Below are 143,556 nucleotides of genomic sequence, written 5' to 3' on the forward strand. Positions count from 1 at the left end.
ATGTACTGCAATAATATCTTTAATGGGAGAATAGTAGATTTCAGGAAACTAGGGAAATAGTAAAAGAACTGCACTGTAAAATTACCAAAGGATAGGGTTGGATTTGTTGTAATTTGGCTGAGATTCTCTTCGGAATACTTGCTGTGCATTGTTTTCTTGTTCTTATTTAGCATCCTAGTGTGCCAGTTTTCCTCTAAACAACGAGAAACAGACAGGAAGGAAACCAAGAGGAAAGACTGAGATATTGGTAAAGCAAAGCTGTATTCTAGATCGCTTTCATTTTAGAAGAGCATTTTCTTTTCTTTAGGGACTCTATGTTTTCTTTCTGGCAAATAGAATCACAGAATGCTAAGGGCTAGGAGGGACCTTGAAAGATCATCTAGTCCAACCCCCTGCCAGAGCAGGCTCACCTATACCAGATGACACAGGAACATGCATTTTGAATATCTCCAGATTGGAGAAAGAAGCCAAGAATAAAGGTCCCATTCATAAATCACCTTGTATGAGCATCTTCAGCTTCAACAGGTAAATCTGGGGCCCTGCATCAACCTGGTTATATTTAGGTCTTCAAATCTCAGTATTTTTTTTAAACAAACAGGAAGTGCACAGACACTCTTGCACTCAAGCAAAGTGCAAACTTGGACACTAGTGTAGCTTCTCTGGTCCTTTCCTTATGCAGTGTGTAACTCCAGAGGTTGCAGAGGCTTAGTTTGGAGAAGGAAATGCTCCTGACTCCTACAACACTTTCTGAAAAGTTTTGTTCTCTCCATAAGCTTTTCCACTTTTCAGTCAGAGAACTGTTCCCCCCTCATAAGAAATTGTGTTTGGAGTTTTTCAGCCAATCTCTGCATTTAGTTTTGATGTTACTGCTAAGGCAAAAAATGGGATTTTTGTACCAGGAACACACTGTAGCAGTACCTACCAACATTCCAGTTTCCTCATACTTGCTTTCAAAGACAGGATGGAACACTACTGGCTAATGCACTGTGTAAACAAGAAAATACTTCCACACTGCAGGACACTAAAAAAAAATTCACCATCTTCACACTATTGTCAGCTATCAAGTTGGGCACAATGGGACCATGAATTAGTAATGGAGCTGGGGGGGCGGGGGGAGGGGATGGAATGAAGACCGAGACTAACACTGACACAAAGAATGCACCATTCCTTAACAGAGTATAAGCCCTTTTTTCAAACAAATAAACATTAGCCTTGTTCTAATAATTCCTTTCAGTCTATGACATAATAGGTCAGATTGGTGCATTCCTACTCTAACTTCAATAAAGAAAAGATGGAAGTCTGATCCATCAAAAATTCATTTGCATTTCCAACAGTGAAAAACAAACTGTTTTCTTACCGTAACTAGTCCCATTCCAACCAATTCTTTTCAGTCTCCTCAAAGCAATCCTGTTATAGGAAATAACCCACTTTCAAAACAGAAAATATTTAAAAAGTCTTTCCAGATGTACAGAAATTTTATTCTCTTACAATTTATGTAGCCGAGAAATTAAGAAGTTTGCTTGCTGCTTAGGAAAAAGCTCACATTAAGTCCCTGCTCAGCCACTGTCTTCCTGTGCAATCTTGGACAAGTCATTCAGGACAAGTTTACACCTCACAGCAGAGAATGAGGCAGAGCTTTCTGAGATACAGATTCCCAAGCCAGGAATCACTATGGCAGGCATTGCTGTACCAATATGAAACAAAGTCAGCACTGGTACATTCAGATATCATTGCATGAAGGTGGCTCTAAAACATTTACATGCCTCACTCCACTGAACATACTGCTTGAGATCAGTGATCACACAGCCTGCTCAGGTGTCTTTTCATCCACAGGGAAAGCACATGCTGAAGCTGATCTCATTTCTCCACTTGCAGAACAGAAAGAGTAGCACTTTCAATTTTTGTAAGGATGCTGCAAGCAAACAAAAAGAGAAAACTGGGGACAGAACAGAGTACCAGAGAGAAGGGAATGCAGCACAGGTCTCTAAAATCCACGCAGCACTTGGAAGTTTCTTTGCATCCCAGGCTTCAGGAAAAAAAGCAACACTTATCATCACTAAATGACAAACCTAAAACTGAAACAGTAAGGACCAACCTGTGAACAAAAAACCTATTCAGGACCACTTTGACTGAAGAAAAAAAAATCCTGAGGAAATGCCTTTGCTTGAGAAATGTGATGGGAAATGCCGGTTTATTGAAATTTCTTGAAGAAGAATAAATTTCTGCTAAGAAAGGTTACTCAGGATTTTCTGATCATACCAAAAGAAAGAGGCATCAGTTCCAGAATGCACTGATAAGACTGACTTCAGTTCAAACCACATGCATGACAACACTTGGCACAGGAAGTTGAACATAAAGTGCCACTTATGCTTGTGAGGTGGCTAGTTTGGAAGTAGTGTCATTTGTATGTGTAACTGAATGCTCACTATGACCCATACTAGAATGGCTTGCATTGTAGCCCAAGGACAACACACCTGTTTGGAGCAGAGAAATTCATGTTTAAATTTCTTCACATAAAGCATCCTAAAACCTAAGTAAATCCCCTGTATGTTGGTGTATTCATTATTTCAGTTCCTGCTAAATCTTTTGGAAGTGTTTGTTCCACAGCAGCATAGAACACAAAAAAAAGGAGCCTGTTTCCCCACCATCTCGGGGGTAGGAATCAGATAGAAAGAAAATTAGTTTTATGACAGAAGAACCTTCTAGCTTCATCCAAAAGATCACTGGAGAAAATAATAAACTTTTAAATCATGCACACAATTTCAATTTATCTTCCACAATTTATCTTTTTGGTTGCTTTTGTTGTTATTGTTTTGTTGTGGGTTTGGTTGGGGGCGTTTTTTGGTTGGTTGGTTTGGTTTGGCTTTTTGTGAGTACAATCACAGGTTTCAACTGAGCTATCTGTGTTTAGCACTCACATAGAAAAATGTTCTGTTTACTCTTTAGCAACTCCTAAAACTGGAGTTTTTCACTCTCTTCAGAAAACAAAGCCTTATTCCTGTTAGCTGTTCAACTTCCTTCTTTCACTGAAGTTTGATATGAAACCAGTCTCTCTGAGGGAGACAGCTGAACTTCAGAAAGCATTTCTGCTCCCAGTAATTTCACTTCTCATCCAGGTATCATTTTTATGTTCCCTCTTTGGAGGCATAAATCTTCAGATTCCAGTTCTGCACACAACCCAAAACTGTAGCTTTTGGTCTCACACAATGCACTTTTCCTTTCTTTCCCAACCCTGGAAGTCCACACCTAAGCCCTTTCCAAGTCCCTTTAATCAAGTAGAGTTACTAATTTAGAAACTCCAAATGAAATGGTTCAGTTGTAGAGTTCTGATCACCATCTGTAGTCCTCTCCTCATTCCATAAAGTCCTAGCCTTTCAGCCTTCTTGAGTCCCAGTGCATGGACCTCCACATGTTGGATGATGCATGTCAGGTCTATCAACCACATGACTGACAGGAGAGAGAATGACACGCCACAATGTGGCAACCCAGTAGGCCAATGATGAAGATAAATGCAGAAGCTGGACCTAAGTTTCCTTTGTCTTAGATCTGACATACACCGGAAAAATAACTGTTATAACTGCACCTGAATAGGAAAACGTGTGGAGTCACTGTATCATAAATGTTGTAATGTCACTCTTAGCTATTTGGCACTGCTGTGCCAGTTAATCTCTTAGACTGACTAAAGGTTACATCAGTTTTGCAATCAAATAACAGAAACTTTCTTGTTGCCTTCAGAGATAGCCCTGATTAGAACCAAAGCAGGAGCAGAATTAGGGGTGAAGGTAAAACTCCTGCTCCACGCAAAGATCTACAGCAGCATGTGCACACTGCTCGGTAGCATACTGATCTCATCAGGGTTTTTTGCACAGCAGAGAATTTCATTCCACAAAAAGACATTTGTATGAACAGGTTAAAGGCAGTAGAGTTGTAAGCTGGAGAAAAACACAGATAAAGTAAACATCGAACAAATTAAACTCGAAAGATGAACTTCAACCATATATCTCCAATTGAAAGCAAATGAACCAACAAACAAAATCAAACACTTGCAAAGGGTATTTAATTTAGTGTGTAGGAAAGAAAATTTCCATTAAGCCACTGTGCTCTGATGTTCTACCCTGACATGCACTATTTATCTCATTTAAGTGCAGTAACTTGAATCCAAGAGGCTGTTTGTATGAGCAAGGGTCATTCCTGGGAGCAACTTGACCTTGCCATCTAGAGAGCCCTTCAAATTCAGAAAAACTTCCCACTTCCTGTGCCAAATACATTCAGCCACCGATTTTCAGGCAAAAAAGAAAGAGACATCAGGGATTTCAACAGGTCATGCATGTTCTTCATGACAGGACTAAGATGGGTAGTGTCTTTACAAAATGAAGAATTGGCTAAGGGAGTTGAAATAACAAAGAATGAACCAGACAGTTCACCTTATCTGTGTTTATGTAAATCACAAAGAGCCTCTGCTAAGGGTCTTATCTGGGGTCCTGCTGTAAATCAGAGGGGGGGGCTGTCTGAAGACAACAGACACTGAACACAACCTGAACTTCTGAACTTTTAGGACAGAGTGCAGCCTTACTTAATAAACTACTGAATATTAACTTCTCCACCCAAAGAAGTGAAGAACCAAATTTAAATGAACATACAATGTATGTTGCAGGGGGGTTACATGTGAAGGGGTACATGTAGTAAGCATATCGGGAAGACTAAGTCCTGAGTACATCAGCCAATGGAGAGAGGGAAATTTGAGTCCAGGAATTTAAGATAAAAGGGAAGCTGCACCTTCCAGCAATTTAAGAGACCCTACAGAGAATTGTCCTGTGGATTCTCTTTATCTAAAAAAAGTTTTACAAGACTCCTCTTTGTTGTGAGCAAGAGCTTCCAGATTGGATTAGTTTTTCCTTACATTCCCCTTCCTCCCAAAAGCAGGATCAGCTCTCACTAAATCATAGACTCATTCAGGTTGGAAAAAACCCTTAAGATTATCAAGTCCCATTGCAATAATTCCTGATTAATGGATGATGAACAATGCTTGAAACCTTTCAACAAGATAGACTCCCCATTTTACTGAGGCTATTTTTCCTAGTCCATCAGCATATGTACAGAAAGTCTTTTCTAACATATTGTCATGACCTGGTGCCCTGAGCCAACCTGGGTCAGTGGAAGAGGTCGTACTAAGAGTTAAAAACTCCCTTGGAGTAAATTAAAGCAAACCAAGACCAAAGGGCTGACAAGTTTGGTTTATTAGAGCCAGTGAAAACTCTCAGTAATGGACCAGAGCAGAAGGAAAACAGGAAGAAAAATGAGGGGGAGAAAGAGAGAGTGATAAGAAGACAGAGAAAAATATTACCACCTCTTGGATCCAGACTCCAAGTCCTTCAGTGGTGGGTATACATCCCATCAAGGTCTTCTGTGGTAGATGCAATATGTGGACCCCAGAAGTTGTTTTCCTTTTACATCCCCTTTGATGCCCTCTCCAAATCACAAAGAGAGGTGTGCACCAGGCCTCTGCAGTGCAACGCCTGACAGTTACACATGGTTTTAAAGAGGGAATTCCTGTCTCTGCAGAAACTATCTCTTTTCATCCTGAAACCAGCAACTGTCCTCCGGAGCTGTTAAGGCTATCACCCTGTCTTAGTCAAAACCAGGTATGTCACACTTTGTTTGAGACAATAGATTCCTAAAGCACTATAAGCCCTGCACTGCCATACACATTTTTTTGAGACAATAGAGGATTGGGCTATCTCAGTGTCCCCGCCACAATAATCTCCTTCCAGAAAGTAGAAGCAGTGATTAGCGTGCATTACACAGCTTGTGCCACAGGTAATAACTTTTGCAGACAAGGAAACACTGGCTGTGCAGAAGAGGCAGCCAAATCTCTGTCCTCTGCTGTCACCTCCATTATGTTCAGTCCCCCGTGCAGAGACTGGCTCACTCAGCATGGCTGTGTCCTATTCTTCCCCAGCTAAACAAAGTATTATTACCTTAAAATACTGATCCCCTTCTGATGCCAAATTATTTAAAGTGATAGCCAGAAGGAAGGGACACTGCCTGACAATTAACTAACAAACTGAAGCAAAAATCCCCTGACAAGCCTTATTTTGAAGCCTGATGATCATCATCTGATACATTTCCTCCAACTAAGATCTGAGAATATATTTCAAGGCATTAAAGATACAAGGATTGTATGTTACTTCTACTGTAACACTTGTTTTTTAGAAAAGAATAATTCTTAAGGCACCAAACCTGCCAACTAATCTTTACAAAACTTCTGGCTGCAAGTCAGGGTTATTAGAATTTCCCTCTTACAGATAGAAAAGCTGAGGTATAGATGGCAATGTGAACTGCCAGCCACGAATTAGTGCAGGACCACAAAAATAAAAGCCAACATCCTTGCTTCTATGGCTAGCTGCACTTTGTTTCAGCCAGGGGATGCAAAAGAGCTCTACAAGAAGCATTTAAAGCCCTTAGTGCTGTTACTGGAAATGTATCTGCCACTCAACCACAATGCAAATGATGGCCCCCAATATGCCTGTGCACTGCCTGGCCTACTTCAAATCCTGTGTTTGTAGAGGAACTGGGGACCACTGGGGAAGAAGGGACCAAGGGCAGGAGAGGGTATGAACTGTTCTCAGAAAATGTGTCCAGTCAGAGGATGCAGAGAGATTCCTGTCACAGGCTGTGCTGCCTTTTTAGATACCAGTCAGTTTCTTCCAATCTGCACTTGCTCACAGATAAAAGGCAAAGACAACTATAAAAACACTGAAAACCTTGCTGAAGTGATAAATCAGCACTGCTCCAGGTCCCCATTCAAGAGAAAATCCTTATTCAGTAAAGAAGTACATGTTTAAGTATTACAGAAGTTAATGTATGTTGCATGAAGCAGCCCTGGTTATTTGTTTGGAAGGCAGAAGCAGGGATATGCATTGTTTAATTTTCCTGAAAGGAAATCAACCTTTCAGCAATTTGGGCAATGCTGAGTTCAACAGAGATGTTATGTTCAAGTATTTTGTTCTGGTAGGGCCAAACAGGCCCAGCAGGAACCTAGACAGACCCTGATGTGTCTAGACATGGCCCCCCTCTCCCCTCTCCTTCCCGCAAAAAGTTGGGGTAATGCAGAAAAAGAACAAAAGGGACAGGACCATCCGTGTCTGATAAACGACCCTGCTTCTGGGGTAAAGGCATGTGTACTGGTCTCTGCTCCTACCTGACCAGGCCTATGTTTCTGCCTTTTATGGCCACAGTCCAGCAGAACCCTGCTTCATCAGGTAGATGTGCTGGCTTCAGTTGCCCTATTGGCCCAATCTAATCTCGGGCAAGATACATATACAGGCCGATTTCTAGTTGACTTGCCTTGCTTGAACCTGTCTGCCTCAAAGTTGCCTCAAGCTTCCCTGCCTTGAGTTGCCCAGTCCAGAGCCTGGGATAAAGCCACAAGCATACACTCTGCAAGCTAGAGAAGCCACAAACCTTGGAGCCTGAGCCAAGCCTTGCTTCCCCTTGCAATTAGAATTTTCATAGTATCATAGTATCATTCAGGGTTGGAAGGGACCACAAGGATCATCTAGTTCCAACCCCCCTGCCATGGGCAGGGACACCCCACACTAGATCAGGCTGGCCAGAGCCTCATCCAGCCTGCTCTTAAACACCTCCAGAGACGGGGCTTCGACCACCTCCCTGGACAACCCATTCCAGGGTTTCAACACTCTCATAGTGAAGAACCTCCTCCTCACATCTAGCCTGAATCTCCCCACCTCCAGCTTCATTCCATTCCCCCTAGTCCTATCACTACCTGAGATCCTGAGAAGTCCTTCCCCAGCCTTCCTGTAGGCCCCCTTCAGACACTGGAAGGCCACAATTAGGTCACCTCGGAGCCTTCTCTTCTGCAGACTGAACAGCCCCAACTCCTTCAGTCTGTCCTCATAGGAGACGTGCTCCAGCCCTCTGATTATCCTTGTGGCCCTTCTCTGGACACGTTCCAGCACCTCCACATCCCTCTTGTAATAGGGGCTCCAGACCCCAGGTGGGGTCTCACCAGGGCTGAGTAGAGGGGGAGGATCACCTCCCTCGACCTGCTAGCCACACTTCTCCTGATGCAGCCCAGGATCTGATTGGCTTTGCGAGCTGCAAGTGCACACTGAGAGCTCATGTTGAGCTTCTTGTCCACCAGCACCCCGAAGTCTCTCTCCTCAGGGCTGCTTTCCAGCCAGTCACTGCCCAGCCTGGATTTGTGCCTGGGATTGCCTCGACCCAGATGCAGGACCCTGCACTTGCTCTTATTGAACTTCATGAGGTTGGCTTGTGCCCACCTCTCCAGCCTGTCAAGGTCCCTCTGGATGGTCTCCCTTTTTTGCCATACCTCAGTTCACCCAGGACAAAGCAAGCACCTATCATGAAGAATGCATCAAAAACTGCCCACCATACACTGAAGCCAAACCAGCCCCAGGACCACGTGGCTTTTCTTGCCAGCAACCAGCCATGCCTGGCACGAGAGTGTCCCAAAGCTTCAACAGCTAATACACAGCAGCAGCACTCCCCACTAGAGTGGAACCAGCTGTGAGTAATTAATTCATTGCCCCTCTGGCTTAACGGTTCTTGTCTCGTCTCCCCCCCTTGTGGTCAAGCACCATTTCACTCCCAGGGATTCTCTTTCTGATATTCCTACCAGTTCACATAAAATTGTTATATTTGCCTAAATACTGTACATTCCCATTGAAAATATATATATTCTAACTGTACATCAAACCTATTTAATATAGGTTTGACAATTTTTCATAAGTTATTACGATTTTTATTAACATACATACTTGCCATATCATTTATAAATTAAAACAATATTCCTTAACAATTTTGCCCTCAGAAATTATCTTATGTGAGCATTTGTTCACAGAGGAGAAGGGGTGTTTATTTCTGAAATCCTCTGCCAGACTCCCTAAAGGGAGTTCCCAGTTCTCAGGACACATCAAATCCCATAGCAACCAGACGAAGGATTTATTCCCTCCTTCCCCACACTGACGCTGAACAACAGCCATTTGTTTGGAGTGCTAAATGCAAGCATTTCAAGATGTCCTTCAGTAGGCTCTTCAACAGCTGACCTGTTACTTTGTACCCATTTGTTTTGTGTTTAAATTACAGAGGGCTCTACCCTTGTGATAGAGCTTCCAAAATAGATTCCTATTACAGGGATTCAAGAAAAGCCGGCAGTCCTCTCCATGGCGTGACAAAGTCTGACTTTTATGGATGAAGATACAACCATTGCACCACGAACACGTGAGAGAACAGGCTTCACACTTCTTGCATTGTGTAGGGAACCTCCCATCAAAGCTGTATGCCTCAAAATACTCTAAGAGGGCTGAAACAGAGAACTAGGCCATGAACCAGAGCAAAGCACTCAGTCTGTCCCCTGCGGTGGACCCCCAGACCTCATATCAAGGTGCATTTTATTTCTTTCCCGGCATAAAAGCCTTGTTGGGCCCCTCTCGTGGGAGACATACTACCTGTGGCAGTGCAGTTCCCATCTGGGGAGAGTCTATCAAGCATCACAGGATGTTAGAGGTTGGAAGGGATCTCCAAGGACCAAGTCCAACCCCCCTGCCAGAGCAGGGCCGTAGAATCTAGCACACAGGAACACATCCAGATGGGTCCTGAAAGTCTCCAGAGACTACTCCAGAACCTCTCTGGGGAGCCTGTTCCAGTGTTCTGTGAGCCTCACAGTGAAGGAGTTCCTTCATTGCCCTTTGTCCTACCACCGGGTGCAACTGAGCCTGTCCCCTCCCTCTTGACACGCAGCCCTCAGATACTTATAAACATTTATTAGATCCCCCCTCAGTCTTCTCCAGACTAAAAAGCCCCGGGGCTCTCAGCCTCTCCTCATGGGGCACATTCTCCAGTCCCTTCATAATTCCTGTAGCCCTCTGCTGGACTCTCCCCAGCGGATGCCTGTCCCCCTTGACCTGAGGAGCCCAGAACCGGACACAATATTCCAGGGGAGGCCTCACCAGGGCAGAGTAGAGGAGGAGGAGGAGAACCTCCCTCGATCTTAATGTCACAAAGCGATTGTGAAGGATAAAGTCAAAACAGGCTCCACTACTTACTGCTTTCTGCCTGATAATTTTATCCCACCTGCTCTGTTCCTCAAAGCTTCCTCTACGTGGAAACTCACTCTACTTAAAGCAGGGCTTTCCCGCCCAGCAGGGCTACCGCCTGGCCCCGGTCCGCTCGCCCTGGCCCAGCAGACACCCGCTGCCACGAGCTGCCCCTCACGGCGACCGTTAAACGGCCGCCTCGTGGCCCCACCCCACGCGGCCCCGCCTCCCCTCAGCCGCTCGCTCGCGCCCTGCCCCCCTTATCGCCCGGCCGCAGCTGCCTTATCGCCCATGGGCAGAGGCACCCCTGCCTGCCCCGGCCCCTCGCTAGCGGCAGGCCGGCTCCGGGGGCGGCGGTAGAGGCGCGGCGGTGGGCGCCCGCCGCGACCCGCGGGATCCCGCACCGCCCGGCACGGGGCGGAGCAGAGCGGAGGAGAGCGGCGCCCAGCCCAGCCCGGCACCGCCCTGCGCGGGGGCTTTGTTACCCCGCATGCAGCATCCGCTGGGCAGGCGGCGATCCCCGCGCGCCCCCCCCGCCCCGTGCAGCGCTTAGGAGGCGGCGCGGCGGGGGCGCCCCGGCGGCAGGCCCGCCCCGCGCGGTGCCCGCCGTCACTGCCGCGGGCGCTTGGCCCGCCGGCGCCTCCCCCGCCGCGGCGGCCTGATGCGGCACCCGGCACCGCCCCGCCTGGCTTTTCCCCTCTTTTTCCCCGAAATCCCTCCGTCCTGATATCTCTGCGGGCGAGGCGGGGGCGGTGACGCCCCTTGCCCGGTACGCCGGCCATGCGGGGCGCGGTCCCCGGCGGCCCGGCGGCGGGCGGCGGACGCTGAGCGCGGGCGGTGGCGATGCCGATGCCGGGGGGCGGTGGGGCCGCGGCCGCCGCCAGGCAAACTTCCTCCGGCGAGGCGGCGGCGGCGCCGCGGGACGAGGAGCAGCAGGAGGAGGAGGGCGAGGAGGATCTCCGCGACGGTGGCGTCCCCTTCTTCGTCAACCGCGGCGGGCTGCCCGTGGACGAGCCCACCTGGGAGCGGATGTGGCGGCATGTGGGCAGGATCCACCCCGAGGGGGAGCGAGTGGCGCAGAGGATCCGGGGCGCCGCCGACCTGCCCAAGGTGAGACGCACACCATCCCCCGGTGATGCTGTGGCACGGGGACCCGGTAGAGCGGCTGGGCCGTCCTATGCCGGACGTACGAAGGGAAGAGGGGAAATGGCATCCTATAGGGAGGGGTCGCTCACCTGCCCCGCTTGAAAGCCGAACTCCCCGGCTCGGGACTGATCTCTCGGGAAAAGGGCTACCGGGGATGTTCTTGCGGGAAGCAATCACAGTCCAAATGCAGAGTGCGGGAGGGCGTCTGCGGGGCTCTGCCCTGGCGGTCCAGCAGTACTCCCTTTCCAGGCCTTGCTGGAAAACAGAATTACGATGGCTAATGTGTGAGCCTAAAGAGGAAAACAGGATAAATGATGAAAAGATGAGGCGAGTTAAATTTAGAAGAGGCCAGCAAAATACTTGGGTTGAGAGGGTGGGACAGGCACAGTGGGCCTTTGAACCAGAAGATACCAGATTTGGGTATAGTCTCCCACACCAAAAGGCACTCTTGTGCAGAACCCTGTCTGTCAGAAGAGTCTGTTGACACCGAAGAGGTTTAGGAGGAACTGGCGAATACTTAACGAAGCTTGTTGCTGATGTCGGGTCTGATGTGATTTATGAGCATGTTCCTGGCCTTACTGCAGAGAACTCTAACAAAAAGAGGAAGTGGTGGTCATTTCACTTAATCTTTCGCCCTTGTGCCGTAGTGAAACATTTACATGTGAGTTCTTGTGATTGTTGCTATCTGTGTTGCACCTCAGCCAGAGAAAAATCTCCCCCTTTCATTGGCTTCCTGTGAACAAAAGACACTGCAAACATTTGGTGTGTCACTCCATGGGCAGGTTATGAGAGTATTCCCACTGCACTAACAGAAGACTCAAATATGAAAGGATGATTTTCTTTCTTTTTTTTTTCCCTGGTTGGGCCTTTTTTGTGAGAACTTAACCTCCTTGGGAAGGTAGTTTTAAGCGTACAAGGACATGCTATTATATGGTAAGTGCACAGGCAGTGTGTACTGCTTTCCATGAGGAACTCTGGAGAAGTGTGTGATGTAACATCCTTTATGCAGTGAGGAGTTATAGACATCTGTGGCAGCAACCAGAACAAATCTTGAATCCCAATTACAGCCCCTATTCTAACCCCATTAGACTTTTCCTTCCTTTTCAGATCTCCTTCTTTTCCTCAGACTTTGTCCTGAGCCTGAGTGAAGGCTGGAAACATGTTTCAGGTCAGTCAGAACACACACTAATTAGTTTCCTGACCAAAAGCGCTGACTTGTCCAGGAGAGGTGAGGGAAACAGAAGAAAAGCTCACAAACAAGAGTCTTGTGTGTGAAAGGAATACAGTGTTCAGTCTGTGGTTTTGGTCTAAATGTGAAGTACTTCCACTGTTCTCACTTTATAGGCTTGGTGCCAAAGGGTTACAGTCAGGGGATACAAGTTGTATGTGCTGTTGCAGTAAAAGGTGAAATTCAGCTATCAGGGTTGTTTTTTGGTGTCTACTAGCACCTCTGGGAATCAAATCTATAAACTCTACTCAGCACTCTGCAATTTGAGATCCTATTCCTAAACTCACCACACATACAGCTGAGAGGATGCCGAGATGCAGAAAGCAGCAAGGATGGATGGCTTTGTTTCCCTAGCTCCTTTTCCCCTCTAGAGATGTGTTTTTATCGTTGAGTGCTGCTTATACCACCACCTGTCTCTGTGCCATCAAGTCTCTTTGAATGATTGATGCAACAGATGCCAATTGGGATAATGAGTATACTCTGCAGGGCTGGCTCCTTTGAAAAGCCTGGAACTGTCCATGTGCTGGAGGGTAAATAGGCCTTTTCAGGTGTTGGGAATTGGACAGTGGTTAGCCTTCCCTGAAACATTTGGCCTTGAACAGTAGCCAGTATTGGGTGTTGGGGGAAATGACTCCCAGAGACTTGTCCATAAAGTAAACAATACCATAAAATGATGACTGCCCAAAACGGTGATCAGGCTTTATAAATTCTCACAGATCAGCTGCCAGGGTCTGTGTCTTTCCATGCAGTGTGAGAGCTCAGAGGTCTCCTCTGATCTCCCTTTCCTTCTGGTAGATTTTGGGGTACATGGGCACGGAGTGACTTGAGCCATGGTGGCAGGACACAGTTGATTGGCCATGCATGCTAGGCTTGAGAGTACCATTTCCTTTTGAACAACAGGGTGGGGTATTGCTTTGCTTGGAACTGCAGGGACCATCAAATAGGTAAGGCATCCACACTGGAAATGCAAAGTGATGCATGCGCTTGCCTCACTGAGAAATTATGGATTTTTAATGAGGTTGTGATGAGGGCAGACAGGAAGAGTTGCATCTAATGGGCTCATAAAGAAAGAACTGGAAAAAAATCCAGTTTGTTTATTTAGCCTAATAACTGGAATGGTATTAAATAGCTCCCATGTCACTTCCAAAAAGTAGATTAGAGAGGTGCTTGCATACCTATAAACACCAGAAAAGAAACTGTTGCTAATATAGGCTGTCCAAAAAAGCACCTCTGTGATATGGATAAGGGTGGAGCTTTGTGCCTCACTGCTGCCTTATCTCCTTTGCAGCGTGGCCCACTTAGTACATGAAAACCTCTGCTGTTCTTGTTCTAAAAAGCAGAGTCCCAATCCCATGCATACAGCCAGCCTGCTGGGTGCGTCAATCTAAGAGGAAGGTGATGCAACCCCTCCACAAAGGTGAGAAGTGACCAAGAGAGTTCAGTCAGTCTGCTAAGCCTGGCAGAGTTATGTGCTCTGGGAAATCTGGGCTCTTTTCCTAGCTCTCTCTCCAGCTTTCACAATAACTGAAGGGAAGCAAAATAGACCTGATTTTCTATCTTTTGTGTTACCAATAAATTCCTCTTTGCTTTCTGGAGGATTGTGAAGACAGCCTAATATTTATAGCCCTTCTGAGATCTGCAGCAGATGATGCTGGATAAGGAATAAGTGTTAGGGTCTCCCATCCTGTCAGTGTGGAACTGAAGGAGGGAGACCTTATTCCTCTCCTCCTGCTTCTATTGCCCCATTAAAATGCTATGGACTTGATGCAAAAGAAACTGTAGTCCAGGCTGGGCTGCAGGCCCAGATCTGAGAGAGAGCACACTGTACTTTCATCAGTTTAATTACTTGAGGTGCAGGAGGCTCTTCTACATTAACTAGTCCCCTGCTGAACTGGTTGCTATTACTCTGTCTCAGTGTTGTACAGGCCTTTAAGGAAAAAAGAAGTAACTCCCCAGAATCATTAGTCTGTGCAGACAAAATGCACTTAATCCAAGTGCCTCCACTCAAAAATCATGCAAGTCTCCATGCTGAAGAAATGAAATAAAGTTAAATAGTCAGGCTGCCCTGGTTGTTACTGCTTGCATTGTTTCTGCCTGGAAATGATTTCCTATGACTCAGTGTGTCAGCTCCCAGGCAGCTCACAAACTGACTCAGCTCATGCAGTTCTAGAGATGGCTCCATCCCTGTGCTGCTCTCTGGAGCCTTCCATGCTCCTGCTGTGGCTGAACAAACCCAGTTTCACATCTGCTCCTGTGCTGTCTCCTAAAAGTGTGCCAGTCACACAGAGTACATAAATGAGACACCAGAGATGGCAACAGGCACCTCCAAGAGGTGCTAGGGAAATGGGTACCAGTGGCCAAATAGTGTTACTTTATTTATTTATTTTTCTTTTAATGTCAAAACATGGGAGAGAAAATAGATAAAGACTGAGTTTAGCTCAGTGTTTACTTACTGATGGTGTTTGGAGCTAGTCTGAAAAACACTTAGACATTATGATTTCCAGAGGCAGTGACAGCTCCTCTCTCACGGTTAAGCAGTCTGTGGCCCCTATGCTGTGTTAGGCACAAGCAGAGTGTAGCTGTGTGGCAAACCAGGACAGGGAACTGATCTGACTGAAAACTACCCATGCTTGCTGGCTTGGCTTTCAGCTGGTTCAAGTGCCTGACTTGGTTTACTTGTGCCAACCCAGGGAAGAAGAAGAAGGCATGGAAATGAATAGCCAGAGAAAGGCACATGGAGGATGGTGAGTGGCTAAGTAGCACTACTGGCTATAAAATCATGGCCAGCAGAGGCAATTATGCACAGCAGCATGGAAGATCTGTTTCTGACTCATGCTTCGTTAGCTGTGGATAGCCCATCTCTTGGGGAAGTCTGGGAGGAACTGAAATGCTAAAAACCAAACTGCTGTGAAAAGCTGCAGTCTGGTGCCAGAGGGGTATATCTGTGAGCTGTCCTCCAGAGGCAAAATGCTGGGCTGTTTCTCCAAGTTCGTCAGTCACACCAAATTTGTGTCTTCTCCATCATATTCATCCTGTGGACAGAACCCTTCCTTTTCCTTAGACACATTTCCTCAGCTGATGACAAGTGTGCAGTTATCCTCTGTGGAGCAAATGGTGAGGAACATCTGACTGAACCCATGAGGCTGAGGCCTTAGAATGGGAGACCACTCTGAATGGTGAACTGCCAGAGTCACCCTCTGACTACATAATTCAAAACAATGGGCACTGCAGGGCAGAGGGGAGTTAGTGCTGTCAAGTCTTTGTGTTCTAGTCAGTGCCAACTCATCTGGGATGCCAAGAGGTAGTGAGGGACCTTTATATCCTTGCTTACAGGGCTGTTGTATGCTCCAATGGCTTTGGGGAAACATTCTCCATTTTCCCTCTCTCTCTGTGCTTATGTTTTTGTTTTGTGCCCTCCAGTTTGTATACTCAAATGAGGCCAAGCTCCCTCAGGTGATAGCTTTCCTGTCTTGCCTTGTCAGGTAATTTTGTCTAACTCTTCCTGTGCAGGACCCTTTCACACAGTTTCTCTTGCAGCTCTGCTGTGATGTATCACTCTGAATCCCTTCTCAGTGATCAATGTGGAAACAAGAGGAATGTTCTTGGTCTTGCCAATTTGGGCAGTAAAAAGGGCTTGGTTTCAAAGGAACACACTCCCTGTAGCTATGTGCCACCAAGTTCAGCAAGAAGCTGGAAAAGTTTGGAAGTAGTGACTTATGTTCTCGTTCCCATTTCAGATTCCTATACCAAGTGTGCCTGCGTTCCAGCCGTCCACCCCCATCCCTGAGCGCCTGGAAGCTATACAGCGCTACATCAGGGAGCTTCAGTATCCTTTACTGTTACCTTAGCCACTGGTATGGTAACTGAGGAAGAGGGAGCAAGGGGACATTCTTTGCCTGTGAAGAAAAGGTCATTCTGTTCTACATGATGTGGAACTGAAACTTGCCCCCCTGAAAACAGAAGGCTGGATTTGGGATGGTTTGTCTTGTTGCTCTGTTTCTTTTCTAACTAGTCTACCGTCTGGTCCTGTTCACTCCTGTAACAAACAGGTATGTTGTCAGGGGCCTTTTTTCACTACTCACCCTTCTAGTCAGTGACTTTACAGTACCATGTCTTGGATGGACTACAAACTCTGTCACCTCACTGTTAAGACAGTGATGAGCTGTGGTGGTGAGAAAACTCAGGCCATCCTACTTGAACACTCTTCTCTGTAGCTGTCTAAAGGACAGGCAGTCATCTTGGTTTTGTGCATCTGGGGTATCCTGTACCTTTATAGGCAGAGCTGCCAGTGGGACTGTGTACTGGGAAAGAGATTTCTTCATCTTTGTTGTGCTGGACAGCAGGTGCCATACAAGCACAGTCTAATCTGACTGAGCTAGCTTTGGCTTCAGCCCTAAAACAATGTAAGAAGGCAGAAATTTTGGCACCTCTTGCCCATCTAAGGTGGTCATTCCCTAGACTGGGTCCCAGCCAGCCTTAGAATAAGGTAGTGTGAAGGTTTCACTGCTCTGCATTCTGTGCAGACCAAAGCAGCTGAACTTTATTCTCCCCTGGTAACTGGAAAGCTGAGCAGCCCATGTGCTGTCAGCATGGACCTTAGAGAATTGGATTGGAAATCTGTGTGTGAGCAGGAGAAAGAGAAGAATTGACAACATGGAAATACAGTGGAAATAAGAGGGGACTATAAATGGGAGAAATGCAGGACAGGGAGGTGGGGACTGTCTTGCATTACTGTTGTATTTGTGAAATCATGACTTTGCTGTGACAAAGTAACATGGAAGATCTTCAGACAGGTTTTCTTCAAAGTCTGCTCTCCAAGCTGCCAGGCCCTTGACTCCTTGCCTCCAGGTACAATCACACTGGGACACAATTCTTTGAGATTAAGAAGAGCAGACCTCTGACTGGGTAAGTGCTGGCAGCCCCTACAGCATTTAATCCTTGCTTTAAGATATTGGAGCATTGTTACTAGGCCCACTGTTAGCTGGTTTGTTTTTTCCCCTTTCATCCCTTGGCCAACACCTAGGTGGCACTCAGGGCTTCCAGTACTGCAGCTCCTTTCTAGTTTAGATGACTTTATTATCTGTGGCCTAAGGCACAGCTCATCAGAGCTGTGTCTGGCCTTTCTAAAGGATGAGTAGGTTTTGTTGCCTCAAATCAGTAAATGCAGTAAAATAATGTAAACATATTTTAAAGATGCCCAGATTCTGCTTGCTTCTAATTGGAATATAACTATATAGACTTCTGGTGGATTCTGAAATTAGGTCCTGCCCTAAACAAGCTTCTTAAAAGCCAAATATATTTATAGGTTTAAATAAGTCAAAAGCTCCTTTGAATGCCTTTGCAGAATCTAGGCTCACACTTGGAAGGAGAAGAGGGATTTTCCTGACTGCAGATTCTGGGAAGAGGTGTGCCCTGTAAGTTCTTGGAGATAAGCACCTGGTGTTCACTGACTCTCTTGGCCAAAGTACTGAGAGTCTCCCAAGACTTGGTCCAGTTCATAGACTTATGTGACCCTAAATGTCTTGATCTGTAATCAGTGCAGAGACAAGGGCAGTGCTTGAACGTTGTGAGGCAAACATTGCTGACTCTTGGTCCTTTAAGGTTTCTGCTTGCTATCACATTGGTGTCCATCCAGAACTCACTGAGCCAAGTGCTGTGATCTCCCTGAGAACAGAGGTTGGTTTAGTAGGGAGCTTCACTGCAACTCACTTAAAGGAGTTCTTTGTAAGCAGCAACAGCATGTGGTAGAGACCTGGTTTGGACTTAGTATCTTGCTAAAGAAGACATTTTCTTCTGTTCCCTGTCCTCAGTGGGCCACCTTCTCTCCTGCAAACCTACATTAGATATATAGTTGAAAACAGCTGAACCACCTGTACTTGGATACACAAGCCCTCTAATTACCTTTGTCCCACTCTGCAGGCTGATGGACCTGGCCAAAGAAATGACCAAAGAGGCCCTGCCAATAAAATGCCTGGAAGCTGTGATCCTGGGAATGTATCCTTTCCTCTTGGAATTGTACATGTCTGCCCATCCTTGGGTCTCTTCTCCTCTCTTTTCCTCTTGGAATTTGCATGTCTGCCCATCCTTGGGTCTCCTCTGCTCTCTTATGATGCTTTGAGGCTGCTGCTAGTACTGTTACCAAGGCTCACATCCCTTTGTTTTCCCATCCCAGTTCTCCCCCAAAACACCACCAATAAAATCCAAATCCAAGCAGTTCTCTCAAAGTATCAGAACTAGTTCTTTAGAGTTGCTTCTCCTTCCCAGGAAGAGTGATGATGCTTTGGATAATACAAGGGAATAAAAAATAAATTTAGCATCTAATGAACATCTAAAGAGGGGCAAAAATACTAGCTAGAGTTAGGTTAAGAAGTCCTTTGTGGAGACCATTGTTTCCCTACTGCAATGTTGCCTGCACTTACATTGGAGTAAGTTAGGGAACCTCCCAACATCTAATTCTGGAGTATGTCACTTGACTATTGTGTGTAACACTGCCTGCCAGCTTAGGCAGTACCTTTATTAATTCTAGACATGTCTCGTCTTTACACATCTTTCCTAGTTATCTTTCAGGCTCACTATATGTCACTCAGGCTATAGATTCCTGATGCACATTGACAAAGCCACCTGGAGGGGCATAGATGGCAAGTGAAGGGTTCAGAAGGGTAGTCTGATGGGTGTTTTGTTCTGAAGGTTCCTTGGTTTGTGTGTTAAATAGCAGTTAGTCAACAATTGAAACAATGTCTTAATACTACAGCATTACTAGTTTGGGAGCTATGGAATACACTTCACTGAAGTGTTAGCATTGCAACTTCTGCATCACAGAACTGCCTTGAAATTCACTTCCCTTTGTTGACTGTCTTGTTGAAGAGGCCAACTCTGGTTTCCCCATGACCCTGCTGAAAGCAGGGCAGATGCAGGGAGCTGGACTCTTGATTTGGAGAACAAATGCTGCCTGTGTGATGCCTATATCAGTGGTGAATCTGCTGAGCAGGCTGGGAGGGTTTCAAGCAGGAAGGAGACATTTTGTTAAGAAAATGTTATCACTGGCTGTTTCCTGAACAGTGTCTGCCATCAGTTACCTCACCAACAACATGACCACGCTGGACCGTTTCCCCATCAGCTTCAAAACCCACTTCTCAGGGAACTACTTCCGACACATTGTGCTGGGGGTGAACTTCGGAGGCCGCTATGGGGCACTGGGCATCAGCCGCCGCGAGGAGCTCATGTACAAAGCACCTGTCTTCCGCACACTGAGCGAGCTCATCTTTGACTTTGAGGAGGCATATCGCCGCTGCTGGCACACGCTCAAGAAGGTGAAGCTGGGCCACTGCGTGTCCCATGACCCACACAGCGTGGAGCAGATTGAGTGGAAGCACTCCATCCTGGATCTAGACAAGCTGACACGGGAAGACTTCCGCAAAGAGCTTGAGAGACATGCCCGCGATATGAGGCTGAAGGTGAGCAGCAAGGATGGAGTAGTTTGCTGCTGCATCTGCTGTTTTGCCTGGCTGGTGGCATGCTGGGGGAAGGAAGCAGCAGGATGATCTCCTAGATGGTGGTGGACTAGAGGGTGAATTGGAGGCTGGGGGCACTTTTCCGTTGTATACAGTCCCCTATTGGACTTCCATGCAGTACTGCAGTTGCAATCAGCTTGGACTGTATACAGTCCTTGGAGCCACAGCCCTAGTTTTTTCTAGCTTCTGCACTTTTGCCTTGCTTTTGTATGTTTTATTCTCATATAATTAATTTGTCTTTTCTAGTTACTACTTGTATTGGTTACCTTATTTTTTCTGGCAGATTGGGAAAGGAACTGGGCCATCATCTCCCACCAAGGACAGAAAGAAAGATGTCTCCTCCCCACAAAGAAGTCAAGCCAGCCCCCACCGGCGCAACAGCCGTGGGGACCGACGGTGAGTGGGGCTGTAGAGCAGAAGACCCATCTGCAAAATCTCTGTTTTGCTCACAGACTCCACCTTGATGTCTGATTTGGGATCTTTCTGATATCTTACTTGGGTTCTTTGTAACAGGGAATACTTCTCTGACCAGCTGCTTTCCTCCTTAGTCTGTGCCTTTATCATTGCTTGGGGAATGTGGGGACAGCTCTTACATTGTTTTATTGGCAGGAAGAACAAAGGCAGCTCAAGTCTTGGCTTAAACAGGGGTCTGAGCTCTGGTGTCTCATAGACTTGTGCCCCAAAAGGATTCAAAAAGTGACATTGCTGTCAGTGAGATTGTTTTCCTGAAACTGACCTGGGGTACCAGAGTGGAATTCCTATTCTTCCTAACCTGCATTCCCTTCTGTGGAGGTTGCAGAATAATCCTGCCTTCAGTAGTGTAGCATAAGTATGAAGTTTTCTTGTACCTCTTCATCTGCTATTATCTATATGTGCAGCATCTCTGAAGTTTCTAAATAGTTCTTCCCTCTTTGTTCACAGACCATCTGGTGAGAAGAAACCTGCAGATTCCAAAGCCATGCCAGACCTCAATGGGTACCAGATCCGAGTGTGAAAAGAGCTGTGCCACGTGTGCCTGTTTCCACAGACTTCTTGCTGACCACAGATGGGACCTGGACCCACCTGCAGTGATTCTGACAAAAGGGACGGGGGAGCGGGAGCAGAACAATGCTGATCTTCCCAGGTACTTCCTAGTGGGACAGCCCCAGAGCTGGATCCCATGGGTCCCAGAGAATTCACCTGCCTGTTTGTGGGAGAGGTGTCCATCTCAATTCACTGAAACAAGTATTTTTAAAAAAAAAATAATAAAAAAGGTCTGTACATTGGTGGGAGTTTGCTGCAGGAAGAACATGAAGGTAGTGGGGTCAGCAGACTTGCTTTTTTTGTGTGTTGACAGCAAGTAGATGAAGCATCTTGTCAACAGTACTTCTGCTGTCTGCACAGAAGTCTTCAACCCATGCAAGGCCTGCAGGGCTGAGGGAGAAGTGATGCTGAAATGGAATGTCCCCCACATCTTGTACAGAAACTCCTGGTTTTTCATTATGAACACTTTGTTTAGCATTGCCCTTCTGAGAGACAGAGCTGAATTTACTCAGCTTGATCATACAAGAGCCTCTTATCTGGAGAAATGACATCTTATGTGTTTAGTCATGCCTATTTGAAAGCATTTCATTGTCACTGAGGGGGCAGACAGTGGGGTGATGATCCCCTAACCCACTGTGATGCTGGAGAGGTGTTGCTGTCCTTTTGTGGTTGAGTGGGTCAGGATATGCCTGTGCCACTGCCATATGAAAATAGGCAAAGAGACCTCAGTTGTCCCAGTAAAGGAGGCAGGGGCAGGTAGAGACTGGTGGGAAACCTGAATTTGGAGTCATCTCTTCATAGTCCTAACTTCTAGTGACTGCTACTGTGAAAGCTTGCAGAAGGCACTTCAGTCACTCAGGTATGAGTTAAAGAAGGATTTAATAATGTGAATAGGTTTTACAAGCTTTTTCCATTTCCACAAGGATCTTGCTCCTTCCTCACTGTAGTGTTAGTGCTAGGGTTACAGTCACCTGTTGGTGGAAAGCCCTGCTCAAGTGATTGCAGCTGCTTTCTTGACAGCTCAGCCTGGAGCTTCCTAAAAGCAGTTCCCCACCCCAGTCCCGGAGCTGTGCTTGTGTTCTGGCTCTTCAGACAGCTGCAGTATTCAGCAGCAGCACTTATGCTTGCCTGCCCCAAAGGGCTGGGCCAGGCCTTTCTGCCTGCTTACAGCCTTGACCCTTCCTACGCTTCTTTTCAGGGGAGTGTTGTACTACTAATTAAGCAGTGTAACACTTGTCAGAAACCTGGAGCATTGTCAGGCCTCTCTTTGAGGCCTGGGGCCTGGAAAGAGTGGGACTGCCAGAAATCAGAACAGCATGGGCTTGATGTGATTTGGATGTGTGGATCTGGGGGATGCAAAAAACTCGTGCTTGGGAGTGGGAGTATCCTTGAGAGAAAATGAGTTTTGTTTTATCACAGCACTGACAAGGAGCTTAAACTTCCTGAAATACTACATACTTAGTTTTGTTGGAATTGGGTTTATTCTTTCTGGTGGTGTTTTGCTGCAGTATTGCACCCTCATATAAGCAGTGCTATTTTGGTGGCAGAGAATGGGTTCTTATCCCCAAATAAATCAGCTCTTCTGCCGAGTTAAAACAGTGTTAATCCTTGAAGCACCGCCCACAAGCGATTTAACTCAGGCCTCACAGGTTCCTAATTGTACATTCTTAAGTGTGATGTAACTTGCAAGGATCTATATCTGTACCACTGCAGCCTGTCCTTCCAAGTTCTCTTTGTGGTGTGGACTTTTCTGCTACAATGTACAACTGGGAGGACAATCCCTAGGGAGGTGGCAGAACTTGCTGCTGATCCAAGATAATGGCAATCCAGAAGAGGATGCCAGTTTTCCACAGTGCAGTGCAACACCTCTCCTGTCCTTTGCACTCCAACTACATACAGCAGTTTGAAATCAGCAGAAGGGAGGCAAGCATCCATTTGAATGCGTCTTCTGGTAAATTTTGTGTGGCTGCAAATCAAGACATATACTGTCTGGATGCTGACAGTGATGTTAGCTGTAAAGGTACCACAGTTACCTGTAAATAAGATGGGTCACTTGGAAGCCACAAACTGCCTTTGCATAATGTTTGCTATGCAATGGACTCAAGAGTTCAGGTGCCACTATGAATCATACGATAAACAGAAGCAGCAGCCAGCAAGGGAGGCCAAGTGCCACATTTTATTACAGTGGATTAAATCCAGGAACAAAACCACAGCCATTTAAATGAAAGTAGGATGTATTCTCACCATGATTTTGGTTGGTTGGTTGGTTGGTTAATTCAGAGTAACTGGAAAGCTCTTGAAGATAGTACCTTCATAACCTTTGATGAGCCTTTTTAGATGGAAAGGAAGAGAAGTATGTTGGAGGGAGGAAGACTTCAAAGAAGATGGGGCAAGTGAGGGGTCAGCTGCAAGCTAATAATGCTTTCATGAGTGGAGGGCAAAAGGGATGCTCAGCAGTGTTAGATCATAAAGTTGGAATGGCTTAAAACAACATGCTTCTTTTTGACATGGTAGTTAAGCACTTTCCTGCAGGATGTAACTAAGGCCAATATAAAACCAAAGGAAGCGGATGTTTAAGGAATGAATGACAAGTAGAGTTTAAGGTCTCTTAATTCTCAGCTATAGCCAGACAAGGATATTCTCTTTCAAGGTTTAGTTGTACTATTATGTATGTTAGGAGGCAACTCTTGTGTATCTGATGATGACTTCTCAAGATGGACACAGTAGCAGACATGAGCCCTCCACTAGGGTTACTATGTCAAGCCTTTTACTATGTCTCTCTGGGTGGTAGAATTCCTGCCCCTTATGTTTCTCTATCTCCGTATCAGCAAATGGTGCAAGAAACTGGAAAATGACCAAACAGTTGTTCCCCTCTTGTTCTTGCCCCCCCCCCTCCACATCTTTGTTACATGATGAATCACTTCAGTACAAAGCTTAACTTCCTTGCTAACAAACAAGACAGCATCGTGGCCCTGTGATGCAGAGAACTATTGCAATCCAGTTTTATGCTGTAAGAAACCTGAGGGTACAATGAAAGATGAACTTCTGCACTTTCACTTCTTTCCTCTCTCATCTACCTGCTCTGGCTTCTGGTCTGTCTGCCTTTAACCATAAGGGAAAAAAAGGCTGGTGATGAGTTTTTCTCACTTCTGCAAACTTTAGAGCTACAGAGAAGGAATGAAAATAAGGAACTAGATTGTAACTCATACTCAGTGCCTGCAGAACAAACAAGGTGAATCTTGAGGAGTCCTATTAGATGTTTAATGTTAAATATTAATATGATCCCTCATGTAGCTCTGGGGTGTAAAGTTCACTCTTCAGTAGGCCTCATCTGTTCTGAGGTCCATGTCCTTCTGAACTCTGGAAGACAACTGCATCTATGTGCGAGGAATGGATGGACGCTGCCTATGTTGTACATGCAGTCTAGGTGGGCTTTAAAAGACTTGAATAAATGCTGACCTACAAGCAAACTATTTTAAATGTAATGCAAACCCTGAAATAAGAGTTCTTCTTTATACTTTTATGTATACAAGTCCCTTGATACCTGGCCAACTGCATTTTTTTAATGAATGAATGGATTAATGAGCAAAACTTTCTGCTACAGTGTCAATGATACAAACTTCAGTTACTAAAGGGCAGGTGGGGTGCCCATTAGTTTGTGACACTCCAGTCTTCTTTTTAACTCTGATATAAAATAAAAGTGTCTTTAGGAACTTAAGGTATGTTAGCAAGTGTTTTAGATGGGAGTGGAGTAGGTTTTTTTTCAGTTGACTATATTGCCTGTGTGCCACTGTATGGGTCAGTACACAGTATGCTTTCATCTACCAGAATAAATTACTCCAGAATTGGGGTTGAAACATGGGTTATGTTCATGCAGGAGTTGTATTGCTGTTGTCAGGTCTGCTTAACATGATTTATTTATTTTTTTCCCAAATATTTCAGGTGAAAGCCTTAATCAGGTGCCAGCCCCTTAAGACAGGCTCACATGTGCTCTTGTAGACTGGAACATGACTGTCTGTAAAAGTGCAGAGTTTAAGAAACCATAATGAAGAGAACAATACTCCTATTGCCAAAGGGCAAGAGTCTGAATTACATGGTCTTGATCATGCTCTAGTGGCTAATCACTTCAGGTGCTTGCTTAAGCCTTTGCTTAGAAGGAACAAGTGCTCCTTCTAAGTGAAGTATTTCAAATAGTCCTGATAATCAGGCACTATATGTAAGCAGGTGGTGCCCTGTGTCCCACGCACAGTGTGTGTGAATCTGGCTGAAATAATACCACATATTCCAGTGGTCTTGCACTGTTGACAGCATTAAAACTTGCATTATGGATTTTTAATTCAGCCTAAGAAAGCAAGTGCTATTCCAGCTTGACCTTTGCTCTGCCAGAGCAAGGTGGAGATGGTCACTCTACAGCCAAGCTGAACCCCTTCAGATCTTTAACATTTTTGTCTGTTTTCTGAGCAAGTGTTTATTTGTATCACAACCAGGCTCCTTCAGTGGTGGCCTGGCCCTGTCTGCTCAAGGGCAACTCAATTTAGGGTCAGAATGCTACTGAGTGCCCTGTAATCTCTGCAGAGCAGAAACTTCCCTTCAGGTCTGGCTTGAGATGGTGCTAGCGGGACCAGTGTGTTCCCCTTCCATGCACATTAGTATTTTACTCCAGCACTGACAAGGTGCTCCAAAATCATTTACATCTTTATCACTGGTACAGGTCAGAACTAGGAGATGGAAGGTTTATTTCATTAAGAACAATCTCATGTGTGTCTTTTTGTAATCAATCAGTGTGGTTCTGCGTTCTTATGTAGCCAACACAGAATTCCTATCTAGATTTTAGTTCTCACTGCACTTCCCATATCCCTCATGTTGATACTTCTTCCTGCTTTCTTTTTACACTTAAGACAATAAAATGCCCTCTGTACTGTTCTCAGCTTGTGCAGAGAAAAAAGATGCCTGTACTGTCTGTCCTTCCAATTTAAATTTCCCATTGTTGGTCAGCTGAGAAGTGAAAGGCACAGCCTTGAGTGATGCTATCAAACAGATTACATGTAGATGCCCTGTACTAGCAACATGATGCAGATGAAACAACCCTCATTCTCCTTCAGGCATCTAACAGGTGAGTATGTCTGTATACACGGGTTAAAGCTCATCTCCTCTTCTTGGAAGCGCCATCAGTTGGGCTGGATGAAAAAAAAGAGCCTGTGGCTACAGCACCAGAAATTTCAGTCTTGATGCAGTACTGTGAGGGTTAACTCAAGTGTCTGCTCACACTGCTCTATTCTTCAACATATGATACAGTCTCCCTTCCTGGCCTGAAAAGCAGTTCTACTTAAGGTCTGTAGTCAGTGGCCTTCCAAACTAATGACTTCACCAGGACTTCACAAGACAAATGCTGGGTTAATAAAGGACAGTCAGCTGCAAGATTCAGTGCATTTCCCCAGCAAGGGGGATCCAACTTTATTCAAACTATCATCTTTCAGGCATAACATACCCCTTCTCTCTAGGGAAATGAGTAATAGCTTGAGATCAGGGCCAGGCTGTAGGCAAGCCAACAATATGTAGAGGAAAGCAATAAATATCCCCTAGCCTGCTACTGCAAAGAGGACAGCCCATGCAATAGTCCCTTTTAGCTAAGTTAATTACATGAACAGCTTCTGCCCAGAGGGGAAGGAATTGCACAGCACCTAGCAGATGGTATGAAAACATAAGAGGAATGTAGCCACTTCATAAGCCTACATGGCCAGTTTTCAAGACCAGAAGCTGACAACAGACTTCAGCAGCAGTCCAAGGCTTCTTGCTCCCCCAATTAATACTTTAAGATTATTAGCCAAAATGACATTTAAACAACCTAAAATGCTGTGATTTCTGTAAACATCTACTTCAGATGCTTGCTGGAAAATATACTCTGCTCCATGTCTCACAGATTTTTTCTGAAAGTCTGATAACTCCTTAAACCCTGTATGGATGCATAATGATTGCTAGACAATAGAGTGAGAACAGCAGAACTTGGCCACAGCTGAGATTAAAAACAAGACCTTCTGTTCCCTCTTAGATCAGATTTTCCCTCTGCTACTGATAGTTCCTGTAATTCTAGGTTTTTAAACTCAATTAGTGATTATGCTACTTGTACCTTCATGAAAAGTCTTTACTGTGGCAAGGATGCACAACTCGGTGAAGCAGTAATAAAAACAAAAGAAGAAACACAGTGTGCTGAGAAGACCAAGACTACAAATCTTAAATCTCTCACTTGCCTGAAAGCATGTTGGGGACTGGACTAGATGACCTTTGGAGGTCACTTACAACCCAAACCATTCTATGAAAAAATCCACTGATGAGTACCATTGAGGCAAAGACTGCACGATTACAGAGCAAAGATGTGTGCCATGCTGTGGATAGCAGGGCATTAACAGACTGCAGTTAGCTCAGCTGAGTTGGCTCTCCTGGATTACATTTTTATTTTGGTAGAGTAGCTGCCATTCTACCTCCAGTTTTACTGTGGAAGAAGAAAGCAGAAGAGGAATAGCTGTAGAACAACTACCGAATTCAACTACACCCAGTTCAGGAGTAGCTCCTGGAAGTGGCCCAAACTGAATAAACTTAAGACTGCTGTAGAAGGCTTCCCATCCAGAAAGAAAAAACTAAAAAGCTAAATAATATTGTTAAGGCTTTAAGTAAATTCTCTTTTGTGCATAAAAGGAAAAATTGAATGGAACAAATGCATCTTCTATTGTAGTACATGCCAGCATCTAGTCTACTCCTCCCATTTGCCACCTCAGCACCTTGAAACCTGCTGTTTGTCTAATCAAAGTGAGGAAAAACTTTCCAGCTCTACTATGCAGCATTCCTTTTCCTTTAGAGCACAAGACTATGCAGTCTAGACCTAGAATAAAATAAATAAATACAAAAATAAATAAATGGAAAGAGTTTCAAGACTAGAATGACATTTTCAGTGGAAGCTGCAGGATAACCAGGCAACCAGCACCAGAACAAGGGGACACAGTCTCAAGCTGCGCCAGGGGAGGTTCAGACTCGAGGTGAGGAGGAAGTTCTTCACCGAGCGAGTCATTCGGCATTGGAACCGGTTGCCCAGGGAGGTGGTTGAGTCATCGACCCTGGAGGCGTTCAAGGGGAGATTGGACGTGGCACTTGGTGCCATGGTCTAGTCATGGGGTCTGTGTTGATAGGTTGGACTCGATGATCCTCGAGGTCCTTTCCAACCTAAGTGATACTGTGATACTGTGATAACTTGTCAGAAGAAGCCAAACTTGTACAGCTGACAAAAGGAAGGAGCTTGAGGCATGCCAGATGTTGGATCAGTCATCTTGGCTAACATTATAGCAGGTAAGTTCTCTACAAAAACTCAGTATCACACTTTGAAACATGATGCAGTACCTTCAGTGGCAGCAATGGCACAGATTGCACAGTTCAGCGTAAGAGTGCTAGGGGAAGCACTTCAGGCCAGGCAGCTACAGTCAGGTAAGGAGCAGGTCACAGCCAGCAATTCAATTAACTTGCACAGCTGGAAGCCTGCTGAAAGGAGATGGTATCCCACTAAGCTTCATGAGCTCCTCCTTTAGATGAGCCACAAAAGGCTTCATCTAGATTTGGATGAACCACAGATATATCTGCAAATTCCTGACAGTACATCCAGTTCATTGCTGGGGTGGTGGCACTGGGAGAAGAAATTGCTCTGTAACATCCTGCTTTGCAGACTGTTTGCCAACACCAGTCTCAAATACCATTAGAAGCAGGACATGCACCTCAACCCACAGTTAAAGGAGATTCTCTGAGATGCTGAACTGTTATTAGATACTCTAAGAGAAAATGAACTAAGGTCAAGTATATTACATAGTTCTGTGCTTCACAAAGCACGTGGCATACAGGACAGCAACAATAAATTGTAAACCTTTGTTGTTTGTTTTATGTAACAAGAGTTATTCCCATCTAAGCATTGAATTTGGAGCTCCTACCCTTCCCACTTAACTTTTCACGGGTGAAGGAATCCACTACAGCTTGACACTATTTAAACATTGAGTTTATAGTAAGACTTAACCCTGAAGAATTCCACCTATAGCTTTTAACTGAAGAAATACAGCATAAAAAACTAAAACATCAGTAACTCAGAAATTTAAATGGATAGGGCAGCTCTGGGAAAACAGCTGCTGGAGAGATACCTCATAAGGAAAGACATGGAGAAAGATGACCTCAAAGAACAGCCAATTTTCATTTATTAAGAAAAAGAACCTAGAGCAACAATATTGTTCACCACTCCTCCCATCCCATGTAATGGGGAAAACTGATTATAAAGGGCATTTTCCTGAAGCAATGAACTTAAACTCTTGAGAAAGTGAAGGAAGTCCAACTCCTATCTAAACAGAGTAAGTAACACAGCAGCTGTAGTGCAATCCAAGCTGCTGTCAAATAGGTATTTGCCTCTACAGCTGCACACTCCTGGAGCTTAGGAGACTGGTAATAGGGTATGTGAACACATTGCAAAGGGTCTTTGGTACTCTCTGCCACTATACCTTCCCTTTCTGAGTACAGTGAATATTCCTATTGTTCCCCTTTTATAACCATGTAAAGACCCCTCTGTAATTCATCAGAAAGCTATGCTAATGACAACTAGTCATGCATTTAGGCCAGGAAACTGTTAAGAGATACATCCAGCAGCTCAGTTCTGTGCCCCACAATTTGCTCATTACCACAGCCTCTTACTATATCACTGTGTGCTATTAAAGCACCACAGAACATGTTACTTTCTCCCTACAATTACACAGAGTTGCTATTTCATATGTAAGGACTCTTTCTACCCATCTCACCTCCAAAATTCTATACTCCCACACAGCTGGAGGCATTCACAGGTCTCCAGACCCATCTGATATTAACTCTAGAACACAGCAGTTTTTTGATTGCCTGCAACAGGCCAACTCCTTAGGGATCTACATCAGAGCTTCAGGGGCAGTGGTCAAAACAACCACAGCAATCAGCTCTTCAACTCTGCCTTTGTGTGTCTGAAGCTGTATGCAGCCACTAGCAATAGTCTTACATTTCTGCAACAGCTTCACCTATGAATGTCCAAGAAACAATATGTGAACCAGGGCTTGAGGAGCTGCAGGTCTCTCCAGGAGCCTTCTAAGCTTCAGAAAGAAAATTCAAACTTACAGGCAGTCTGAGGTTCCTCAGCATGATTCCATGGCCAGTGTTCAATCACATAACCATTCCAAATTCATACCATAATATTTCATGCACTGAGAAAGAAAGTACTAGCTTGACCTGTGGAACATTATAGCTATAGCTGGAACCTTAAAACCTCTGAGATTTCTTTTGGGTAACCTGCACGAAGGTAAGTCAAATAATTGGTTTAACATGGAAGAAGCACTTGTGATGTTGAAGCACAGCTCCTACACCTGTTACATCACAGGACTGGCAAGGTGCTTCAGCCAGTGCAGGGGCAACTGGTTCATCTGATAATGCACTGTGCACACCTCATGGGTCTCAACAAGTAGGGCAGGAGTGCTGCTTTCACGCAAGCACCACCCCTCCACCCCTCAACTGACCATCAGATGTAGCTAGCAATTACAACTGAAGCACACAGCCAAAGCTGTAAGTGCCAACACTGTGTCACAGTGGGGTTTTTGTTTTGCTTTTGGTTGGCTGTTTTTGAACCTTTAGTGTCTTCCAAGTTTCCTATTACAATGTTACCAGCAGGTAGGAGTTACCTGCAACCAGACTGCTGTTTTATGCCAACCTCTTTGCAAGCCTGGCAGGAAATACAGTTCTCAACCAGTTTCCCTTTCCTACCCTCCCTGTACAAACACAATCAATTACAGAATCAGAACAGAAGTTTTTGCAGAAATTAGTGCAACTGCAGATAATCAGAGGCACAGAAATGCACAGCTCTGCTTCTCTCCCTGTGTACAACCAGTACCACACCCCCTGAACGCTGTTCCCTTATACAGACTCATACATCCCAGTTGGGGTAGCAAAAGCCATCCATGTATCACAGCATCTGGCAGGGACAAGAAGGGAAGAATATGCAGCCCTTACACGATCACACAACACAATCCTCACATGCACACACCTTGCTTCTGTAGTTTACAGAAGTAAGCTGTAGAAAACCAGCAGTACTTGTGTTGCCTGGGAGGAAGGGGAGGGCTCCTGAATGCAAACCACTTTGCAAGACAAGCCCAATGCCAAATAAACTGCCTCTGGGATTTGAGGATGTGCTGGGAGACAAGAGCTAAGCCCACTTCTTTCCTCTCTTCAACCCTCATTATCTTATGTAGCTCATTTGTCCTCTCCTCTTTCATGTCCCAGCCAGCAAAGTCTGGCTAAGCAAGTCCTCAGATGGTTCAGCTGCCAGAGGCACAAGGTGCTGCCGTGACTTTGTGGGTTTTACTCTCAGATTAGAAAAACTTTATTTTTCAAATTAAGAAAGTAACATTTAAAACACAAAAGTCCCTCAATATAACTCAGGAAGAGAGAACAGTATTTCAAGTCTCCTTGCACCTTCCCACACAGAAAGCAGAGGTGGAACTGGATTTCCTTGACCTGTTTGTGAACAAAAGATTGACAATGTTTCTGCCCAATACTGCTTTCATCTCTCATGGAAAAACCAAGCATCAAAAGCCAGCATGAGCTGGGGAATATGCCCCAGAAACACGTACATTTCTGACAAAATACACTGATGGGACACCATACATACACTGAGGTCCAAGCAGTTGACAGTCTGGCTCAAAGTTACACAGCCTGCCTCCTCCCTGTCAAGGGACAGGAGTCTGTTCTATAGGTTCTACCTACCTAAACACGGCTGGCTCCAGAAGGCTGTAGTATGAACTTCAGTCTGGCACAGGAGGATGCTACAGGTTGGCTGACCCCTGGAAGGCTGAATGGAATAAGGAGGTCACTGAGAAAGAGTAGGGCAAGCAGCAAGTATCAGCTCTTCCACCTGATGGCTCTGCTGCCTCTCACGTGTATTCCACTTTCGTATTGCTTTTGGGACCTCCCTCGGCTATAGTCTCCTGCCTTACAGGACATTTTTTTCTACCTGATATTCACAGGGATGACAGTAAATTTTAGTCCTACAAGTGCTAAACTAGGTATGTCCTCAGACTGCTAGAATGGAAGGGAGCCTTCCCCAAGGCCTCTAGGCTTTTACTGCAGGTCTACAGTTCCTGTGGGTGGATTTGTAGAACCCCTGGCTCCATTCCTGACAATCCCATTCCCTGGTCCATTAGTCCAAGCAGGCAGCTTTTTGTAGAAACTGTTCAACTCCACAAACCCTTCTGCCAGCAAGGCAGCCCTTACACATTATTAAGTAAAAGCCATTCCTAAGCAGCAGAGCCAATTCTCAAAGGCAACACAACAAGTAGCCCTGGAAGGACCATACTTTACAAACTATCACTGGAAATTAAAAGAACCATTGTTTGGGTGTGAGAGAATACCGGTGTATACACCCCCTGCTCCTTGGCAGCAGTTAACTAACCAGAAGTAGGCAGCGTTGCCCCTCTCTTTCCCAGCTCCTTGACAATCTCACACAGGGACAAATTAACAAGGGATTTATGTTGGTTCCCGCAGCACTAACACATCTGCTAAACAAAGCAGTGGCACAAAAATCCCTTCCAGAGTTGTAATGTCTGACTGCAACTGGAGGCCCACAGCTCGGGTTTGCAGAGATGCACAAAATACCAACGGAAAAAGTGCTTCAACTCTCCCACCCCTGCTTTTTGTGAGGGTGTCAGGGGAGAAAGGATCTTCTGGGGCATGATGAAGAAGTGTTTTCTCACAAGCACATCGTGCAGTCCAGAGCCTCAACTGCTGTACTCAGATCAGCTTTTCTTTAGGGAGAGGGAACCAACACTAACCCTCTCTGACGCTGGAGATCTCCAAGCCAAAACTAGCCAGCAGGCAGAGATGATCAGATGAACAAAAAGGATTTGGTAAGCCATTTGCCAACAACAGAACATCTTCAGAGAGAAGGGAAAGGCGGCCAAGCAGCTTCAGGGCACCATCCTTGTACAGCCTACGACCTGACAAAGACAATTGAAAAAGCCATCAGCCAGAGACTGGTGCTGCAGATAACTTTCCACACTCACAGAGGGATGCTTGTAAATGCTTTCCTATTTTTTTCCTGGTGAATAAAGACAGTCTGGTGAACAACTGGTGAACAAACAGCGCATGCACCTTTGAGCCTAGATGTGAAAGCAGTGAATATTCTATAATACTGCTGATCAATGGTTTCATAAACTTGCAGGCAGGGAAATCAAGTATATGCTAACTTCACCAGGCAGTTGGTTACAGGGGATGTCCTTTTCCTGGTACTAAATCCTAGCAATAGCTTCAGATTCTCCTCTGAGGAGAAATTAATCTCTTCAGTCCAAAACTCCCACCAAAGTTGATTCTGACATGATCCAAACCAGCTCAAAGACAGTTCCTGGTTGCATTTACATGAAGTCTTTCATCAACAGAAGTCCTGTTTCAGGTAGTAGAGAGGTGGTGTCATTGTAAGGTAACCAAATTGACCACTTTGTGAGGCCAGCATGTGGTCTCAGTTAGACCAGAAGTCCAAGCCTTTAACTTAAGACCCAGCACTGCCCATTAATAGGAGCACAAGTGAGATAGTTGCACAAAAGAATGGAATCCATTCTGTTCCAGCTTCCTCAAGTCTTCATACACCTAAGATAAGTGGCAACAGTTTTTTCACAGCACTTTCCTGATTTTCTTCTCATGATACCTGAGCAAATGTTGCTTCCTTTCATGCATTATACACTCAAAGTCACACCCTGTAGATCCATCCTAGCTTAACAAAATGCAGTGCCCAACACAGGCTGCATTCTGGCATGCCTCACAGCCCTGTCCCAATGTCACAGGGATAAGCCCCACACTGCCACACTCACCCCCTCTGTTCCCATTCTCCACAGGCTCTGCTGAGTAGAAGATATAATCAACGGTGGATCCAAGCCCCATGGGCATGGTTGTGACCTCTGGGCGTCCCCTCTGTGGCAGAAAGTGGCTGTAGACGGATGTCAGGTTGAGGCCATGCCGCATAATGCCTGAAGACCTGCACATGAATAGCCACTGTTTACCAAGGAAGGAAAGAGAACAATGCAGTGTTCAGTACTGCAGTCACAGCTGAAGTTGGATGTTCCCTTGCTGTTCCAACTGTCCAAATCATTTCTACTTTGTGAACATGTAAAACACAGTCTTTCAGAATGACTGACTTCACTCAGACCACAGACAAAGTAGACTGAGAACTTACTTTGTCTCTAACACTCATGCCCTTCATTCTTGAGCTCACCAATGTAATGCTGACAGAACAGTGCCCAGCTTCTGGGACAATCCTGGGTGGATCTGGCTCTTCCAGACAGCACTCCTTACTCTCTTCCACCCTCATGTTCATTTCACTCTTTACTTCAGGCAGATTTTCAGTGCTCAGGAAAGCAAGACTGAGCTTCAAGAGGGGAGCCACTGAAAAAGCATTGAATTACCTTGGGACAAATGGCTGGGGATCTGTGTCTTTCATCATGGCAGCAGGCTTGGGCCAGTGTACAGGGCATTCTGCAAAGAAGCAAAGAGATTCCAGCCAGACCCACACAGATCCTGGAATAGGCTGCTCATCCCAAGTCTGAAAAGATTTCTACCGAGACCAAACAAATCTTTTTGTCCATGAAGAGCAGATAGCTTCCAGTCACACACACCTTAAAGAAAAATATTCAAAAGGAAACCACAGCTAACCCCAGCTAACAGGAACATCTTGAGAGAAGATCAGTGCAAACAATGGAGAAGTCATGTTCTGCCCTGCTAAGAACATGTCCTTAAAGTATACAGTACTATTAAAGCTCAGGCTACTTCAACCTTTGCTCTCAAAGGAAAGCCTTAGCCTACAGCTTACTCAAAGGATGTCTAGAATAAACCTTTATTTAGAATAAACCAAACCAGGTTGGAAGAGACCTTCAAGATCATCGCGTCCAACCCATCAACCAATCCAACCCACCTAAACAACTAACCCATGGCACCAAGCACCCCATCAAGTCTCCTCCTGAACACCTCCAATGACAGAGACTCCACCACCTCCTTGGGCAGCCCATTCCAATGGGCAATCACTCTTTCTGCATAGAACTTCTTCCTAACATCCAGCCTGAACCTCCCCTGGCGCAGCCTGAGACTGTGTCCTCTTGTTCTGGTACTGGCTGTCTGGGAGAAGAGACCAACCTCTGCCTGTCTACAACCTCCCTTCAGGTAGTTGTAGAGAGTGATAAGGTCACCCCTGAGTCTCCTCTTCTCCAGGCTGAGCAGCCCCAGCTCCCTCAGTCTTTCCTCACAGGGCTTGTGTTCCAAACCCCTCACCAACTTTGTTGCTCTTCTCTGGACTCGTTCCAGCAAGTCAACATCCTTCCTAAACAGTCTAGAAAGGCTGAACAGAAATTGAAAGAGCAGAACTAGCCATGCCACAAGGCCCAGAGGTCAGTGTCTACTGGGTATCAGAGACATCTATGTTGTGACTTTTGCAACATTAGAGTCTACCAGTTTATTCTCCCTTAAAAGAAAAAAAAACAACAAAAAACTCCACAATATTGAAGCAGAAAAGGTAATTATCTCTGTATATATTCCAGTTTAAAAGAAACAGTCTCCAAACAAGGCCTCAAAGAACACAGTGAGTGTGCATAAGCATGGTGAGATTGTACGCCTCTGAGCTTTCATGGCATCCTTCTGCCTTCACCCTTCCTCACCAATCATTACCTCCACCATGCATTTGTATCAAAACCAAGCTAGGAGAGTCACAAGCTGAAAAATCTCCCATTAATACCTGGTTTAGCATCTGTCACACCTTCCAAGAGGATCATCTGTGGTGGTCGTTCACAGGCAACACTGCAAAACCGAAACTGGAGCAGGAAGTCCCGGCTGTACTTCCGTCTGCCTGCAGGGAAAAAATACAAGTTAAAAGAAGAAAATAGCTACAGCAAAGTCCCATCTACAGGGAACATCTGCATGTCCTTTAGACCTTTAGATCTCCTTAGATTGAGGCAGGGTTCTGTGCCTGACTACTCTGATACCGTATGAATGTCAATAACCTAAACGTAGAGCAGATGTGCAAATGTAGAAGAACAGAGCACAGCAATTGCTGTCCCTTTAGTTAATCCAACAGTCATGGTAAGCATTTTTATGAAACAAATTAAGAATGCCCCTCTGAGACACTGCAAGCTCAAGGGACTTTTAAGCAGATCAGTTGGAGTGTAACTCAAGAAAATGTCTGCTGAAGAAGAACAACAGCTCTAGAGATTAGGCTGAACACAACTTCTACATTCAAGAAACTGTTTAGTGCAGGCTCCTTCTTTTTCCTAATCCTTTCCAAGGACAGCAGAGAACAGTCCTGAGTGTAGCTAGGCCCTTAGGAATGATTTCCCAATAGTGGTGTGCAAATACTGCCCAAAAGTGCTCCCACCAGCACCTGCAGCTAAAAGCCATGGCTGCAGAACATGGTTTTAACCTGCACAAAACTGTAAGAGTGGGAATGTAGAAACACAAAAAGAAAGAATGTTTTGAGTTGGAAGGTTTCTTCAAAGGTCATCTAGAGGGGTAAAAAAAGGTAGAAATTGGGCTACAATAGATTCAGAAAAATTTATTACTACACCAAAGAAATCAATAGAAGAGAATCTTTGCTGCCTCATGCAACAGATGCCCAAGCTACTCAAGAGACAGCAAGGCCCACAAACTCTCCATCCCCAGCAAACTCCTATTCTTCAGTGCACAACGGAACTCACCTAGTTTCTTTGGTTGACTCAGGGTGGCATACTGGCAGTTGTCAGTTATACCTAGTGAGCTTGGCCACAGTGGGGCCAGCAGTTTCCGTGAATACAGCTGATGAGAAAAATCTTCCTGACCAGACACCTGTGAGGAGGCCAGAAACAGGAGAGAAACATTAGCAACAGAGCAGAACTTCTGCAAGCTATAGACAATATAGGTACATACACTTGTCAAGAGAAGACACGAGAATGCCTTCATAGAAAGACATGAACTAAGTTAGAGCTAAGCTATTCAGAATACACTGCAAACATAAACCTTCAGCTGTGGGCAACATATACAATTAGCTAAAAGTCTTCTGGTGTTCCTCAGTGGTCAGTATTGGCTCCATCGCTGTGCAACATATTCATCAATGACCTGGATGAAGGAATAGAGCATACTCTCAGCAAGTTTGCTGATGATAGGAAACTGGGAGGAATGGCTGACACACCAGATGACAGAGCACTGGGAAAAGGCTGTCTTGAGAGGTTTTGGAGTCTCATTCACTGGAGACTTTCAAAGCCACCCTGGATGCATTCCTGTTTAACTCTTTAGAATTAGAATAAACCAAACCAGGTTGGAAGAGACCTTCAAGATCATCGCGTCCAACCCATCAACCAATCCAACCCACCCAAACAGCTAACCCATGGCACCAAGCACCCCATCAAGTCTCCTCCTGAAAACCTCCAATGATGGCGACTCCACCACCTCCTTGGGCAACCCATTCCATAGCGCAATCACTCTCTCTGTATAGAACTTCTTCCTAACATCCAGCCTGAACCTCCCCTGGCGCAGCCTGAGACTGTGTCCTCTTGTTCTGGTACTGGGTGCCTGGGAGAAGAGACCAACCTCTGCCTGTCTACAACCTCCCTTCAGGTAGTTGTAGAGAGTGATAAGGTCACCCCTGAGTCTCCTCTTCTCCAGGCTGAGCAACCCCAGCTCCCTCAGTCTTTCCTCATAGGGCTTGTGTTCCAAACCCCTCACCAACTTTGTTGCTCTTCTCTGGACTCGTTCCAGCAAGTCAACATCCTTCCTAAACTGAGGGGCCCAGAACTGGACACAGTACTCGAGGTGTGGCCTAACCAGTGCAGTGTACAGGGGCAGAATGACCTCCCTGCTCCTGCCGGCCACACTGTTCTTGATGCAGGCCAGGATGCCATTGGCCCTCTTGGCTGCCTGGGCACACTGCAGGCTCATGTTCAGCCTACCATCAACCAGCACCCCCAGGTCCCTCTCTGCCTGGCTGCTCTCCAGCCACTCTGACCCCAGCCTGTAGCTCTGCATGGGGTTGTTGTGGCCAATGTGCAGAACCCGGCACTTGGATGTGTTAAATCTCATGCCGTTGGACTCTGCCCATCTGTCCAGCCTGTCAAGGTCTCTCTGCAGAGCCTCTCTACCCTCCAGCAGATCAACTCTTGCCCCCAGCTTGGTGTCGTCAGCAAATTTACTGATGATGGACTCAATGCCCTCATCCAGATCATCAATAAAGATGTTAAAGAGCACAGGGCCCAGCACTGATCCTTGGGGCACACCACTAGTGACTGGCTGCCAGCTGGATGTGGCACCATTCACCACCACTCTCTGGGCTCGGCCATCCAGCCAGTTCCTAACCCATCGCAGTGTGCTCCCGTCCAAGCCATGGGCTGACAGCTTGGCCAGCAGTTTGCTATGGGGGACGGTGTCAAAGGCCTTGCTGAGGTCCAGGTAGACTACATCCACAGGTCTCCCCACATCCACCAGGTGGGTCACCTGATCATAGAAGGAGATCAGGTTGGTCAGGCAGGACCTGCCCTTCCTAAATCCATGCTGGCTAGGCCTGATCCCTTGGCCATCCTCTAAGTGCTGTGTTATTGCACTCAGGATGACCTGTTCCATGATCTTGCCTGGCACTGAGGTCAGGCTGACAGGCCTGTAATTCCCTGGCTCATCCAACTGGCCCTTCTTATGGATGGGCACCACGTTGGCCAGCTTCCAGTCCTCTGGGACCTCGCCAGTGAGCCAGGACTGCTGGAAAATTATGGAGAGTGGCTTGGCCAGCTCATCTGCCAGCTCTCTCAGCACCCTAGGATGAATCCCATCTGGTCCCATGGACTTGTGGGGATCCAAGCTGCTAAGGAGAGTTCCAACCACCTCCTCATGGAACATTGGGAAACTGTGCAGCTCCCTGGCTCCTTCTGCCAGCTCTGCAGGCCAGCTGTCAGGAAGAAGTTCTGCCCTTCTAGTAAAAATTGAGGCAAAGAAGGTGTTAAGTATCTCTGCCTTTTCCTCATCCTTTGTTACAATGTTCCCCTCCGTATCCACCAAGGAGTGGAGGTTGTCCTTTCCCTTCCTCTTACTATTAATGTATTTATAGAAGGACTTTTTGTTGTCCTTCACAGTAGAGGCCAGTTTAAGCTCCAAGTGTGCTTTTGCCTCCCTAATTCTCTTCCTACAAGACCTAGCAACATCCTTAAACATTCTGTGGGTTGCCTCCCCTCTCTTCCAAAGGTGATACACCCTCTTTTTTTCCCTCAGTTCCATTAAAAGTTCATGAACCATCCAGGCTGGCCGTCTGCCCCGGCGGCTCATCTTCCGGCACATTGGCACAGTCTTCCGGCACATTGGCACAGATCTAGGTGTACCTGTGTTAGCAGGGCAGTCAGACTAGATGACCTTCAGAGGTTCCTTATAACCCCTAGCATTCTATGATTGTATGATTTAGCTTGAAAGATACACAGCAAGACCTAACCACAAAAGACTCTAGCATAGGTGCCCATTTCAAACTGTTTTCATATCAAACATCCACATAAAATTTCAGTAAGTCTTAGTGGAACTGTACTCCCCTACACTTCCAGTCACCCAGGCAAAACACATCCATAGGAAGGAAGAACCAGAACCTTAAATTAAGCAGTCTGTTAACCCTGGTCTGCATCAACAGAAACCAAAAGTGCAGTGGTGGAAACCACACACACATTTTCCCACTTCCTTCCCCAGCAGCACTGGAGGCATTGGGGAAGACTGCTTGAATAACCAAACGCAGTATTTGCACTTTTTCCTCAGGAGAGAAACAATACAGCCATGCATTTCTCCAGCAGCACACAATGAAGAGTTATGCAATCCCACCTCTGGCTGGCACCTACCTTCCAGGCTGGCATCCCTTGGTAAGAAAGTTCACCGTTTCGGATGAATTTGTAGAGTGGAGAATCAGGCACGGAGTTCAGGTCTCCACACAAGATGACAGGATAGTAGTTGCCTTCAGCAGTTTTTGCAATCTTGTCAATCTCTGCTAGAAGCAAGGCCATCTGGGCCAGTTTGATATCTCCCCGACGGGGATTGAACAACACGTGAGTGTTGGCCACACACAAAGGACTGACTGCCTTCAGGTGTGGGCTGTCTGGGAGCAGAGGCTGGAGCAGCAGCACCAAACCCACATTATCCCGGTTGAGAACATCCAGGCCAGGCCGGAAGTATTCTACGGGGCTGAGGCTGATCAGCTGGAACCTGCTGTGCTTATAGCACACTGCACAGCCATCTGTCTTCGTCCCGGTTCTTCGTTTATAGAAGCATGCAAAGCCTGCAAAGAAAACCCCATCTACTAAATGGTTTGTCCAGTCACTGCCTCAGGCTCCCTCCATCCGCTGGGAGGTTCAGCATGCCTGTGTCACTGTGCATTTAGGTACAGCATTATGCCCAATGCTGTTCCAGTAATCACAGTTTAGCATTTTTCATTTTTCTCTCTCCTTGTCCTTCTAGCACCCTCTCGGTTTTGTTACACTGACCTCTCAACTCTGAGAAAGATCAGTTATAAAAGAAAGGGTAAGGGTCTATGTAGACAGTTCAGAAGTAGGGCCAGCACCACCTGACAAACACGAAGTAGCTGTCTCAAGAACAAGTGCCTTGAAGATACTAAGCAGGAAGCATGAGCTGGACGTACAGACCAGTCCCAATTGCTGGAGGTACAGACAGACAAAAGTAGGACATACCCATTGCCTTGAATGTCGGTTCCAGCTGCTCCCAGTAATGGTTTTCTTGCACCTCCTGGAGACACAGAACCTGGAAGGAACACAGAGACCTCACTCACTCCACCAGTATTTGCTAGTCACCTTGTTTTGGGGAAGGAAGAAAGTGGAAAAGTGCACTCACATACCAACCCTGCAACCAGAAAGGTCACCACTGCAACTCTGTCCTGTACTTTCCAGATAAGGAGCAATAACTTTCTGGGTCTCATTAGCTTATCATTCAGTTTTCCAGTGAGGAGGCAGAAGTTCCTTCATCACACAAAGAAGACTCAAGGAACAGAAAAAGTCATGAAGTCCTCCTCTATGCAGGCTTCCCCTCCTGTGCTGCCTTATAAACCTGGTGCTTTCCTCCCCAAATGCAATTATCTCTTCTTCCTCTACTTCTGCTGTTTAAAAACATTAAGCCCTACTATCAAAGTATAACTGATTTCCACAGTAAAACAAAGCAAGACAGTCACCCAAAAAAATGTATGCTTAAGTCCTCAAACACTCTGAGAGGAATCAGTGTTCAGTTAACAAGCAGGTAGGATCTTCCCAGGATTCCCCCCTCCCCATCTTTTTGTTTGTTAGGTTTTTTTTAACATGTTAGATCAGACAAGGAATTGAACTTTTGGGTACTGATGGGAGAAGAGCTCAGTCATACTCACATCAGGATCCCAGTGCTGGATCTCCTGCAAAAGGTTTGGAAGGCGATAGTTCCAGTTCAGGATGTCTTGATGACAGTGCAGATAGAGATCAAGGCCCTGCTCCACCAGGTCCTGAGCCAGGATGTTGTAAGACATGACTCGAAACTCAAAAAGTGGAGTGTTTTTTGTCACCTGCTCTAGCACACAGGGCTGCACAGAAAGATCTTCCCAATCTCTCCACAAAATCTCTGTATATAAGAGACAAAAAGCCTAGTTACAGCCATCCTGGGTACCCTTTTGTTGTCCAGGACCCAGAAAATAGTCATTCTCAGTCTCTAAGCTATTTTAGCTTCTCGGCAAACCCTCACCTACTCTGGCTTTTTAGGTGCTTTTTTTGGATGCCTTTGGATAGTTGTCAGTGGGAATGGCAGAACAGAAGGCCTGAGTCAAGCATACTGAAGCCAACCAGCTTTTGGGTGCCTTTTATGTTATAAAGCCAGATCTTAGGAATGGTTTCTGGGAAACAAACACATACTGATGTTCAGATCAGAGGGTCTAACAGCATAGAGACTACTAGCTGTGATTAGAATTCTCTCAGCAAAAATCCACTTTATAGTTTTTATGAGCAGATCCTGTCAATTCAGTTTGGGCAGGTACTATCAGTGTCTTAATGACAGCAAACCCAGACACAGTAACTTGATCACATTCACTACAGATGAAGGTCTCAAACCAAACATTAGATTCAGAACTCTTACTACTGACCATGGTAGGGTACCTCTGTGGGGAGAGGACAAAGTTGTACTGTATCCCGAATGGGCCAGCCTGGGGGCTCCGCAGGCACCGTCTCCATATCACATGCTAAACTCCAGGCCAGCACAGCTGGGTCTTCATTCTGCACATCTACACTGACAGTGGCAGAACCAGCTATCTGGTGATCTGTCTGTGGTACCACAGCTGCCCAAGGGGCGCTGCCTGCTACAGCCACTGCTTCCTCTGCTGGTTCAGTCACTGCATTTTCTCGTGGTTCTGAAGAAGCCAAGGTGTGTAGCTCTGTGAGCTGCTGACCAGCACACTGGGTGATTTCTGGAGGTGAATTCAGGTCACTGAGGCTAGTCATCAATAACTCTGAACCTTCTAACCAGTCACCAGTAAGCTTAACTGACACTTTCCCCACTGCTGGAGCACTCTCACTGGCTGGCAAATTCCCTGTTCCTTCCTTCAGCCACTGCTGGAGAAGGGCTTCTTGCTCTTCTGGGATCAACCTTCCTCTGGTCTCAGCGGAGTCACCTTCTATCTGGGTGGACGTGCTCTTCGCCAGAAGCACATTCTTTTGACAGGTAAAGAAAGCATCTGCCATTGAAAAACAAAGAAAACAAACATAAGACAGACAAGAAATCCTTTCCCACTCACTCTTCTCCTTTTCTTATGCATTTGCTGTAACTGTAACCCTTCAGGATAGCAACTCCAGCAAAGTTATAGCCTGAATAACTTCAGCTGCCTCCTCCTGAACACTAGACCACAGTCCAGTTCTAGGTATTAGTCACTGAAACTATACAGAATGGTAATGGCCTTAGCAACTCTAGGGAATGCTGTGCCACAGCCAGCCAGCAAGCTATAACAGCCAGCCAAGCTAAAAAGCCTGTGGAAACAACCAGTTCTCAGAAACACATGTAAAGGCAAAGAAGTCAATCTCTTGTAGATCATCACTTGGAGCAAGCTCATTTCCAGGGGTTGAGTCAGAAAGTAATGGCTAGCTAAGAGACTCAAATATATCACAAGAATATGCTGTAGAAGAAAGACTGTTCTGTTATTAAGAGATGAAAAATAAAGACACAGAGGGACCAACACGTGTAGTTAAAAGTCTCATTAAAGAGAATATATACACAGAAGTAGTACTGGTAAGAATTACAGATCACTTGACGACTGACATCTGTGGTAGAACTCTGCACAGGCATTAGTTTCCTACCCCAGCAATTTTTGTTGTCTACAAATCACTTTTTCTCTATTGTGTCCCTCTGACAGGCAGTCTGAGCAGGCACATACAGGAGCTAGCAACATCCATGTATGCTTTTACTCTACCTTTTATGTCAAGGCTTTCCGTATGTCAGACATGAAGCTTCAAGAACCATACTCTGTAGATTTTGAATTAAGTTCCCGAATGTCAGAAACACCAATGCACTAAGGCACTACTTTTGTACACCACTAGCCAAGCACAGCTGTTCCGGGAGTCTGTTGTTACAGGATGCAAGTTGAATTTGACAAGAGTCAGCTAGCTGGTCACTACAATCACAGGGCTGGGGAGCAGATCGAGCAAGAGGGTAGCTTTACATCAGCACAGCCACGAGGGACAGTGAAGTAGCAGCAGGATCTAACAAATCAAGTGAAATACCGATACATGCAAAGCAGAGTCCATCCGTGAGACACCCGTAGGTCCTAGGGAAGTCACAGACCTCAGAGCAGCCCATCTCCAAAGGCCTCCTCAGAGCAGCACTGCAGATCCGGGGCAGGCAGCCCGGGCCTCCGCAGAGACTGCAACCCGCCGCCGCCACACAACACTGTGCCAACACTGCCAACAATGTTGGTGCCTCCTAAAACCCAGGCCCCGCGCCGCCCGGGGTGGGGGGGCGCGGCCCCGGCCCGGCACACGCGTGCCTACGCCACCTCGGGGGACAGGCCCAGGCCCCCATCTGCCCACTCCTGCTGCCTAGGGGCGAAGGGAGCTACGGCGGGAACGACTCCGGCTCCCAGCGGCTGAGGCCCGGCCGGCCGCACCCCCAGCGAGGAGCACCCGCGCCCCGCCCATCATAACCTTGCCGCCGGCTGCCCCCATACCTCGCTGGCGCCCGCCCCGGGCCGGGTTACCTAGGAGGGCTCGGAGAAGCCGTGCCGCCGGTAGCAGCACGTAGCAGAGCACTGTAGCGATCATACCGCCCGGCGCGGCCCGGCTTCCACCGCCCTCAGCCCGGCCCCAGCGAGGCGACGTGCGGCGACGTGCCGCGACGCGCAGGCCTCGCCTCAGCAAAGACCTTGCGGCGCGGCCTCCGCCTGAGCCCCGGCCGCCGCGCAGGCACTTACCGCGCCGGGCCGCGACCGCACCGCCACACCGCAGGGCTAGAGGCCGGCTCGGGCCTGACCCTCAGTACGCTGCTCCGGGGGCACCCGCCCCCGGGTGGCTGCGGAAGGCACGTGGGGCAGCCGCAGCTGGGCGGCCCTGGGGCGGCTCTGTCACCCCTGCTGTGGGGCAGCAGCGCAGCCGGGGCGCAGACAGGGCGTAGCCGAGGCCTCGCCTTGCCAAGGCTCCTCAGCCTTCGGGTGTCTGCGGCGGGGCCGGGCCTGGCAGCACTGCTGTGCCCTGAGTGGTCGCGAGTTGTGACCCTAAGCAGAGTGATGCCAGCCTTACTCTCCAGCACCCTGAAACTTGTGTTTTTAAACTGAAGCTTTTGTGCCCTGTTCTCCAGCAATCCACACAGAAACGAAAATTCCCAGGTTACCTTTTTTTCCCCTGGAAGGCCACCAAGCAAATAAAGCTTCGTTTACTCCAGATAAGTTAATAATTGCACAGGCTTTTCAAACACAGTTGATGAAAGTCAAGGTTTTGCAAAGTGCAGCCCCTGTTTGGACGAAAACCATTTGGCCTGGGCGAAATACCTGTCGGGAGTGTGTGCTGCACACAGGTCATCACAGGTCGGCACAATGGTTCCCTCTCACCTAGGTATGCACATGCTGTGGCCTCTGCAACTTGAGACTTGTTACATGTTGAAACCAGACACTTTCATATGCAAAGAGAAGTCCTGGCTGAAGACCACATTTTTAACATTTCTACTTGGTTTCACGTTCAAATGTATACAACATCTGAAGGCAAATAGACCAAACTGAGCCCTGCTACAAGTTTTTACACAAAATACACACTTCTAATGCGTGGTCTCAGTAGCCTTTTCCCAAACTCCAATCTTTTAAGATGAGCACTTACAATGAAGTCAAGACTCATGTCATCACTGCATCTTGTGCTGATGAGTGCTGCCATGGTGATGACCAACTGCTGTCTCATGGGTTATACTTACACAAAACACTTTTTGAGGGACAACCTGCCTATTTGTTTATGGTGATTAGCACAATGGATGTCCATGGCTGGGATCTGAACTAATGTTATAATGTATATAGATAATAATCCCACCAGTCTCCTTTTCAGATCCCCAGTTATGAAACACCACAGACTACAGACACAGTGACTTGTCTCAGATCTCACATTTGTCTCTGGTAAAGCACAGAACTGGAATGTGGTCTCCCATCTGCTGCTGCAGTAAGCAAACCTCTGGAAACCATGGAGGATATTCTCCAGAGGAGGGGTCTGCAACATTAAGGGCTGGGGCATTTAAAATAAGGCTGATCTTTGAAAGAAAAAGATCTAAGAAAGTATCTTTTGAACCAACCCACACCAGGATAATTAGAAATCTGAGAGGAATATTAGCTGATACCACAAACAAGTATCTGGATAGCCACAGTTGTTTGGCCTACACTTGAAAAAATATTTACAAACATTGGCAATAAAATCAAAGCTGGCAATGCTCATCTGCTTAAGGGTCAGTCCTTCCACTGGCTTTTGTAGCATTTTGTTCTGTATCCAAACGTAACCCTACCATGGGGTCTAATGATTGGACTACTTCAGAAGTTTATGTAACAGAACTTGAGGAATGAAGCTGCTAAAAATATTCTGTCCTTGGGAGAATGGACTTTTTCTTCCTGTCTGTGTAGCCCACATTATACAGTGTGTGGGCTACATGAAGTTCAAACTGCACAAAAGCTTATGTTCACTGAGCATCATCCATCATGGAAAGATTTCTGAGTGTATGTATTAGTTCTGCTCAGCTTTTATCAGAAAGCTTCTTCCATTACAATTTTGTGTTTAGCCCCTTATGAAAGGTCTCACAAATCTCTCTATATGAATAATGTCAAATTATAAGCACTGGACCAATTTACACACCAATAGTAGTTGGACGGATAAATGATTATTTGATTTGAGACCCCGTTAAATGTTGGCAAGTTTATAAGCCACACTTTACTACAGACTGTGCTGGAAATTTGGCAGTAGGGATGTCTGAATCCGTTCAAGACTAAAGCAGTGAATATACTCCTTCCACCCTCATCTCCTTTCAGACTGCAACTGCTGCAGTCTGGCTTTCTCATGAAATTGTACAAACTGGAATATGAACTCAAAGGAGAGTAGAATTCTTAGCAGCAGCCGGGCCTGACTTTCTGATACATTGAGGGGGGCTCACAGCCAAAACTACAGCTGCTTTCTTCTCAGTTATCAAGAGCCAATGGGATCCCAGAGCCATGGGGTTTCCAACACTCTATGTCACCCCTTGGAGTCAGAAGGTGCAGGTGAGGTCACAGAAGGACAGGGTGGGGAGACAGGGCAGCTGCAGCCTCCACAGGGCTTTCTCATGACATCTGCCAGTTCCTGCAAGCAGGAAATTAGATTCTCCTGTTCATAAGCAGTATAAATCAAGAACACAGACCTTAGAAGTGGGACCATTCCTCCTGGTGATGTTTCAATTTTAGCCAAGTGCTTTTTGTATTTAGGTGTGAGGAACTTACGGGGTCTAGGAGGTGGCTGTGAACTCCTTGTTTACAGAAGAGAAAAAGCAAAGGAACCTGCTCCTGGTGGTGACACAGAGAACGAGTCTGAGAAGGACACAGGTGCAGTGTTTAGCTACTAGGAAACTTACTTCAGAAATAGTCAGAAATAGCCAAAGGAAAATCACCATCACCCAAGAGGAACCACTGTTGCATCAGGCTGATTACAAGGTGGGAAGGCTGTCACTCCTGAGGCCAGACAGCAATGAGAAGAAAGCTGGTGAACAGAGATCCAGGGTGCTGGTGCCCAGAGATACAAGCTGCTGCCAAGCAGCAGCTGGGAAGGAAAAACGCATCAGAACTGCGCTTGCCTGTACCAGCTTGCAGGCAACTCCACTCAGATGGCCCTAATGCCCACAGGAGATGTCAGAGCTCAGCACCTTGTGAGACCAGATTATGTCTGAGCCTTCCATCACCCAGGACAGGCAGGGCATAGGGGGAACAAAGGTTTTGTGAAACAGCTGCTCAGGCAGTGTTTGTACATCGCAGAGTCATGGTCCATGTCTGCTCACAGGACTTTGGCCTGACTTCCTAGCTTAGCGTAACAGTTTCCTCTCAAAGTTCAAAGCCTCCTTTGGTCTGTCAGTCACTACAAATCAATTTCTGATTTTCCTTCATAATGTAGTTGCTGTAAGGCAGTCAGATATGTAGGACAATTTCTGTCTTTGGTTCTTGTTTTTCTGTATTTACACCGAGTGCAAATGCAATTTATGAAGTGTTACGTAAGAATTTTCCATAGTGATTGTTCTGATAGATGTCTTTTAGCAGATATTTTCCCTTGTTTCAAAATGACCTTTGTCTAAATATCCTTTCTCATCTTCCTGTAAAGGTAGCTCTGATTGTTGCTTTTTTCCTGATCCTGAAATAATAATTGATTGCCTTTTGGGGATTAGTCCCTTTTAGATAGCTTTTCTGCAAACAAGCTTTCTTGGAACTCTTGAAACTTCCACTACTTAAGTGTGATCAGAGAAAATTAACTACCTGCTATCAAGCCCTAACAACAATATTTAAATTAGTCATTCTTATGGGGTTTTGACAGTATTAACTTATGAAATATTATCACTAGGAAGTACCTCATCAGTTGATAGTTGGTTGCCATTTTCCCATACCTACTGAATTAAATAGTTGTAGGTAAAAATGATGGCTCAGTTTGACTGAGAGTAGCAGGAGAACAGTATAATTGTTAATCCTTCCTTATTCCAGAGGGAAGAAGTTGTCAAAATGCCTGGTTGTTTTGCCTTTTTCTTTGTCTCAATTATTTCAATTAGGATGGGGGGGGGGGGGGTGGGAAATCCCACAAATACCTTAACATATTTGTTTATCATTTCTGTAGAAGTCTTTTGGTATCCTCAGTGGCATGACTTAGGAGACAAAGACTTGATACCTTTGATTACCTGATCAAGCCAAGGCACACCCAGGTTTTTTTCCAAATCACAATAAACAACATTCTCCACTTTTCAATAAATGACAACATTTAGGATATTATATTAATTGCTAAATACTTGTGCCCAGGTGGCCAAGAAGGCCAACGGCATCCTGGCCTGCATTAGGAATAGTGTGGCCAGCAGGAGCAGGGACGTCATTGTGCCCCTGTACTCTGCATTGGTTAGGCCGCACCTTGAGTACTGTGTCCAGTTCTGGGCCCCTCAGTTTAGGAAGGACATCGAAACACTTGAACGTGTCCAGAGAAGGGCAACAAGGCTGGGGAGAGGCCTTGAGCACAAGCCCTATGAGGAGAAGCTGAGGGAGCTGGGATTGTTTAGCCTGGAGAAGAGGAGGCTCAGGGGTGACCTCATTGCCCTCTACAACTACCTGAAAGGTGGTTGTAGCCGGGAAGGGGTTGGTCTCTTCTCCCAGGCAACCAGCACCAGAACAAGGGGACGCAGTCTCAAGCTGCACCAGGGGAAGTTTAGGCTTGAGGTGAGGAGAAAGTTCTACACCGAGAGAGTAATTCATCATTGGAATGGGCTACCCAGGGAGGTAGTGGAGTCAGCATCCCTGGAGGTGTTCAGGAGGAGATTGGACGTGGCACTTGGTGCCACGGTCTAGTTGTGGGTCTGTGGTGACAGGTTGGACTCGATGATCCTTGAGGTCTCTTCCAACCTTGGCGATACTGTGATACTTTGCTTGGATACAAAATCATGTCTCATAGCTCTTTCCTCAGAGATTCCTTCAACACTTAATACTGTCAAATTAATAGAATCATATAGTTTGACACATCACTGCACCTAACTGATTCCTTAGAGGATGTTAAATAATGCTTATATCTGAGCATTTACATTGGTATATTTTTGTCTGCATACTGCCAAATGCTATGTTTCACGTTATGAGTTGCCCCAATTGAGCTGTTGTTCTTGTACTTCTTATGCCAGATGTTTAGAAAGAAAGAAGTGAAGACAACCTTGGTACTTTCCTTTCACAGATGAAATTCCTTAGTACATATCAATTAGATTTTATCTTGGCAGAGAGGGAGAACAATTTATTAAAATCTTCATCTGGCCTTTACATCAATCACTTCTAAGAGAGACTAATTCATTAGTTCGGCAGCACAAACAAGGACCTTGTTGCAGTGCTCGGAAAAAGATAAGAAACATTTTCTCAACACCACACAGCTACTGAAGTATAAATTGCTGGTGTGATTTGATGAATATTTGTACAAAACAAATGAGAGGACATAAAGCAACTTCCCAGAGACCAGGCATTGCTAATCTAGCACAAGACAAGGGATTTGCAGTGTTCTGGATATATCCCTCACAAGTCATGCATCAAAACGCAGAGTGAACTCTCCTCTTAGCACCTGGTTCATGACTTGTACAAGCCATGCATGAGGCAGGATGACCACAAAGCTGTATCTGCAGCCCCAACACCTGGAGAAGGGAAAGGTGATAAAGGAGTCTCACAGAATCACAGAATATATCTGGCTGCAACAGACCTCAAAGATCATGCAGTCCAACCTTCAACCCAGCACTGAAGGCCCAGATGGTGCCTGAACACCCCCAGGGATGGTGACTCCACCACTGCCCTGGACAGCCCATTCCAATGTTTGAGAACCCCTTCAGTGAAGAAGTATTTCCTAATATCCAGCCTGAACTTCTCCTGGGTCAGCTTGAAACCACTTTCTCTAGTCCTGTCACTTCTCATCAGGAAGGGGCTGGCCCCCTCCTCACTCCAAACTCCCTTCCGGTAGTTGTAGCAAGTGATGAGGTCTTCCCTCAGCCTCCCCTTCTCCAGACTGAATAACCTCAGTTCCCTCAGATGCTCCTTGTAGGTCATGTGCTCCAGGACCTTCACAAGCCTCGCTGCCCTTCTCTGGGCATGCTCCAGCACCTCAATATCCTTCCTGTACTGAGGAGCCCAGAACTGAACACAGTACTTGAGGTATGGCCTTACCAGTGCTGAGTACAGGGGAATGATCATCTCCCTGTTCCTGCTGGCCACAGTGTTTCTAATACAAGCCATCTCTAGACCCATCACTTTCCACTGTGCTGGTTGTAACACCAATAATCAAGATTATTATCATGGGTTTTGTACAGCATTGACTGTCTGTTCCCCAGAGTAGGAAGTATATTTCTGTCAGGATGTCCAGCACTGTAGGACTATTAAACAAAGAAGATCAGTAGATACTGTCATAATGTCCCAAATCTGTGGTTCTGCTTGTCCCACCAGTTCTTTACATAGGATTTAGACCTATTTTTACTCTTTCTTTTGTCTTTCTCACACTAAACTAATGCAAGTAAACCCATCATTTGAACAAATAAAGTCTGGCAGAAGGAAAGGTCTTAAGGAAGGAGCTGCAGCTGTAGCTGTAGGACTGGTTGAAACGCAGTGACGTGTGTGCCAGCTGGCCAGTCTTTCCCTCACACAGGTCTGAATGAGCAGCCAAACTGCAAGCTCCATGTCACCTGTCAATGCTGTGACATCCAAGAAGGTTACGAATTTACAAGGTCAATAGCCTGCAGCTCTAAAAGGAAATAATGAGTATGGGAAGAAGGTGGTAAAAGCAATGACAGGGTATGAAAAGAAAGCTTCAGAGTCAGGGGGGTGGAGGGAAGTGTTATGCTATTAGCCAGAAATTATGTTGTCAAAATTACTCTTAATTATTTTTAAATGCAATTATTTATTTAAAACAAAAAAGGAATTTCCCAAATTCTTCTCCTAACTATAAAATACATTATGAATTGTAGGCAAGAGAAGCCATATCATCTAGTTACACTCAGTTCCAATATACTGTAGCATTCAAATGCTTTCTCTTCTGCCAAGCTTGAAGAGTAATACAAAGCATTCCCAGACTGCTTGCAATGTGTCTGATTGCAATGTGTCTAATTGCAATGTGACTGATTGCAATGTGACTGATTGCAATGGTGTCCTGCCTGTTCCTTGAGGAAGTGTGAGTCACTTCAGGAGAGCGAAAAGGAATTAGCATGGATTTGTGGGGAAACAGGATGAAGAGAGAAAATTTGCTTTTCCTGGTGGGCTCAGAAATTAAGAAAGGGGAGAAAGGCAGCTCATGAAGGAATGAAGAGCAGGACAACTGAAAGTCCCCCACACATGGGCTACAGCTCTTCCCAATAGCTGCCAGACCATGGCCAGTCTGCAGATCTGCAGCCCCAGAGTGAGCCCACTAGGGTCAGCACCACTTGTATGCAATCCACAGTGAGCGGTGCACGTGAAGTGGGGCTGGGGAAGGAATGCATCCACGGCATGTTGAAGAGGGACACAGGTTTTGGTGAGAACAGTGGGAGGTCTGTCACATCCAGGGAATCACATCTCTGCTGGCCTTACACTGACAAAATGAATCTGTTTGGTTTCATGACAGATCAGAATGAAGAGATGTCCAAAATCAATGAGTCTTTGGAGTCTGTGTCACTGACTGATGCCTTAGCAAAGAAGATCACAGAAGGGTCTGACACTGACCTAGAGGTTGAAGGTGAATGTTTTCTGACCATCTGCCCTCACTAGCCTTTCCCTTACAGTCAGAACTGTACCTTCCAATTGGTATATATCCAAAATGGAGACAGAGGACACAACCCTGACAGAGTCCTGACAACCACATGTTACCTGGCAGTTGATAAAGGTGAAGGCAGATGAATTTCCCTCTAAGAGCTCTCCCTCTGAAGTCAAGCATTTTCCTTTCACTGTTTTCTATACACCACGACTATTCCTTTGTTCCTTTTTCTCTCCTCGAGTCCTTAATAACCCAACACAACCAGCCCAGCCCAATGCCTGGGCAGTGGCAGCTTCTCCCTTTCAACTGAAACCAAGGATAGGACTGAGGCCCTCTTTCTGCACTCCTGATGAAACAATGCGTAGCAACTGCAGTTTGTGTACGAAACCTATGAGGTTTTCTTGGTTGCTTTCCTCTTATCTTCTGCTTAGGGAAGTCAGTCCTCTGGCTAAACAAGTCTTGCACTCAGTTTTTTTTTTAACAGTAGAATTTGCTGTAATTCAGGATGAGAACTTTTTAACTTGTTATAAGTGGAAGGAAAATCAAAACCCATAAGAATGCAAGAACAAAAGACTGTTTTGTTAAAGGCCTCAGATTGAACTGGAAAATGGCTTTGATGAGAGGGGCATTTGTCTTGAGGTCAGACCACTGAATGCATATAACAACATGGAGAAATATGAGCTCTAAGTACAGGGTTTGATGAAGGAATTCCAAATGACAGGTTTTTGTGGAAATACAGCCTCCAGCTGCACTGATACATCTCACTGCAGCTGTGTCAACAACACCCAGTGGCCAAGATGAGAATGCTAGGATTCTTTCTGCTGGTTGTAAGCCAAAATGTTCTGAGCTGCCCTAGCTCTGCTGGCAGTATCAGCTGTGTGCTTCAATTAAAATCTACAAAAAAGGTTTAAATGTTTTTGCCTGATGTCAAGAATTCTCAATTACACCAAGAAAGGTTTAGTCACATTGCAGACTGGTGAGAAGACGCAGCAAGTCGCTGGATGCCAAGTGGAGAAGCAAGGAGGATTTATTAACTCTTGGAGGTCTGGAATAAAGGGATGGGGAGAGCCAGGGGACGACAACCCTCTAAGAGTAAAACCCTACTGTTGTTGCATAGTATTATATAATTTTATTCTTTAATTTATTTAAAGAGGTAGGAGGACCTGAATGCACCACTCATCAATATACTTTTTCTCCATAGATTCTGAGAAGGCCTCTGTGGACATCACAGATACAGAGCTGTACTTGGAAGCATGCAGGCTGATGGAGGTTGTGCCTGTTTCACACTTTATTCAGAACATGACCAAGCCTTATATAAACCTGAACCATCATGGTCTGGGACCCAAAGGTGCCAAAGCCATTGCTATTGCTCTGGTGGTGAGTAGCAAGTAAGATTTTCAAGAACAATTGGCATTTTAGCCCTCTCTCAGTCCTGGAAGTCATTACTGAGTATACAGCGTGGGAGAAAAACTCTATGTATAGGAGCTTCTAAATCCCTACACAGGAAAACCTTGTGTGGCAGTTGCTGGTCTTTGCTGGAGTTACATCCAAGAACAAACTGATGCTTTTTCTTGAGTCACAAGTCCTTAGTATTCCTAATTCCTACAGGGACAGAGGTAGGGCTGGAGGGATTATCTTGCGCTCCAGGTTCTGCATAGAGATGTGCTACACTCACCAATGGACAGGCTGAAGATGCCCGAGTTGGGGCTTGAATCTGAATCTAGGTCTCCAGGCTAGCAGAAAGCAGCAGAAAGTCCTACCCACTCAAAACCTCTCCATAAAGAGCCTATCTTTTGTATGCCAATTCCCACTGCCATAGCTATGTCACATCCCCTGATCACCATCCCGCTCAGGACTTGTAATGCTTTCTGAGATTTGGAGGGAATACCAGCGTCTGTTGAACTGAGGAAGCCATCCCCTTCATAACTTCTCAGCAGTTTTTGGTGTGTTTTTGTTTGCCTTTGTCTCTTCCCAGTCCAACACAACTGTCACCCATCTAGAGTTGGAAGACAATTGCATTCAGGCAGAAGGAGCCATCTGCATAGCAGAGATGCTACGAATGAATTCCACCCTTCAAGAACTGGTACCCAATTCAACATAATTTATAAGGAAAATGATTGCTCACCAGGTTCAGTTGTCTGAAAGAAAAACAATTCATTGCCTTACAATTTTTAGCAAATAGCCCTTGTTCTCATGCAAAAACATTCACATCCCAAAAGTCACAATGTTTTATGCAGCTCTCCTTTTTTAAAAGACAAGCTCTGAAGAGCAGGTGTGCATGTGGTGGCAGTCTGGTGAGTCTGAAACCGTTCTCTTCATTAGCAGATGTGAAAATAATTACCATAACTAAGTCTTTCTAGTTCATTCTTAGCCAACAGAAAAAAAAACCAAAAACAAAACAAACATATTTTGGTCAGAAATTTTCCTTCTCCAACATGACATGGGGAAACTTCTCTAAACAGATCAGGAGAATAATGCAAAACTTTCAGATATGAACTAGTAGGAATGCTCTTTCAATCTGAAATTGGGGTATAAAAAATACATTTCAATAGGCCATGGGATTTGTCTTGTATTAAAGAAAAGATTCTTGGCCAAATGCCTCTTGGCTCACTGATGACAAAGACCCACGTGAAACTGATGGCTCTAGGACTTTGTTCATGTTAGGAAGGATACAGAGTTAAACATCTCACAGAATCAGAATCACAGAATGTTAGGGGTTGGAAGGGACCTCCAGATATTGTTGAGTCCAGGATCACCTAGGGTAGGCCATGCAGGAATGCATCCAGGTGGGTTTTGAAAGTCTCCAGAGAAGACTCCACAACCTCTCTGGGCAGCCTGTTCCAGTGCTCTGTCACCCTCACCATAAATAAGTGCCTCTTCATGTTGAGGTGGAACCTCCTGTGTTCTAGCCTGTTGCTCCTTGTCCTGTCACTGGGCACCACCTAAAAGAGCCTGTCACCTTCATCTTGATACCCACCCCTCAGATATATATAGACATTGATGAGATCCCTTTTCAGCCTTCTCATCTCAAAACTAAACAGCACCAGTTCTCCCAGTCTTCCTTCATAGGAGAGATGTTAATTCCTGTCTGGCTGACACTTCTCATATTGCTTATCTTGCATTATCCCTTTGGTATCTTGGGCATTAAGAAGACATAAAGCTGATTCATTCTCCAGACTCATACTTCTCATCCTCCCTTCTTTCCTTCCAGAACATCTCCAATAACCATCTAGACACAGCAGGAGCTGAAGCCATTACCAATTTGCTTTTGGATAACCTGTCCTGCCTCCATTCTCTTCGGCTCTCGGGTGAGCAGTATGCACAAAACAATGATGGCAGTGGAAGTGAAATACTGTGTTTCCTTCCAGTCTCTCATGCTGAGGATATTAGCCAGACTATGGCAAAATTAATCTCTCAGCCTTGTCTCTGATGGGAACTCAGAGTAACAGTGGAAATCTAGATTTATAATGACGTGATTAAATATGTGGAGTGCTTGGCCTTCAGCACCTCTGAAAACCAGTCCCTCAGGAGAAACTTAAACTGCTGGAGTGTATTCCACATCTTGGGATAATTCTGCTCCAGTGAGGTGGAATAGGGACCAATGTTTTACAGCCAGATATAGGCCATGATTAACTGGTGGTTCCCTACAAGCACAGCTTCCTGCAGACTCCAGCACAGCACCACGGGAGAGATCAGCACACTATTAACACCTTTTTCTTCCCCAGGAAACAATTTTGGAGAGGAGACTGCACCATACTTTGCTGAGGCATTAATGGTGAGTTACCTGAAATCCAAGGCCTTTTGCAGCCCTGGCTGTGTAATGACTTTCTCCATCCTGAAACTGCCACTGACTTCATATGGTTTCACTTGGCAATGGCCGTAATATTTCCTGGCATAATTCTGCTAAGTGCCTCTTGCCTCAGAAATTAGAGAGGTTGGGAGGACACAGAGCAGCATGGACTGTGTTAACATTTTCTCAGGACAGCTGTGTGAGTCTGGCTGAGAAGCCTTCAGGACTGTGTAAGAGAACAACAGAATGACATCTGAGTGACAAACAAATTTCAAAAAGCACAAGTAACCCAAATTCATACTACTTTGCAGTCCTCCAGTAAAAATGAGATGCTTGTCTTCTCTGGTTAGCTCCTGTCTCAAAGACCCTGCATTATTTGTCTCCAGCAGAAGCTGTCCTGAAGCAAGGTCTCAACCTTGTAACAGAAAGTGCTCTTGGTCAGAATACAACGGTGGGAGTGAAACAGGGGCAGGAACAGAATTGCAGGATGTGTTGCAGGCCAGACTTGAGCTGTGTGAGGAGAGTTTGCGTAACACAAAGTTCCATTGGGTGTGCTGTTTTGGGAAGATACTCACTGTGATGTTGTATCTCTGATAAAGCTTTGTTTTGGGACACTGAGTGCCACAGTCCCCGTGCAGATGATCCCCCCCTTGCACTGAAGATTTCCATGTGTCTGATATCCCTCTGTTTCATCCTCATGTGGGGGCCTTAGCATGGCAACTGGTTGCAGCTGCCTGGAAGATCTCATTGTTTCTGCATATTTGTCTCTCTGCAGAGTAATTACCAAATGAAGGATCTGGACCTCAGCCACAATGATTTCTCTGAGAAGGGAGGACGGCTATTGGGACAGATGCTTGGTAAGTTATGACTTCTGCAAAGCCAGGAGTACAGGTGCTGGGGGCCTTGATAGCATCAGCTCAGTGGACATATATTTTCTTCTCCAGCAAAAATGAGCCATGACTTGATGGGTAGTACAAAAGGCAGGGTGCCTAGATTTCAAGCTTCCTGTGGAGTCCACAGGCTCACCCTCATCACCACAGGTGGCCATAGCAACTATGACTGATGTATCAGAACACAAATGCAGAAGGAGAAACCACCATAACAGAGCAGTATGTGTCAGTGAGAAGGGAGCTGAAAGAGAAGTCCCTCAGGGACTATAAATCAGAAAATTGCATTTTACTAAAATCTAATAATATCAGAACTCTTGTTTGTTTTAAGCTCTTGATTACTAAGTTCAGGAGTGATTTCAATTTTTCTTAAGCAGCCCAAACCCCAATGTTTTGAGCCACTGCACAACAACTGCAAAAGAAGCAGATTAGAAAGAAATAAAATTAAGCTGCTTAATTTCTTTGTTCAAACAAAGCAATATGCAGAGTGTGCTAGCAGCCCTGGAGAGGGAAAGCAAACAACACAGCTACAGTAATCCCAGGTGCTAGTAGTGCGCTGGGAGATTTGCATGAGTGTCTGACAGCTCCTCTTCCCTCAGTATGTCCAACACACTTGCTACCATAATGGCCACAAGCCTGTGCTGTGAGCATTCAGTGTTCCTTGAGCTTTTCAGTAACTCAGTGCCTTCAGTTTAATTAACACTTTCCTTCTCATGGCTCAGTATCTCCACTGATATGTATCTCATTCCACGTCTCTAAAAGATGGATCAATGGAAACAAGATACTGTGTCCCTGCCATGGACAAGCCTGTAGGCAATGTAGGGATCAGTGCTAAACCCCCTGACCTTCCTAGCCTAGAAAAATACCTCTCCAATATTAAAGGTCTTACAGATCTTTTCTTTTCAGCTCACTTGACACAGGACCAGCAGAGATTACTGCAGAATCTGTTACTTCTGTGGTTTGTTTCTTAAAGGAATATTTTTAAGTCTGCTAGCTCACCATCTGCCTCCACCCAACCTCCCATCCATGGAAAATCTGGATGAGAAATTCTCTCTGAGAATGAGATGCAAGTGTTGGCAGCAAGTCCTACCCCTTCTCAGTGTCACAGTAGACACAAATGAGTTCACACTTACCCTGCTCTAAGTAGAACTTACACCACGAGTTGTGTTATGCATGTGAATTGGCATGGGCACATATACAGCTCGGCACAGCTACCATATGAAGCCAAACTCCTCTCTCCTGCTAATCAAACATATGCAAAGTGAGTTCGTGTGTATTTTAGATGTGGCAGGAGAACCCAGCCATTTTTCACAGTGAGAAAAACAGACAGTGTCTATTAATATAGGAAATACTCCCTCTCTCTACCTTCCTCCCTCACAACTTATTATTTGATTAAGCCATAAAAAAACCCCTGTGTTCCCTTCCTGCTTGTGATACACAGCCCATTCCCTGTTCTTTGGGTGCTGTGGACAGCAAAGACTCTGTAAATACAGATTCCTCCTACTGCAGTCAACAAAGGCTAATCCTGAATCCCCAGCAAACTTTCTCTTAGTCTGTAAGTAAACCAATAGTTGTATTCAGACCACTCTTCATGAGCTAACATCCCAGTTTCTCTCTCCTAGCCATCAACACAAGACTGGAGATTCTGGACCTGAGCTGGAACCATCTGAGGAGGAACGGGGCAGTAGGGCTGGGCACAGGTCTGAGGGTAGGAATGACCATAATCACTGTGATACCTTTTGCAGTTGTTATTTGCTTGAAATAATTACTGGGAACTCACATCCCTGAGTTCCATGCAGGATTCATAGCTCTAGCAAGTCTCATACCACTGACAGTGGCAGTCAGCACCAGGAGAAAGACTCAAGCAAAGAGTAGGTCTGGTGACTTACATAGATGGAGAGACCCTGGTGACATTGCAGAGATTGGGGCTGCCTGAGTGTGATTTAAGGGATGCTCCTGTCTCAGCCAGGCAACAAAGGTAGAGTAGTACAGGTGATGGGCATGTAGTAGCTAATATACTTCTTTTCTCCCTGAAGAGCAATAGTACACTGAAAATACTCAACCTTTCTTGGAATGGCATTGGCAACCAGGGAGCAGTGGCCCTAGGAGAATCTCTCAAAGTCAATAATGTGCTGGTTCACCTGGACATCAGCAACAACCAGATCTACAATGATGGAGCCAAGAAGCTCTGCAAGGGCCTTGAAGTCAATGGAAATCTCAAAATCCTGAAGGTAAAATGAAGCCCAGGCAGGGCTGAAGGAATAAACAGAGGAAGTAGAAAAATCAGAGTCAAGAGGGAGAGAAGACAGAAGAGACCTGTCTGAACTAGAACTAGAAGGAAAATTAGTACTGTGCTGAGCTGCAGGTGTACAGAGTGGATTAAAAATTGGGAATTTCTTCCATAGCACCTACTGTTCCCCCAGAAGATCCCCTAGGGTCTGGACTGGCATAACCCCACATCCATTATTACCCCAAAGTGGTTGTTTTGTCATGTGTCATCTCAGTCAGGTGAGAGCCTAGGCATTCAGATCTACACAAAAGGTATTTGTGAAGGTACCTACATGCACATGATGTGCATTTCAGCCTGCAGTTCACACTGCAATGTGCAGGTGGGCAAGAGTGTGCCTTTCTCAGTATGTTCATGATTTGCTATAAGTTTACTCAAACACAGGATAAACTGTCATTGCCATGTCAGGGCAACACCACAGCACAACCTAACAGAGAGAAGTATTATGAAGCACTGGAAAAAAAGAAAGCTGAAATGGTTTTCTAGTAAGATAAGATTCTATAATTGTGGAATGGATGAGCTAATGACCAGCCAAGCCAGCTTCAGAGGTTAGGGTTGAGAACTAACATGTCTTCTCAATCCAAGATCATTCTCTAGGAATTCAGCTCAGAAAAGTCAGCTTGCTTGCAAGCTGCATTCTTAGCTATATCTAATGTCACCATCCTGAGATCCTGCTGATGGCAGCATGGCAATTGAAGGGTATCTTTAACAGTGTCCATGTGCATCTTTCTTTGCACACCCCTATCCCTGTAAATCACTGCAGCCATGCCAGTCTTTGGGACTTCTGTTTCAGATTGTGTAAATAAACGTGGGTATTTGCCTCGCTCTTAAACTGGCTTGAGGTAAGGTTGCTAGCTCATACCAAGGCATTCCTCTCTATGTAGCTGCACAGATCATCCTGGGAGCAAAGACTTAAAGGAGAGCATGTCTTCTGCTGGCCTGTGTTAACCAATAAAGTTTTATTTCAAACAGTGGGAATGGGGAAGGCACGTGAAGTCCATGGTAGGGGTGAGGTGAGGTTCACACACTAAGAGATGCACATGGCAATGCCACCCCCATAGTGTCAGATTGCTAGACCAGAGGCTGATGAGCCTCATCTCTGATCTGCTGTGCTGCCAAGAGGAGCCAAGGGTGTGGGAAATGTCCCAGGGGGTATACCCCCTCCAGAGGCACCCTACTAGCAAGCACACATTCAAATGCAGCCCATTGCCAGAGCTTCTCCCCATCATGTGACTCCACATAACCCACATCACATACTCCTGAGTGGCAGATATATGGGATCTGATTTGTGGAATTTCACAGAAAGAGACAGAGAGAAACTGAGAAGGCAACTCCACTGGGAAGCTGCATTGGGAGTTCTGTGAGATAGAGACAAGAGATAACAGAGATATCAGGCAAAACCATTGAGATGTACCACAGTTACACTGCAGCCTTGTTGAAGAATGGAAAGAAAGGGTCATCCATGAGGGTACAGCATGCTTTCTGCCAGGCATGAAATCATCATTCTCACCATGTCTGGATCTATGTCTCTTCTACAGATGGCAAATAATCCGCTGACCTTGGAAGGTGCCACAGCACTAGTCACATCTGTTAAAAAGAACCCAAACTCCGTGATGGAGGAGATCAACATCTCAGTAAGAGCCTATGTGCTGCAAAACCTCCAGGACCATACACTAAACATTTTTAAGAACAGGGTGAAGCACAGAGCTGCCCTCTTCCAAAGCTGTTTTGAGAATTGCTGTTTGTTTCATTTATCCACAACCATTAATAAAAAGGGACTACTATTTGACAGCCCTTCTAGGACCCTTCTAGACCTTTGGCTAGCTCTAGAGGCAGGTGCCTACAGTATCATCACATTTCAATCCCTTCCATTTTGCAACAGCAGAACAAGAACAAGGAGTGAATTCCCACTGGAGGATGAAATCTCTTCATAACCTGAGCTGTCTCCCTTCAGGGGTAGCCTAAGATCCTAGATACTCTGAAGTGCTTTGATACCCTGTCAGTATGTATAAGTAGATGGATGCTTTAAGGCATTGAAAGCAAACCAATGTAATAATAATACTATTATTAATAATAATGATAAAAAAATTAAATGCAAGGGGGGAAATAACAAAAAAAAAAAAAAAAAAAAAAAAAAAACACACCAAAAAATGATTAAAGGCTGGTGTGGAAGTTAAGAAAGAATCCAAATGTTAGTGTGCTAGTGCATAGCAAGTCAGAAGCATGATACACACTGTTGTAACATCATGTGCTGCTTCTAAAATGGGAGAACCAGAAATGCTTCCTGAGCTCCTGAGTGAGGGCAGGCATGGCATTGCAGACAACCACTGAGGAGAGACCTGGGCACACATCAGTCTACTCCTGACTCTCCCTTCCATGCATTTGTGTTTCATGGGAACAGTCACAGAAGGTGTCAGGGGTCTCAGGGCACTCCGTCCATGTTTGGGAGCATTGTCACTAAAGGAGAGGGTATTTTCATAAATAGATTTGGGACTTGGAATGGAAATAGTATGTTCACACCTGAAACAAGCTGGAAACAAAAGTCTATGGGCAATTTAAGGTGTTTAAGTCACATCTGGATGTGTTTCTTTGTCCTGTGGTTACTGTATTGAAGAAAGAAACTAACCAACCCAAAGCAGAATAAATAACATTCATCTATGGTCTCTCCTGAGAGTATTGAAGGCTTTCTACAGAGATCATCTGAAGAACAGGCATTCCTTGAGGGCAGAAGATTTTTCTTGCATAAATTATGATCAAAGAGACTTCTCTGCCAAATCTGCAAGGAGTCAGGCGTCATTCTGCAAAGGAAAACTGAAATGGGCTGTGTGGGAGTACAGGACTTCATTACAGTATAGTGGTTCTGCTGGTTTTATTCCTGATAACCTAAGCAATGTATAAACCTGGAAAGAGTCATTAGTATTTTAGCTAAATTCTGAGAAATTAAAGAAATTATTGAAATGTGTTTATTGAAAGGGAGGCACATGAAAAATGTTGAGGCCAGGGGCTAATTCACAGTAAGAATCCTCAATCCAACCTTAATCTCACTATGAATTCCTGCTCGTTACCATTAACAGATGGTCTCTTCACCTTGCTCTTCAAAAAGCCTGAATTACCTGGCATTTCACAACAGAAATGGTCAATGGCATAAATTTACAGTGACATTTCAGTATCCCAGTCAAATGCTTGTAGGCAAACATCTAATCTGTCTGACAGACTTCATTCCACCTGTGATGTAAGGAGTCTTGCATTTCAATTCAGAGTATTTGCAAATATAGAGCGTCAAAGATCTTACACTGTTTTAAACCTTTAAGAAACTAGGAAACTTAAAGGAAGACATAAACAAAACCCACTTCTGCCTGGTTTCCCAAATCATAAATACTTACCTTGACCAGAGAAGGGCAATGAGGCTGGGGAGAGGCCTTGAGCACAACCCTACGAGGAGAGGCTGAGGGAGCTGGGATTGTTTAGCCTGGAGAAGAGGAGGCTCAGGGGAGACCTCATTGCTGTCCACAACTACGTAAAGGGGGATTGTAGCTAGGAGTGAGTTAGTCTCTTCTCTCAGGCAACCAGTGCCAGAACAAGGGGACACAGTCTCAAGCTGCACCAGGGGAAGTTTAGGCTCGAGGTGAGGAGAAAGTTCTTCACTGAGAGAGTTGTTAGCCATTGGAATGTGCTGCCCAGGGAGGTGGTGGAGTCCCCATCCCTGGAGGTGTTCAAGGGGGAATTGGATGTGGCACTTGGTGCCATCGTCTAGTCATGAGATCTGTGGTGAGAGGTTGAACTTGATGATCTTTGAGGTCTCTTCCAACCTTGGTGATACTGTGATACTGTGACTTCTGTAAAATGAAGAATTAGTGTGTCTGTGAGAGGAATTTGGAATAAAGTGAAAGCTCTGCATGGGTTTGACAGCAGTAGCAAAGGCAAAGCCATAGAAAGGCACATTTTAACAGTAGTTTAGTGCTTCCGACAACATTTCTGAGCATGACTGTTCCCCACATTCTCTTCATAAGCTCTCTTTATAGGGGTTCAGCTTGCAGGTGCTGGCTATCAAACATTTTATAGAAGCTGTGAATCAAAACAGCCAGCACATGCCCATCTTCACCTTCACTGCAGAGAAGGAAATGCTGTTGCTTTTCAGCTGTTGCTGTGTTGTTTTTCTGGACTGTGGACTGTGTCAAACATGTAGAAATGCACAAGCTGGCTCCCTCCAGGTGCCATCCGACCCCAGCACAGTTAGGGCAGACACAGAGCTTGGGCTATGCTATTTCTGAGGCTGCACTGGCCATCTGCTGACTTTCTCATGGGATTAAGCCCAGGCTGGCAAGCCTTGGAGAGAGCTGGCAGCCAGGAGAGCTAGATCAGGCTCTTCTGTGCTGTGTTCCCAGGACTAGGTCCCTCTGCTAGAGTGCACAGTGCAAGGATGTCTGAACAGCTTCAGAGAGTCACTGCACCCATAAAACCCTTGGAGCTGAATGAAAGTTAGCAAACTCAGCCAGACCCAGGCTTGCTCAAGACTGTCTGTGAGTTGTAGCAATCAAGACCTCCCTGCACAGTTGATCATAAGCTTCTAGATGTATCTGAAGAACAGTGGATCCTAAGCTTCTAACTAGAAGCTGTAAGAATGCCTTGGGAACCTCCCACAATGACAGAAAACAGAAACTTTGAAGAATTTCTTGAACTGCCTTGAAATTTCCAACAATTAAGTATATGCACAACAAAATCCTGGAACAATTCCCCTGTCAGCATGGGTATGAGCAAAACCATAATCATGCTTTTAAAAGACCAGTCGAGGCAAAGGCAGATTTGCCATCACTTAAATTTAGAAGAATAAATTATGGTAACTTCAGTGATATTTGCATTGATAACTTGCTTTCTAATGTCTCCAAAATCCTAAATCAGGACACTGGGCTGCTGCCCATTCTGTATGAGCTCTGAAATGCTGAGCTGTCACTACTCAGTTAGATGTTCTCAGGAAAAAATATACATCAGGTATGCTGACTGGAGCTTCCTGATAGGGTTACACGATGAAACAGAGCTTTACCAAAGTTCACAGTATCACAGTATAACTAAGGTTGGAAATGACCTCGAGGATCATCGAGTCCAACCTTTCAACACAGACCCCATGACTAGACCATGGCACCAAGTGCCACGTCCAATCCCCTCTTGAACACCTCCAGGGACGGTGACTCCACCACCTCCCTGGGCAGCACATTCCAATGATGAACGACTCACTTGGTGAAGAACTTTCTGCTCACCTCAAGCCTAAACCTCCCCTGGCGCAGCTTGAGACTGTGTCCCCTTGTTCTGGTGCTGGTTGCCTGGGAGAAGAGACCAACCCCTTCCCAGCTACAACCACCCTTCGGGTAGTTGTAGAGGGCAATGAGGTCACCCCTGAGCCTCCTCTTCTCCAGGCTAAACAATCCCAGCTCCCTCAGCCTCTCCTTGTAGGGCTTGTGTTCAAGGCCTCTCCCCAGCCTTGTTGCCCTTCTCTGGACACGTTCAAGTGTTTTGATGTCCTTCTTAAACTGAGGGGCCCAGAACTGGACACAGTATTCAAGGTGGGGCCTAACCAAAGCAGAGTACAGGGCACAATGACTTCCCTGCTCCTGCTGGCCACACTATTCCTAATGCAGGCCAGGATGCCATTGGCCCTCCTGGCCACCTGGGCACCTTCTTTCCATCTGGAGACACCTGGACCCTTCTCAGATAGGTTTAGCTTTCTTTTCTGAGCTACAAAGCTACCTTGTTGGAGACACAAATCCTTTTGGGCCTTGAATAATTTATTCTTTGCTTTTCTATTTTTGGAGAACTCTATGGCACATTTTGGCCATTAACTGTTCTACTTGCAGTCTGCATCTCAACTGAATGGAGAGGAGACCTATCCAGAACTGTCTCAGGGATGTACATGAATCATTTGAACCACCTAACACTAAATGTCTTTGGTATAGACATTTACCTGATGAACATCTAGAATCATAGATTCATTTAGACTGAAACAGACCTTCAAGAACATTGAGTCCATCCTTTAACTCAGCACTACTTAGTCCACTCCTAAACCATGTCCCTAGGCACCACATCTGCATGTCTTTTAAACACTTCCAGGAATGCTGACCAAACCACTTCCCTGGGCAGCCTTTCCCAAGATATTAGCTTCTAATTAGCCTGTTTAACAACTGCTTTTTATGAAATCTTTCCCCATATCCAACCCAAACCTCTCCTGGTGCAACTTGAGGCCATTTGCTATTGTCCTATTGCTTGTCATTTGAAAGAACAGACTGACCAACACCTCAGTACAACACCAGACCCTTTCAGATAGTTGTAGACAACAATAAGGTCTCCCCTCAGACTCCTTTTCTCCATGCTAAACATGCCCAGTTCCCTCAGCTGCTTATCATAACATTTGTTCTCTAGACCTGTCACCAGCTTTGTTGTCTTTGGAGACACTCCAGCACCTCAATGTCCTTTTTGTAGCAAGGAGCCCAAAACTGAATGCAATATGAGGTGCAGACTTGCCAATGCCAAGTACAGAGGTACAACCACTTCCCTACTCCTGCTGGCCACGCTTTTTCTGGTACAAACCAGAATGTTGTTGGCTTTCTTGACTACCTGGGCATGCTGCTGGCTCTTGTTCAGCCAGCTGTTGATCAGCATCCCTAGGTCCATTTCTGCTGGGCAGCTTTCCAGACACTCTTCCCCAATCTTCCTTATCTACCTTGCATTAAGCTACTTTCTACACAAGTTGGTAGACCCTTTTCTGTCTCAGTCATAGGAAAAGATTAAAAAGAACACATCTTTAGGGTCAGGCTTCCTTGGGATTCCTGAAAGTGAAGAGCAGAGATAGGAGGCAGCACCACCCTTAGGAGAGAATGGTTAATGTTGACTTTAGATGAATTTGTGAATGCAAACAAGCCCTTGTTGTTCTTTGGGCATCCACACTGACTGCACTTTACATTCCTCTTAGAATGTGTTGGTGAATGAAACTTTTGTCAAGTTGCTGGACTTGGTGTATCAAATGCATCCTGAACTAGATGTCATCTATGGTGAGGTCGAAGGTCATATCTCCAAGATCCCCAAGCAGCATCCAAGTCCCATGAAAGTGATTCAGGTGAGATACTGAATTGGAGTCCATAGCTCCACTGCACATAGTGTACATGTTCCAAGCGCTTGGAAGGATGGAGGTTGAAAGGAGTAAGCTGTCACAATGTTCACATATCTCAGACCATGCAGACTGACTAAGCAAATCCTTTCATTTTCCAGGGAAGCTAATGTCTTGGGATCTGAGGCCATGGGGGGTAAAAAAATAGAACCTGATGAGATGTTTGCCTGCTGCATAAAATTGATTTGATTTCAGGTTGGATCCAAATGATTATCCATCATCATCACAAGCCCACCTCAATAGCTGACTTTCACAAAACCCTCCACTGGCAGTGGTGCTTTAGCATCAAAATGAACGTGCTTCATGCAAGTAGGATATGGTATTATAAGCAAATATTGTCCTAAATTGAAATTCCTTGGGTCTGTAATTTCTATGGATAGCAGCAGGTGGTGCTGTCCTCCCTTGCTGGAAGGCAACGCAAGAACTTGAGCAATGCTGACTTAAGTAACACTTTTGCACTACCAGATTCATTGTTTCTTAGCTGCTGTGCAAGTTTTCAGCTAATCGGGTGAGACTTTTCTGTATATACAGATTCAGACTAATTTAAGCAAAAGCTTAAACTGGGGCTGTTAGCTTACACCAAACAGTGGTGCTGCGCTTCACAGCTAGAGACACACCGGCATGCTTTGCAGTTTTTAACAGCCATTATGGTGCTCAGATGTGGCCTTATTCAAACAGATAAGAAGTGAGAGAAGAACAACTAAAGTGATCAGAGATCCCAGGGAGACAGTCTCTGGATTAGACAGCCTAGCCAAGCAGTGGCTGCTGGGATGAAGACCAAATAACCATATGTAGTTGTCAGAAGATGCAGGTTTACTGCTGAGTCTCTTTTCAAGGTAGGGGGAGGAGAAGGAGGTATAACTGAGAGGAATGGGATTAACCTGAACAAAAGGATTTTGTTCTGACAATAGGCAGGCTGCACAAGGAGTTAAGGACTCTGTATCTCAGTGATGGGCTAAGCAAAGGTAGAGTGACAGATGGAAGAATGGGGGGAAGCTGGAGGCAGGTACCAGTGCCTGTTTCATGATTATGACTATGTTTTATCTCTGTTTCTCTTAGAAATATTTGAAAGAGCACAACCTACAACTCTGGGACTTTTTTAGGAATATTGACAAGGATGGAACCATGAAGATCCCTGTGGCAGCCTTCCGGAGAGCCATGATGCAGGTGTGCCTCTGAAAGCACAGCCAGGATGCTCTTCTGGCAGGGTACAGCTCTAGGGAAACATCTCTGTGGCAGCACAGCCACCGGCCAGCCTTGCTGCTGATGTTATTCAGGCTAAAAGGCTAAATTCACCCACTGCAAAAGTTGAGCACTGAATAAGATCAACAGAAATGCTGTGACAGCCAATAAATACTGGAGATGGCATCAGTGATAAAGGATCACCTTCAGAGTGCCACAGAGGTCTGCTGTTTGTATAGGATATACAGGATCATGATAGATGCCTATGTCTTACTGCTATGGGAAAGTGAAAAAGTGGCATTTAAACCCTTGCCTCCACACACTGAGTAGATAACTCTCTTCCTGCCAAAACCACCATGGTGCTTGGGATCAGTAGCAATGGGTCAGCCAGTCATGATGCCCTTTTAGGAGAAAAGGGGTAAAAAGTCTTATTGTAATCCTGGAAGAGCAAAATTGTCTCCCCGCAACCATTCTGGGTTTTTATCTATCCTTTCATCCATATATAATCCAGGCCATCTGCTCACCTACTAAAAGATGACCAGCCCATAGTCTGATATGGAGGATTTTTCTGCTTAAAAATACCCTGGTTTGTTAGCATTTCTCTTCTCCTCTCAGCAATCAAGCATCCCACTGGATCGAGTCCAAGTTGGGGAACTAGTACGCAAGCTAGACCACAATCAGACTGGGTTTGTGGACTATAGGTGAGTGAGTGACTCAATTTACTGTCCTGGCTTGTCTTGCTTTTTTTATCTTGACTCAACACAAAATAAACATAACTCATTCAACTTAGCAGGTGAAAGGACATATGGTTTTGGCCAGAGTGTCCCAGCACTGTCCCTTTCTTAAAGGCACAGCCTCAAATGGTCACAGCCAGTTAAGTAAAAAGTAAAACACCTTGTATGCTTGGAAGCTCTGTAGAGTCAAACTAGAAGTTAGTTTTGGTTTTCTGTTTGGTAAACTTGCTGTGAGTGTGCAGGGATCTCAGAGCTGAAAGGCATTTTCATTCATTCTCATAAGCCTGTGTGAAAAGCATCAGCTCAACGCTGTCCTCCCCATGAAGCCAGAGCAAGATTTGCAAAGACAGCATATCTGTGCCTTCAGACCTTTTCCTCCATCCTCAGGGAGTCTCTTCTTTTTGCTTCCCTCTGATCCTTCTTCTTTGGAGACCTAGTTTTCCCTGGAAACTTGCCTTCAAACCACAGAACTTTTCATTCTCTTGAAAGTGTCTCTTCCTTAGTGCCTGTAGCAATCATGTCCAAGTTCTGAGAGCCTGAGCAGTCAGCAGCAAACTCCTCAGAGGTTGTCAGTTGCTGCAGGCTAAACCACTTGTCATTGGACCCAAAATTCCCCCTAGATTTTCAGTCAGTTCTAACATGTGACTCATCAGCTGAAAGCCCTCTTAATAGTGCCCAAATATTCCCATCTCTCAGCACACGCTCATGGTGTTAAATATATGCTGCAGTCTGGTCTTGAGGCCAGAAGCAATGAGTCAGTTTTGCAAATCTCTTCCCCACTTAGCCTCCTAATGTTTTCAAAGAGAAGCAAATTGTTTTGTTAGGTCTGGTCTTTATTCCAGTGGTGCTGTACTAAAAGCATCTGTGCTCAGATCAGAGGTTCCCAAGTACTTCAGGCACAAATTATGGCACTGTGTTTAGTAGTAAGCAGATTAGGAACTGTTGAAACCTATTGGCCTACAGAGACTTTATTTGGTACCATGAATGCAGGGGAGTTGATATGGAGGAGGAAATAGATATCTACTCCTTATCTAGCTTCTTAACATGTTTTAGCACTGCAGCATGTATGGTAGTGGTAATATTCACCTTGTCACAAGAGCTGTGACCTTTGCTGTCTTTACTGTTCCCACCTTGGGCTGTTCCCTAAACATCCTCTCAGTAGCTTTAAGATACTTCACTAGATTAATATTATCTCACCTCCTTCTTTTCAATCAGTCACTTAAAAGAGCAGAAGCTGGCACAGAAGCCTGTGAAAGGAGAAAATGAGGAGGTAGAGAAGAGAGAGCCAAAAAAATGAAGCAAGGTCAGTCAGACAATGAAAAATTGTATGAGAAACACTGGAAGAAAGCTCAGAGTGGCCCTGGTCTTGGGGAGGCTCAACAGTGGGGTGCTCTGGTAGTCTAATTGAATGCAGAAATAAAGTTGATGTTCCTCTACACAGCAGATCCTGGTGCAGACTGGTGCTTCTGTCCAAGGAAAGATTGGTCCTTTGGACCTGGTTACTAAATCTGTCTTGCTCTGTATGCTGGCAATACTGAACTTCCTTGCAAAGATGGAGACAAAAAGAAGGAACTGGGAAACTAAGACACTCTCATATATTGTTATTGTCCCCTTTTGAGGAAGAGCACATGGATGAAAACTGAAGCCCTGCAGACAACCCCTACCAGACCTAGCAGTTGTGACAGGGACCTTTGCAAAAGGAGAAAAATGAAATGCATTAGAAACTACAGCTCATGTTGCTTAAAAGTTATGGATAATAGGAATGGTATTTAATATCTCCATGGGAAAGGATATGCTGGAAGGATGGAAGTCATAGAAGCTTTTAAATGGCTTAGATACTGAACTGCTTTTTTAAAACAAACATTGGAATAATATTGCAACAGCTCTCAGGAAGGAATGAAATCCTTGCACATGTTAATAGTTATAAACAAATACAATTTAGAAAATGTACAGATGTGCAGATCCACAGGAAGTCCATTTTGCCACGTGAGCAACTGCCGAGATGGCAGGAGCCTTGGAGAACTGGGAAATGTGGGCCACTTTGGGAAGATCAGCCTTCAGTGGAAAGGAAAAGGGGAAGATAGTTACCGGCTGGTAAGTCTCTCTTTCCTAGCAGAATTTCCACATGGCTTTGAATTAGAGTTCAGGTAGCTGCAGTGCTTCAACACTGGTCAACATGACTGTTGACATGATGATACTGGGATGACTGCTCAGTAACCTTCTTCAGTCTACTTTAACTAATTACCCCAGCAAGTCTGTGTTCTCTGATGCCTGTGAGTCTTCCAGAATTTACATATGACTGCAGTCAGTGTCCCTGTCACATATGGAATATGTGGGGTTTGAGATGAAGAATCACAGCAGCAGAGAGTTTGAGATGTTGGGCATGCCTGCACACACAGGCATATGACACTGTAGGGGTTTCTCTTTCTTATTCCTTTCCTGATCATTCTGAAATGTAATTAGCATTTCCAGACTGTTCCTAAGCACTGAGGCGTGCTTTCACAGAGCTGCACACCAAACCTGTGGATCTCACTCCCAAACACTAAGGCTCAGGGAGGGCAAGCCCACCATTTCACAAGCTGAGATCACTCACTCCTCAGCAAGCCCTGCTGACCCACTCCTCCCCTCTTGCTGTGCTTGGCCTCAAGTCCATTGACCATCTCTTCACCATTCACTGGCAATGCCAACGTGAAGTATCTATGTCTCTCTCCCTACCTCACCCCCCCCCCCCCCCAAGAAATCCTCTCTTCAGGTATTTGTTTGTTTGCTTCAGTTTAAGAGGCATACAATGTAAATAGCAATGTGCACGCTGAGAATGAAGCTTAGGGAGCTGGGAACACCTAACAATTTTATACAAAGGTAGTGGGGGTTTTTGGCATGGCCTGCAACTATTGCTACCTGACAGAGAACAAGATTTACAGCATCCCAGATTTCTCCTCAGAAATTAGGCTCTTGGTTTAACAGCAGGCAGATGTTCTTCAGTCAGTTCATCTGGACCAGGGGTGAGAAGTTTCTCACTTGTTTCCAGACTGGAAAACGTGAAAGAGAGAACAATGAGATCTCAGGGTATCTGATGGCAGACAGCGAAGGTCATACTTCACTGTCAATACAGCAGTGTTTGTTGTGCAGGAAAGGGTCCACTTTGGAGTAGCATGTCTATAACTGTTAAATACTTTTGTCTTCCCACAGTGTCTAGGGTTAGCATTGCCTGTGCTCCACATAAATCTTGCTCTGATGCAGGCTGCTGTTGTGTGTTAGTCACGCATTACAATTCCACTTAGCTTTGCACAGAATGGGCTGCCCAACTAAACTGATTTGTCCAATTATCACCCTGAAGATTCTAGATTAGCTACAGCCATCAAAACTCTTCTGCAAGAAAACAACATAATCAGATGGGTATTGGCCTGCAGCAGGTGTCTGAGTGTCCATTTAAACTCCAGACTCAACAGTGACGTGGCAGCTAGATTGTACCTTCACACTGAGATAAACCTCCAGAGAGATTGGGAGATTCAGCTCTTGCAGCTGGGGAGCTTGAGCCAATTTTCCATTCCAGAAGGTCTTGATAAATAAGAATTATCTACTTTTGACGAACACAATACCAAAAGAGACTGAACCTCTGGGAGCAAACTAGGTGTAACCTTCTGTCCTAGGAGAACTAGTGAATATTTTAGCTCTCTCACGCAAGCAGTGTGGTGGAGGGATGTAGTTGCAGTTGGTATTGTTGCAGAGTCTCTCTGAGCACTCTGAGATCAATAAAGCTTTTTCAGGTTTGGTGGCTGCATTTTCCCCTTGCTGGGAACTCAGGGAGAAACTGTGGTAGATACTGAGCAGGAGCAGTTGGGGAGTGAAACATTAATTGCTTTGCTGATTCTGCACCTGTGAAATGGTGCAGAAGGAAAAGGTTTGGCCAGCATAAATTAAGGCAGCTCTGAGACTCATCTAACATACTTCAGGAATTCAGCCTGCCAGCACAAAATTAGACAGTGCAGAAAGCTGGCTAAACATAATCTCTGTATCTTCCATAACTTGTGAGAGTGACACAGCTGAGTGACATTGTCAAATCTCTTCAATATTAAAAAGAAAGTAACACTGTTTAAGTAATGAGTTTTGAAAACACAACATGCAGAGTGCTTAGTGTTTAGATGGTCCCTTGGATCTTTTGCAGGGGAAATGTTTTTTTGTTGTGGATCTCATCCAGCAAAATGAGACCCAGCTGAGACTGACTTCCTAGGCACCACTGCAACACTTAGGATACCACATCTTGCATTAAAAAAGACACCGCTCGTCAGCATCTCTGACAATCTGAGGGTAAGTATAAGGACTAATGTTATATGCCAGCCTATCTCAGCTTGTTCACACTGAAGATCTTTGATCTGTCTAGCTGAACTGGCCTAAAGGTTTTTGGCTTTACTTTCAAAGGAGAACTCTCATGGGTTGCTGAAATGGCTATGCTGATACTAGTCTTCATCTTTTAAACTTACATCAATAGTGCTTTGTTCTGGTGGCCTCCTGTCCATATAATGAGTATATCAAAAGGCATTCAGTGTGTATCAGTGGACAAATGCCTTATGCAAAGGGGCATCCTGCAGCCATGCACAAAATGAAACATCATGGGACTGGGAGCAGGCCATGCACAATGCATCTACCTTTCAGTGCAACTGAGATGCTTAAGCCCCTCGTCCACGAGTAAAACCTCACCTGGATCTGTCACAGATATGTTACAGAATCTGAAGAGATGATGAAGTAAAAGTTTACAAGGTCAACATTTCATTTTCTCTGCATGAGGCAGCAGATTCAGGTCATTCATGCTAATGGTTTTTGCAAGAGACTGCAAAGGTCAAGATCAGTTCTTGAAAAATGTATGTTACCGTTGTTCTATTCTTGTCTTGGTGACTCCTTATCTATTTCACAGCTTTGTAATTCAGAGAGATCAGCCAAAGGATTGAATTCTGAATTTAGCCCACCAGAAGAATGCAATCAACTCATAGTTCATTCCTTGCCATACTCTTTCTTTCAGGCTGCTGAGATGGCAGCTGGACACACGCCACAGGCTGGCCAGATTGCTCTGGTAGCGTCTTCTGTTTCAGACATTTCATGAGGACTTTAGTTCATCCACTAACGTGCTATTAGCTGTGCATGTCTCAAGAGACAAGTATACTAGCTGTCACAGCCTCACAGGAAGGGTATATCTTATCATGTCATGGGAGAACAAGGAAATACTGTCCTGCCATATAACCTTATTCACAGGATCCTCCTTCCAGGAAACTTGACTGTGGGCATTCCCTGGTGGTCTATGCTATAGGCTGATGTCAGAGTGGCTACAGGCTGGGGTCAGAGTGGCTGGAGAGCGGCCGGGCAGAAAGGGATCTGAGGGTACTGGTTGATAGTAGGCTGAACATGAGCCAGCAGTGTGCCCAGGTGGCCAAGAAGGCAAATGACATCCTGGCCTGTATCAGGAACAGTGTGGCCAGCAGGAGCAGGGAGGTCATTCTGCCCCTGTACTCAGCACTGGTCAGGCCACACCTTGAGTCCTGTGTCCAGTTCTGGGCCCCTCAGTTAAGGAGAGATGTTGAGTTGCTGGAATGGGTCCAGAGAAAGGCAACAAAGCTGGGGAGGGGATTGGAGCACAAGCCCTATGAGGAGAGGCTGAGGGAGCTGGGGTTGCTTAGCCTGGAGAAGAGCAGGCTCAGGGGAGACCTTATTGCTGTCTACAACTACCTGAAGGGAGATTGTAGCCTGGTGGGGGTTGGTCTCTTCTCCCAGACAACCTGTGACAGAACAAGAGGACACAGTCTCAAGCTGTGCCAGGGGAGGTTTAGGCTGGATGTTAGGAAGAAATTCTTCACAGAAAGAGTGGTTGGCCCTTGGAATAGGCTGCCCAGGGAGGTGGTAGAGTCACCATCACTGGAAGTGTTTAAGAGACTGGATGAGGCACTTAGTGCCATGGTTTAGTTGATTAGATGGTGTTGGATGATAGGTTGGACTCGATGATCTCAAAGCACTTTTCCAGCCTGGTTAATTCTCTATTCTGTATTCATTTGGGGTCATAGGATAAAGTGGTGATATGATGGAAAATCTTTCCAGGGTATTGTCCTCCATGAATGACTGAGATCTGACCTGATCTAATCATGAGCTTTCTGAGTAAGGGAAAATCAAGCCACTTCAACAGGCTTCTTTGCCAGTAGTTTATCCTCACTCTATCTTTGGGGTATGGGACTCTGTTACACTGTGTTCTGAGAAGTCCACGAGGGGGCAATTAGAGGCTTATTGCGGTGGTACAACTCACAGCATAGTGACCACCCCTCCCTCTGAATCACCATGAGGGCACTGATGTGACCACTCACTGGCTTCTGTCAGTGTGTGTCTAAGGAGGACAACAAGTGTCTTTGCAGCAGCAGCAGAACACTTGCTCTCCACCCTAAAGCTGCACCTTTGCCTGCTTTTCCTCGCTTTCCACCTAGCAGAGGGCGCTCCGCCCTCAGAAGTGGGTCCTCAGCTCATTTCCTGCGATGGAGCTTAACCACTAGAAGGAAAAAGTCCTGCACAGAGACACACATACACACCCCAGGAGACCAAAAAAAAACCCCACCAAACCCAACCCACCAAGCTCAAAACAAATGCGCGATACCCTTGACAATCCAGCCAGGCAACGGGCTTGCCAGCCAGGGTGTGGGGGGCTCCGGGCTTGCTGGGCACAGGCAGCGCTGGAGTACGACATGGCTGCTCCCATGCCAAGGGCACCCTCACCCTCTCCCTCCCTCCCTCCCTCCCTCCTGCCCGGGATCGCCGGGCGGTCTGGCCCCGCTGCCACATTATTGTGCAGCGCAGTGGAAAAGCCACAAAGCGAGCTGCTCTCTGGGGGGGTGGAGACAGACACAGGCGGAGTCAGGGCTCAAATTCTTGAACCTTTCACATCCTTTCTGTAATTTGAAACATACTTGTTCCCATTCCAGAACCCCCCCTTTCTTTTATATATATATATATACTTCTTTTCTTTCGTTCTTTCTTTCTTTTTTTTTTTTTTTTTTTTTTAATTCCTTCCTTGAGGCTGTGGAAATATGTTCAGAGGGAGAAAAAAAGACCCAAAAAAAGAGTGAGAGAGGCAGAGAAAGAAAAGAAAAGAAAAGAAAAGAAAAGAAAAGAAAAGAAAAGAAAAGAAAAGAAAAGAAAAGAAAAGAAAAGAAAAGAAAAGAAAAGAAAAGAAAAGAAAAGAAAAGAAAAGAAAAGAAAAGAAAGAAAAGAAAAGAAAAGAAAAGAAAAGAAAAGAAAAGAAAAGAAAAGAAAAGAAAAGAAAAGAAAAGAAAAGAAAGAAAAGAAAAGAAAAGAAAGAAAAGAAAAGAAAAGAAAAGAAAAAAGAAAGAAAGAAAGAAAGAAAGAAAGAAAGAAAGAAAGAAAGAAAGAAAGAAAGAAAGAAAGAAAGAAAGAAAGAAAGAAAGAAAGAAAGAAAGAAAGAAAGAAAGAAATGAAAGAAAAAATAAAAGAAAGGAAGGAAAAAAAGCAAGCCCACCACTTATCAGAGGCTCCAAAACAAAACAGAAACGTGAGAGCACAGCCCTCCCCAGCACAACTGCCTGCAGGCTCAGATTTCCTCCCTTCAGAGGGGTCATGGGTTTGGAACGCAGCTGGCCCTGCCTGCAACAAGGAAAAAAAATCCTCTGCAAACAGCATTTGCCTCTTTTTGCTTTGGAGGCTTCTGGTGTTCAGAGCAGGGGAAGCCATTTGGGGCACTGCTTTGTGCCCTTACAAAGGACAGTCATCTGCAGCGAGTAGTTCCTCCTCCACACTCAGCCCCTTCCACCCACCCTCCAAGCTGGCCTGGGAAGGAAGGGACATCTGCATGTCCCTCTCCTATGCACTTCAAGTCATACACCTATGAGCACTCCTTCCACAAGACCGTCACGTGTTTAGTGTGGGGTGTACACGTACGGGAGAGGAAAACTGGCTAGTGTGCACTCTGAAGGATTGTGGATGTCCTTAATCTCCTCAAAAGGCAGGGTGAGGCACAGAGCAGCACAGGCCTCTCACTCTCTTGCATCAGCCAGGCCATCACTGACCACTCCTTCCCCGCTGGGTAAACCACAGCAGGTGACTGTGCCGGTGCAGCAGGAATTTTGTTTGCTTTGTGTAAGGAAGTAACAATTACCAGCGACACTAAGCGCCACCTCGGGTCAAAAGTGACCTGAAGCTCTTGAGTTCCATACAAGTCGTTGCAGGTCAGGTGTCTTGTCAGTCCTGGAGCAGGGCTGCTATGTTGTCAGAAGGAGCACCTACCCCTCTCCCATCCACCCAGGGACTCACACCCTACTCTTTCAAACCAGAAAAACAAGTGTGCAGGGAAAAGCTTTCGTGTTTCATTCCCAGTAGCATATGTCTCGGCTGCGTTAATGTGATAGCATTAGGGTTACATGGATAAGGATATGGATGGGTGTGAGCAACCCTTAAGGGAGGTGTGAGGTTTTCCAGGAGAGAGTCAAGTGGGCACATGTGCGTCACCTCAAGCAGCTGAATCACTGCCTCACCAGGAGACACCTCTGCACCTGGTGGAAGAGTCATCCAGAGGGAAGGATAATCCAGGGGCATAAGATACACAAGCTGTACACCTCCCCTGTCACAGCCACTGCTCTGCAGCTAGAGCAAGCTGGGGAACTCAGAGTATTTCTGTTTCCTTGGGCGTGTATCGAGAAAATGAGGAGAAGCAGGAGCCTCTGGAAGACAAAGATGGGGCAAATGGTTGTTGTTTTGTTGTGGGTTTTTTGTTGTTGTTGTTTTGTGGTGGGGGTTTTTGTTGTTGTTGTTTGGTTGTTGTTGTTTCCCAAAAGGGACAGTGTGACATTTCAGGGTTTCCCCATAGCCAAGCAGCATCTTTCAATCATGTGCCCTGTGTAGGACAGCAGCCAGGTTATGCCCACCAGGGAACTCCTGTGCTTAACCCAGCTCCTGGCTCTACAAGTCGTCACACTGGTACTGTGCAGATTTGCAGGGAATGCCACAAAGCCCAGGTATGCTTAAATATTTCACATCACACAGCACATGCTGTTCTGTCTGCCTGCAACACTGCAGCATTTGGGCTTCCTCCCTTCAAGGAGATAAAGTATCCTGATGGCTTAGCTGGGTTTAACCAGACACCCTCGAGACAGTTGTTGTCTCTGAAGCTGGACATTTGGTGCTCACAGCATCTTCTGAGGATTGCCTTCACAGGAGCCATCCTGCTCAGGACATCCCCTCCATCCCTCTGTGTTCATCCTTTGCCCTCAGTCTGGATTCTTGCCTTTTAGCCAGCACAACTGCAGCATGGAATCTTGTTTATCACATTCTATCACTTTTTGCAAATAGGCCTTGGCTACAAATACAAATGCTATGCTGACTTTTTCTTAGGCATTCTGGACACGACAGGGTGGTAAGTGCTCAGTTCAGGCCCATGTTGGCCTTCCCCATTCCCCACCCTTCTCTAGACTGTCATGTAAGCTCCATTGCTATTAAATATGAGACAAGACCTTAATTAAACTTAATAGTCAGTGACTTCTGGGGTGCTACCAACTTTCTAGACATACCACATGTGATTCACTGAACTAGATGACAGTCTGAGTAATAAGTTATTTCACCTGGTCATATTTATCAGAGCTGGTTTATCCTGCCTTTTTCACGGGGATATGTGTCTCACAGGTAGCAAGCAGGCCAAATGAAATCTGTTTCTACAGGCATTGCTCTCTGCAGTTCATTTTCACTCTGTTGCAGCTCCACATACTTAATTCATGCCCTGGTTAGCTGCAATGAAACAGATTATCTGAGTCAAAGACTTTTGGAGGAAGATGCCTAGATTTCTTGGGGTCATTCAATGGACAAACTCTGTAGATAGGAATTCCATCCTAACACAAATGGTGTGTAAGAAGTCACAGAGAAAAATCAGCACTTGTCAGTTTTCCAGAAAGAAAAATGTCCCAGAGCATGCTCTTCCTCCCTGGCTGCTTTCCTGTACCCATTACAACTCCCAGGCACCATCTGCAGAGCTCACAATCTAAAGCAAGCAGCATGCCAAAGGTAACTGGGCCAGAGCCTTAGTCTGCAGTTTGTTACCACTGTAATGTTGGGCACCACTGAAGAGGCATTGGGGATAGACATGCCACAATAACTGTAGGCAGATTGAAACCTTCTGGTTTATAAACACCAGCTTGTACCTAACTTCCCTTTACACACCAGGCTGGTTATTCATTGCTGGAGTGAGTTTGAGGAAGAGAATAGGACGGCAAGAGAAAACAGGGCAGGGAGAGAGGCAGCAAAGAAGAAAAGACTAAGATGACCTGGAAGGAGAAAGCTGAGGCTCTTTGTGCTGACAGAGTTTCACAGGGGCTAAGAGGAGACATGTTATAACAGGCTGGCTGGAGGCAGAGTGGTGCTGGGAGATGGAGGGATGCAAAAGTGCAAACATATGGTCTTCAATGACTTCATTGTCTGTGCAAAGGAGTATGCGCTGCTTCTGGAGAGGTGAGTGTGGGGGACTGCTTTAGAAGCCTCATCTTCTCTGCTAACCTCTATAAATTGGTTCCTTTTGAAGAGATAAGAGCATGAAGGCAGACTTGAAATGAGGACAAGAATCCTGAACTCAGCATGACTTCTAACTACTTGTCCCAGATGCAGGTTGGGACTCTGTTTCAAGCTCTGGAAAACCAAAAGAAAGATTTTAGCTACACAGGAGAGATCCTCCTGCATCCCTGCACAAAAGGGAAGCAAGGTGATCTCTGGGTGATAACAGGGTACAGGGAGGGAGGGATTCTTGAACATCAGTCTCCCTTCTGATTTGCAATGAAATGTAAGTCTGTTTCTCCCTCTGATTTTATCTTCCTTTTTAGAAAATGATGCAAATAAAGCTGAGCTGCCTCATAGCTTGTGGATGTCTGCACTCCAAGGAGAGGAGCAAAAAGAGGCTAAAGGACTAACATGAGTCTTTGTGAGGAGCTGTGTCCATGCCAGGAAAGAGGGTAATCCACAGTTCTGCTCCAGTTCTCTTCCCCAGCTTGTTCCAGTGACTGTGACTTTTGTAAATCCCTGTCCTGGGGCTAGAAGGAAGCAAGAGCAACAGTTCAGTTTGTTCTAACAGGACCAAGCCCTGCTTAAAAATACTGGGAAACCTCCTGAGTCAGCAGCTCACTTGCTCCTACTCTTGGAATAGCTGAGATTCCCGGACACAGTAACTTGACTCGACTTCTGGCTCAGGGCAGCCACTAGCTGAAAGGCAAAATAAAATCCCCTCCTGGCCCATTAACGAGGCCTATTCTGGGTTCAGGAGAAACCAGTCTGACTGATGAACTCCCCTGGCTCAGGGGCTCTGGCTGGGGCTGTAAGAGTTATTCTTTCCTTATTCAGCAGACAGGAGGATGTTAATGGAGAGCATATGGGAGGGGAGGGAGCACTGTGGATATTGCTGGAGGACAGCCAGACTGCATCAAAGCCCCAAGAAGCCTATTCTCCATCCGGGCAATGCGAAAACAGGCAGTGGAGAGACAAGAAGTCCAGCTGTGTTATGGGGGAATTGGTAAAAAAGCCCTCTGCCCTCCCCAGCTTTTTTGCTCCCACTCCAAACGGGACAATGGGGCAGTATTGTCACATAGTCCTGTAGGCGTGGTGTTCATAATGGAAACCTTTCTGGGGAAGAGCATGCCTCAGCCAGGCACCCTGTACTGAGAGTCCTGCCGCACAGACTTCAGGGAAGCAAGAACTGCCTCTGTGCTTGTGAAGTGTTGTCTAATTTATGATGCAATAGAAATGATGAATTACAGCAGTCCTACAGGCTAGAGATGGAAAAGCCCTGTTAACTCCTCCAACCCATCTCCCAGGGCTGATGCAGGACTGTTGCCTCTCACACATTTCCTGTTCCTGTCTGGACACGTTTTGAACAAGCAAGCAGTTGAGATTCATGTGTCTTTCACTTCTTAATTCTACTTTTAAAATAAACCTCAATGTGATTAATGTAGGATGGATTACCCAGCCACTGGGATACATTGAGCAGGGTGGAACAGGGTGCTTCAAAGGCAGCCCACGTCTGCCTCACCTTAAAGATAAAATGGAGGACTGGCTAGTGAGGACTTGATGGCAGCCTGAACTAAGAAGCTTCCTGTCAAACAGAAGGGCAGTTAGAACCATTTCACATAAAATCGTGTCCTTTTTGGCTCCTGATGATCTGTTAATGTACCCCTGACTGAGGCAGATTTTGGGCATCTATGATGCTTGGCCTTGCATCATTCAGCAGAGCTTAATTAACTAAGGAGCCTGGCTTGTTTAGCCTAGCAAGGGGGGCATGTAATTGCAATCTATAAATAAATACTTCAGGGGGTGAATACATGGGGAGGAGAAAAGAGCTATTTAAAGATAAAGGACAATGCTGGCAGAAGAACAAATGGGTATAAACTAGACATGCATACATTTGGGCTGCGGATTGTCAGGTTTCAAATGCTGAGAGCATTGACACTCCATGAAGGCCTCCCAATGGATTTGGTAAGACAAAAACCTGATCTGGTTTTAAGAGGCAGTTACAAACATTTACTCAACTGGTTGTATGATACAGCTGGTTGTGCAAGCAAGGAGCTTGCAGAAGGAGTGTCTTGAGGTTCTCTGGGCTGCATTAAGTACAGGGTGCAGTAAGACTAATAAGATGTGAGAAACTGCACTTTCATTGCATAGCAGGCAGATTATGAATCCAGGTAAAACTGGAACCTGAAACTACCCCTTTTCCGATGACTAGGCTGGCCAGCTTGGTTTAGAGAGGTTTGTGGGGGCTGGAGGAGATTATCAACAACCATCAGTAAAAGGAGTCTGATTAATTTGTGTGAAAACACAGGCAAGAGAAAAGAAGAAACAATGATTGGTTTCCCTGTGAGCAGGTTGAGGTTGGGAAGCCCATAGCTCCGTTTTGCCACCCTCAGTGGCAAAAAGATCTCATGAGCCAGAAAACCTTCAGCAGTGAGAACATCATGTCATGTTCTCCAGTAGAGCAACAACTCGGCCTGACCTCAGCCTAGGACCAATAAATGGTGGTCCTGCACACAGTAATCCTTCTCCATGAAGTCATTTGCCAGACAGTGAGTGTCTTTCCCTGTGGCTATCCTGAAAAACAGTTAGCGTAAGAGAGACCTTGACCCATGACTAAGGAATGATGGAGGGGCAGATGTCCAAATGTTAGCTGCCTTAACTGGAAGCTATAACAATAAATCACACACTCCAGTTTACACCACCAGTACAAACAAGATAATGGACCTTATACCAGAGACAGATCTGGTGTAATATAGCATTTTGTTTCATCCTGTTCCTGCTGAGACTAGAGGGACAGCCAGCAGAGAAGAGACAGCTATACAACTGGCACAGACCTCCCTCGTATTGAGGGAATTTTCCTGTGGGATTTTCCTGCCTGTTTGACTTCTCTCTATGCTCCATAACCAGTGCAAAGCAAATTTAGCAGAGACCAGAGAATCCATCTTAAAATGCCTTAGGGGGGACAGAGAATATGGTATAAATGGAACTGCAGCGATGTCTCTTCTAATTCTTGTAATCTGTCACCTAGCTGCAGCAATGATAGGTGCTTTAGAAGCCCACAGACAGACTAAGTATGATTTGATCACATTAGTGGTGGCCCATGCATCAAATGATTCAGAGGTCTTATTCAGAAAGGCATTAAAATAAAGATGGTTGTGCTTCCAAATCACTTTTGTCTGGGAGCATATCTCCTAAGGCTGGCTTTACTCCTGACATTTCTCATTCTTTGCTTTCCTTTACAGATCAGAAATACAACACGAAATGCCTTGTCTTGCTATTTTCATCATTCTGCAGTCAATCTCAGCAGGAATCTGAGGTAATGAGGGTGGGAGGTGATGAGCTGAGTCAAGTCTGAAATATGGTTCCTTGCAACTAGAAGGATGTAGATGTGGCTTCTGTTTAAGTCACCAGTTCAGGTCTTTTTGATGCTGAAAGGTGACAGCTGTTACACGCTGTCTTGAAATGAGGGAGAGGGTTTCCATCCAATTACTGGCTAACTTTATGCAGTAGTCTAGGAAGCTGAGAGCAGCATGAATGAAATCACCACTACAACTGGCTGGGGAACAGCACAAAGGGGAAGCTTGTCCTGTCACTACTGGCTTTTTCCCGACTGTGTGAAGCTTAGACATTTTTCATCTTCCAGATCTAAAGTTCTTGGTAATCTTCATAAAGTTGAATCGACTTTTTAAAATAGGAGAGAAGATGAGGGAAAGGAAAGATTTTTTTCTTTGAGGGGGGCTTTTACTTGAGATGCAACCAACAGATTTTTTTTTCCTTTGACCTCCCAAAACTGAAGAGAATTCATTGGCCATTTTCACATTTTTAACTGACATTCTAATTTTCTTCACAAAAACACTTCAAGCATAGAGAACCTCAATAAATCTCCAAGGCACACAGTTAAAAGTGTTCACACAGGCTGTAAAATTGTAACTCTGGATTTGTACAATTCATGCTTATGGTCACTCATGTCAGGCTTTAAAGGATCTACCACTTCAGCCATCTCAGAAAGGCAGTAAATCTGGATTATGCATTGGAAGTGCTTAGGGAGTCTGGGTATTTGCACCAATGAAATGCCAAAATATTTTACTGACATGCTCCATTTTTTACAATCTTTTACTATGACTTAGTTGGGGTTTTTGTGTGTATATACACTTTTCTTTCTTTCTTTCCTTCCTTCCTTCCTTCTTTCTTTCTCTTCCTTCCTTCCTTCCTTCCTTCCTTCCTTCCTTCCTTCCTTCCTTCCTTCCTTCCTTCCTTCCTTCCTTCCTTCCTTCCTTCCTTCCTTCCTTCCTTCCTTCCTTCCTTCCTTCCTTCCTTCCTTCCTTCCTTCCTTCCTTCCTTCCTTCCTTCCTTTCTTTCTTTCTTTCCTTTCTTTCCTTTCTTTCTCTCTCTTTCTCTCTTTCTTTCTTTCTTTCTTTCTTTCTCTTCTCTTTCTTTCTTTCTTTCTTTCTTTCTTTCTTTCTTTCTTTCTTTCTTTCTTTCTTTCTTTCTTTCTTTCTTTCTTTCTTTCTTTCTTTCTTTCTTTCTTTCTTTCTTTCTTTCTTTCTTTCTTTCTTTCTTTCTCTTTCTTTCTTTCTCTTTCTTTCTTTCTTTCTTTCTTTCTTTCTTTCTTTCTTTCTTTCTTTCTTTCTTTCTTTCTTTCTTTTTCTTTCTTTCTTTCTCTTTCTTTCTTTCTTTCTTTCTTTCTTTCTTTCTTTCTTTCTTTCTTTCTTTCTTTCTTTCTTTCTTTCTTTCTTTCTTTCTTTCTCTTTCCTTCCTTCCTTCCTTTTCTTTCTTTCCTTTCTTTCCTTCCTTCCTTCCTTCCTTCCTTCCTTCCTTCCTTCCTTCCTTCCTTCCTTCCTTCCTTCCTTCCTTCCTTCCTTCCTTCCTTCCTTCCTTCCTTCCTTCCTTCCTTCCTTCCTTCCTTCCTTCCTTCCTTCCTTCCTTCCTTCCTTCCTTCCTTCCTTCTTTCCTTCTTTCCTTCTTTCTTTCCTTCTTTCCTTCTTTCTTTCCTGACAGTTATATTCTGACTATTCTTAGCTTGCAACAGGCAAGGCCTCCTCCAGTCAAGACAGGAGTCTGAACAATTTCACATACGTAGCACCCTGGGCAGAAGAGTGGAAACCTCACAGATACATGCACAACCCAGGCTGAGTATAATTAGAGTCTTTGGAAGCTCTGCCAATGTCACACACAAAATCTGTGGCTGTTTCCATAGGAGTGATTCATTGGGGTGCTGCTGCCGCTAAAGAGTCTGTGTCAGTCTCCAGAATCCCCACACAGGGCGAGAGCTACAGAAGCGAAAGGGGTGACTCAGCAGGGAATATTTATTCTGTGTCAGAAGCACTTTAAAGCAGCTAGAAATGTAAACTGAAGCCTCTAAGGGGTGCCCACCATATAGTGGATTTAAAAGATGTCCAAATCAACTGTAATACCCAAAGCAATGCAGTCACTTTAATGTAGCTCTCACTGGGCTCCTTACTTTCTCTTTTGAATGTGTACTTATAACACAGCCACATTTCTTTCCTGAGCCAAAATTAGCTCTCTTATCTAATTTTGAGCATCTCTGTATGATACTGCTGGTGCTACACAGGTATCACCAGTAGCCCTCTCTACTGGAAGGGTACCAGGAGCACATTTTATTTACAGAAATCGCTTACAAATGGCCAAATTCCTTCTGGATTGACAATGAAGTCACACAAAACTGGTGCAGAAAAGATTTAAAAGTAGTTAACTAACTCAGATCAAGCTCATTCAGACTAAAGGAGGAGCAAGAGCATGCTCAGGGAACTCAGATCCCACCCCTGCTGCTTGGGGACCCTGAAACAGGAAAATGGTGTGAGGTTTCTGATGCTGTTTTTAATAGCTCATGGTGTTACAGTCCTGACTGCCAGGGCACCAATAGCCTCATTTGGGTTCCTCCCACCATGCCCATGGCCCAGGACCCTGTTTCAGTCCACTCAGGGCCCTCAGTCCCTGCATCAGCGACACCATAGAGTGGTGGTCTCCAGCTCCTGCTGTGGGGAGCTGACATTGCAGCCCAGCCTTGACCTCCCATCACTAGGGAGGTGCCTGATGCCCAGCACTGGGGTTGCTCTGGTGCCCCGTGGCTGGCATGGTGGGACGGGCCTGGTCTGGCAGCCCAGTTCTGCCTCCCCACTGGGTTTAGAAAGGACAGACTCTGAAGATGACCAGCTAATTCCACCCCTGCTGGGCTGTAAAGCAAAACCAGTTTAATGATCATAACCATGGTCTCTCTTCTCCTCCTCCTCCTCTGAGCACAGACTATGTACTCAAAGGCATAACTGAATATTAGATATAGACTTAATTCCTGGCAGAAACAGGAACTGCTTTGGGATTTGAAAGGCCAGCCACCCTCTGGCCCCATGAGGAAGGCTTGAGTTTATTGTATTGTCCATTCATTCCTCTGATGGCACTCACTTCTTGCTTTGTGTCCTTTTGGCAAGTATCAATATGCTACTTTCTTGCTATAGAGAGGATACTGTGAACATGACTTCCTTCAGACTGCTGCTCAGCTCACCTTTTACTGCAGTGTCTCCATGAATTAGGTACCAACTCTAATGATTTAAAGATAGTGAACCCACCACACTATGGTTTAATTCTTATGTATTTACAAATATTTGGCATAGCAAGTGAGACAAACTCAAACAAATGAAACACCTAACTTTGTGTCTCTCTCCAAGGATGATGTGGTAGCTTGTCTCCACATCCTAGGGAAGAGTTTAAACATCAAGAAGAAAGTCCAGAGGTTAGGGACCATTAGAAAAGCCCAGTTCTGACAGATTATTGCACTAGAGACAATGCAGTCCACTCTCCCTTGCTCTTCCTTCTTAACTGTTCAGTTAAATCCAAGATGCTGAAATGATTTAGCAAATCAAACAGCAGATCATGACAAAGGTGCTTTCTCCAAGCAAAGGAAGCCTAGGCCAAGCCAGAAGCTGTTCTGGTGAGGTTTAAGAGAGGGGCATCAGGTTTGCCCTAAAGGGCTTTCCATGCAGAGCTGGGTTGTAGATTATTTTATCTTTGCCAGTGAAAAGCCAGAGGAACATTATACTCACGTGGTGTTATATATCAAAGCAGTGACACAGATGGAAGACAACCATGTTCAAGACCTACAGTATGACAGAAATGTTTGACTAACAACATCATGTGATGAGGCCTTCATAAAAGAACTATGGCAGCAGCAGAGCCACTAAGTCTTAGGTGCAGCAGTTAACAGCAACAGCCACAGACTTGCCTTGTGGGGAAGCAGCCTTGTGGGCTTTCTTATGGCATGTTTGGGTGCCATGACAAATAAATCCATACTGTAGCAATGGCAAGGAACAGAGGTGGTTGTAAGGGATCTGTCTTTATTTTCAGGCCATAGCCATACAATCTGGGCCATATGGATGGTAGATAAAGCCCTGTGGAAAATTTCATTCTTTCCAGTTGCTTCTCATTACCATTTGCTTTCAGTAATTTCAAGGAGTACTGTAGCTGCCTTTTCCAAGTCCCTGTCAGACTTTCTTCCAGACAGAAGGATTCGGGTGGCTTTAGCTGTTCCATTTTTTGTCCAAAGAAATCGGATTTCTTCTACTGCAGTGTAATGAGGGCACTGTGTCCCCAGGAGGGACTAACTCTCATTTCCTGACCCAACGCTGGAGGTAGGTAAGTTACAAAAATAATTCCGCAGTCTGTGGCTACTGTTGCACATTGGAGCTGGCACTCCTAGGAGAAGGTTGAAAAATGAATTGCCTCTTTACAAAGGAAGCCCAGTGTAGTCAGGACTGGCTTTTCCATAGGCAGTAGTACAGAGGGAGTCCTGCAGCACTACTAAAATAATAGGAAAAGTAACAGGGACTGCTATGGGAATGAGTTGTGAGTGTTCATAAAACCCAAAGGAGGCACTGCTTTTGCCAGCTGCACAAAGGCAGCTGTCGCCTTCTCCGTCTGGCCATTTGGGGAGTGGGCAGCAAGCAATGCATAGCCAGCCATCTTATTGCAAGTTAGACACAAAAGTCCATGTTTTCCAAGTAAGAAGGAATAAAAATGTGTTGAGCAAAAGATTTAGTTTCCCAGTGTCCATGGGGAAATCAACAGACAATGGGAAGCAACATAAAAAACATATACATGAAAGACTGTTATTTAAAACCAGTTGACACAGTCATTTTCTGTGGAATCTGGCTGACTGCAGCCAGTATTTAATTCAAAAATTCCTCAGGAATGAAGGTCTTTTGCAGGCCAGCTTTATTTGGCTGGGGTTGGGCTTTGCTTTTTCCCACATCCCGCCTGCTGAAGTTAGAGGTTGATGGCAGAGAGCCTGACTCCTCTGCCTCTTCCTCTGCTGGACACAGCCAGACAGCATCATCTCTTTTTTTAAACTCTTTGCTGAAACTGCTTTATGCAACAGAAGCTGGAGGGGGGTGCAGAGAAAGAATAGGTTCAGCTGCTCTCCCTTCTGAGAACAGAGCAAAAAGTTACTTGAGGGATGATCTATAAGAGTCAAAGTGGAGCCAAAGAAGTTAAAGAAACCACACAGAGTCCAGAATGGGCTATGTACAATCCCATGGCAGTAACAGCTTTCCTGCCTGATACCTAGCAAACCATTAAGTGCTGCAAAAGAGGCTTTCTCACATGGCAGACAACAGCAGCAACACTCTTGCTGCTAGCGTTAGACAAAGAAAATTAAAATAACGACAGATCTAAAGAACCTTTTTAAAGCACTTACCAAAAAAATTAGATGATTGTTTTCTGCCCTCCTTGACATGTGCAGTTGAACTAGGGGCACTTAGAAACGCTGGCTTTACAAATGAGGGATAGAAAAATTAGTCCTATTCCAACTCCCAGAACAATGTAGCAGGTAGAGAATACAGAGCAGCATGATGTGTTTGAGCTACTCCCATGTAGAGCCCCTCATATGGCAGTAGTAAGGCGGCCAACCCAAACCCAGCCTTAAAACAATAATACACCCCACTACACTTCTCTCTCCTGCAGACTTCACTTGCTCTCATTCAGGGAGGGAGGTGCAGCTGATACAGCAACTCCAGATGTGCTTTTTCTGTTCTTTGCAACTGTTCATCAGAAAAACAAAAAGCCTGCGTTGCTATGGAGACAGTATCTCTGGCACCCCAGTGGGCGGCAGCAGCTTCCTGGCTGTGGAGAGACACCCAAGGCCTGGTACTTGTGCAAGCAGGGTGTGCTCAGAGGCAAAGGGTTCAGCTTGGATGACAGGCACGGCCCTGTGGCCAAAAAAAATAAGACAGTGGTGGATTTAAGGATCTGAGGGCTTTACACCTGAAACGTCAAAGTGAGACTAAGGTGAATCTGGTGGCAAGCAAAAGCTGTACACACCCCGAGAGGCAGTGCACAAAGAAAGGCAGTAGCCTCTTTTGAGATGAAAACAATTCTAAGTATGATAATACTAGGAGCACTGGAGATACTAAGCAAGACATTTTTGCAGAAGGAGATATTTTATTTTTCCAGGAAAGAAGTGGAAAGTCCATCTTTTGAATCATTTAGAACTTATATCTGCACTTGGTAAAGGAAACGATCCTCTGTTGGTCCCCAGGAGACACATGAAATGAGACCAATTAAGGCTTCTCTAAGTCTAAATCTGAAGACTGTGCAAAGACATACTTTATCCTTATTATATTTGAAAGTGAAAATGAATAGGGTGTGCCCCAGATGAATTAAAATGAGGGCTTGTGTTATGTAAAAAGCCAGAGCAGATGATCTGTTCTGCCCTTAAAATCTCTGAAAATATGAGCACAGAGTTACCAGACCAACTGGGGATATCTGTTTATGAGGGCCAGTCTTAACAGTGTCCACTTGATGATGCCTCAAAGGACAGTGAGAATAGCAGGTAATCCATCTGGCCATGAGTATACTGTGGAATACAGTGCAAGAAATTTCCTTGAACCAGGGGAGTGATTTGTAAAACCTGAAACTTCTATCTAAGTGTATGCTGCATTTACCATATCTGCCCGCCACTCCTTTCCCAGGCTGACCCTGCCAGTGATCTGAAATTATTCAGATCATTTTGCAGCCCAGATCAAACAAAAAGACTGCTTTCATTCCTGGCAGAAACCATCCTAATGGAATTCACAGAAATCACTTGAATTGTAACAGTGTTACACTGACTCTGTGGCTCTGCAGTGGGCAGTAGGTCAGGGAGTGCACGGAGTAACCCCACTAATAAGGATTAGACCATGGGATTGCTAGAAGAATTGGTTTTAAGGTTGCCCCATGGCGTAGATGTAGATGTGACCTTCTGGATGTGCTCACAAGAACCCTGGGAAAGGTCTGGAGTGTTGCCCACTCTTGTCTAAATTTTCCACCCCAAAGCAGTTTTGCTTCATTACTGTTCAAGAAACTGAGAACGGCTGTTGACAGGAAGAAGCCCTATTAGCAGAGACACCCTCCTGGAGGTGGTAAGGAACAGACATTAAGCTGCTGTCTAAATCATGCAGCAGTCCAGCTGGCCAGGGCTTATTCCTCCTGACATCTGCTTTCTGAGGTACTGCCATCCATATTAGATTCCGTCAAAAGCCATTTTGCCACCAAGCTGTGTAGCTTCCCGAGACATGAGTCGCTGCAGGGGGCCCCCAATGCCCCATCCATAGTCCTGGAGACGTGACATCCACGCCAACAGCAGAGATTGTGGGGGTCAAAACACCTTTCTTCAGAAGCACTGGAGATTCTCCCTCCCATGGAGACACTCTGCCTTTGGCTGGCCAAAATGGTACAAACTCATAATTTGCTATTGCAGCATGAGAAATGCTGACACTCGTGACATCTGCTCTAAAGCTATCTAACTCAGGAGAGCGTTCCCACGGGGGTGCACATGCAGAGGTGTTGCACTGGGGGATACTTTCTCAGAGAAGCCCAAGGTAAACTGAATGGAGCTGTGAGAGTTCAGTAGGTGAGGAGCAATCCCACAAACCAGTGCTGTTTACAAATGTTCATCTTGTTTTCAAATGTTCACTTCCTTTCCTGGTCCTGAAATAGGGCATGGCTCTGCTGGAGAGCCACAGCGTTAAACCATGTTCCAATTTGATCAACTTAATTTTGCTTCCTAAATCTTCTATGCCATAGATGGTTGGATGCAGCATCCTGCTACTTCAGATACTGCAGGGTGTTGCTCTCCTCTGTTAAATAACTTCCTTCCTCCTTGCCAGAAATAGCTACATTTCAATAGTAAGTGAAGAGATGAATCAATGCTTTGATTTTGTTGTCTGGAGAACAAACAGTTAATAGGGAGGAGCATCCAGCATGATAAGCTCAACCACTCCACCAGAATCTGCCAGGTAAAATATTTTTGCCCAGTCACTCTCTCCTCAATCCTTTCCACTAATCTTTGTATTCAGACAGCCTGAAAGATGCTACTTAGGAGCCCAAAGAAAACAGGAATACTGTGCTGTTGTAAACTGTGTTTTAGACTTTGTAACAGAGTATTTAGTTGGTTTAGGGCTTCAGCAGGCTGATGATGTTCCAGTTCCTCAGGAGTCACCTTACTGGACAGTAACAGAGGCAAAGGGACCAGAGTCGCTGGCAGGGCTACTAGGAGGGCACTGCTGTTGGCAGGGATGTCTGGGGAAGTGGATGTACCCAGGAAGCTAGTGAGCTGTGTTCTCTTGCTCTAGGGCTGATTTAGCTCAGAGGTGGTACGTAAGACCTTGGCCCCTCTCCAGCTCTAACCTTCCCCCTTCTCTCAGGAATAGTGGTACGGGTTAAATGCAGAAAAAATGAAGAAAGCACAGTTTTACTTCACGACACATGGACCTCTACAGCAACAGAGGCAATCAAATGAGTGGAGGTGAAAGGAAGGAGCGAGATAGGAAAAGAGGGAGGGGAGAAGACCATGGTAGGGGATCCTTTCCATCCCTGCTTACAAGGTGCTGGATAATTCATGGCTCTTGTTTACACTGCTCCAGACCACATCACAGACATTCCTGGTTAATGGCTTCCATCTGGAACGGCCATGTGCTGCCCAGCCTCCCACTCACCATTCTGAGGTCCCTGCCAGCAGAGTGTCTCCCTAAAGACCTTCCTACCCTCCTGCCTCTCACACACTGCTGTCACCAAGGGGATTGGTGCATGCGCTGTCTCTCCCTGAGACATTACTGTCAAGTTTCCATGACCCAAGATAAGGGAGCTGGGATAGACCTCAGACAGTGGAAAGCCCTGTTAATGTGGGGCCCACAGGATGTGTTGGAAATGTGATGCAGGGACACCCAGTCATTCTGCACAAGCTCAGCCTGAGTCCAACAGGGATTATTAGCTCTGGCTCAGCATCAACCCTGCTGGACCTGGGCTGCTTCCCAACAGGACCACTCAAGCATCTCCACATTGCACTTCCCAGCAGTCTGGGTTTGGGAGGGTTTATTAGCTTGGGCACAATGCCAGACATGAGCTGCCTTTCTGAATCTGTATAGTGCTTGAACTAAGAGAGCTTCACTGTGCTTAGAGCACAGTGGAAATACACCTGCTTGGCTCTAAGGGAGCCCAGGTCTGGCCAGGTTGGTGGTAAGTCAGGTTTAACAGGCCACACTGGATCCAGCAGGATTTGTGTGAAATCCCTCTGGTATCTTTGCACAGTAGTTCCCAGCCCTCACAGCTCCAGTACTATGGTTCTGAAATCAACCCCACTGCCCAAGGCAGGTCAGGCTCTGCATTTTGCAGAAGTGGCAAAGCCACTGAAGCAGTTCTAGAAGCAGTGTGGCCATCGTTGCACAGTGCAGCCCAAAGCCTCTATTTCTGAGTTCTGTCAGACCTGGCCTGGCTTAACTTTCTCTGCATCTGCAGTGAGGAGTGAAGTGAAAAGACAGAGCTGTGTGTAGGCCAGGACCAGAACAATGAGGATGCTGGAGGGCAAAAGTGCACAGTGGAAGTGGAATGGCCAGAGGAGACAGTAGCAAGGAGGGACTGATGCAGACCTGGGTAAGCTGAATCCAGATGATCTAACCCTCAGCTGGCCCAGAGGACAGCAAAGGGGGCCTGAAAACTGAATTCAGACTGTCATGATATGCTGAAAATTCTGTGAAGTTGGATTCAAACCCAGGGTACCAGAGCAGTTAAAGCTAATTTATTTACTAAGTGTCCTACAAGGTCTTGGAGGTGTGGTCATGGGTTAAAGGGAGAGACGCTGGAAGATGAGCTGCTCACTCTGCTCTCTTTGTTTCTGTCATGGTCTCTCTCTCAGCTAAGCAATGCATTCCCAGCATCTGTCAAGTCTGATCTGCTCAGAGCTCCAATGAGAGGCAGGCGAGGAGCTGAGATGGGAACGAAACAGACTCCCGGTCCGTGACGAGGCGCTGAAACTCCTCACTGCGCCCCACACGGGTTGCCCTGTCATAAATCATCGTTTGTCAAATTCAATAAGCATCTTTAACACAAAAGTGACGCTATCTCCTGGGAGCCCCAAGTGCCTGAAATTCTGCACAGATGTGGAAAGACCAAAATATGAGGGAAGGGGGGAGGACAGGGAGGAACGAGTAAGTAGGACAGATTTCACATGGCTCCATGCTGCATCCCCATCCCCCTGCCCCTCACTCCACCACTGCACATGCAGCTATGTACACTGTCTTCCTGGGAATGCTGCAGACCCACCCCTGGCACATGTTTTGTATCCACTAATAGCAGGAAGCAGGCTGTGTATGCAATGCAGAAAATCCATTCACTTTGGGGGTCCCAAGCCTACCACAAATAGCCCCCATGCTAGCCTGGGAATACAGGGACAGGAGAAGGCAATGTCTTCCTGCTTTGGACAGAACAGGTCATGGGGTACACTTCATTAGAAATCACGCCGCTGCTGTTTCCAATCCCCCAACAGCAATATGAGAGCTGGTCTCAGTTAGACACCCCATCCCTTATTGTGCAACAACGGGAGACAGGAGAATAGGGCCACCTCAGGGGGTGCATCTGTGAAATCTCAGTCCTCGCTGAAATGTGCTGCACGGCAGCCAGCGCCAGAGCCCTGCACTGCTATGAAGAAAAGGCTGAGAAGGTGCTGCTGCGTGCACCGGAGCGGGGAGCGAGCAGCGAGCTCCGTTTGTGTGCATACAGGTTGCATTGCACTGCACGTCAGCCACACCTAAAACACTATGGATAAATAGGGATATGTGCAGCCCTGACAGCCATTTTGTCTCCCCTGCAGGAGGACAGTGCCTGTCTCCAAAACGTAAAGTGTGGATCTCTAAAGCTGTTTGAGCTGAAGTAGCAGACAGGGGATAGAGACTAACATCCTCTGCAGAGCAGACACCCTGTGGACACAGATCATGACATGCCATCACAGCTAGCTGAAGCTCAGCCCAACTGCCCAAGAGGCATCCCAGATGAGGTCCTACTTACCTGACACACACTAGCCCTACAGCTGGGCAGGGGAAGATAAAGTTCTGTTGAATAGCTGCACTCGAGGGCTTTAACAACTGGGTTTGGGCAGTACAGTATTCCCTGCCTGAAAGCAGGCTCACAGGCACACTGAGCTGCTTGGCTTTCTCTGCACCAGCTTGAACACACCCTTGTTGTCAATGAATCATTCAGGTCACTGCAGACAAATCTCTAACCACTTATCACCATATATTCCTTCTAAGATATGTGTGCTACAGAGCAGCCATTTTAGAAAGAGTGTGAAGCTTTCTGAAACCTTTTACAGAGGCTATTTTTAATGCCTCTACTTGCTGAGCCACACAGATACCCTGATACCACAAACTGAACTGCTGAAGTTGCAGAGGGGCAGTATAAAAACACAGCAAAACTCCAAGGAAGCATTAAAAAGATCTTCAGTAGATAAATACGTCTTGATTTTGAAGGTCAGAGTATTGATCTATCTGAAGGCTAGAAATGAGCACTTTATACTGCACTTGTGATCCTCCCCTTGCTGTTATTATCATTATTGGCATTATTTCCACAGTAGCAACACCTCGGGGACCTGTTCAGCATCCAGATGCCATTACACTGGGGATAATGGACTCAGTTGGAGAGACGTGATGAACAGTGTGATTCAAAACTAAAGCAAAACTATATATGACAAAGCAAGCACAGCAAATCCTTGTGAGTCAAGCTCAGTGCTGCTGCAGCCAGACTGCTCCCAGCACCCAAATCAGGCTGCCAGAGGGTGGTAGGATCTCTGTGCTGTATTGCAGTCCCTCCTGGAACCAGGCTGTTGATATACCTGTGAAGTAATTGCACCCTGTAAACAGCACATATCAACATATCCACAGATCTGTGCACCAGAACTACCTCTGGGGCTGCTCCTCAACATGTTCCTTTTTTTTTAACTAAGAAATTTTGCACAAATGAAAAGAGAGGAATGAGACCCTTTGGAGGCAGGCCCCAATGTCCACCACGGCTCTGACAATGTGCCTAATGCCAAGCGGTGCAGAGGAAGAAGCCACTTTACCCACAGGCGGGTGGGAGGCATGTGCCTGTGCACTCACTGCAGGAACAGGTGGGGCCTGCCTGCCCGGAGCTCCATCCACACCCGGACAGCAAGGGCAGAGCTCGGGCAGACGCTCTGTGCACGGAAGACGGCCAGGCCTGGCCAGGCTGTGCCCGCTGGGTCTGCTGCACTCACCTTGCCGTGGCACACTTACCTTCTGCCCTGGCAGCCCCAGAACTGGCACTGCCATTGAGGGCAAACACGTTTCTGTCTCAGAGAAATGCCAAAGGTCTAATTTTAACCTAGTGGACATGGGGGAGGAAAAGCAGGGAAGCACAGCAGGACAAGTTGCTGCAGAGGCACTGGAAATTCCTGGGAATGGGGTAGCTGTTGAGGCAGCTACCTACAGATCGCATTTCTTAGCAGCGGTGGGTAACCTTAATTAACCTAAGGAAGCTAGCTTGGGTGTGGCTCTGTGTTCTCCACAAATCCAGTTAAGATGGTATGCCCAGAGAAAACTGGTGAAAGACAGACTATGGTATTACACAGGTCAGTTATTTCAGACATGGAAATTATTATCTGAAACTAGGGTGGTGGGAGCTAATCTTAAAGTGATATATCAACACTTTCCCCCACCACAATTCCTTGGCAAAAGCTTTCCAACAAGATAAAGCTGTCTCCTTTTTCTTTTCCCCCTGAAGGGAGATATCAGACTCAAAGACTGCTAGTGTTACAGGTCTGAATCTTGCCTACATTCAGTCTTAGACCATTTAAATTCTGCTTGGTGAGAGAAGTAAATATTTTTCTTTAGACTATCTTACCAAGGAAAAAAAGCTTATGCGAGTGTGCTGCCTGCACAGCTCTCTGTTACCTTTTTAACACTGTGATAACTTGCAGTCTAATTCACAGAACTCTCAGGCAATTAAATCCCAGGAAAAATCTCATGCAATAAGTGTCACAAAAATGAATGGCTGGATAAAGTACTGCAACCCAAATTAGTGTCTCCACAGAGGGGAAGGGAGATAGAATCTAACTGCGATACATTCTGATAGCAGACAGCTGACCAGTCAGCCTGCCTGTTGTACTGGTGCCCAATCAGCACACAGGCAACTTGTGTATGCACAGTTACTACTCAAATGGTGTGCTGTAGAGATGTCGAGGTGACATGAGCTTCTGCACAAGTTAAGGAGAAGGGCATGAGTCTGCAGAAGATAAAGCATCACATACTTATGGAAGATACTGTCGGAGGCACCTGTTCAAAGCTTCTTGGGGGTCTGCACAGATGAAGGCAATCTCAGTAAAGACTAATTGCCAAATTCCTGAGTGTCCATAATTCTGAAATTAATGCAAGAGGAGAAAGGAAAAGATGTATGTAAAGATGTTTAGCACATGGCTCCACCATTAATCAACAAGGTAGGCATATCATATCCATATAAATGGATATGGATATATATGGATATGGTACTGGTCGATGGTAGGCTGAACACGAGCCTGCAGTGTGCCCAGGCAGCCAAGAGGGCCAATGGCATCCTGGCCTGCATCAGGAACAGTGTGGCCAGCAGGAGCAGGGAGGTCATTCTGCCCCTGTACACTGCACTGGTTAGGCCACACCTCGAGTACTGTGTCCAGTTCTGGGCCCCTCAGTTTAGGAAGGACACTGACTTGCTGGAACAAGTCCAGAGAAGAGCAACGAAGTTGGTGAGGGGTTTGGAACACAAGCCCTATGAGGAAAGACTGAGGGAGCTGGGATTGCTCAGCCTGGAGAAGAGGAGACTCAGGGGTGACCTTATCACTCTCTACAACTACCTGAAGGGAGGTTGTAAACAGGCGGATGATGGTCTCTTCTCCCAGGCAGCCAGTACCAGAACAAGAGGACACAGTCTCAGGCTGTGCCAGGGGAGGTTCAGGTTGGATGTTAGGAAGAAGTTCTATACAGAAAGAGTGATTGCCCATTGGAATGGGCTGCCTGGGGAGGTGGAGTTGCTGTCATTGGGGGTGTTCAGGAGGAGACTTGACGGGGTGCTTGGTGCCATGGGTTAGTTGTTTAGGTGGGTTGGATTGGTTGATGGGTTGGACGTGATGATCTTGAAGGTCTCTTCCAACCTGGTTTGGTTTATTCTAAATAAAGGTTTATATCTGCTCACATCCTTAATTTCTGCTAAAATCCTAGGGTACCAGTAGTAGAAGTTCACAAACACAAAGCAAAGCTGATAAGATACCTTTACTGCTAGACAACTCCCCGACTCATCCATCATAAATTGAAGCTCCTATTCCTGCTTAATCAATAACCTTGGTAGTAGACCCTGAAGGTCAGTCATTGCAAGTTTTTCCAACCTGGGGACGAGGGCAGTTGTGGGATCCTCATTCAAGGGTCCATTCTCTTGCTATCTGATGCACAAATCAGTTCAGATAGCCTCAGCAGTATATCCATACCCTCACACACAGCACAGACACACAGAATACTTGCAAACACACCGCATGGGAGATAAAGCTAATAGTTTACATGCAAACATACGCCCAGACATGTTCCTTCCTGGAGCTGTCCCCCTCCCCCTTGTGCTTCACATATTATATAAGCATTTGATTCTGTAGTGTGCTCTGAGGAAGGCGGCATTTTGCCAGATTTCAAAACGGCCTCATTTATCACCTAAATCCCCTATGAAAGCTGGGGAATAAGGTTTGTAAAACAGCCCAGATGCATCTACATCTTAATAGCTTTTGTGTGTGCACAGTGCTTCAATCTGTGCTTGTGAGCAGTGTGTATTTCTGTGATTTATGAACTCTCTCTCTCCACCTTACTTGGTCTATCTGTGTGTGCCTGCATTTCTGTTTAATTGTGTGCCCAGCACATAAAACCTCCTTCTCTGACTACAGTTGATTACATCACATGCAGGTGAAATTCTCCCTGTGAGTATCTCCCATTTTGCAAATGTGATCTGTAGAGGGAACCTATTTATGCTGGGGTTTTGATATCAGTTGGCATACTTCTGCTTTTGTTACAATCACCACTTTAGTGCTGGCTCCTTAGGCAGTGGAGGCCTCTATTTCTTCCCTGTGTTGCAGGGATTTCATTTTGCTGCTATATATAAGAATTCTGGTGAAATAATTAACAGAAGCCTCCAGAGGTCTGGTTATGAAAACAAGGCTCCATGTGCCAGCTTCAGAGGAACCTTGTACTCCTTGCAAACCCCTCCAGGCAAGGAAGATATTGCAGCTGAGAAGGGAACATAACCCAGGGCAAGGAACAGAGAGCACTGAGGAGGTCTGTTTCTCAGTCCCTGAAAACAGCTTTAGCAGAAAGCTGGAAAATGCAGCAAATTAGAAAAGGAGGTTCCAGATGGGATCACAAAAGAAAAGGGCATTGGTTCCATCGGCAGTGAAGATTAATTTCAAAATGACATTAAAAAAACCCTCTTCAAAAGCATTTGACCTGTGTCATTCTAGTGGTTCCAACCATCTCTTATGTGGAACAGAGAGAACACTTGAAAATTCCCCTTCTTTCGTCCTTTCTTTGTCCATTCCCCTTTCAATTCTTCTGACGAGGAACTGCTGCTGCTGCTTCTTTCCTCCCCTCTCCCTCCCCCTGTCTGCTGTCAGCCATTTCACTTGGCTTTTTCTGCTTTTGCATTCACCAGAGCTGAATTCAGTGACAGCCCCTTGGCAATTTCCCTTTGCTGGTGACTCAGGTAATTGGATCTGGTGCCTTGGGGAGCTGCCAGGCATGATGTCACAGCTCTGCAGAAAAAAATACCCTATGTAATTGCTCGATACACTAGCTAATGTCTCATCCTGGTGGAGGGAGGAACTCCGAGTTTGGGGGTTGCCAAGATTTCAGAGACTCAGGACTGCGGTTGAGGTGAATAAAGAATTCTCTTTATTTTTTGTTTACACAGGCTCTTACTTGTTTACCACATGCTCGTTAACTGTCCCCCGAGTGGGGAGTCTGAACGTTCATAACAAACACTGAAGACCGTTTAGGAAAAGGGGAGGACTGTGAACCTTTCATTAAACAAAAGAAAATGGGGATGAAACATCAATACAGCACAAGAATTAACAGCTCTACACACAATGGTGTAACTCTATACCAGGGTTTATTCTACCCTTTAACATTTGCCGACCAGCATTTAAATGCACTCAGATCCTTCAATTCTTCCAAGATTGCAGGAAGCTGTCTCTCTCTTCCCAGCTGCAAGGAGAGGATCCAGAGGACAGGCTAGGAAGCAGAAGGGGTCAGTGTTAGTCTCAGGTATTAGAGTGTATCTGAAATCCATTAAGTGAAGCAGCAATATGAGAATGAGCTAATGGGTGACTCTTGCTAACGCACTAATAAAATAGAACTGGAGGTTTCTGGCTCTTCCCTTCACTGCCTTGTCTTGTTTGGAAAAGAAAGTCTCTGGAGTTCAGTATTCAGAAGAAGCTGACTGTTCCAATTTCTGCTTTTCAGATGTTTTATGTTGACCTTCCTTCTTTTGCAGACTTAAGGAGTCTGGCCAGCAAGGATCTGGCAGGGTGAGATATTTGGGCCTCAGCTCTCTTCCCACAGTTCATCTGCAAGCTGAATCCTTTGCTAAAGCTATCGATCGCTTTGCCAAAAGGAGGGGATGGGAGCAGGAGAATTCAGAAAGGAAATCTTTGATTGTCTTAACTGGAGGAAACATTTACCCCAAGCAAAACTGGACCTGGTTGTAACAAGGTGCTTAAAAATGTCTCAGAAGACCTCACAAGAAAATCGAAGCCTTCTGTCAGATATGTCCTGCTCTGGAACTCCAAGGTGAACAGACGGGTTTGCGCCAAGAGTGGTTTTTTGTCCTCTCCGCTACTGCAGCTGAAGTGATGTTGAATAACTTGGAAAACTCAGCAAGTCCTGAGAAGCAATCAATCATTTTTTGATAGGTCACCTTCTCCAGCTAGAAGCAATCTGTCCTGACTTTCCACCATGCTCTGCCCAATTCAGCAGATGATAATAACCATTCCGCTGGGCTGGTTCTCACACAAGCACAAATATCGTATTTCTCAGCTCTCTGTCATAGCTGTTTGTTCAGGCAGGTCACCAAAAGCTGGACTAGGTCTGTTACCATATTCTCTAATAGCCTTTTATTTCTAATCCTGCCAGTCCAGGCCATCCACTCGTCTCCTGTGGCTTTGATGAAAGGATAAAGTTTCCAACTTTGCTGCCTTAGTCCAACCTTCCTGGAATGACTCACTAGTTTAGATTTCTTTTTAGATGTTAGACCTGTGCAATATTCAGACTGCTGTGGGTGGCTTGGGAATTATCTTAACAGAGTCTGGAATAAAGGCAGGAGGCTTTCAGTTCCCATTTTTCCAGACTCTTACCTCCTCACACTCTGCCTCCAGATGGCATGCTGGTATACTAGGATCCAAATGGTATCACAGCTGCAAAAACCTTAACGCTGATGGCACCGCTCCACTTCTGGGGAAAATGTTAGAGGTCTTGCTGGGGAGAAGAGGCCACACCTGTCCCTAGCCCCTGTTTAGGACCTCAGATATCCACATGAGTTTAGCTCCTGGCTTATCCCAGTGATTCCACTCAGATCCTGGAAGCAGGGCTGATCCCAGCAGGATAAAAGTTCAGCTACTTAGTGGGGTAGTTAGGAGGGACCAGAAACGGTCTTAGGATTTCTTTTATTTTTAAGATTGAAAAGAAGAGGGAGAGAAAGGCAAACGACCTACCCACTCTCACTGCCATTAGTATTTTCATCACTTCTGTTATTAGGGGAATGTAAGCACTAAGTGGAGAAGCAATTTGCTCTGGAGAAGCCATTTGCACAGAGTCTGAGGAATCTCCCTCTGTCCCTCAAGGCTGCACAGGGAACTTATGCAATCTCCACTGACAGTTCCAGGACTACACACACAACTTTCCCTAGCAGTACATCCAACAAAATAAAAATCATATTTTTTTTAAAGGCAAAGTCTCTATGCCTCTATGATTTCTAACATAAAGCACATATCCACACAATTTTTTTTCTCTCAGATTTCCTCCTTGGATCACCTGAGATGCTCAGGCTAGTCATTCACAGGTATTTCTTGCTTCTGATTTCCCCCCCTGAAGTCTTCAGTCAACCAACAGAAGTGGTGTATGGATATAAAGACCTGGAAGTACCAAGTGTAAAAAACCACTGCTGTATCATGACAAAGCAGCAGCACAGCAGAGAGGTTTGAACACCTTATTTGGGAGCTGATGTGAGCACTGAGAAAGGTATCACTAGCCGTAGAGCATACAAGCTATTCCAAATGGAAGGAGCAGATCCAAAGGCAGCCTGGCCAACTGCCCTCAAAAGCATTTTAGGAGACTCCAGTCTGTCAGTCTGAAGGCAGGGTCAGCATATGAGCACCGAGATCAAACCACTAGATAGCCAAAAAAGCAAACTGACTACACACTCAGCCCTAGGGCAGAGAACAATTGCAGCAGCTGACTGCTTTGGCAAGCCCAGAGATCAAAGAACAAAGCATTATTAATTACTGCCATTATGATCATTAGCATAGTACCCAGTAGTCCTAGTCATGGACCAGTACCCCACTGTGTTAGTCAGTGTGCAAACAGAGAAGAAAAGAACCGGCCCTGCCCAAGGAGCAGAGCTTAAGTATTAAATGGCTACAATGGGGATGGAGGGAACAAAGAAGCAACAGTGCCACAGGGAGAGGAAAGCTACTGTGAAAGGGATGCAAACCAACAACTGCTGGCTACTGCCAGCTCTGCCTCTGCATTATCTGGCAACCAGCAGGTTTGCTTAAAGGTCTGTACAACGCACTCTGCTTCTTTTAACTCAGTGAGATGGCACATATAGCTGCCAGATACTGATGGTTTGTCTCTTGAAACACAGCATCTGAAGACATTTTTAGGTTATTTGAAGGAGAGGGCAGAAGAGCTCTCCACCTGGAAAAAAGCTGGTTGAACTCTGGACAGTGCAGGTGCTCTGCGATGTCCTTCCCAGACTTTCCAGCACATGTTGCCTGCTGTAACGCTGCCCAGGAAGGCAGAGGGTGACATGCCCCTGCACCAGAACAACTGTTCCTGTGTCACTTATCTGTTTTCCATCAATAACAACGTCCTTTCTAGTCTTAAAATAATAACAGAGAGTCTAGGCTCTTCCAAATTCTTCTAGTCAGTGTAATGGCTAACAAATGGTGATATTTCTGATGTTCCTATTGTATATCTCCATGAACAGCTTACATTTCAAACAACATTTAATGTAACTTCCCCATCTCTAGTCTCACATTTTCCTGTCAGGGGCCCCATTACCCCTTTGTCACCAGTGGAAAAGATGGTGCCTCATGCACACTGTGACTTACTCAGAGCCACAGGGCCAGCCACTGGTGACACTGGAATTCAAAATCAGAAAAGACATGACTGTCCACACTGGGTCTTCCAGCTCTGGGCAGAATTCTCCCATCCCATGTGATTCCCTTATAACCACATATGTGAAAATGTCCTGCTTAAAGCTTCCTTTTAATCCTTCTTCTGATGTCTCCACATTCTTATCTTCTAATGGCCATGCTTGCATTTTGTTCATTTCTCAATGCTCTAACACACCCTCCTCAGATGGTGATTTTTTCCCCCCTTTTATGAAGAGATTCCAGCCACTTCTTGGAAATCTCTTTATTTTATGCACTTCTAAATCAGACTGTCAGATAGAGCCTATACCTCAGCATGCAAACATCTCATCATCTTTAAAATATTTATCATGACAGTATCTCGTGAAGGAGGTAGATATTGAAGTATTTTGAAGTTAGGAAGTGGAGGACTAACCACAGCCACTAGACAGTGGTAAGCATTCATGGACCAAAAGTCAAGGGCTGAAATCATGAGACATTTTCAAATACTAATGTGGCTGTTCATCTTCTAAATCTGCTTTCTGAAAGTGTTAAGGGCTCAGTTCTTCCATCCTTTGTCTTAGCTGTGCTAAGGCACATAGAGGACAGGGAGATGATTTGAGACAGTCAGCAATGGCTTTACCCACGGGCAAGTTCTGCCTGATCAGCCCAGTGGCTCTCTATGATGAAGTCACTACATCAGTGGACAGGATATGGCTATCACCTGTCTGGACTTCTGTAAAGCCTTTCATATGATCCCCCAGAATGTTCTCTGTAAATTCAAGAGAAAGGGGTTTGATAGGTGGACTGTTCAGTGGATAAAGAATTGGTTAGGTAGTCACAACGAGAGGGTAAAGGTCAATAGCTCAATGTCCAGATGGAAACTGGTGACAAGTGGTGTCCCTTAGGAGCCCATACTGAGATCAGTACTGTTTAATATCTTCATCAGTGATATAGACAGCAGGATAGAGTACACCCTCCACCTGCTTGCAGATGACACCAAACCGAGTGTACGACTGACGTATCAGGGGTATGAGATGACATACAGAGGGACCTGGACAAGCTTGAGAAGTGACCCTATGTGTATCTCATGAGGTTCAACAAGGCCAGGTCTTCAGTATCAAGACAGGTTGGGGGATGATGTGATGAAGAACAGCCTTAAGGAGAAGGACTTGGGGGTACTGGTGGATAAAAAGCTGTACAAGAGCCAGCAAACTGCACTCAACACAGAAGGCCAATCACATCCTGGGCTGTATCAAAAGAAGTATGGCCAGCAGGTCAATGGAGGTGATTCTGCCCCTCAGCTCTACACAGGTAAGATCTCACCTGGAGTACTGTGTCCAGCTGTGGAGCCCTCAGCACAAGAAGGACATTGACTTGCTGGAGTGAGTCCAGAGGAGGGACACAATAATGACCAGAGGGCTGGAGCACCTCTTCTACAAGGGCAGAGAGAGGTAGTGTTCCTCAGCCTAGTCCTGAAACTCCAAAAGCACAGTCTCAATATTGCAGCAACAGCTTGAAGAACAACTGCAAAAAAAGAGACAGCCCTATGCTCTCCAAAATTTCCACGAGGAGATATCCCACCTGACTCAGCAGTTTCCTCCCCGAGGTGACCCACAAGGAACCAGGTTTGGTCAGGTTATTTGTATAACACCCCTTTTAATCAAACCTTCATGTGCATTCCCTAAATACAGTCTCCAGTTAGCACTTCTGGAAGCAGAAAACTAAGCTAGGTGGACCATGAATTTGACCCAGTTGGGCAAACTGGGTTTGGAAAACTGTACAGACCACTTAAATTGATTAAATACATTGCTGCTGGGTTTGGGTAACACAAGGACATTTAAATCCAGATAAAAGGACATTTCTTTTTTTTTTTGAATAGCAACCCATGAAACCTCAACTTTTTTATAAGCACTCTTTCTTCCTTTGATTTATACCGTACTGGAATCATTCTCAATATGTCTCCCTTAACTTCCTGACACTGCCATCGGTAATGATGTAGGAACTGCATGTTGGCCTGTGCCATTGCTGTGTACAGACCACAGGTCTGCAGACATTTTTTTATGAAGAGTTCCAAACAAAGGGCCAAAAAAGTTTCTTCCTTCAGTCAAAGGCTGCAGGCTTTGTCCCTGAGGTGTCAACTGCCTTACCTGATCACCACAATATCCCAGCAGAGGGATGTAATAAGGACAAATCAGTGTGTGCGTGTGTGTGTTAGTTTATGGGATAAAAATGAGAAGCTGGATGCTGGAGACATTTAGAGCCCACATGGTCTGGTCGTGTGAGTAAAGATGATTAGGCACGTCTGGGAACAAGGCTATTTAAAGAAGGAATGAGGAACTTTCTGAGGCTGGCAAGCATCTTGACTGACTAGCTACCCAAAAGATTAAATAAACTGCTCACCTCATGCATTTCATAGTCAAGGAAACAGAACAGCATCCCAAAGGACACTTCATCTTCCGGGATTTCATACCACCTACTTTGAAATACACCTTATGAACAGGCAAGCTGCCCTCTTAGCACAGAAGGATAATGCTAGGTGAGGTTCATGCCACCCTGAATCTTTCATTTTGTTTTGTGTGTAATGAACTTCAGAATACCAAGACAATTTTAGTGCATTGGAGAAAATCATCTGATGTGCGGAGATACTTACAAAGATCACCACTGTGTTTTGTGTGGCTTTTGGGCTGCTCAGCCTGGCATTCGTTCTGTGAAACTGGGAATCAGTGAGGTATAAAAAGAAGGTGGCATGACCAATACCAAACAGTGCAGGAATATGGGATATCTTGTCTCACCAAAACCTTCTAACATTGTTTTTGATGCATTTACAAATTCGGTTGATAAAGCAACAGGTGCTGATAAAATAGATTTAGATTTTGGTAAAGCAGCTGACTGGCATTTGATAAAAAACAGCAGTACACAAATCAGCATTGCCTTTATTAAACAATTTCAATTCCCACTCAATGGATATATCATTAAAAAAAAGTAACTGCAAATGAAGCATCGTCATTATCTGTGAGTCATTCTACCGAGCACCTAAGAAATCTATTTGGAGTGCCAAACTACTCAATATCTCTATCAATTAACTAGGAGAAAAATAGAGAATCCATTTGTTTTGACAGAAGAATTGGCAGAGAAATAAATAATGCTTTGCCATGGTAGCTACAAAGATCCACCTGGAGAGCCTTGTTAGGTGGGCTTATCCAGACAGCACGGCTGACTACAGTCAGATACAAAGTCGTCCAGCACAAGAGCTTCCAAAATGGGAGTGCATCCTGGACTGCAGGGATCTGGAGAAATACTTAGGGATTATGAGAGGAAACCAAGTATGTACATCTGAATAAGGGATGCTGATCAGCTGGAAAGGGTTCTGAAGCAAGATACAGGAATAAGAACTGTAAAATGCATCTCTCCGTGGCAAATTGGGATGCTTAATCTGTTGATTTAAGGTAATTTTTTACAGTCCCTATGTAGCTATATAGGAAAGAGTTCAGACAATATATGACTGTCTTTTTTAAGAAAAAGGCATATCAGTATTTAATGGTTTAAATTAAGGCAGGTTTAGATAAACATGAAAATAGTTCAGCAATGAGATCAATTTTCTAGGATGCAGGAGAATTTCTGCCATTTTAGTTCTTTAACTCAAGAGAAAGGTTAAAAATATGCTTCCACTTCTGGATCATCTCTTAAATGTCTGATCCAGAAATACCTAATGAGGAGCTGTACTTTGTGCTACACCCAGCGCAAAATTACCTCTATGATCTTTGTGTTCTTCAGCTGGTCATTTGTGGGACATGAGGAGAGGGGTTAGAGCTGGGTATCCTCCTGACATCAGTTCACTGAGTAAAGATTCAGAATAGAGGAGTACCAAATTCAGGGCCATTCACAATATGGTCAGAAAGCAGACTGAACCTAGCTCCCTCCTGGGGCTTTGCTGCACAACCTCTCTCAAGCCTGATTAATCCTTGCCTATCCTAAACCACTGTCACAATCCATTTGCCATGAATGCCATGGAGATGCAAAGCAGAGCAACACCCAGCTCATGTGCTTACCTATATTTGGTTTATGAGTAAGCAGTTATGTCCATCAGTAAATTCACCAATAACAACTCCACGTTCAGTAGCAAGGGACAACTTTCACAAAGTAATATTTTTCAGACACTTAATAGTTCAATAGGAGCCTCTGGATTAAGTAAATAACGACCCTTTCCCTAGGGTGCTACATTAACCTCTTGTGGCCCTGTCCTATACCGAAGACAACGACCTCTTTGTCAAGGAGTGCAAACACGAATTTAGGAATCTCATCTTAGACCACAAATATTGACCATAGTTACCTGAGATACAGATTTTTCATACTTCAACAAATGTGCAGCTATTTCAGTAGCAGAAGGCACAGCTCCCATCTGCTTGAAGCAGACTTTGGTTGCCCATGACAGCGCATGATTTGGCTGGGGAAAAAAAGTGGCAGAACTGCAAAGCCTCTGACTTGTGGCTCTTGTGCCCTTAGTCATTGAGTGGGTGACACAGTGAGAGCTGCAGCTATGGAATCACAGAGAAGCTGTTGAGGAGGGAGAAAAATAAAACTGCTGTATGGAAATGCATCAAAGATTTGAAAGTAACTAAGGGGGGATGGAGGACAGGCCAGGATTAAGGGGTGTTAGCAGTTCTTGTGTTTGGGAAGAGTATTTGTGTATTTGTGTGTAATCTTCTTTCTGTCAGAACACTGGATGAGTATGTGACATGAAGTGTGTGTGCATTTGTGTACACATAGGAATTTCTTCTGTCCCCTTTTATGTTTTATAGGACTTGACTATGACAGTTATGACTGCTGATTTGAAATCACCCTGAATCAGACACCACACAGCCCTTTGAAATGGATTCGTCTTCACATCATTCTGATGCTGGGATTTGATACGGACTGGAGTTTTTTTGTTTGTTACTGCTGTTGTTGTCACAAGCTTCAGCACATATACTTCAGTTTAGTCTCCACTCTCTTGTGTGACACATAACACTCAAAATTATAAGTGTGTGGCTACAGGTTTTGCCATTGATAATCTGAGACAAGACATTGAGACAATAATCAGTTTTCTTCCCTAAGACTGGCTGCAACAGAAAACTTGTTAGCTGCTGGTTCATGTGCTCTTAATCCCTTTTCCCTTGAAAACTGTCTTAACCGATCTTCCCTTCAGCTGTCCAGACTCCTGTATTATGCTTGTGCTATACAAAAAGTCTAAAAATCTAGTATCATAGACAAAAAATATGTTCCCTCTTCCAGAGATATTGTATTTGCAAAGTTTGGTCACATAGACAATTTTTTAGACATGTTCTTGTGCTAAAGACACAGAGTTGGAAAGGCAAAGCTTGAGGTATAAATCTTGCTATAGCAGCTACACAGAAACAGGCAGCTTAGGAGTTTGAAATCCAGCACAGGCTCCATCCTGGTCTGCATGCATACAAAAGCCTTGACTACCCTATGGTCAAGCCAGGAGAGAGGCTACATCATTTTGAGATATAAAACTATCTCATCTTAACCGGTTCATGTGCTCCTGCTCTGAGGTTATAAGAAGGGTTATACAGGGCTACTGAAAACAGCCTTACAGAATTGCCACTTAATGAAAATGTGAAACAGAAAAGTCAAGTAATTAAACAGGAAGTAAAGACATGTAGGACCAGAAGGGCTCTCAGAGACCATTCAACGACAGTGTACCTTAACAAGTGCTCACAGACCTCTGTTTAAACTATGCTGATGCAAAGAATGAGATGCCACTTGCCTTCCCTGAATCAAGTTTCGGCCATTTCTCCAAATTACTTACTTCCTACTACAAACTACTTACTGAGAACTCTTCCTTTAAAATGTATTTCCACAAAGTGTGCTCCCATTTCATGATGATTTAATTTACATGACATTTCTTCTGTGTGCTTAGACAAAGGTCAGATGAGACATTGTTGAAAGCCTTACTGAAATCCAGACATAAATACCTATTATTTTGCCATTCATTGTTAGGCGGTTACAATGCCAAAAAGGGATTTAGATTGCTTTGACATTATTTGTTCTTAACAAATGAACCCAGGTTGTCCTTGATATCCTCTAGGTGCTTATGAATTGATGATTTGATAATTTATTCTGGTGTTCTTTCAGATACTGAAGCTAGCTCACTTGCTTACCACGTCAAAGTCTGCTTTTGCACCTTTTTAAGCTGGGTGCTCCCCTGCCCTCTATTAATTCTCTTCAGCCTCTCCATACATGTATTAATGCTGAGCAAGTGATTAAGTACTCTGCTCCACAGTGATGCAGCAATCAACCAGTATCTCACAGTCCACTGAGACACCACTTGTTAATATATTCCTGATTTAGAGCCCTGTTGCGTGTGACTGAATCCTGCGAGTTGCTATGCCTTCAGAAACATCTCCTGCTCGTTTATTTTAGAACAACAGGCAAGTTATAGTTTCAAATTTCTCTTTAAATGCACTGCAATGTGGTTTGTAAAACTAGATCTCGCTAACATTAACATTCACCAAAGCATTTTGCAGCTGAGTCCTTGCTGAGGAATGGGGATGCACCACGATTTTGCACGCGGACTGCTTTATACGTGGAAGAGAGAAGGAAGATTCAGGTGGATTAAAATAGAGTGCACCAAAAATACAAGCAGATGGTCCTATCACAGGTGAAATTAAAACTGCTAACAATTTTTGCAAAAAAAATCTGGAAAGGTAGTTTGCCCATTGGTAAGGGTGAAGTGCTACAAAAAAAAGCACTCTCAGGCTTGTACTGTGCCAGAAGGCAGCTGGACAAGGGAATGTAGCAGATGTAGCAGCCACTGAGCTACTGTTAAGTTAATGATCAGGATCACAGGATCGCAGGATGTCAGGGGTTGGAAGGAGCCTCCAGAGATCACTGAGTCCAACCCCCCTGCCAGAGCAGGACTATGGAATCTAGTGCAGGTTGCACAGGAATGCACCTGGAGTGATATTGGCTATCCTCCAGTCATAGAGTCATAGAATCAATAAGATTGGAAAAGACTCAGAAATCATCAAGTCCAACCTATCACCCAACACCTCATGACCAACTAAACCATGGCTTCAAGTGCCACATCCAATCCTTTTTTTAACACTTTTTTGAACATAGTCCTCAGGCACCTCTCCTGTTTGCCATGATTTTGCAAAACTGAGGGAGTGTGGTAGAGGCACAACATCAGCCAGCTCTCTCAACACTCTTGGCTGCATCTCATCAAGGCCCATGGACTTGTGTATATTCGATTTATGTAACTGATCCATAACCCAGTCTTCATTGACCAGTGGAGAGTCTTCACTCCTCCAGTCATCCTCTCCTTCATCTAGGGTCTGGAATTCATAGGGCAGTTCAGTCTTAGGAGTAAAGACTGAAGCAAAGAAGGCATTCAGCAAGTCTGCTTTCTCTGCATCCTGTTATCAGGGCTGCCTCCTTGTCCAGCAGTGGGCCCACACCTTCCCTATTCTTCCTTTTCCTAATGATATATCTGAAGAAGCCCTTCTTGTTCTCTTTAACTTCCTTTGCCAGTTTTAGTTCCAAGAGGGCCCTGTTTTAATGTTAATCAATACTGTGTTCTTCTATCACAAATCAATTAATGACTAACTATCCTTTTCAAAACCTTTATGACACTGATCCTAGAGCAGTGCCATGACAGTTCCAAGAACCACAGTCCTATTAAGTCTCTTGGACTAAAGGTTTGTGGGCCTTCAGAGAGGATGCACATGGAAATGGAGATATCTCTCCCTATGCCAGGCCCTTTATTCTGCCATTAATATAATCTCACTGGGGCCCTAAGATCTGCCCAGTATCTGTAGATAGCACAGTTGTTCAGTATTGGTACACTGTGTGATGTGGCATGACATTAGAAAAGAGTCCATCACTACAGTGCATTGGAGAAAATATCCATTTAGACTTGCAGGATGGAAATAAGAGAAAGGCTAAAAATTACATGACATAAAAGTGTTGAGATTTAGGATGCAATGTCACATGCCATCAAGTCAAATGTTCTTATGAATAACAATAGAAAACAGCTGGAAAACCTGTAGCAAAGGACTTTATTATGCTTATACATTGGACTCAAAGTCTGCACAGAGTTAGGTTGGCCTAGGTCGTATAAGCAGGGACATCACCTATATAAGCATCTCTGTACTGCATGGAATTCTTTTCTCCATGCACTCATAAACTCCACCTCAGAGTATGTGAGAGCAGAGCAATGCATGGCATCCCACTGGGCTGGTTTTCTTTCCCATGTCTCAGGAAAGGTAAAATCTTTTTCTTCATTATAACTGATTTGTCATTTTCAAGCTATTTCTTTCCTCACTCCCTCTCACTGCTGTAGCTCTTTTCACTCATGCTTTCTTTTCATCTCTTCCTTTCACCTTGTTTTTTTCTTTGCTGTTTTCAGATCTGTCCTTGGTATAGCTAGAGAAAGAAGATTTCATTCAAGCAGAATGATCTGTAAAGCCATGACCCTGCTGTAGGGAATGCCTTGGCTTTCGTTGTCACAGGGTTCAGAGGAACAGCGCTATCAGCATGTAAAGAAAGAGGCTTTCCTAAGATATTCTTGGATAGCTTCACAGAAGGCCTTGAAAAAAAATGTCAAGACCTAGAATCGATGTAGAAAGTATTGAGGGGAAGGCTAGGGTTTCTGGGGCTCTTCACATGACTTCTTCAAAGTCAGAGGAAGCATTCATCCATGACCATCTCATATGAACAAACATTCCTACAAAAAGAAAGGATACATTTCACTGGCTCTCTAAGTATCAGTTGTGTCTGTGATAACAAAGCCTTGCTGAGGCTAGCTGTAGCAAGCACTGCAGTCAGACCCAGAAAAACAAATCCAGAAGTCCTCCTCCTGTCTGTGGGTTTGAAGAAGGTTGGTTGTGCTGCCAGCACCCTCCATACCATGATCAAGCCTGAACCTCTGCTGAGGACCATTCAATATGTCATGGATAGATGCACAGGCAGCAATTCTTCAAGGGGCACTCTACTGTCTTGTTTGACTATGGCAAGTTTGATACCAAGTAGTAGCATGGAAGATCTGATTGTTCCAGAGATGGTACTCACAGGACTGGATAAACAAAAGCATAGCTGAAAGCAGAGCAGAACTTGACCTCTTCTTCAAAGAAAGTGTTAACACTTCCTGTCAGCGGCAGCCTAAGTTGCTCCCAGGCATTTTTCACTAGTTGTTCCAGTCAGAGAAGACATGGGTCTGAAATACAAGTGATGACCAATGCTTTATAACACCTCTGAGAGGTCTTGTGATACCAAAGTGCCCTAAATTGGAGTATAGGAGATATTGCATGGTATCTTTAGTTCAGCTGAGCTTCTGCAAGCAACACCTAGCAAAGCTCCCTGTGCTGTGAAGAGCAAGTCACTCTAGGGGCATAAAAGCACTCATGGTTAAAAAACCCACCACGATTCAGATGTTGTAACTGCAGATATTTTTTTAAGGACAGCATGCCCATAGCTGTATGGAGTGGAGAGGATGAGCCTCACCATACATGGCTTTCACTATCCATGCAGGCACACTGTCAGAGCCCTTACTACAAGGCAAATGCAGCTTCCAAATCTGTGTATGCAAGTAATTTGAAATGTAGTGTATACATGGTTTTTATCCCCTCTGTTTGCTGTAACACCCGAAACACTGAATAAATTCAAGTTAGAAAAATCATCTCTAATCCCATTTAATCTCTCCCTTTATAGTCAGTACAGAGTGGCTTCTTACAGTGAAGTCCCCAAGCACTTTTTCACTAGCACTTTCACTGTGTCCCTCAGGCTTTTCTTATGTTTGATGTAACAAAGATTACCCACATCCACTTGGAGCAATTTAGAGTTGAATTATTTGTATATTGGTATGTATAGGATTTCTTATTCACTTTCTCAAAACACTTAGCAGATTAAGTTTACTCAGGTCTGCATTTGGCTACACCTACATCTGTCTACACAAATGGATGCTGTATGACAAGTGATTACTTCTGTGCTGATTTGGTCAGAAGTGGTTTTAACTGTACTACTGACCTTATGCAATATGGAACCACAAAATCATTTAGGTTGGAAAAGACCTTTAAGATCATTGAGTCCACCTCTTAATCTAGAATTGCCAAGTCCATCAATACTTAACATTCTCCTTTTGGAAAATAGCTACAGATGCCTATTCTTTCCTGCAAAAAGGAGACATTGATTTGAAAACTGCCCTTTTCAGGATCCCAGAGCTCCTGACCTGAATCTGCCCTAAAATTCTGTTGGCTTGCTTGTTTGTGAAGACCATCTTCTGCCACACTAGACAAAACCAATTCATTGCCTGATGGGCCTCCCCCATCTATTTCTGCCCATTGCTTGTCTCTTATATCAGGCTGTAAACACTCTGGAGCAAAGACCTTTTTTTTTCAGTATTATGGTATAAATTGGTCCTCACCTATGGTCAGGATTCTGAAGTGCTACTGGAAAAGAAGTGACCATGACACACAAGTTCTCTGAAACATCATTTGGCAATTTATAATTCTGAGCTTAGTACCTTACCAGACACTGGATAATGAGGAGCAGGGAGGCTGGGCTCTGGAATTATTAGTTTTATTATTAAATGGAGGAATGATGAGTTAGTTACTCGTTTGCCATCAATGATGTGTGCAATATCAGAGAGGGAAGACAGATCCCATACCCTAAAGCTAGATGTGAGTGGAAGGATCTAAAAGCCTGAATACATCTAGCTTGTTGAGTGTCAGATATGGAGAAGGAAACACGGGTAACCGCAGTATCTGCAGGAAGCAACTACCTGAGGCAGATAAAAGGCAGGAGAATAAGATTAAACTGATGCACATGAAGAAGTGCTCTCTTTCTGAGCAATATGTGAGGCTGCAGAAAACTCTCAAACTTGACAAGGCTTAATGAGAAATAACGTTAATTTCTGGGCCTCAGAACTGGAAAGTGCTCCCTCCCCTGCTGACTGAACTTATTTATGAAGGGAACAACCCAACACTGTCCCTACAAGGAGTGCAAAGCATATTCCTACATCTCAGTGTCTCTGGCTCTCTAATCTAAAGCAAACATGATGAAATACACAGAAAGAAAGCTGTACAGAACCAATGCCAGGACTGTTCACTATTTAAAACATCTCCACGAGTGGGTGACAGCAGTTCACTGAAAGTGAGGTAGGTTTAGCCCTGCAAAAGAAGCCCAGAGCTATATAAAGCAGCTGCTACAGGGCACAGCCTGCCCCATCTGCGTATCGGCACAGCCACTCTGGTTGCTCATGACCAGCAGGCTGTGTTCTCGCTCCGAGCTGGCCCCAGCTGCTGTTCCTTGCTCCTTTGACGTGTATGTGTGTGTGTTACATGACTATAGAAGGAGCAATCAGTCAGCTCCCAGGAATCTTAGCAACAGCCGCGTCCCCAGAAAAGGCTTGTAGCAGCTGGAGTGGTGATGACTCAGCAGCATGGTCTCTCTGGCCTCTTGCTGATCCCTGGCAAGGACTGCAGTCCAAGTTCTGGCTCCCTTGTTTGGGTCAGTGCTTTCTTGCTGGCACCAGTAGATGAATTCCTGGATCCTGCTGCCCTTGGCGTTAGAAAGCAACCAAAAAGGAGCTGATAGCTGCAGCCAAAAAAAAAAAAAAAAAAAAAAAAAAAAAAAAAAAAAAAAGGAAAAAAAAGAGAAAGAAAAGAAAGAAAGAAAAGAAAGAAAGAAAGAAAGAAAGAAAGAAAGAAAGAAAGAAAGAAAGAAAGAAAGAAAGAAAGAAAGAAAGAAAGAAAAAGAAAGAAAAAGAGAAATATGGATGTTTTAAACAAACAAACAAAAAAGTAAACAAAAATTAACAAATCCCACAGAATCCTGTGAGTACATTCTAACAAGGGGGACAAATGGTGGAGCTCACCCGTGGTACATGTGTAGGGGAAAATGGTGGCAAGTCAGGCAGCCCACCTCCCTGCAGTCCCTTGGGGAATAAATCAGATTGGTGGGGTTGGGGCTTGGCTGGAAACCATACAAAACATCGCTAGAAGGCTTGTTTATTTTATGTAACAAGAGTTTTGAGAATGTGATGTTGAGTAACTGTCGACATTTCACCTAGTTTAAGTCACTAGTGCAGTGAATCTGTCTGGCCTCCAGTTGTTTTCGCCTCTGAGTATAACATATTTATATCGCAGAGCTCCCCACCCTCCTGCAGCAATGTCACAGAGGAGCGAGGAGAGGGACTGAGATTTAGGAGTGAGGGGCCAGGGCTGCGGAGTGTCTGCGCGGCGGGGAACCCCGCGCTGGGGTGGCGGGAGTTGGCGAGGGGTCGGTGGGGATGGGCAGAACGGCTGCAGAGGATAAGGGCAAAGCTGCTGCGGCAGTGAGGCCCCCGAAGAGCCGAGGGGGGAGAGAGGGGGCAAGGAGGGGCCGCAGGAAGCGGGGAGGGGAGGGGGGAGCGTATGTCTGGATTTTTTTGGCAAAGGGCTGCCGGGAAACTTGCTGGTCCTGTGCCAGGCTCCAGCGAGCTCCGCTTTGCCCCTCCCTTTCACGAGCACTAAAAATTCGCCCTGAAACAAAAACATCCGCGTGTGTGTGTAACAATCTGCCTTCTCAGCAGCACTGCCGCCACCCCGGCATCGCTGGCCTCATTTCTGGGAGCAGGAAATGAGTAAACCAGAAATGACTTGGGAGGAGGTAGGAGGGGTCGCCCCGCTGCCCGGCGATGGCCGCCTCTCCTAGCCGTGCAGCGGCGGGGGTTGCTGGGAGGTGGCCGCGCCTTATGCAGATGTCGGGGACCTCAAATGTCTGCCGGAAATTACAGCTCATGTCGGGTGGGGGGAGACGTGCGTTTCCCCGGCTGGGGAGCCCAGCGGGAGCCCCTCTCTCCCGCCCCCTCCCCCCGCCTCCAAGCTGGGGCCGGGAGCCCCGGTCCTCGCCAAACCCAGCTCGTAAATCAGCTCGGCAGGAGAAAAATACACACAGGAAAATGACTCGGGGCAGGGAAAAAAAAAAAAAAAAAAAAAAAAAGACCAACCACAACCAAAAAAACCCCACCACCGCAAACCAACCCTCGCCCGGCGTGGTTTGCGGGAGGGCCGGAGCCGGCCGGTGTGGGCCGGCCCGGGGGTGAGGCCGGCGGCCGTGCCCGCGAGGCTCTGCGCAGAGGCGGGGCCGGCGGCCGCAGAAGGGACGCGGAGATGCCCTCGCACAAGCTGCTCGGACGAGGTTGGCCTCCCCGCACCCCGTTCGGGGTATAGCCCGAAGCGTTGCCAAAACAGACTGCGCGATCCCTGCGCCGCGGCGGGCGAGGGCGGCAAGGACCCACCCTGCTCGGCGCGGGTGGCAGCGCAAGGCTGCCAGCCTGCAAGCTCAGCGCCGTGGCGCGGCCCTGGCTGCCTGCCAGAGGGAAGAGAGCGTGCCTCGCTCAGTCCCGCAGCCTGGCGAGCGGCGAACCTCGGCAGAACGCTGGGAATGTGGGAAAGTGATCTGGGTGTGCAGCAAAATCGGTTAGAGGACGGTGTTTAAGTGTAAGAGATCGCAGCAGCATTCAGATGCCCTGGTCAATGTCTGCCTGAACAGCTAGAGCAACATCTCAAATGCCGTGGAACAGCAGAGAGCAGGGTGCCACATGGTGCGATTCCAGCATTACTCACTCCACAGATCAGGCGTTCCCCACCCAGTTACATATGACCAGGAAACTAGCCTGTGTTGCTCCCCGCCCGGCTGAGCGGCTGCCCTACACTATGGTAACCACCAGAGCAGCGTGTGTCTGATGAAACAGCAGGGCAATGTGTGCTTAATGAAGCTCCAGTGCTTTGCGGAATAGACAGGCTTGGCTGGTTCAGGCTCTCGGTTGGTGTCATGAATGTGTGTTCCCTCTTGCATATCTTGCTATTACTTAAAATTCTGGGTAAAATTGAAATCCTAATCTTGCTTCACACTCATGCTTCACCACCCTCCTTAGTATGCTCCACAGCCAGCCTAGCTTCTGTGTGTGGCTTACGTGTTAACAATTCCTCACTCTTTCTTATTCCATCCATCCTATCTGTGGACAGACGTTTTCATCACACTGAGTATTCACAACGTCTTTCTCCTACAGTCATCATCGCAAGGGCTCTGCATCGCTCATCTTTATTAGTATAACATTCACATCCCAGGCACCTCTTCTCCCTACAGTACGTGGCAAATGGAGCTACAAAGGTCATCTCTACAGCACACTGTATCATCTCGTTCCCGTCTTGAATGTATCCACTACTTCCTATTTAACGCTGAGTTTAGGAACTTGTTTTAATGAAAGTCACCTGTGCAGAATGGCTCATCCATCTTTTCCAGTATGTTTCTCACTTTCACCTCCACTCATAATGTGAGCTCTCATCGGCCCTGCTAAAATCCACACGCTCTTTTCATGTCATCTCTCCAATACATGCCTCTCCACCTTTTGCAGCAGCATCTATACCTAGGTTACCTCTCTGCAACTAAAATAGTCTGGTTTCTTACAGGTTTGTATTTCATTGACTCTAAGCCACAGCTGAAGCCTCATCTTCTAAGTGAATGTTTTTAAGAGCTGCAACCTGTGAAAAGTCTGAAAAAATATGAACTCCTATTGCAACCATCTACTGAGATGAAGAAAATGGTCTTCTCCCAGCTGTTTATGTTAGTGAAATTAAGTTATCTGAGCCAGCTTCTCATCCATCCAGTCTTCTTTTAGCTGACCAATGCATCAGAAATTATACATGCATCTGACAAACATGATGTCATACACACCTCTCCTTCCAAAGATCCTGTGATCAATAAGCTTGCTTTCTTTGCAAAACCACAGATAAATTGTGACTGCAAAACCATGTGCTGCCTCTCATTACAGCCCTTCTATCTTAATTGTTTTTCTTTCACCATTACTCTGTGTTTGCCTTTTTAGATCTTCTGCTCCTGAGGGCAGGAACTGGGCTGTCTTCTGTGTCTGGAAAGTGTTAAGTGCCTTATGGGCATAACAGCAATTTAATTAGTTAATAAGTACTAACAATTTGCATTAGTATCATGCTTCCTGCCATGTCACATCAGACCAGTGCTTCAGCCAGTCAAACGGATCCCACTTTCTCATGGTGCTCTGAATTAATTGTCCCGCAGCGAGGCCAGGGCCTCACGTGTGGTGGTGGTTGGATCCCCAACCCCAGTCTCATTTTGCAAAGCCTGTCCAAGGCTTGCTTGTTCTGAATGCATCCAGGCCAATTTCAGATCTGAGCTCCTGATGTATAAAGAGATGCTCCTGGCTAATTGATCTTGGTAACATATCTGACTGAGTGAGACTTTGCCAAGCTGTTCAGAGGAAGGGATGATGTCTCTGTAATACTTCCAGCATGGCAGTATTCTAGAGCAGGCAAAATAGAACAATGAAGTGGGACTGCTTACTGACCCCAGTCCTCCTATTCCTCCAAGTATTGGAAGTAGAAACTTCCTTGCACCCAGCTGCCAGTGCCTTTCTTATAGATGTCTGGTTCCCCTTCAAAATGTAGTATTTGCTTCCCTAATGTCATGCAGCAGCAAATTCCACAGTTTATCCTTCTTCAAGGAAGCATAATCTGTACTTGATAACATCAAGTGATCTTTTACATCCTGTATCAATCATATTGAATTATAAGGAACACTATAAGTCTCCTGGAAGGGTTTGATGGCTTTACTGTGGAAAGAATTAGGAATGTGAGACTTGGGTGAAAAATTTCAATTAAAAGGTTGCCAGGAGGACCCCTCAGACAAAGTGGACACCTGTAATATATTTTAAGAGATATCTTTTATTTGTCTATCTTATATTGCATACCCCTACACAAAGCCTCTTTGTTTTCCATTTCAGCAAAGAATCCTACACTGAGCATCTGCAGATGGACGATTTGGCACAACAAATAAGATATTCAGGAGGGGGAATATGGGCTACTCCTTAAAAACTGTTCATTTATCTACCGTTTGGTCTTTGTAGCATGCCTGTCATCCTGCCAAGGAACAGAAAGGCAATTTCAGGCAGTGGAAGCAGTATGAGGGAAGATGGGACAAGACTGTGCTGGCATTTGGGAGAATTGTGGCAATGATGGAAAGTGCTGTAGAACTGGGCAAAGCCAGAAATTAGACCACTCAGCATATGCAGCTTAAGAGGCTTTCTACTGGGAGGTGACACTGAGCCTGTTCCAAGCAGGTGGACTATGTTGGACTCAGTGCCCTCAACAGAAGTTACAAGGGTGGTGTGAAGACATGAAAGAAAGTCTAGTGCACCTGATGTTTATGTTAGACTGTCCCAGGGGTTGTGTGAGATTAACAGCTGGTAAATGATGGCATACTTGGCATAAGTTCTCTGTTGCTGCTCTAGGGCAATATATAAAGAAGAAAATGTGGTTCTTACTATGGCATAAACTGTAAGAAGGAGACCTGCATTTTGGAATGACAGGTCCTCCTTCATGATTGGAGCATGACCTAGTTGGTGACTGAGCTATCTGTTGTTCATAGGCAACAATTCCTCACAAGCAAGTCAACTAAATGGACAAAGTGGATGATAAAGTGGAGCCAAGAACTGCACTGTCCTCTTCAGAGCCATAAAAACTCATCTCTTTTACAACTGCTGAGTGCTTTGCCAATACCATGCCAAGGTGAGAGCAGTGGGGGAAAGAGAAAGATATTGAAAAGGAAAATAAATGGGCCAGGTAAACAGTGCTGCTGCAGCAGCTGTGGTTGTCATGGCAACCAGAGTGAAGAAGAGGAGGAGGAGGAGGAGGAGGAGGAGGAGGAGGAGGAAAGGGAGGCAGATTGATCGATAGTCCTATGCTGGCTCATCTGGCTTCCATCCACGTGCTGCTACAGAGGGAGAGAAAATCAAAGAGCCACATGCAGGGCGGCTGGGGCTCCGATTCGATACAGGGCAGCAGCTTGATCAATAGTGTGCTGGAAAGTGGGTAATTGACTCCCTTTCTATCCAGGAGAAAGCAGTGCAACAAGAAAGAAGTGTTTGTTAGCTGTTGTTTCTCAGCTCTGCTTTATCATCCAATTTGTTCATTTAGTTGATTTGTTTATTTGCTTGCTTGAGATACCCTCCTCAGTCCGATTTTTCCCTGTACCTGTCAAAGATGAGCATGGCTGCTGGAGCAGACAGAAATGCCCTCAAGTTTCTGAGTTGTTTTCTCTCTCCATTCTTTGGTCATAACTGGGGGGTTTATCTCACACTGGCAGAGGGTTTGATGGAAGACACTGGAAACAAGGACAACATTTTTTTATGGGATTTATAGAGCTGCTTTTTCTGTCTGAGTCTTGAGAAACATAAATACAGCTCATCTGAATGCAAGGAGCACAGTAGCCCCCCCCCCCCCCCCCCCCCCCCAATGAAATAGTTATGTCTATTTTTGCACCTCACAAACCAAGTTAATTATAGGGAGAGATTTACAACTGTCACTTTTGTAAGTCTGCCATTTTCCAAAGGAGTTTTCCACAGAGGATGAATAGGTGATGCTATCAGAAAAAAAGAAGAAGAAGAAAAAAAATTGTAGCAAAGGAAAGGGCAGGAAATCAGGGCATGCTGATGAGACAAAAGAGTTCCTTCAAGGAAAGCATGTACTCATGAAGCACTGAGAGGAGATGGTGTAGGCTGCTTCTCCATTTCTACCTAGACTTGGACAGGGAGCCCTGGCACGAAGTACCTGCTTGACCCATAGGCAGGCAGTTCTGCATTTTGTAAACAAGCCTGTACAATACAACCAAGTTCATTCACCCTTATGCTCAATAAGCTGCTGCAGGCATTAAAAATAACCCAAATAAACAAGCCCCCAAACATAATGGAATATGGGTGGCAAAACCAGCTCTTATGTTTTATATCATCTATCAAAGCAGGCAGCACAAACCTCCCTATCAGCTCCCTTCAGCATAAAGATCTTAACTGACTTCAGCAGGGTAAAAACAGTGCCACTCTGTGTGGTGTAACACCCATCAGCAAACTGAACATAAAATGGTAAAATTTGACTCCAAGATGCTCTGGGAGGCAAGGACCATCTGTTTGCTCTAGACTTGTCTATTGTCCAGCTTGCTGGAGTACTGGTCTACAATGAGCATTTAGGCATATAGTAATATTAAGAGCAGTAGCTCTTATCCATTGCTAGATAATTGATATTGCTTTGTGGTATGGCTTTGTGGTATTGCTTTAGGGTATGGCTGAGAAGAGGCCAATACACCAGAGTATAACTGCCTTCAGTTCCCTGGATTTTTCTCTGAGCTATCCCATCCAAATGTGCTGCTGTTCAATTTTATTTAGCTTCTGAATTAAAAATGAAAACTCAGTTGCTTGGAATTCTGCTTAAGTTAGTTGGCTGCAGTCCAGCTTTTGAGGCTTGTGCTTTTAGGGTCTGATCCAAATCCCAGAGAAGTCACTGAAAATCACTCCATTGATTTTAATGAGTCAAATCACTGTGTGAGGAGTATGCTGTCATCTCTCGAGGCCTCCTTTTATTATTTCCTTTTCATGCTTTGAAGCACTAGCAGGTGTATCTCACAGACACTGGATGTAAGTCACAGTAGGAAGAAAGGGCTGTGTGAGCACAACACCTCCCTGTTGCATAACCTAAGAGATGCAGGTTATATCAGGTGATACTAAGAGGGTTAGGACTATAGCTCTCTTCACTCACCAATATACCTGCCTTTGGAAACGTGTACAACCCACCCAAAGATGCTTTCTTGCCCTACAAAGTATTTTCCTTTGGTTCTTTTGTGAGTGGGAAGATAAGAGCTTCCTCACCACTGGGCATAATTTATGGCAGAAATAAAGAGCAGGATGACAGAACAGCTCTAAAGTAAATTACTGAAAATCTTCACCTGCCACTTCTCCAGAGGAAGCAGGCAGGTGGGCAAGCCAGTATCGAGTCAGACTGAAAGTCTCAGAGGAGCGCAGTAATCTCTGCTAGTCATAAAGGAACAAAACCTGTTTGCAGCACCTGCAGGCTGCTTCCTCTCTAGAAGGAAGCCGGAAGGTTGGACAAAATATTAGACAATGGAACAGCCTGTAGTCAAATTTGCACTTGGGCAAAATAAATAAAAGGACATAGAATACTCAACATTGCTATCAAACTAAATGCCTGGACTACCTGCCAACAGGAAGCATATCTGTTTGCTGAATCATTCTGCCTGACACGGATGGGGAAAGTAATGGGCTACATGGAAGACATGGGAAAGGCAGGATGGATCCCTTACACATCAGTAGGGCTCCAGAGCATCAGCTTAGGGAGTCTTTCCGTTGAATGTGCAAATTCAAGGGCCTAGCTACTAAAACGTAGTGTAAATTCTGGGAAGAGTGAGGTAATTCGAATACTCAGTGAATCTGTGTTCAAGGGAATGATGGGATGCACAAACAGCCTGTGTCTTTCTAGAAAAGAGCCTTCCTTAAAGGTCTTTCTGAGGCTACATGGGAGCTGTAAAAGGGCACTGATGCACTTTCACAGCTGTATCAGGGGGCTTGACAATTGTGCAATAAAAATTCTAATCACTTATTAAATGCCACTTTCCAGGAATTTGTGCAGGAGCCTTCCTGACAGAGAACTGACTCGTCCCCAGAGCATGAACAATAGGGATAAGTCAAGCTCTCTCAAAGGATCCCATCTTCTAAAAAGTGAGAAAAAACCCTGCAGTTTCACACTGGATGAAAGGTATCAATGCTTCTGTTCCATGGTTCATACGGTAATGCTTACCCAAGGCCTTGAAACATGGATCATAAAGCAAATCTGGGAGTATCTAACACTGAATTGTCTGACTGGTGGTCTGTAGACTAGGATCAGGCCTTGACATTTTGCTTTAAATACCAACTTGGCAACAGAAGAACTATAGAAAGATGATTAAGGAAGCCTTTGAAGGCCATTTGTTAGTGCATTCCTGCAGACTAGAGCCACAAGCTTTACAATTGCTTTTGTGTCAAGCTAGGAGGGGGAGGATAAACTGGGAGGCTGCTTCTGTGTGAGCAGGTCATCACAGCATCCACAAAGCATGTGAGAGAAGACAGTAGTGACTTGGCATCCTTTAGCACCAGAAAAAGTGGGTACCTTGGTAACAACCTGACAAACTGTTCTAGGGAAAACACAGAGAACAAAGAGCACATGGAAAGATCACCTACTTTTAGAAGAGTGGGTAGTGAGCATGAAAGACTGCAATCCTGGGCTTTGTAAAGCCCTGCTATAACTGATACAGAACAGTTCTTGGGAGGGTCATTGCAGCTCAAAGATCCCCTTCAGATCCAGAAAGTGGGGCAGTGGCTTAATTCCATGTGCCTCATCCCCAAGAGCGACTTGTGACCTGGAGCACTCAATACATCCAGCTGAAAGTCTGTTCCTGTGCCTGAGCAAGCTGCTGCCTAAATCCTGTGTGTCCTACATTACATCCAAAATGTTCACAGAGCCTGAAGTATCTGACTTGACCTTAGAGCACCCTCAACCTGAGAAGCTGGGCCAGCGCCCATCAGTAATGTAACTTGAATTCTAAGCTCTGGTGCTGCAGAGATGCATTGCTGTATGATTAATGAATGCCATTAAACCAGAGAGCCTCTTCAGCCAGCAGTAAAAACTCAGGAGAAATACCAGACAGCCACAGTCAAGGGGCCTGAACCAAAAAAAAGAAAGGCAAGAAATGCTTGTGGTTTAAAAAAAGTGACTTCCAGTCTCCTTTCAGGAGTGCTCCATTCTGAATTGTTCATCCACATTGATCCATTTTAAGAAAGCTGGTAGGGCTGCCTATTCCTAGCGCAGCTCCCCAGGCAGGAGGAACAGCATAAGTACCAGCAAGGACAGGGCATGACAAAAGAGCCAGTCAACATCAGTGCTATTCTTAACTCCTGTTACTGGCAGATGGGTAAAGCCTGGACATTTTGCCCATGCTACCTCAGGTTCTTTCAGACTCAACTGATCAAAGAGCTTGATACAAAGAAAAAGAAGGGAGCATGCAGCTGGTAATAACATCAGATATGTTAGCACACCTGTCCTGCTGCTGATGGTATCCTACACATGCAAGAATTTGTAGTAAATGAGCCAAGGAAAGTTAGCTTCTACTTGTATTCAAAATGCACAACAGTGAGCTCACCTGAAGCAAACACTGGTGATTATTTGGGGTTTCACAGTGCCACAGAGACTTGAATATAGGCAAGAATGACTATATCTGACTTCTAGTAACAGCACAGGTTAAAGAGAAATTTGTGCTTATTAAGTAATTCCACTTCCAGTCACTTGTGAATTTGGACCCTTTTCTCTGGATGAATGTTTGATGATTTCTAATGCCATGCGAGAGGCCAGCTGTTCATGCCAGGGAGGATGCAGCAGACAGAGGAGCCTGGGAAGAGGGCAAAAAAACTGCCAGAAACCTGGAGAAAAGTAGGTAGCAAAAGAGTGTGAGAAGGGCACACCCCTAAGCCATCAGAACTGGAGATACCTCCATCCCTGTACTGCTACATGGATGTCTTTAAAGCACAGCTAGTTCCCATAGCAACAGAACCTGCCAGAGCTGCCAGCTGTTGGGCTGCAGCTCCTGATGAAGGTAAAGAGCAAGGCTGACCTCCTGCACTAACCCAGCCCCATCTCAGGCTAGCTGCACAGCTCTCAGGCAGTGCTTTCCCTGTAAGCAGGAAGGACAGGAACTCTTCACCTTAGACCCCAGGGAAAGCTGGATCATCTGAACAGCAGCTCATGGCTTGAAGCAATGCCGAGCCGATTTCTGGGTTCCCAGGAAATGAATTAATGCTGAGCTTAGCATGGTGTTTTGGGACAGGTCACATGACAGAACATGCAAAAGTATGTTCTTCTTGGCAGAAGGGAACAGAGGGATCCCTGCTTTTCCTTCCCCTTTCACCTCCCTTCTGGCTTGCTTTTCACCTAGTACTATTTCTCTACTCTTGATTTTAATTCTTATTCTCCCTCCAGGGCTCCAGCAAGATCTTCTGTTTTGTAGGCACTATGCCAGTGAAAACTGATGTTTACCATCTCTAGTAGGGTTCATTTTCTTGCTTTCACAGTTCACACTTTCCCCCAGAGAGAAAGAAGTTGTGGAAGTGGGAGGCTGCCATTAGCAGGATTGAATGTCAGACACCTGAGAAAGCTGACACTAAAGAAGTGATAGAGGCAGTTCCTCATGAACAGGTGGCTTACATGATAAAACTTCTAACATTCAATGCTACCCAGCCCCAGGCTGGCAGCTTTGGTAGAAAGGCCAGGGGCCAAATGGGTCAGAGATTGGCATCTCTTATGAGAGCTTCTTCTGGTGCTGCAAAGGCTGCATGCACACTCGCACCTGTGCCTATGCCTGTTTCTGCTCCCTCTCTGTTGCCCTTTTATCTGGGCTGTGAATCTCACATCTTTCAGCAGAATAGAATTCATCTTACACCAAATACAAGGAAGGAAAAAAAATACAGGGAAATTGTGAGGTTCTGATAAATAGACATTTTTCAGGAACAGTTTCATTTTACTGACTGTGGAAATGTATGACAGCTCTGAGCTCAAGCAAATCAAGTGGACTACTCATTCCAATATTGTGAGAGAAAGCAGCAGCAGCCAGAGAAATGGAAAGATCGACAGTTAATTGGAAATGTTACATCTGCTGTTTATGCAAAAGGCATAAATATTTATATCCTGAAGGCTGACTTTTGGGTTCGCTCCTCAGCAGGAAGAGATTTACATTTTGAATAAAGACTTTTTTCTTTCTCCTTCTCAGTGAACGTGAGCAGTTTATTATTCCTTTAAACAGGAATCCTTAGCCAAGTCTTCCAGTCCTGTCAGTTACATGCATGCAGTTCCCCCTGGCTTCAACACAAATTACAGGTATGTACAGATTGCAGCATCTGCCTCCCTTTTTAATAGACAGAAGGAGAGTAGCGAGACTGAAACAAAAGGGCAGGAAATGTGATCGTAAATGGAGAAGGCAAAAACTGCAGTGACAGTTCAAAGGCACCTGAGATGCTGATCTGCTTTTATAAATCTGCTTTTGGTTAGAAAATAAGGGTAGTCTGCACCTTGAAAGTATGGAATGATTTGATAACATTAGCTCTTGATACAGAGCAAGGAAAGAAACACATTGGATTAAGCAGCCATCCCCATAGTGTGATGGGTGAACCAGCTAACAAAAGTACTTACACATGCAGTGATTCTAGAAAAGCCAGGGAAATCTGCTGCAGTGCACAAACAACAATGGAAAGTGTCTTAGTCCACAAACCATCGTCTGTCCTATCTGGCCTGCACACTTCCTGCTTCTCTTCACCCTTCCTTGCCCCTGTACTTAACTGAGACAGGCTTCATCTCCCCATTGTCTCGTTCCATAGTGCTATGCCAACTGTGTTATCCCCAAATTGTCCACCCTCGTATCTTGTGGTCTGCCATCCTGCTCACCTCTTCCCTCTCATTTCTGTGGGTTTCCATCCTTGTCCTTCAACTCAAGCTTCACCTGCTCTCCTGCTCACCTCCTCACTACTTTTCCTTTTACCGCACACTCAGCTCTAGCATTTTCCCACTTCCCTATCATTTCCCAATTTGAGGCTTTCCTGCCTCACCTTCCCTTACTACTCCATCTGTTCCCATCAGCTTCTCACTCCATCTGCTCTCTTCTCTTCCCCCTCTGCTCGCTTCTGTCTTCTCTCCCAGTCTCAGCCCTTGTGTTTGCCCTATTACATTCTCAGGAGACCCCAAATCCACACATCTCTGTGTGGATGATGAAGCCATTTGCCTTCCTTTCTTCTACAGCATAATTGATTTCTCATTTTAATCATTCTCTGTGATTAACTGTAACATTAAAGCTAAAAAAAAAAAAAAAAAAAGAAAAGAAAAGAGAGAGATAAACAGCAACAAAACACCTCAATGAAATGTAGGATGTTATGGATTCCTTTTTTAAGTAGCTATCAAACAGATTGGCCCATCTATCCCTGAAAGCCAGAGCACAGGTCACAGTGTTGCCAGGCATCCAGCTATTGCCTGAGATTCCCAAACTTAAGCATGGGACATCTCAAACACTGAGTATTGCTCCCTGTATAATGATAAAAACTATTCCTCTTGCAGGGACTAAAGAGTCTCCAAAGATATAATCTCATTATTTGGAAGCACTTGTATGGAGAATGGTTAGCTTTACAGAAGGAGAGCACACAGCAAACGAGAGAGATACCTGACTAGAGTACTAATTTGTGCCTCCATGGTACAGAATTACCAATGCAGGGCATTCACATTCCCAAAGGGTCAGCAGACCAGGCCAAAGATATGGTGGAGTTTACTTTCACCTCCTTTCTAACAATCACTGGATCACTTCCAATGACTTGTCTCTCAAAAATGTCAGAAAGGAAAAGCACCAAGATCATGCATCAAGCATTTTTCTCTGCTTTGTTCCCTGTTTCTGAGGCCCTAGAATTTCAAAGCAAGATTTTATTTTAGTTTAAGGGAATTTTTGTGTGTGTTTTAAAATGATTTGTCCTCTGGGACTATTTTCCCTGGCTCTCATCATTTCTGTTTCTATGGCAACTACAGCTGGCTCAGATGTGTTGTTGCCATGGCAACTGTCTGGTCCTCCTTTCAAACGATGCAATGAAACAGGAATGATATTTGCATCCCCAGTGCTGTATGGAACAAATCTTTTTCACCACTCATGGGGAAGACATAACACAACTGTATAAAATCAGCACAAAATCCAATCTAAATCCTCTCAGAGAAGGTTTTAGACAGCTGGTGATGTGAGAGAATTGCAAAGAAATTCAGCTTTTCCATTCATGGGTTTAGCAGGGGGGGGACTGGCACTTGACTGGCATTTTCAAAGACTGCTCTGCACAAAGCATTATGCTTGGAAATACCCACATGGGAAGAACACAAGATTTACCAGGAACCGCTAATTCGCACAAAAGCTATCACATCTTGTTTTCTGTAAGTCTTTAAATGACATACTGAGAAACACATGGTGAGATATACCTTGGTACATCAACCTAAAGAAAAAAATCAAAGCTTGCATTACTCATCATCTCCTAGGATATGGCCAACATAAGATGTCTGGGTCACTCTTAGATGCATACTGTTACTGAAGAATTGTGCTTTCCTTTAACTGTCCATCTTATAGCCCCCTTTCTGCATGTGTACCCCCCCAAATATTGTGAAAGAGATGCCATGCCTGGTAACAAACCACAAGACACCATAACTCTGGAACAAGAGGTGTGTTTCTTGTCTGTGACATTAGGAAAACAAGTGACAGTGGTATGATTTATCATGTGGGATGTTTAGGGGCTTTATTCTTTTAACTTCCTCATGTTCCTCCAATGTGCCTGACTTCATTGTGTTGCCTTTTTTATTTTCCTTTTTGCTATCTTGTTGCTACTGCAGGGGCAGATTGGGAAGGAGGCACAGCCAGCCTGCTCCACAAGGCTCTGCTGGTTCTGTACTCTTCCCCCTTGTCTTTTATAGTTTGTAGCTGTCCTAAGGATTATGAAGTTCATAACATAGAAAGCTTTGGATTGGAAGGAACCTTTAAAGTCAATCTAGTCCAACCCACCTGCAGTGAGCAGGGACATCTTCAACTAGATCAGGCTGTTCAGAGCCCCATCCAACCTGACCTTGAATGTTCCCATGACATTCCAGGTTACGTCCCTAACATAGCAGGTTACAGAAGACAACCACAATGGACTGTAATTGCACAGTATACAATATTTCCTTTGGGAAGCAAGGAGTTGGCACATATCTTTTATATTACCAGCAGCTGTCCCTGTGCTGTTGTGGGTTTTGTCACACTGGTGGGCTGAACACAACCTCCTGCAGGGGTGTAGCTGAATCTAAATGTTCTGCTTTGCCACATAGGCACTGTCCCAGCTGCCTTGCTTGCAACAGTTGCAGTCCAAAAGACTGAGTTCCTGAACTGATGCAAGGCTTTGAGATGAAGTACCTTCGGTATCGTTCCCATCAGCAAAGGCTGTTTAAAACCAGTGCTGTTAGTAGAAAGGAGTAGGAAGGAACAGGAATAATTAAAAGGCAAAAGTCACCACAGGCCCTAGGCAGCTGCTGCTCATTATGTATCTCCAGTGTACAAGCCTAGCCTCTCTTCAGGCACAGGGCATATCCAGTGGCACTTTATTTTTTAACGTTTTGCCCTGTAACTATCCATTCACTTCCCCTGTTGGTCCCATTAGCCAAGAGAACACGGCAGAGAGCCATGAACAAATCTTGTACCACCTAATGTCAGAAGACGATCATTATCTTTACTAGGTAGTTGAGACACGTAGGAAACTTGCCTAAATGCAAGGACTGGAACTGGAACAAGGGGGCCTTCTGCTTAGCCATCACACCCCTCTCTGAAATCCTGGTGCCTTATCACTTCATTTTGTGCATAACACACTTCTGCCATCCAAATGCAGTAAAAGGCTCAGTGTGTAAATAACAGTTCAAAATTAATTTCTGGACAAGATGCTAAGTTCTGTGTGGCATTCCTTCCTTATTTTGGGGATACTCGACAAAACTCACCTTTCACTTCAAGAATTATAGAATCAATATGCTTCGCCATCATTTATGTTGGAAGGAGGACCATAATACAGCACTTCTTCAATTACAGAAGATGGAATCAATACATTTCACCTCCATTTGTGTGGTTAAGGTCTAAGTCAGCATGGTCCACCCTTTATTTATAGGGGTGGCCTCAATAAGCTCACTTCCATTTAACACGGGATAGACTAATACGTCTTGCTTTCACTTATGGAGGGCAGGAAGGAGAGAATCAATACAGCCACCATCATTTATTGGGAGGGATCTATAGATCTCACCTTGATTTACTGTGGAGATCAATATCTCAACCTTCATTAAAGTAGGTAGCACATTGGACTGAATAAGGTTCAAAGCAAATTGACTGGATATGGCTGTCCGTGTATGTAGAGATGATTCAGCATGGCCTTCATAAATGTAAGGATTGGACACCACATGATTCACCAGCTAACACAGTGAGGCACACAGGTCAGTTCAACATTAGGTCTGCAAAGATGAGGACAGGTTCAACACATAGGGACTGTGGACTCTGCATGGTAGGCTTTCCTGACACAGAAGTGTGCCTGTGCTTTGCCATTTACGAGAGATGCTAATTCAATCTAACTTTATATTTCAGCACATGGAAGCCTGGATTCAGTGCAATACATCTTCCTTTACAGGAGATGTTCTCAAGATATTTCTTCATTTGCAACAGGGAGAGAGAGAGATTTGGTGGAGTTCTTGCTCATTTACCAAAGCTGAATTCACTGCTCCTCATTGTGCTTCATAGGGAGCTAATAAGAACTGTAAATTAATTGTAGGAGTAAAGAGTATGATGTATTCCAGGACCATGACATTGTGGCAGCCTATCTGAATATCTGAGAAGGAATTGCTTCTTAACAGCTCCTCAGAGCACAGTGAAGCAGTGGTAGTGGGTATACTGCTGTGGAGAAAAGGGAAGATGCCATGCAATCCCAAGCAACTCCTACAGCAGGTCTGCTGCTGGCATGCTTTTTCTTTGCAGCATCACACAGTCTGCAGAAATAGCTGATCTCACTGCGGTTTAGAGCTGCTAATTCATGCCTAAAGCTTGTTGTCTTTGTCTCCAAAAGACACTAATCACTATCCTTCACATCTTCCTCCCTCAAAAGAGCAAAAAGCTTAGCTGAAAAGAGTGTAACCTGTCCTCTCATCACCTATTAAACATCCGCCTTCCCAAGACTATTTGCTATGCCTGCACACCACAGCAGGAAACCCTTCGTATTTAGGCTACTGATTTGCTAGGAGCTCAGATTTTCAGTGACCAGAAGTAAATGCTAGCTGATGCAGCCAGGAGGTTGCATGATAGAGTTAGGGGGGCATCAGTTCAGTTCCTGGAGGAGGTATGTCAGGACAACTTAGGAAAAAATACAAACCCAAGTGCCCACCTTGCTGGGTTTCTCAGCAGGAAGCCTGTGGACTGAAAGGACCCCAGAGATTGAACTGCACTGTCACTTTTCATCATATGCAATAGCTACATGGCATACAAGCACCTGCAGATCCCATTTCAAGGTGAAGAGAGAAAAAGTAAATAGAGGGCACTTTAATATCACCATAGAAATAAAGTGTATTGAAAATATGACAATCCCTGCTGGCCTCTCCTTTTTCTTGGGCACTAAGGGGAAATGGGGAAATGTGAGGTGAGGAACCAAAGGCAGCCTGGGTTTGACTCAGGCTCGCTGCTTCTTTTGACTGATGAAAGGCTGTGGCAGATTTCTAAGAAGCAGAAGGTGGAACGTGCCTCTTCCATTCCTGAAGTAGCAGGCACATTTATTTTCATAGCTGCATTGCATCAGCATCACTCCTTCTCCATGCTGGCTGCCTGCAGTGCTGTACTTAAATCTGCAGTAGGGCTTTTCACAGTCTGCCCTTTTGTATGCTTCTAGGTTAGCTAGGCAGACAGGCTGAACGTGACAATGCCTATTTGCACGCAACTTCACAAAGACTTGCCTTCTCTTCCAAGGCTTTCATGTCTTCCATACTCTTTTCCTCAAAGACCCTGCCTCTTCCCTATTTCTGGGTTTTTTGGGGTTGGTTTTTGTTTCTTTGGGTTTGGTTTTGTTTTGGGTTTTTTTTCAATGTAAAGTTTAACATCAGTGTTTCTGAATCTTTCTTGCTTTATGACCTAATGTCCTGGCTTTGCCCTCTACCTCCCTTCTGTTTCCTCCTGAAGCTGTTCTTTAAAATGCCCTCTCTTAGACCTCCAAGTAAGCTTCTCTGTATTGTCAAAAAATATGAACATCCTCTGGGCACCTCCATAAACCTATGTAATGTTGTACTATAGCTCTTGCTAGTCCAATTCAGCAATAAACTGGAGAAAGAGTCATTCAGTATGACAGCCTTTTTTTCTTAAAACTTCCTGAGAAATCCTCAGCAGCTATGGATGAGTTCTGCTGCCACTATATTTTTGAGGCACACCATGCAGCCAGAGTCTTCCATCACTACTCAGATGAAACCGTAAACTGTGATTTGGAAAAGGATCAGACATGTGGAGGGGTTCTAACTGGCTACCTCAGAAGTTATTGCAGATTCCATCCAGAAGTAGTGTAAAACAAGGAAAGGAATCAGAATACCCTCCTTAGGGCAGAAGTGTGCCTTAATAGCAGAATGCAAGAGACCACACGGTACGATGATGGGCTTCTTAGAATAATAAGAATTAATCCAGCTCTTGCATGCTGCTTTTTGTGAGAAGAATTCAAAGTGCTGCACCAGTGGCACGAAATAGATGATGCTTGGCCAAAACCAGCCAGCAGCAGGACCACAAATGGAAACCAGCTGTCCCAAGTGTCCTGGGAGAATGTGCTATTTCCTAGCCATACTTTCTCCCATAAAAGGAGTAAGAAATTAGTTCAGCTTCTTGCATGAGCCAACTGTAAATAAGCAGGAGGGCAGGTATGAATTCTCTCAGGGGTCACCTTTATAAAAAAGATCTGGTTTCTGTAGTTCTACAAATCCTTCCCCCAGGTGTAGACAGCCAAGGCTGCATGGCAGAGCTGCTCAGAGTATGTTCTCCCTCTGTGTTTCTGCCTTAGTCTACCACAGCAGCCACTGCAGTTTGGCCGTAACAAGCCTAACCTGCCCAGAAGTAATTCCACTCACTTCTAACTTAAAGCAACACCAACTCCTCGGCTTTGTCTTGGTGTGAGCAGATGAGCAAATTCAGTGCAGTGATTGAGAGGTGTTACTTTGTGATCTGCAATGTATTTTAACACCTTTTCAACATGAGATGACCATGCAGGCTTTTTGCACTCTTTCTATATCTATTTGATTGTGCTTTCAGAAGCTGTAAACAGGGACACAACAGTCTTTCAGTCTTTCTGTCTGCACAGAGCCTTGCTCTGCATTATTCATACATTTCCTTCCTGTTTCACACACTTATGTCAGTCTTCATTCAGGCAAAATTCATGTTAAATGAGTCACGCTTTCTTTCTCTATATGTGTCTTCCTCTTTTCCTCTGTCTTTGAAATTGGAATTAGAGACAAATATTAAACAAACAAACAAACAACAACCACCCCTGTGATTAGATTTCTCTCTCCCTTTTTCCTTCTTCCCTATTCAGTCAGACCCCAGTTTTCAATAGTATTTCTATCTGGTCTCTTGATTTCAATTTGCTTGATGCAGAAGAAAATGGAGGAGAGGAGCCATCATTATTAAAAAGTCTCATCAGTATTGTCCTGTTATGCACTGATTAATCCTAATTTCTGAGAGACTAAAGAAAGCCCTCACTGCTTTGCCCCAACAGAGATCTATACTATCTTTTCTTTCTCCTTTCCCTTCCCTGCCCTGTCCTGAAGACATTGCCCCTGAGAAGCTTCCAAATCTATCTTACAGCATCTGAAGGATATTCATGACAATTGTTCCAATGTCTTTCCTTGCTGGGCGCTGTGCAGTTCTGTCTTGATAATTCCAGTATTCTATGTTCATAGGGAATTAACAGAAGTGCCAGCAAGAAGGCATGACTTGTGCCATTCTCTATAGAGTGATGAATCCCAGCTTTGTGGTTAGACTTTTCTGAGTTACATATGATGCAAATGAATGCCTTAATCCACAGTTGTTTGGCTGTAACTCTCCAACATTACATCAAGAGATGATTGAGCTGCTAATAATAGGTTGAAGGAAGCAACCAAGGAGAATGGCAGAGCTGGCATGAGTCTATTTGATTGCTAGGGCCTGTCTTCACTGGCACATTGGTTTGCCCCACAGGGAATGATTTCAGACTATCACGTATGCCAGTGTCCAAGAATGCACTTTTCTGTCTTGATGTGGCTAAGAGGTTGCAACAATTCCTCTCAGAACAGAAATCCCTACAGTCATCCATGAATTTTTTCATGCTCAGCATGCTCTAAAGCACTACATCAGGGGATGTACTCTAAATACACTAAGAAACTGGAACTACTGCAGAATGCAGATGATTGCCAGCTAAATAGACTTTCTCACTGGGAACTACCAGTGCTCGCCAAGCTGCAGTGGGTGGCCATTGCTTTTCTTCTGGCCCACATCAGAGGCTCACAGGGAAAGGGGAGACACACCACTGAAGACAGGTAGCTTGAGTCTGAGAATGCTTTCAGTGATACAGACAGTGGTTTTCAATTACAGAGTTTTGGTTTGTGGAGTCTTTCTAGACTTTGTGGAGTCTTTGTAAGGCTGCTGAGACATTATCCTTTGTAAGGGTTTTCAGCATAGGTACTTGCTACCTAGAAATGGAGCAGGTGTGCCGTTTTGCATCGAGAAAATTTGGGATATTGATAGTAAATGCGCTTTCATCTTTCTCATATTGTGCCTGGGGAAAGCCTTTAGAAACAATAGGAACATCTCTTGGTGGTCTTTACAGTTTTGACACCTGTAGGCATATCACAGTGCTTCTCCAGCCTAGCCAGTTTTTCTAGCGGCATCAGCCGAAGAAACCTGTCTGTTGGCAAGAAAGCTGTGTAACTGTGAAACTGTGAAGCAAGACACAGCAAAAGGTATAGGAATTCTTTTACCCTTTCACATACCAAGAGGACTAGGAATTGTTTTATCCTCTCCCAACCCTGCCCCATTCCATGCAATTTCATTTTCAGAGCAATGATTATCTTGACAGATTGAATAAGCTCACCTGGGCTTGCCCTTGCTGGACTGAATCAATTAGTACTAATCTGCATTGCTCATGATGCACATTTCTGATGGCTTTTGGGCTCCATTCAAGTGTGGGATCCTCTTTTGTTGAGTTAGGACCAGATTCATACTGATCTCCAACAATGGGTGGAGTAGTTTCTTGGCCCTGCCCACATGTGTGATCCCTACACCTGGCTGTTTCGTTGGGGTTAGTGGGGAACACTGATGTTTGTGATGCCTTATCTTTTTCCCCATCCCTTTTTTGCATTCAGAAGCCCTCCAGGGACCTAAATCCATCTTTCACACTGAGAAGCAGTGCTAAGGAAGGGGAGGGACTGCAGCTTGATTTCAGGGACTGCACTGCTCAAAGGGACTGTATCCAGGCAACCTGCTTCCCCTGCCTGAGACAAGCACACACAGCTGGGACTTTGGAAAACTAAGAAGCTACTGTAAAGAGTGGGCTACAGGGAGGAGGAGGGGGAACATGCTGCAGGGTGGAGAGCTGTGTTATTTTGAGCAGGTTATTTCTGCCCTGGCATTAGTGTGACACTGGGCCCAGATACAGTAGCGAGTGGAGCCACCCAGTTGCTCCAGGTCCCCACCAAGAGAAGGGAAAGGAAGTGGTTTGCTCGTTCTTCCACAGGACCTGGGTGGAGAAAGGCCTGCCCTGCCTCCTGTGGGAGGAGGAGGTGAGTGTGCTGTAACCCTGCCTGCTTCCCAGGACAAGGAGAGGAGAAATCCTGCATTGTCTGGAAAGTTTAAATCCTGCACATGTTAAGAGGCAAAACCATAAATGGAGGCCATACACACCAAGCACCTGCAGGCAGAGATGCCACGAGCCCTTGGAGTGCTCTGTATTCAGCAGCCGAACACCTCAGGAGATGTATTTACTAGCTGACGGCTTTTACTGCATGGGTGACAGCTACATTGCATTCTACTGGCATCAAGTGCAGGTGACATTTAGATCCTGTACTCCTGTTTTGACCAAGATCCTAGGATTTGGGCCCAGCTTCAGACCCTCTCATGCTTTCCCAGCCAGAAGTCAGGGTGGGCTGCCAGCAGCTCTGCAAACACAGGAAAAGCCCCTCCATGGTGGCTGTCCCAGTTCTCTTCCCTAAAGACTAAGACCTGTCTTATTTCATGATACAGCACCCTCACATTAGCCAGATGTTCACCCTTCACTGGCAACTCCCATCTGATGGGAAGATAAGAAATCTGTCCTCTGAGTGGAGCTGGCTACATGCTTTCTTTGGATACCCTTAGTAGTAGGCCAGGCTTTGCTATGTAGGGACTCCCCAGGGGAAAAGGAAGCCCACAGCCTTTTGGTGAAAGATCCTCCCAGCTTCCAATCCTAGAGAAGTAAAATTGCTCTCTATTTCTGTTTCCTCTTTTTGTCAGTCATGTTCCAACCCTGCACATCCCTCTTCACCTTGCTCATTCCCTGTTGTGTACTACAACTCTCTTTATCCTATCTGCCCATCTCTTTTCCTCCTCTTCCTTCAACCTCTCCTCTTTCCTCCTCTGTCTCCTTTGCACGTTCTTTCAGATCTGAGCTCCATCACCCAGTCTGCACGAGCTGGCAAGCCTGCTATGTAAGCAGAACTAGGCTAGGAGGGGGTCCTGCCCACGGCGAAGGCATTTCCTGACCTTTCAAGTGCCTCTCTCAGAGGAGTACCTCAGTCGCCTGCCCTTTGACTTTTTTCAGTGCATTGTAACCTGTGACTGAGAATCTTAAAAGTGCCGTTTGCCAGGAGAAGAGAAATAAGCTCCGGGGATGGTGGGTGTTGGGGGGCTTCGAAACAGCACTAAGGAGCTAAAAATAACCATGGGTCAACTCTGAGTGAGCCTCAGGCACTTTTTCCCCAGCTCCCAAGCTGATGCTGCAGTCAAAGAAAGGACAAGCAGCCATAAAGAATTCTGTCTTCACAGCAGCTCCTCTCCCTTCCCTCAGGGCTTCCCTGATGCCAGGACTGGGATTGCTACACTGCTATAGAAAAAGGAAAACAAAACAAATGAAAAGGAATCTGCCCCAGAATAACCCCTCTGCCTACTGGCACCAAGTCAGCCACAGAAAGTTTTGTGAATCAGAGATGTTAGGCAGGAAAAGACCTATTAGTTCCCATCAACTCTCCAACCAGGGAGGTGGGAGAAGGAGTGCCAGATCATCCCCTCCGGACTATTTCAGTCAAGTACATCGATACAGGAAGTTCTCCTTAGACCAAACAGAAAGAGTACATAGCTCACAACAGCCTCCACTTTGACTACAGTAGCACTGTCACCTTTCGGGAGTTCATCCAGGTCTGATTCAGAGAAGCATATAGGGATAAAAGATGAAGATGATAAAACACCGTGACATAACATCTGGTGTTTGTGAAGATCTAACTAAGGAAATGAAAAGAAAGATAAAGACTCGATATATTTTCATTGTCCTACCCAAGATTTATCTAATGGTTTCACCAGCCTGCATGAGCATCAAGGAGTAAGAAACACAAAGCAGAGGCAGGTGTTTTTAACATGGCTGGGGGAATGACAGCACCACTCATTTGAACACATTACAAATAGTATTTCAAATGTAAAGATTGCAGAGGCCAGCACTCAAAAACTAAAGAGGTGAGAAATGTACATGCATCAAAATGTCGTCTTTCACTCTCATTTCCCTTCCTTCAGACCCCAGCCTGTTCAATATATCAGTCCTGAAGTATTCAGTGAACAACCATGTCATCATCCTTCCTTCTAGACCAATTAACTGATCCAAACTCAGATTTCCATGTCTAGTTTGTCTCTCCAGTCTTTCCACAGCCTGAGCTTATGGACGAGCGGTTTCGGAGCATTAGGCGGCTTGATGATTGTTTCAAATGCATGTACTACCAAAGACGGCGATGCTCACTGTGCTGCCACATTTCACAGCTGTAAACTGACCCACAAGAAATGTCAGCATGCAGATACAATGAATTCTGATCTAGATTCCACAAGACAGTGCTTCCATGATTGCATATGCTTTTCCCAGCTTCATCAGTGTTCCTGTGACCCTTCTGCTGTCACTCATGTACTTCCTCATCCTTCCTGCTGTCTTTTACACCATGCTCTTGCCTGTCCCTGCCATCCAACGGAAAGCTTCTCGAGTGCTTAAGACAGGACTAGGACTAGGGGGGATGGAATGAAGCTGCAGGTGGGGAGATTCAGGCTGGATGTGAGGAGGAGGTTCTTCACCATGAGAGAGGTGAAGCCCTGGAATGGGTTGTCCAGGGAGGTGGTTGGGGCCCCGTCCCTGGAGGTGTTTAAGAGCAGGCTGGATGAGGCTCTGGCCAGCCTGATCTAGTGTGGGGTGTCCCTGCCCATGGCAGGGGGGTTGGAACTAGATGATCCTTGGGGTCCCTCCCAACCCTGACTGATACTATGATACTAGGAACCAAAGGATACTAGCCGGGTGGAGAGGATGGAGGCAATAGAGAAGCATGACCCCATAGATTTGCCATGCGTGGTGCTGCAGGCTGGGATGCACTGCAGGATTTGGGGAGCTTAGTTTCTGTAACTATATTACAGAACAAAAATATATCAGCAGCTTTTCAGTGGAGAGGGTAAGCAGGTGAAATCATCACAATTTTTGTGAATTCCTTTTCCCTTGATGGTAAAATGGGGAAGAACAAAATTTTCTAGAGAATTGGCTACTTCCCGTGTGTCATCAGCCTGCTGAGCAATGTACATTCACAGAGGAAAACAGTTTCTGCACAGGAAATTCAAACAAGCTAAGAATTTCCATCTCTCAGAGCAAGGACATTCTCACTGCGCTCCCTAAACTCTCTCCTAATGGCCCTGCTGACACCTGTGCACATCTACTGATATGATATAAAGGTGAGGTAAACTGGACCAAATGCATGAAGGGACTGGGGGACTGAAAATCTACCTAGTGCCCCTCTTCAGGCAGGGCTAGCTCATATAGAGCATGGAGAAGGGGAAAAAATGGCCCAAGAATCATGAGGGAAGCAATAAGCTATTACAGCAAACAGGCCTAGAGAGGATCCAAGAGCAGGATGTGGAGTCCCTCATCAGAACGCCTCAGAAAGAGTTCAGCTAATATTTGCCAGGAATAGTGTCCTGCTGGGAATAGGGAATGAATGGGATGATCTTCTAATCCTACCTCACAATTCTATGATCAACCAGCTAAACTCAGGCACCGGTTTAAAAAGTAGTATGCAAGATGCTCTTACAAGATACTTCCTGAATCTGTTTTCTCTTGTGTTTAAAGAGAGTTTTCTAGCCTTAAGAAGGTACTGATTGGCATGGCTAGGGAAGTGAAAAGCTGAAGCCAAGTCTGTGAGAAAAACCCTACTCAGCAGCAACTTTATTTTCAATTTCCAGCACCTGAGATTGGAAGGCAGTCATTCTCCTCTAATCCCAGAGCACAAACCAAACCAGCCTTTTCCCACTGCAAACTCCATTAAGATATCACCCTTGGCTTTTTTCAGAAAGGCAACCTGAACTGTATCAATGAGCAGCTTGGTGTCCAGCAGAGAAGTGTGACTCATTCTTTCTTTGTCACAGTCACAAAAGCCACGATAGGACATTTTGCCCTTGCTGGCAGGAAACAGGAGAGGATGACCCAGAAGGTCATCCTAGAAAAGCCTTTCTTCCAGTCCTGTGTTCCTTGCCCAGTGAAACGGAGAGAGGAACAACATACTCAATGTTGAGAGAGAGGATCAAGAGACTTGCATTTGTCCCTACCTTGCCACCGTCTGTGTAGAGTTTAATGCATCCCTTCTATTACTTCACCTGTAAAATACAGGCTGTAAAATGCACTAAACACAAAGAAACCACAGGAATCAGTGAAGGGATAATTATGTATCTCAAGAACAAAGTATGCATTTTTAATTAACTGAAGGGATATTTATTACCATCAGCCTCTATAAAGCATTTTGATTGTTTGGAAAGAAACACAGAATGCACAGCAGCACACATTGTTGAATTATTAACTCATTGTACTATTCTATATGACAGCATATATATAATGGGCCAGTTGCTTTGGTTCCTAGGTGAGGAATGCACAGTACTGAACTGAAATTAATGAAATCAAATACTTTACACTTCATACTTCTAATTAGAAATGCTACAGATGATTTCCAAAATTATATTGTTAACAAAACAACATATGGCTTGCCTTGTTCACAAGCTTTTCGGTGCTGCAGTTGGTGATGCAGTTTGAGATCCCCAAGACAAAAGATGTTACATAAATATCAATGCAAAAATATTTCAACAGTTTCTGTCGCCAGCAAAAGCCCCAAGGGTTGCTGCATACTTAGCATAGCTGTTTGTTTATTGCTTTTACTAGTTTTATTATCACTGCTTTAAGAAGGCAAAGTAGTGCAACATATTAATTATGATTACAGATTCTCTGGTATATTTACTTTATGGTGGGAACTGAATCCCAGTGAATATCCCCCAGTTTGGATAGTTAATTTCTACCTTCTCCCACATCCTCTCCAGTTTCGGCTGGGTATAATATGATTCCTCCCTTCCTTGAAAGATGATGCAAGTACTGCTAAGGACAGTTAAATAATTGTCAGGTTCAGCCTTAAGAATTACTGGATTTCAGCACTGGGATAAACAATTTCTGTATTTTATTTGTAATCACTTGGTATATTTAAAATTACAATGCTTACCTAAAGAGTTACCTTTCAAATATCTGCATTCAGTGATCCCTATCTCTTCTCTTTTCATTTCTTTCTAGTTCAGACCCATTGGTCTAACTGGGAGGGAGGGTTCTAAAATCAAAAAGCAGCTTTAAGCTACTGAAACACTTCAATAATTTGGAGGCTAGTGGAGAGCTAATTTAGCTCCTGGCCATTGTGCCAGTGGCATCACTCACCCAGGATAGGGCAGAGCTAGGAAATGATTCTATGGAACCTGCAGATTTGAGCCTGCATGGGACAGAGGAAGAGAAATCATCTGCTAACCTAAAAACTGGGAAGCACAGTTGCAGGTTGAAAGGGTAGCAATTGTAAGAACTAAAGGCTTCTGAAGGCACTTTTTAACTGCTGGTTTGAGAATCAACTGTGATTTCCACAGCCACATCTACCAAACTGGACTGAACCACCTCCAGCACAGAAAAGGCCTCAGGGAGGAGATGAAAAGTTTAATTAATACTTGTAAAATGCTTTGAGACCCTCCGATGGAACACACAGGAGAAGAAGAAAGGCTTAATTATTTTTACCATTGATATAAGGGGTGTTAACTACTTTCCTTCTTTTTGAGTTGGGTCTGCTCTGCCTATGGTATCTCATACCAAAGAACAGCTGGAAAGACATAGTGAAATGATAACCTCAAGGATTTGGCTGGTAAAAGTGTCACTGCAATTGGACAACATAATGTCAGACCCGCCATTAAAGATGAATTGGGCTATGGCAAAAGCACACCTTAAACCAGCCTCTGAACTGTGCCTTTGTCTTCTGCCACAGCAGTTCTTTTTCCCTTTACATGATTTTGCAATGGGAAATGTAGCTAATAGGTAAATGGCAGCAAAAAAATTCTTACTGACATTATCAGAGCTAAAGCCTTGAATAAGCATGAGGAAATACTGGCTAGCTCAGCAGAACAGGAAAACAGACTCCAGATCCTTTCACCTCCATGTCACCAGGTTCAGCCCAGTCTAGATTGATTGTTGCAAAAATGCCATTTGACAGCTTTTTGGCACTCTGGACAAAATGAACTGGGCAAGGGAAGGATGGAAAAATCTCAGCCCTGAGTCCCACTGGGACAAGTATCAACACCGCAAATGGCACTGCCTGCCAGCTCAGAAAAGAGGCCATTGCATTCTTCCAGGAGGGCAGGAGGAATACTGTCAGGGCCATGTAAAAGAAACTTGTCCTGTCCTGCATGTACCTTTTGGCCTCTAAAATTAACTGAGTGCCTTCCATCAGAGCAGAGGAGAGACTGTGGGTATCAGCCAGACAGGGAGAGTGTTATTTGCAGGCAGCTTCCTGCCAGCAGCTGCTTTTAAGAGTGTGCCTTAGGAAAGGAACAGAAATTACTGCTAGTAACAATCTGTCAGAACTCAGTGTTACTAAAATACTTCTGCACCCCAGTGCTGTATTCATTCCTAGTTTGTTTGTGGTATGAAGCATAGCTCATGTGGAATAAAATATGGGTAGAGAGAGGAAATGAAAGGATCTTGAAGTTACAGTATCTCAGAGTTACAGTATCTTAGACACCTTTGTGTCCTTCTTATGATTCCTGGGCACTACCTTATCTTGACATCTTCCTTATGATACCCTAAGGAAGTGTCCCTTCAGGGGTTCTTTCAAATACTGCAGTCAGCATAGGTCCTGCTGCAGTTGCACAAGTACCTTACATCAAGAAGTCTGGATTTTTTTAAGCAACTGTGTTTGGTATGGCCATGCATGAGCCATGTGGTTCTGGTACTCCTAAGTGGGGGAGAAAAAGCATAGCAGCTGAAACTTTCTATTCCCTCACAGTGAGATGGCTGTGTTAGCTTGCAGCTGTGTCAGTGCAGTCACAAGGCCCATGTGAAGTATAATATCTCAAAGAACAGTTACCATAGAGTATGTCACTTCTCTTTCTGATAGGACTGCAGGACCAGCTCAGAACAAAGCAAAGAAACAGTATTGCTGGTATCACTCAGAGACTGAGATACTTCTCTCCCAAAGGTGAAATTTGGTCTGGCAGCTAGATTGAAAATTTAACACTAAGAAAACATGAGCAGATTCCCACGAACCAAGAATTCAAATAGTGGCATGTCCTACAAGCACATGGTCTGGTTCTTTTCTCCTCCTGTTCCACCCTGCCATCAGAGAAGGGGATCGCTGAAACCTGTCACTGAAAGATAACAGAGGTAAGTGTTGCAAAATGATGGAACTGAAACCTGAATTTGCAGTGAAGCTGCCCCAAACTTTATCACTTGCAGTGAAGTGATAATCCACCTTCTGACGTTCACTAGGAAGGTTAAATGAGTGAATAGAAGAATTCAGCCAATTCTTGTCTATGGATCCTTATGGGAACCCATAACTGATTGATTATATGTGTTATGTGGGTTACCCTGTTTTTTCCTACAAAGCATATGACCACAGCAGCAAAGCCTCTGAACTTTCTTGGCACTACAGAAGTTCAAACCTGAGCAATTCAGAACCCAGTATTTCCTTGCATCTGTAGTGATTTGAGTCCTGGATTAAATGCATTTACCCTTTGTGAGATGACAGGATGGCAAAATTCACTGGTTAAAGTTTTGAAGCTCAGGCACAGAAGCAGTAGTCAGGTTAGTGCTATCTAACCTCTGCCATGTCAGAAGGGGGGGCCAGGCACATTCCTTAGCAGGAGCACCTGGATGGCCACAGCTCTACAGCCACCTTCATGTGCAGGCATACAACCCTGCCTGAAGCCCAGACTACAGTTAGGGCCCTTCTATTTGACAAAGAATTGAAGCATGGAGGAAGACAGACCCAGAGTCAAAAGCTATTTAGACACATAATGACACAGCTAGATGCCAGTTAGTATTTTCAGAAAACACTGGCAGCTAAGAAATCAGTAAAAATCTGCACTAAATCAGCCTACAACTAAGCAGAAAATCACAGGGGTCAAAGATGAGGAGAGGTCACTTCAGGAACAGCTAGCTGCTGGGTGTCAGCTGCCTCACAGGAAGCACCTCAATGCACACTCATCTCCTTTGATAAACTTGAGGTAGTGTGAGGCAGCTTGTCCATCAACAGAAGGGAAATGAACTGTCTCAAGTTTAGTGTGGCATAAAAAATGTAAGTGAATATGGCCTTGCTAGTCTCTGAATCCAAAGACATTTATGAGCAGACCATTACAGTTCCTAGGGAAAAGAAACACCAAAAAAAAAAACAAAAAACACAACACTATGACCTACTTTCACCTCCATTGACCTCCTCCTTCCTTAAACTTAAGTAGATACATTCACTTGTTGCTAGGCTCTCAGCAGCAGGATTTGAAATCCAGAGGTTCCAGTTATGCTCAGCAAAGGAGCATGTTGTGGTGCCCTGGACACAAAGACCACATCTCTCATCCCTACCCTCAAAAACAGACAGGCCAATAGCTTGAATGCTTCTGCTGCTCTTAGTTGAGCTCGGCTTTTGTGAAAGCCTGTAAGCAGAAAGACGGATCTCCAAGCACCCAGAACAAAGCCTACTGGGGGCTTCATGGGTCACAGCTAGGCCTTTCAGGGCTGGGGGCACCATTGAACTTTGGCTAAATCAGATTGACCAGCTCACTGTGAAGAAGGATAATATGGTAGTGTCTGAGGTACCAGGGAGATGGATATACAGTGGATGAAGGTGAGGCTAAAAAAGCAGATGTACTTGACCTCTCTTCCAGGGTCCTCTGAGGACTTCAAGCTCACACCCTGTTGAGAGCACTGGTGACCTAGCCTCAAAGTTGGGAAGGCAAGAGGAGATGCACGCGATTTTAACAACAAAGTGTGTTTGTAGTTCCACTAGAGCTGAATACGGGAAATGTCATTGTTCACAGCATGGGCCATGACCCCCACAGCCTGCTTTGGAGGCAGTGACCTCTGCCAAACGGTAACAGAACTCAGCTCTTAGGTTTCAGCTTAATCCTGACCTGCGGCTCCACCTTTTAGCCCTTGGCTTCCCAAATCGCTTTGACAAGACACTGAACTCCTGACCTATGGAATCCTCTTTTATTCTTGTCCTTATCCCCCTCTGTCTCCATCTATCATTTCATTGCTTGAGCTCTACCAAAGCCTCTCATTCTGCAGACGTGACACTCTTCTTATTCCAATACTGAGTGTCAGTATCACCAATACTATTCTCACCAGTAAACTCTGACCATCGCCAGCTCCACCCCAGCAATGCCTGGTTTTGTTAGCCATACCGATGTGCTAAGCTACACCCCTTCCAATCTAAAGTGCCTCTGCTACTGCAATTCAGGACTCGCCCTTCCTCCAGCTGTGTTGATGCACCTCCCTCCTAAGAGACTCTCAGCATACTTTATTCATAACGGCTACAGCCTGCAAAGATGCTGAAACAGGAAGCCGAATGACTGCTGTGCGACCTTGGGAATGCAAATTCCATGTGTTTGCAAAGTCAAAGCAAGCCATTTCCTTCCCCAGTCCCTCCTCCCTCTGCAGGCGTGCAAGCCACAGCTAATGGGAAAACACACAGGCCCACACAAAGCTTTGTCGATGCTAATTGCCAGGAGCTGAGGCCCAGTCATCCTGTTGACTAATTTGTCAGCCGCTGCTGACTCAGCAATCTGGGGGGACAGTTTCTCTCGAGTGCTCAAGTGCATTGGGAAGTAAATGGCTCTTATTGTTCTTTCCTTCCCTTCACTCCCGCTTCTGTATTTGTGGACAATTCCTGCCCCGGGCTTGACCTTGGCTGCAGCAGTGACTAGAGGGCTGGGATTGCCATGGCTGGTGGGCCTCTCATTAAACCCTAATGGAAAGAACAGGCTTAGTGCTGGTAGGTGAACCTGTGATCTGATCTGGAAATAGCATGTGCCCAAGCAGGCCAGGGCTGAGGAGCAGGCTGACCCGAATTATGCATGTTGCATGAGATAAAATCAAGTGAGATCAACAAACTAGGTACTGCCTGGAACAAACATCCCTAAACATGCCTGAAATGTGCAGGACTTCCTCACTGAGCACTGTCTTTGCTTGAATGGCAGATCTGGGTGCAAGCCCGGACAAAAGTCCTCTGGCCAAAGGGAGAAACTGATGCTGGTGAACTGCAGATGACACAGGAAGAGGCACAGGCATCCCTGGGCCAATGGTACTGGCAGGAGGACAGACCTGCA

At 45.2% G+C, this 143,556-nt stretch overlaps 3 protein-coding genes and 1 long non-coding RNA gene across 10 annotated transcripts; 3 read left to right on the forward strand and 1 right to left on the reverse strand.

The window, feature by feature from the left end:
• Positions 1-10,688: 10,688 nt before the first annotated feature.
• VASH1 (vasohibin 1) lies at positions 10,689-24,478 on the forward strand. The gene is made up of 7 exons (XM_068165567.1): positions 10,689-11,189; positions 16,191-16,279; positions 17,302-17,358; positions 18,373-18,447; positions 19,526-19,907; positions 20,248-20,360; positions 20,886-24,478. Exons 1-7 carry the CDS (start codon positions 10,923-10,925, stop codon positions 20,956-20,958), a joined length of 1,056 nt encoding a protein of 351 aa, XP_068021668.1. The 5' UTR covers positions 10,689-10,922; the 3' UTR covers positions 20,959-24,478.
• ANGEL1 (angel homolog 1) lies at positions 23,146-44,345 on the reverse strand. 6 transcript variants are annotated; one of them, XR_010990741.1, is made up of 12 exons: positions 44,221-44,345; positions 42,151-42,738; positions 41,410-41,636; positions 40,727-40,796; positions 39,884-40,317; positions 36,746-36,872; positions 35,791-35,901; positions 34,472-34,541; positions 33,881-34,044; positions 32,849-33,013; positions 31,785-31,869; positions 23,146-27,864 (listed from the first exon to the last, which is right to left on the reverse strand). XR_010990741.1 is itself a non-coding variant. In XM_068165559.1 (11 exons), exons 1-11 carry the CDS (start codon positions 44,312-44,314, stop codon positions 31,844-31,846), a joined length of 2,046 nt encoding a protein of 681 aa, XP_068021660.1. In that variant the 5' UTR covers positions 44,315-44,345; the 3' UTR covers positions 29,190-31,843. The 6 variants fall into 6 exon arrangements, 4 of the variants coding, with proteins under 4 accessions (XP_068021660.1, XP_068021659.1, XP_068021662.1 ...); XR_010990740.1 differs by lacking the exon at positions 23,146-27,864 and adding an exon at positions 29,190-31,535; XM_068165559.1 differs by lacking the exon at positions 23,146-27,864 and having other exon boundaries at positions 29,190-31,869; positions 44,251-44,345.
• Positions 44,346-46,722: 2,377 nt separating this feature from the next.
• LRRC74A (leucine rich repeat containing 74A) lies at positions 46,723-69,303 on the forward strand. The gene is given in 16 exon segments (XM_068165553.1): positions 46,723-46,770; positions 46,996-47,035; positions 47,038-47,088; positions 51,842-51,952; positions 53,172-53,347; positions 53,946-54,053; positions 55,182-55,278; positions 55,696-55,745; positions 56,536-56,617; positions 58,270-58,355; positions 58,684-58,878; positions 60,473-60,568; positions 65,896-66,039; positions 67,150-67,257; positions 67,888-67,973; positions 69,222-69,303. Coding segments are annotated over 16 exon segments (1,560 nt in total).
• Positions 69,304-113,671: 44,368 nt separating this feature from the next.
• On the forward strand, positions 113,672-125,940 carry LOC137455074 (uncharacterized). 2 transcript variants are annotated; one of them, XR_010990750.1, is made up of 3 exons: positions 113,672-113,871; positions 117,667-117,806; positions 120,702-125,940. It is a non-coding gene; the product is annotated as an uncharacterized lncRNA (long non-coding RNA). The 2 variants fall into 2 exon arrangements; XR_010990749.1 differs by lacking the exon at positions 113,672-113,871 and having other exon boundaries at positions 116,897-117,806; positions 120,702-120,839; positions 123,913-125,940.
• The last annotated feature ends 17,616 nt before the right edge of the window (positions 125,941-143,556 follow it).

This window comes from Melanerpes formicivorus, unplaced genomic scaffold (genome assembly GCF_026170545.1).
Source record: "Melanerpes formicivorus ecotype bairdi unplaced genomic scaffold, bMelFor1.0.p_v2 SCAF_90, whole genome shotgun sequence".
In the NCBI taxonomy this organism is placed as follows: Eukaryota; Metazoa; Chordata; class Aves; order Piciformes; family Picidae; genus Melanerpes; species Melanerpes formicivorus.

Bases quoted from the DNA above. Each gene is read 5' to 3' on its own strand.
- ANGEL1 (XM_068165558.1), bottom strand. From the start codon at position 44,314: ATGATCGCTACAGTGCTCTGCTACGTGCTGCTACCGGCGGCACGGCTT. The intron at 41,637-42,150 runs GTCAGTAGTAAG...TCTTATATACAG, and splicing joins CACAGAGGTACCCTACCATG to AGATTTTGTGGAGAGATTGG. The intron at 35,902-36,745 runs GTGAGTTCCGTT...TTTTCCCTGCAG, and splicing joins GAGTCAACCAAAGAAACTAG to GCAGACGGAAGTACAGCCGG.
- VASH1 (XM_068165567.1), top strand. From the start codon at position 10,923: ATGCCGATGCCGGGGGGCGGTGGGGCCGCGGCCGCCGCCAGGCAAACT. The intron at 11,190-16,190 runs GTGAGACGCACA...TTCCCATTTCAG, and splicing joins GCGCCGCCGACCTGCCCAAG to ATTCCTATACCAAGTGTGCC. The intron at 18,448-19,525 runs GTATCCTTTCCT...GTCTGCCATCAG, and splicing joins GAAGCTGTGATCCTGGGAAT to TTACCTCACCAACAACATGA.